Raw genomic sequence first — 144,179 nt, forward strand, 5'->3', positions numbered from 1 at the left:
GAGGAGGCTATTCCAGACCTAGGTATGCAGGGATGAAATAAGTAGGCACATGGAAGAAGATGTAAATATTCAGTAGTACTGGAGTAGGAAATAAGAGGAGCCATGGATGAGTCTAGATCAAAGGGAAGCCAGAGCTTAGAGAAGGTTATTGGCAGGTTGCTATAAACAATAGTGAGTCTCCAATGGGTGTCAGATGAAGGAAGGGCATGAACTGACTGGAAATGCAGACAGGTGTGATAGACAGACATGTTGTAGACATATTGAAAGATGCAGACACCTACCCTGGGGAAAGAAGACCATTCCAGATACTCAGGAAAGCAAAATAGGGTGCAAATTTAAGTTCTGCTGTGGAAAGTGGGAGAAGATCAATGCTGGGCAAAAATATTAATGAGATATATTTGAAAGACTTGCTGACTAATTTGATGTGGAAAGTGAAGAAACATGGCCATAAATTTCAGGTGTTCATTTGGGAAGATTTAATGTTTGGTGCTGCCAAATAGAAGTCCATTGGATTAGACAAAGAGGAATAAAGGAAGGAAAGAAGACTAGAAATAATCACCAAAAATAAGGACATCTGTATGAGAAGCAAGTTTTTGAGGAATGATGAATAAAGAGAGAAAGAGTAGTGTATGAAAAAGAGAATGAAGAAGTAGAGAAGTAGGAAAATGAACAGAAAAAAAGAATGTTGTAGAAACTTAGGGTTGGAGGATTTCAAACTATAGACAAATATCAAAAATAAGAAATTCTATGGACTAGATCAGAATTGTAAGGAGTGGAAAATATAAAAAATACATTCAATGTAGTATGCTGATTTTAAGTCCTTTGGGTATATACTAAGGAGTGGGATAACTGGTTCAAATGGTGGTTCCATTCCAAATTTTCTGAGGAATCTTCATACTGCTTTCTAGAAAAATCAACATATTACTGTGATGCGGCCTCATCAATGTTTACAGCAGCTGGATTCTCAATAGGTAAGCTGTAGAATCAACCTAAGTGCTCTTCAACAGATGACTGACTGTATAAAGAAATTGTGGAATATATACACAATGGAATATTATTCATAAAAAAGAATGATGTTATGACTTTTGCTAGCAAATGGATGCATCTGGAGACTATCATGCCAAGTGAAAAAAGCCAATCCCTAAAAAACAAGGGTCAAATGTTCTCTTTGATAAGTTGATGTTAATATACAGCAAGGGGTAGTGGGTCTGGGGAGAATAGAAGTCCATTGGATTAGACAAAGAGGAATAAAGGAAAGAAAGAAGACTAGAAATAAGAAGGACAGTAGAATGAATCTGACATAACTTTGGTATGTTCACATATGAATAAACCACCAGTGAAATGACACATCATGTACAACACAAAAAAGGGATCCTAATTAGAGTGAGTTGTAACCCACGTATATAATATGTCAAAATACACTCTACTGTTGTGTATTATAAAAAACAAATAAAGAGATGGAAAAAATACATTTATAGAGAAAACTGAATTCATATAGAGAAAACTGAATTTAATGATTCTTTTGGCAATTCATGGAAAAATGTGTAAAAGTTTACTCAGTTTTATATTTATCCCACATAGATTAGAGTTAGTTCTTCCAAGTTCCATGTTCCATTTTAGGAACTGTGAATACTCACATGAATAGGGACAATCTCTGACTCAAGGACTCCCAGTTCAGAAGGGTAAATCAGATATAAATCCAGGTGAACATTTTATTGATTGACCCCACCATGTTGAGTATAAATGTAAAGCTTTCAAATTTTTCTTTATTGCCTTTAACCATATTACATTCACCGTCTCTTCTGCATCCTTTAGCAGAATCTGGGTAGACATTATAACTCCCTGAAGGTTCTCAGTCATTAATGTTTCAACAGCATAATCAATTCAAAACTTCCTCATCCTTCATACCAGGTTAATTTACTTAGCTGTGATTCCATCAACTGTGGGTAGCTTTCTGTGATGTGTGGCTCTCTGTGTAGGGTTTGTCAGCAGTGTCAGACTTTCTCCTCATCTCTTATTCCTTATGGGAAAGTGGTGTCATCCTTACCAGGGGTTTACACCTTCTAGAGCTCTTCTCCCTAAGCAGACTCTCTGGGGAACCCTACAGCTCTATCCTGCAACTTCTGCCCTCCTTCCCTGGAGGAACATCAGGTACTGGAGACTTATTTCAGATGCTCCAGTGCTGCAGAAAATTATAAGGGAGTATTGATCATGTAAGTCCCATCAGGCACACAACATCACAGTCCATACAAAGCTTTCAATAATATGTTCATCCACCCCCAGAAATATGGAGCAAGAACTGGAGCAAGAACCAGTCTCAGTGTCTATGTTTGTATCCTTCTTCCAATTCTAGAGGATCCATGTCAAAACTTCATTTAGTTGACGAGACCAGACAGGCCTTCAGATTTTGCAACTCACTGACCATCCTAACAGGGAAAATAATTGCAATCTTTTCTTTACACCCTAACTCTAGGTGATTTTCTTGAAGCAAGCACCAATTTAGTTATTACTATGTGGGATTTAAGGACTTAGGGTTTAGTGTAAAAGAAGTGGGTATGTCTTTAAATAAAATCTGAGGTAAAGTATATAGTGCTAATTATTGGTGGATCTCCTTATAATGTAAATATTTTCATCCTTTCTTCCTCAGTTTTGGGTCTTTGAAAAAAATTTAGGAATTAGGGAGCATCAGAATAAATGATGTATAATGAAAAAAAATATTATGCTATACATAATGTTTGGAAAAAAACCTCCCTGTCTAAACGGTTAATTTCAGTGGGACTGGGATTTATCTGAATTATCTTGCTAACTAGAATTAGCCATTATTGCACTGAGGGTTTAAAAAAAATTATGAGGTGTAGTGACTCCCACAGTCCTTGATATAAAATTCTAACTGCTGTAGTTGGTGATAATATTGAATTTCATCAGTACTAACAGTTTAACTGTTATAAATTTTTGTCTATATTTCATGAAGTTTAAACATACTTTAAGCTATTAAATATTGTGTACATGCTTTTAAGGTTGGTTGATAAACTGGTAGAGACAGTTCTAATCCTAAAAGGACAATATACTAGAAGGTCAAGCTTCAGTTGGATAGGAGCTTGGAGAAGAAAATGGAGGTGGGGGAAGTGATACTTCTTGACTCTGCTTGTGTGATGTCATTCCCATGAAGGTCTAGAGCTTGGAAAAAAAGAGGATTCTGGAAGTTTTACAAGATACTACTCTGGAGGAAACATCCTACTTCAATTACATGGAGTGAAAGACTAAAGATTCTATGCTTACTGAGAAGTTTGCTGGAAATGGCCCTTTGTCAGTTTATTACCTAAAGTCTAGCTTCAAACCTAGCATTTTAAATGTGATGCTGTTACTGCTAGCTCCTCTGAATTTAGCATAGTCCCTGGATAGAAACATTCTGGCACTTTGTCCTGTGGGAAATCCTCATATTTCAAGTAAACACTGTGTTAATGCATATTAACTCTGCTGTGGCCATTTTGAGATTTTTTAATATCTTACTAATTTTGAAAGTTAAATCAAGTGAAAAACACTGCAACATTTAAAAATTTTAAATCACAAACTTTATGAACCTATTTCCAGATTTTAAAATTCAGTGCATTTTCAGTAAATAATAAAGAACTCTTTTTAAAACAAAAAAGTACAACAAACGTGTGACATAGATGAAGCCTTTAAACAATGGTTCTATTAAATTTCTAAAATGAGTTTAAAGAAATATGATATCATATTACATGTTAATATGCATGACTGTGTCTGAAAATAATATGAATTAAAACTTTTCTCAACAAATTAATAGGAAGCAAAATGTTTGTTCAAACACAAATGAGAATTTAATTGGTATTTTTAATTAAAACCATAACTCACATTATATGTCAATTAAAAGAATAGGAGTGTTTTGATATTTGCCACTTAGAAATTAATATAGGTGATGAAAATTATACTATTGTTATGAATTTATGTTGACAAAGAGTTGGCCATAAATATATATGCATGAATATGTACATGAACATACATATAATAAATGCTATATGCTACATGAATTTAAAAGTTAACTGTCCATTAATTCTTTCATAGTTTTTCAATGAAAATATTTTGGAAATGAATGAAGAAGAGAAGGCTGAAGGGGGAGAAAGAGCTGGAAAAAGTAGAGGAAGCAGATGAAAAAGACATCTGAGATAAAGTGTGATAAATTGGTGCATTCTGAGAACAAAATACAAGGTAATGGAAAACAAGTTCATATTTCCAACTAGAAAGTTGACTTGTTCTTTCATGCTGTGACCATGTTGAGCACCAACTAGGCTAAGAATGCAATAATGAAGGAAAAAAACACAGGCATTGGAAGCTGGAGAACTGGGTTCAGATCTTGAACTTGTACTTAAAGCTCTCTGAGAGGTCAGTTTTCTTATGTTTCAAGTAAAAGGGACGAAGCAATGCGTTATTCTTACCTCAAATGTGAATAGGGAGTTAAATGCTATCTGAAGCAGGAGCCTACAGACTGTTTCAAGGTAATGATCAAAAAATGTATCCCTTTTCCTTTTTCATAAGAAATTATGATTTATTAACCTTAGTACATTTCTTGTTTGTTCTAGGGGAAAAGCAAACACTATCTCGAGTTATCTTAATTAATGATTTGCTGAAAAGATGTTTTAATTAAATTACCCATGTCCATTGAATTTTCTATGCATGATAATGTATTTGTTGCAGATTTTGGTGCAGCAGTGACAAAATAAAATTCTATGTATCTGCAATTTAATAAGAGTTGTCCCACTAGAATTCCAAACCATTTGCAGTTATTGTTCAGAGCCTCCTAGTTCAAATTTTAAAATCAGTTATTGAGGTAGATACTAAAGTTTCTATTTCTGGATTTATTTTCAAGAACTACAAAAATAACATTGAAAGCATATACTAGAAATGTTGTTGCACATTTTATTAGTTGATATGTTTGCTATTTATTATTTAAGCATAAAATAAGCTAATAATCTAAAAGTTTTCTTTCTTTAATTTGTTTTTATTTATCTAGATAAACTTTCTATGAACTATTGTATAATTTTACCTTCACTAATTCAGAATTCTTTATCTATATTTTATCCTAATCACTAATGATATCAGTAAAGTCTTGGGAAAACAGGAGCCATAGTAGAAATATGGGTATTGGTTCAGTTGTCTTAAAGTACTGCAAAGGAGGGACTGGGATTGTCACTCAGTAGCAGAGCGCTTGCCCAGCATGTGTGAGACACTGAGTTTGATTCTCAGGACTGCATATAAATAAATGAATAAAATAAAGGTATATCAACAACTAATTTTTTTTTAAATACTGCAAACGAACACAATGGGGTAACAGAAATATTAGTGGGTGTAAGAAGCATGATTTTCCTATAATATTGGGGCCACAAAGGTCAAAATTTGGGGACAAGCACCAAAAAACTTAAAGCAAGAATCCCGTGAAGGTGGCACTTCTGTTTCTAAGAACAGGTTACCAAAAAGCCTGTGCCACCACATCAAGAGTCCCAAGGAGATGCCTTGAAGAATGGCAGCCAGACTCCAGGAGGGAGGGCACTGCCTGGACAGTTGGTACCTGGATGGCTGACAACTCAAAATCCTAAGAAAAGAGTCCCACATTCTTGGGCTTAGACATTAGAGGAGGGGGTGCTACTTTTCAGGTCCTGGAATCCCTGAGAAAAGAAATCACTGTTTCTGGAATACAGAAAGAAATTAGAGACTAGAACTAGTTGCTGCTATAAGAATGGAGGACGATGGCTTGAGAGGGGTGGCAGTGGTAATAGCAGCCATCAAGCAAGAACCCTAGAATCCTTTTCTCCTTGCTGTGCATTATTCATCTCAGTAAGATCCTTTATTGGCAGACTCATAGAAGTTTGGCTAGGGAAGAAACATATTTTGTAGATCCTCACTCTAGTACTAGAAAGAAAGGAAAGGAAGAATAGCCTTGGACAGTAGCTTTGTAACTGGTACCGTGACACTTTCATAGGTTTACAAAAATCTTTCTCGTCATCAACTTTGTTCTGCAAATCAACTTATTCAGACATTCATATGAGTTGGTTTTGTGATAATCCATCAAGAAAGAATAGAGTGCCCAGTGTTTTTGGAAAGCTAATTAATATCTTAGTATAATTTTTAATTCAATATTCAATATTTTTATTTGAGCCCAATTAGGAAATTTTTTGAAATATCATACTCTTTTCAATTGATTACCTGGCTATAATGATCTGATTGTAAAACTGTCATTAATTTTGATAAATTATTACTTCTTATCAAGAATATAAGTATTAATAAGATATATCTTCTGGTTTTGGACTTTATGAAAACGAAGTCCAAAATGATGTTTTACTATCATTGTCACCCACTGCACAAATGCGTGGCTGTGGTATTCATTGAAATAACAATGTCCTTTATACAGAATCAGTCCAATATTAGTCAATCTGCTCTATGTTTGTGTCAAGTGGTGAAAGATATGAAAGGGATTTGATTAAGTACATAAATTTGTTTAGTATTTATAGGAGAATAGCCCTTTATGTTGCCAAATATCTTCCTGGTTCAGGTAGACATCTTTATTCTTGATGTTTTTCCAGCATCCATAAAGCTGCATTTATTTTCAAGTTCCACTTGCATCACACTTTGTCACTGAGCAAATACAGCTGGACACAGAGTGTACTCTACAACAGTTGGAGGGTCAGAAAATTTGAAGAATGTACTATAAAACTAATGTAGTAGGCAGGGTAGACCAGTTTTCCCAAAAGGTCCATGAATGTACAACCGATTGAATTGCTGTTCTCAAGTTTTCATTTTCTTTGCAGAGTTTCCAATAGTTCTGTCATTGAAAAGTGTTTCTGCCAGGATCAATAGCTTCAAGATTGAATCTGAGAAATAAAGTGTCCAACATCCAGGTAAAAAGAATGTGTAAAGAAGAGTGAATGTGTTAAAGCTGCCCTTTCTTATTCTGATACCATTCTGTTGTCTGGATGAATTTCATTCATTAAAGGAATAATAACACTAACAACATTAGTAAAGGTGGAATCTGTGGGTAAGAAAAGGGGAAGAGTAAAATTGCCTGAATTGATCTCATTCTCATGAAAATATCAAATAGTGAGCTAGAATGATGTAATCTCATTTAATTAATGGTAGATTTTATATATTTTTATGAATATATAAATATAAAACATTTATATTTTATAAATTTATATATTATAAATATTTTGTGTGTATTTAAAATATATATATTATAAATTTATATTTTATATATGTTATAAATATATAAATATTTTAAATATTTACATTTTATCATTATGTTTATACAATTATAAAATAGATATTATAAATATAAATAGGTTATGTATAGTTTACATATATACATATACATATTGTATATACATATACATATACAAATCTGCATTTAGGAAGACTCTGGAGCAAGTTACCACGTTCCAAAAAATGAAAATGATTCCCAGGGCAAAAGACTTCACTAGTTCCTTGGGTAAATAGGTAGTTCCCTATGATAAGAAACAATGGAAAAAGAAGAGGACAAGTTCTGTGAATTCAAGATCAGTGGGTGAACAATCATTTGGGAACCTCCTGATTGCTTGCTCTAGCCCAATGCCAGGTACTGGAGATGTAAAAAATGTGTGACCATTGCTCAGTTGTTCAATAAATAACACTGATATGAAATGAATAATTTGATAACACTTCACAATCAAAATTTCAAAGCCCAGAAAAATATATTTAAAACATCAATCCCTTGGAATATAGGAAGATTCTCTACAAGGCTATCTTCCTTTTTGGAGTTAATGTGCATGTTTTATACTGAATTGTCGAGGTTTTCAGAACGGGAAATCTTGCAGGGTAGGAAGCTCAAGAGTATGTTAGTCAACTCTATCTGAGAAAATCTATTTAGAGGAGGAACGATTTATTATGGCTTATGGTTTCAGAGATCTCAGTCCGTCGTCACTTGGCTTCAGTGATTCTGGGCCGGAGGTGAAGCAGGACATCATGGCTGGGAGAGTGTGACAGAGCAAAGCTGCCTACTTTATGGTGGTCAGGAAGTAGAAAGAAAAAGGGCCTGGAGATAACATATAGCCTTCCAGGGAATGCCTCCCATTAGCCAACTCCTATGACTAGGCCCCACCTCCTACTCAATAATGATATTAAATTACAGATCTTCCAATGGATTAAACCACTGATAAGAACAGAGCCTTCATGATCCAATCACCTTCCTGAAGGCCCTATCTCTGAACACTCTGCATTGAGGGCCAACCCTTCAGTACATGAGATTTTGGGAAATGTACCAGATCCAAATTTTAACAAAAAAATTAAAGGATGTTTTTGTTCCTCCACTTGGTTCTAGAAAGAGTGATAAAATCAGACAATACACATTAAATAATCTAATTAAAATTTAGTTTCTTACTTTCTCAGGCTTAAACTTTGCCTGCTATATGGATGATTTTTGAGGATAGCACACCTATTTAACAAGAGACAGCTGAAATAATATCAGTCATAAGATACTGATGGTTTTAGAGTCTCCAATTCAAGCTTCAGAACATTATTTTTAGTTGTGCATATTTATTTTAAAGTATTCATAGTGCCAGCTTATGTACTCTACCCCCAGATTTTGTTCTCTACCTTCTAAAGCCTGCAGAGCACAAAACAAGCATTTTAAAAGGGAATGATTGGGTGGTGCTAATTCTATGCATTCTATTCCCTGGCATATTAGAATATGAGAGAGTGGACAAAGGTATTAATAGATTTGATTTTACAAAGTGGCCTCTGCATCATCTGTTATAGTTAAAGCTTTGTCCCAGAGTTTCATAAACTGACTTCCAGACCACTCATGTATAATCGAATCAAGCCTTTATTGAAGCACACCAGTGGCGGCTGACCAGAACATAAAGCTGTTCCCCTGATCAGCCCCGAACAATTGCAAGGGCACTCCTTATAAGCCTGAAAACCGCAAAAGGGATGTTTGGGGGGGTCTAGCCAATGCAAGCAAGCCAGGTTACAAAAGCAGGACAGTGCAGTCAAGCGGAGGGAAGCCTAACCAATCACAGTTAGCCCAGTCACCCCAGTTACAGAAACAGAGCCCCGTTACCCTAGTTACAGAAACAATACCCCATTAGGTAGTTCCGTGTTCTTAAAGGTTTCTATAGCAAAAGGAAAAGAACATCTTGCTCCAGTCATGACTCTTCTACTTGGCATGGTTGTTTTACAGGATGAAGTCATAAAACAAAATGGAGTCACATTTGCTCCTACTATCACAATATACTGGTATGATACCTATTGGGCTGGGCATGTAGCTTCTCAAAGGTTTAGGTTCCCTGGAGAAAGCAATGTGTAATGATTATCATGTAGCAACAGTTTTACTTTGTAAATATAAATACTACCTTGACATATTTGTTTGCCAGGACTCTCACAACAAAGGACCACAGACCGTGTGGCTTAAACAAGAGAAATGAAATTCTCTTACAATTCTAGAGGCATTGTACCTTTATATAGATACGTTTTACCAGGGTTGATTCATTCTAAGACCTGTTTTCTTGGCTTGTAGATGTCAGGTTTATTCTAGTGTCCTTATGTTGCATTTTCTCTGTATGTTTCCAATGTGCTCTATTCTCCCTATGAACATACCAGTCATGTTGAATTAGTACCCATCCTAATGACATCATTTAAGCATAATTTACCCTTTGAAGATCCCCATGTCTAAATACAGTCATTTCCTGAGGTACTGAGTGTTATGATTTCAAGGTGTAATTTGCAGGGATGAAATTATCCCATAACATTTGGGATGTGAGCACCATCATATAGCAGTGCCTCAGTGAATAAATGCAAAGACCAGCATTTTAGAAGAGAATATTTTATTGTTTTTTCCCCATGGAATATAAGAAAGTTCAACATGAAAACATGAAAGGAAAAGACAGAAAGAGACAAAGGATAATGTGGAAAAATAGAGGAAGAAAAAAAGTGAGATGTTATATCTATTTTATTCTGGCTAAATGAGAGCTTTTGTGTTAATGCAGAAATGTTCTGAGATAGAGTGATGGGATTGAGAAAGCAGTAACTAATCAATCCATCCTGTCTTAAATAGGCTGACAGGGTGTTAACTGTGGGCAGGTGGGGTATGACTGGAGGAGGTGGGTCAGGGGGTGTTATTTTTCCCAGTATTCCCCTATATCCTGCTTTTGGGCTGCCATGAATTTAACAGCACTCTTCCACCATGCCCTTCTGTCATGATATTCTGCTTCATATCGAACCCAAAGTAAAAGAGTCAGCCCACCATGAACTGAATCTTTGATACTGATCAGATTGTATCATCAGTACATCCAGGAGTCCTGGGCATTGTCAATTGAAATAACTAAAGAAATTTCCATTTTTTCCATATAATCAAACTTCAGTTAATAATCTTATGCATTTATGTAATTAAGACAGTTGATTAGCAAGAATGTATGTAAATTAAACTGGCTCTCTTCAGAGAATTGAGATTTGTGACAGAATATTACAACTGGTCAAGTTCTATCTTTCTCATTTTTTTTCCTCTTAAGTTGTTCTTGGGTGTTTTAGTCAGTGATGAAAGTATGACTAATACAACCTGTTAATTATGTGAAGATTCTAAATTCCATCCCCTGTATATTGAGCAGGATTTCTATATTACTTTTTACCTTCATTAAAGGTCTTGAAATAATGTCAATCAGAATATGCAATTTATATGTTGACAACTTCCTCATAATACCTTCTCTAAATTCATAGAAAAAAGTAAATTTGATTAATCTTCACATGCTCCCCCTCCTTATATCAGAGAAAACATTCGGCATTTGTTTTTTTGGGATTGGCTAACATTTAACATTATATTCTCCAATTCCATCCATTTACAAACTCTAGAGAGAGCAAAGGAGAGGGAGGAGGAGGCGGGGCAAGGGATAAAAAAAAAAAAAGATGGTGGAATGAGATGGGCATCACAACCTTAAGTACATCTATGAAGAAGACACGAGTGGTGTGAATACACTTTGTATACAAGCAGAGATATGAAAAATTGTGCTCCACATATGTAATATGAATTATAATGCATTCTGCTGTCATATTTAACAAATTAGAATAAAAAAAAGAAAAAAAGAAATTTGAATATTTTTCAAAGGCTCAAAAGCTCAACACCATTCCAACACTGACAGAATAAATTGAAAGGATTTTAGATGAGACTTGTTATATTATTACTGGCTCCAATTAGCACTCCAAAAAATATAGCATTCTTTCTATGCAATTAAGCTATATTCTAAAAGATGTTATGTTAGTTGTTTTTTTCCTTTGAGAAAAGAAAGATGTAGAGGAAATCTTGAGTAATAGAAATATTGTGATCATGAGGCTGTGGATCAGGAATGCCAAATAGCCCCCTGTTATTAGAAAAATAACATGTAAAAATTATATTATGTAGCTGGGCGTGGTGGTACATGCTTGTAATTCCAGCGGCTCCGGAGGCTAAGGCAGGAGGACTGATGATTCAAAGACAGCCTCAGCAAAAGCGAGGTACAAAGGAACTCAGTGAGACCCTGTCTCTAAGTAAAACTACAAAAATAGTGCTGGGGACGTGGCTCAAAGGTTGAGTGCCCCCAAGTTCAAGTTCCCTTGTAATACCCCCATCTCAAATAATAATTTAATGAACGGTGCTGGCTATTTATTATATCAGGAATCATGTACTCTGAAATATTATTTTGTTCAGGTAGGAATTAAAGAACATGATTCCTTCTCTGAAAACAAGTGACCCCTTCTACCCTCTATTCTTTGGAGATAAGTTTCTGAGATGCTGACCCTTCCACAATGGAAGGGACATGTGTCCTGTTTCATTATTGCTCTTATCTGCCATTTTGCTATGCTGTTGTTAGCCCTGATAATAAAAGATACCCATGAGCTTCTATGAGCTCCCACCTGTCTTTAAATATGTCTCTCTGTTACTATTACTGATACATGTAATAGTAACCGTATAATAAAGACAGAACTTACATTCTGCAACCGTATAATAAAGACAGAACTTGACCACTTGCAATATTCTGTTACAAATCTCAATTTCCTGAAGAAAACCAGTTTAATTTACATACACTCATGCTAACAAACTATCTCAATTACATAAATGCACAAGATTATTAACTAAAGGTTGATTATATGAAAAAAATGGAAATTTCTTTAATTATCACAATTGATAATGCCCAGTGCTCCTGGCTGTAATGATACAATCTGATGAATTTTTATTTGAAGCTTTTTTTAATAGCTCTACTTTTGTTAATGATAGAAAAGGGAAGAGAATTGTTTTAAACAGAAGAACTTTCGATGTTTTCAAATATTTTCATGTCTGTCTTAAATTTTACTCTTCTAGTTTGCTTCAACTTTTAATATTAGTTTGGATTTATAATTTAAAAGACAGTGTTACATACTATATGCTAAAAGTGGTTGAACACAATTTCATTCTGCTTTATAAATTGATGCCAATCACTTCTTAAGGAATTATAATTTTGTAGACAATAAAATTGGATTATTTTAAACAAATTACTTGAATAATTATAATGAGTACAAAGCAGACATGGGACAATTCTAATTTTCTTGTAAGTCAAATTTTTCGAAGGATCAATTTGTCTTGTTTTTCTACCTAACTGGGAGAGTTTTATAATCCTACTTTATTCTCATCTAATCAGTAGCTCTTCTGTATTCAAAACTAAGTCTAGCCTTAAATTACACAAGCATTATTTTGGCACATGCATTTGCTCAGCTAAGAAAAGAGCAGCATGATGATTATTCTTGGCTCTTTTTTTTTCCCTCTACAATATGCTTTATAAGTTAACTGGGGTCAGAGCCTTCACATACCATCATAGTAATTGTTTACATGTACTAGCTCAATCCATTTTCACAAACATATGAGGTATATATAGTTAATCATTATCTCTTAAAGAACAGAGAACAAGTGAAGAAAATGGTGAACTGCAAGAATTGAAGTTGTACTGTCAGCTGCTTAAGAAGAATATGGATCCTGCATGCTTCCTCACATATTAGTGACATGACATAAAGAGGAAGTGGCCTTGGACAACCACTTAAGCAGAAATGTCATTGGACAATTGTATTAGAAAAAACTTTTTATTGAAAATGCCAACAAGAAATACATTTCTTTGATATATGATGTTATGTTCTTAGGATACATTTCAAGAAATACAATTGCTAAGTCAAAATGTATATTGGATGATTTTAATATATATATTTTAAATGATCTTTTAGAGATGGTAATTTTTCAATAATAAAGGCAAAGGATTATCTCTTTGTTGCTGGGCATATTAATATCATATGTTGCTTTCTTTTCTTATCGACATTTACTTACTTTTCTTTAATTAATTTACTTTAATTATTTTTAACAACAAAAAATAAAGAAGCGTTATATTAATAGAGTGTCATGTCAGTTTGTCCTGCCATAGAAATTTACTTTGTCTTTTAATCTACGCTGAAATTGTTATTTCAACTATTTAAATGCTTCCCGCAGATAAGATCATAATCCAGAATGACTAAAGAGATGGAATGCTCATTTAATTGATTATTACTACACACATTCCCACAGAGATAACCAAATCAATTAAATGCAATCTCTTTTACATTTTAAAAAACTTGCCAAATTATATCACTACTATCCTTTCTTTTAGTGTACATCACATTAGCATCATAGATATGTATGTGCATGTGTTTGTATTCTGTTCTTTTGTCTCTATCTGGGAGGTACATGCTACTTCTATGTTACCTTTTTATTGCTTGACCAAAATAACTCACAAGAACAACTTACAGGAGACAAGACTTATTTTGATTCTCCATTTCAGAGGATTTAGTTCATGGTCAGTTAGCTCCATTGCTCTGAGCCTGAAGTGAAGCAGAACATGATGCCATTGTGGGAGAAAATTTCTTAGCTCATTGCATCTGGGGAGTGGGGAGAGAATAGAGACAGATAGAGAAAGGAGCCAGAGAGAAGATAAACCTTCCTAGGCCATGCCCCCAGTGACCTACTTCCTCCAACTAGGTTCTACCTCTCAGTAGCCCAGTCAGCCATTAATGTCTTCATTCACTGAAGAAGTTAGAACCCTCAAGCTCTAATTACTTCTGCAAAGCCCCACCTCTGAGCATATGAGACCTTGGAGGACACTCCATATCCAAGCTGCAACATTCCTCCCCTAGCCTCCACATGTTCACCGCCACCTCAAAATGCAATATGTATTCAGTCCATCTCCAGGAGTCTCCAGAGTCTTAACAGTTCCAGTATTGCTCAAAAGTACAAGTCCAAAGTCTCATCTGAACTCAAGGTAAATTCTTGGCTATGAACCTTGTGAAGATCAAAAGCAAGTTACATAGATCCAATTTACAATGGCATAGAAAAAATCATTGCCATTTTAAAAGACAGGAATGGGAGCCCAGAAAGGAGGGATAGGACCAAAGCAAGACAGAAATCCAGGTGGGCAAACAGGATTTGCAGCTCCATATCCAGCATCCATGGCACATGGTGGTGAGTTGTGGACCCCAAAGGGCTGGGGCAACCCTGTCCCTTTGGCCTTGCTGGTTGCAGCCCACATGGCCTCTCTCTTGGGCTCTGTTTTGGTCTCTGCCAATAGCTTTATTCAGTAGATGTTTCATGTTCCTGGCATCCCCAAATTCCTGGGGTCTCCATTGCAGCTTTGGCTTCAACTCTTACAACTTCACAGTCACTCTCTTAAGAACAGGTTACAGGATTCAGACCCTGCTGCATACTACCTGATCTCACAGGCAGTCCTTTGACTTCATGACCCTGTAACTCCCACTTTTTTGAATCCCTGCGAAACCAGCACCACATAAATGATTCCAAGGTCTGCTGCCAGCAGGAGCACTAACTAGGTCCACTTGGAGAATGGCTATAATTGCCTCTGAGTGACTCTGCAGCTGAGCATGGTGAAAGGAATACTGGGAAAGAGCTTCCTAGGAGGCCCTATGGAAATCGGGTGCCCTGGCTTCCTTTCAAAGTTTTCAATTTTAAACCTTTAAGTCTTCAATGGGAGGGACCTTGCTAATTCCTGTGATACCCTCCAGTCATCTTTCTTATTGGCTCTGAAAACTTCTTGGTATCCCACAATCTCTTTAATGTCCCCTAAAGTCTTCACTAACCTTATTTGACCTCAATTTTACATGCACTTATGTAGTCAAACTGAAAGTTTTAAAAATCTTTCTACTGTTTTCTTCAATTGTCATAGTAAACTTGGCTAAAAGCCAACAATACCCGTGCTGCTGCCTGGATGCTGTTCTGCCTTAGAATTTTCTCTAACAGATTAATTAATCTGTCACCATTAGCATCAGCCTCAGACAAAGTCTCAGGACCTGAACAAAATGTAGACAAGTTCTTTGCCAGAATGTACCACATGTGGACTCTATCGAAATACCAACAGAGTTCTCATTCCCACAGGAAACCTTGTGAACAAGATCTTTACTTTCTGTATCCCTATGCACATTCTGGTCTCCCAAGATCACACCAGAATCATTTCATTAAGCTCTTCTTGCAACATTCTAAGGCTTAGTTAGCATGCCTGTCCAAACCTTTCCAAACTCCTCTGCAAACCAGTTCCAAAGGCTCTGAACCATGTGGTTAGGTATAATCAGAACAGCATACCCAATTCTCGATACCAATTTCTGTTTAGTAAGCTTGTCCTATTGTGCAAAATATCTGATGAGAACAACTTAGAGGAGGAAAGATTTATTTTAGCTCTTTTGTTCATACAATTCAGTTCATAGTCAGGCGATTCTCATCTTTGTGAGATGAGGCAAAACATCATGATGAAGTTCCTGGCAGAGGACTCAGCTAACAGCAGAAGAGATAGATATATCTGAGTGAGAGAAAAGGGCCAGAGAAAAGACAAACCTCTTACAGGCCATATGCCCAAAGAACTACTTCCTCCAATTAATTATCACTTCCAAGTACTTCCTTTAGCTGTCAATAGATTAATTTAGTGAAGAAGCCAGAAACCTTATGATTTAATGGCTTCCCAAAAGTCCCAAGTCCAAGCACCTGAGCCTTTGGGAGACATTCCAGATCGAAACAGAAATAACTTCATTAACTGAAAATGAGCTACACCACATTTGAGTAAATCAGTGATTTTTTATGAATCAGTGATATTTATTATCAATGAAAGTAAAATCATTGATAAAAAATGTGATGATGTTTATATATAATTTTTTGTTATACATATATTTAAAAATATATCTATGAAACATCTAGCTAGACTTCTGGTAGGCATTAAAATGTGTATGTATGCATATTAATTTGTGTAGTCTAAATTTTAATAAGTAAAATAAAAATTCAGAAATTTATTCTTATAATTTTTCTTAGGTGCTTAGTATGCACTATAATGAAAAAAATTTTCTTGGCAGTTATTAGTCTGATTACTTGAAATTTCTTTTTATTCTTAGCTAAATGCACACACACCACAAACAACTAGCATTTTCATGAGGAAAGCTAAAAACAATTTGTATAGAAATGGTCTCAAAAGAAAAAACTTAGAAAAGGATCATAGAGAGTTTGCTTAATAGAGTTGACTTGACAGAAAATTATTAATAATATTCAATTATATGAAGAATCAGAATGATTAAATTAGATATTTAGCTATTCTTGTGAAAACAAAAGAAATTTAATTCAACTGATGTATATGGAATATGAAGGTAAAAATAGATGATTGATTAAATGCATGATATGATAATACAATAATATATTTTCTAATGAAAGCAACATAAAAAATCTGCATTTGTTGACACAGATGTTTTGAAACTAAAGTATTTAGCATATAGTCACTAAGAAACAAATTTTCCTAATTTCCTTTTTTAAATGTCATCAATAACATAAATTTCAAGTTTTATGTGGAATAATAAGCTCAAAACATTATTGAAGTATTTTTCCATAGTGCTGAGAAAAATTTTTTAAATGTCACTTTATACTCTCAAGTACTTTACACAGAAAAAAAGATTACATGTATAGATATGTTTGATATTATAAGAGACATGTTCATTTATTAATTTGCTATGATTTGTCTTTTTACAGTGGCCTTATGGCTTCAGCTCAAAACAATACACAAAACATTATATAAATTCTTCTGAGCATTTTTTCATCTATTGCTTTCTGCCTTTCTGAACACAAATACTGTTGAAAAGTAGCTGTGTCCTATCAATCTGCCCATTCTTCACTCTCCTGGGATACTAGAGTTTGAGTTTTTCTCTGAATTGGATATTCTTGTGAAATCTTTCATAGTCACAGGCATGAAGAGTCTGGCAAATTTGGAACAGAATTGTTGCCTCATTCCATTTTTCTCCCTTAACAAATCAACATTATACAGAACTTTGCTACTACTCCTTTAAGAAGTCAAATTTGAGGATGTAAAAGGTCAGTAAAGATGGGGAATATTCATTCTGTCACTGTTACTATAGTTCTTCAGGCTACTGATGCAAACTGCTACAAATTGTGCTATTTTAACCCACACTTGAGAGAAACAAAAAACAATATTTGGCAGATGTTTAATTAATTATCCCTGACATTGTTCCTTGATGTCTCTTATTCCCTCTTTCTACAAATTTCCATCCCTGGTTGGAAATATTTTACTCACCATAGCAAAACAAAGTTATTGATGAAAATACCAGATAACTCAGATGTGTGGCTGATGAGCTGAGATCATGGAAGGCAGGATATAAGGTGGAAAATGACTCCACTGAGAAAAAGTTCTTCCCATGGAACCCCAAAATATGGGGGTGAGGCGAAAAAATGGCTACCCGTATTGGAGAGATTCCACTATGTCTGGCTCCCTGCTAAGAAACATACCATTTATTCCTTAAAACAATTGCACAACTAAGTTATTACCATTACATGGAAGAAAAAGTAGAGATTAGGGAGGTGAGACACTTGCTCTGAGTCATCTTAATAAGTAGCAGAGCTCTAGTATCATTTGAGTTGTACTTGTACTTCCACTTGCAGAAGCCTGTCATTCTCATCAGAGCTAAATGCATTTCTTTCGCTTATCAATGCTTTTTCCTTGTAATTTTAAAGTCATTTGAAAATTCAGATTCTAAAATATTTAAATATCCTTTCTGTCCTTTAAAGTCTTTTTAAAAATTTTTTAAGTTGTCAATGGACCTTTATTTTATTTATTTATAGGAGGTGCTGAGTATTGAACCCAGTGTTTCACACATGTTAGGCAAGGGCTCTGTCACTTAGCCACAACCCCAGACCCATCTTTTAAAGTCTTAATCTTGCATGTCTTTATGTTTTAAGATCACATGAACTATAGGAATATCTAAAATTATCCCAGTTGAATATCACACAGTTCACATGTATTTTCCTATAGTCAGAATTTATTATCACTCTTCATTATTGTTCATTATTTTTGCTGCCTATGGTTTTCATAGAATCAATATGAAGCAGCCCATGGGGTCAGATAAGATAAACTTTGGACACTACACTCCCTATTCGTCATACTTTATTCTTATTTGGAGTAATGCTGTTCTCTCTCTTAAGTGCACCCATTTCCCAAAACCATACACAATGCCATCCCAAAACTCTGCAATATTTTTTCTCTCCTGCATCATCCAAAACAGGAGATTACAAGAGAAGCCTATTGGAGCTCTAGCTCATGTCTCTCATACAACTTCAGAAGATGAGGGGAAGGTGCAAACAGAGAATATAAGAAGCAGATAGTCCAAGGTTTAACACTACCTTGGTTCTGTGTTCACAACAAATATGGAATATTACCCAAATATAAAGATTACTTTTTCCTCATTTAAACACACAAAATCAATTCTTTCCTCTTGTTAATCATGTTATCCTAAAAATTCAGTCTTCTTATGGGGACAATAAAGGAAGTTTTAATTAAGGATGCATTTCATAGAATGTTAATGTTTTAGTTTAGATCTAAAGATATTCCTTCAAAATCTTGTGTTTTGAAAGCACCATCTCCAATGAAGCAATGCAGTTCAGAGGTGGAGTTTTTAGGCAATTATAAGACCTATATAACCTCATGGGTGGATTAATCAATTTGATAGATCAATAATTTGAATGGACTACAGGGTGATCAATGTATGTAGAATGGATGTGACTAGAGTAAGAAGGTCACTGGGGCATGACTTTGGGGATTATATCTTGTTCCTGGCTCTGCTCTCTCTCCACTTCTCTGCTGCCAAGATCTGAGCTTTCCTCCACCAGGCCCTTCTGCCCTGATGCTCTGCTCCACTTCAGGCCAATGCAATGGTCTTGGTCCACCACTAACCGAGACTTCGGAAACCATGAACCCAAATAAGTTTTTCTTCTTTGAAAATTTTCTTGTCATGTATTTTGGTTACAGAGATAAAAAGCTGAGCGTTAATCCATAGCTAAATTACTTAACCCAGATAAAACAATCCTATAAATGAAAGGTGAAGTATTTAGATTCCATTTACAAAAGAGAAAAACCAACATGAATGTGGTAGTTAATGCTCCCACGAGGTTATTATTCCATGTTTCTTATGAGGTACAGGTGCTTTAATTGCTCTAAGTTTTAATGTTATATTCAGAGAGGCTAAAGATTTACACAAGGCCATGATGAAAAGAGAAAGAGAAAACTGTATTAACTTCCAGTTGCCTTCTTTGTCTTTGAGTAGCTCTGCCTCTTATCTCTGTGTTCTGACTTTAGGTAGAACATAAATAACACCCTGTTGATATTATCTATAATTAAAAATTTAGTGAACACTTACTACATTCAAAGTGCTTTGAGGAATGAAAAGAACTATAATTAATTCAAAATAACAAAATTTATTTAATTTTTTTTCTTTTGTGTGGGTAGTGAGAAATCATGTTTCCTCACTGAGGAATATTAATAGAGACAAGCCTAATTTTCAAGTATGAATGTACTGTATTGTAGTAACATAAATTCTTGATTTCCATTGTCACAGTCAAGTTTAAAGGCAAGTCTAACCACAGCTGGATCTCCCCTTGTTCCTACCACCCTATGCCACACCCAGTCTGTGGGCTTCAGAGAGAGATTATCTCAACTCTGCCTCATTTTTTTTTTCCTTCAGTATTGGGGGCTGAACCCAGGAGGGTTCTACAGCTAGGCTATATCCATGGTCCTTTTATTTTTTATTTTTATTAAAAAAAAACAGAAATTGAACTCAGGGGCTCTTAACCAGTGAGCTATAGCCCAAGCCTTTTTTATTTTATATTTTAAGACAGGATCTGCTAAATTGCTCAGGGCCTCCCTACATTGCTGATGTGATCCTCTTATCTCAACCTCCTGAGCTGCATAGGACTACAGGCAAGCACCACTGTGCCCAGCTATTTTTAATTTTGAGACAGAGTCTCACTAAGTTATTCAGTTTGGCCACAAACTTGTCATCCTCCTTCTCAACTTCCTGCTGGGATTATAGGGTATGCCATTGTGCTCTGCTTCAGCTGCTTCTTAAGAGTGAACTCAGAGTTTCAGATCATCTATCTACAAAATTTACATAAAATTTAACTTACCCACTTGTTATTATTAAATGACATGTTAGTTCTTAACCAACCATAAAATGTCATACAAGGGTGTGAAATTTTGCTGTTATAAGAAGCACGAATGACCCCAAATAATTTGTTCTTTGGTCTGCTAATGGGACCTAAAATATTTTTTACCTCTTTAATTTAATGCACTGGGTCTTGAGGAGGTTCCTGTTGAAGTATGAAATGTCATATTAAACAATACATTGAATAATTGACATCATAATCTATCAAGGTACCTGGATGTGATGTGTCATAGTGGAAAGCATATGTTATTGTCAATAATAAAATGAAACAATAAAAAGCAATAAAAAAGACAGTAGAATGAATCAGACATAACTTTGCTATGTTCTTATATGAATACATCACCTGTGATACTCCATATCATGTACTACCAAAAGAATGGGATTCTAATTAGAACAAGTTATACTCCATGTATGTATAATATGTCAAAATACACTCTACTATCAGGTACATCTAAAAAGAACAAATTTTAGAAAAAGACAAAGCTACTGATGCATGCAAAATCATAAATGAATTTAACCAATATGCGGAATGAAAAAAACATCCAAGAGGTACAAAACAAAGGTCATAGTATGAGATTTTGTTTTTATGGTATATGTACAACTAGAAGAGGCATAACTTGGAAGGGTACAAAGCAACTTTCTGGGCTAATAAAAATGTTCTATGTCTCCAAAGTGAGATGTTACACTAACTCATGGATTTTTCAAAACTGATATAAATGCACTTAAAAATGAACCCGTTTCACTATATAAGTTGTATTTTCATTTAAAATATCATCTAATGTTTTTGTTATTTTAAATTGTTGCATTTTATTAACGTAGGCTGAATTATTCACAGTTGAAAATATATACGTAGTTTAGAATTTGCTAAAAAGAAGAGGGGTTGATAGTGATAAAGTGGATAGACATATAGATGGGATAAGATCAACCATGTACTGAAAAATTTCGCAGTTGAGTCATATTCATATGGGAGTCCTTTATTCTCTCTACCTTAGTATGGATTTGAATATTTTCCGTAGTAAAAAGTTGGAAAGAGAGGAATTATCTAAGTTCATGTCTTCATTTACAAAAGGGGAAACTGGAGATAGGAAAGCATAATTTCTCAAAGCCAGGCAGTCAATCAGTTTCCAAGTCCAGCCTTCTTTCTCTGATCCCAAGGAAGCAAAATATAAACTATTGCATTACAAAGGCTACTTTTTTAAAAAAGGTATACTAAGAGTGAAGGAGTTCAAGCAATAAATCTCTTTCTTTTACAAACATATATGTATGTGTGTGTATGTACTTTTCTATATGTTTAATACATAATTATTTAATTCTTTTCCCTCCTGGTTTCAAAAGGTTGTATTTGGTCTAAGGATATCTAAAATGTCTTTACTTTACTTAAATTTTAAATAAAACTTAAACTTCATTTTACACAACATTTAGAACCTAAATGAGTATGAGAGTCAGAGAAAACATTTTTTCCTATAAAAATAAAAACAAAACAAAATTTTAAAATGCAGCAAAAACTTGTTTTTCCTCCTAGTACTGTTCAGAATCCAGGCAAAGAAAGCAAAGGCTTTCTGCTGGAGGGAGGAGCTTGGTTCTCCATTCCGGTGGGATCCGGGAACAGCTGTTCTCTACTCAGCTCTGAAAGAGGTGAAAATGTATTAACCTATGCAAAGATCGTCTTGAAGCTCGCGCTTGTATGTCTTTTTGTCTGAGTGTGTACGTGTGTGTGCTGGGGACTGGAGAGGTCAGCTCCGACTGCAACCAGAACCAGAAGTCAGAAAGGTGAGTGGTGTGCAGAATCTGCCTTTCAAAAATTGGATATGATGCTCCCGGAGGGTAAAACCACACCGGATTTATCTCCTAGACCATGTACTTGGGTCTAGAAATAATGTCCCATTTCGAAGAGAGAATGTCTTATGATCGCTTGTTTTCGACGGCTGGGGAATATTTATTTCTTGCTCTACAGATGGAAAAAAAAAAAAAAATCAGCGTCTGGCATCCGCTGATTGGTGGAAAAGAAAATGGTGATAGTGGGGTGGGAAGAGGATTTGCCCAGCCTCCTGGACCTGTAACTCTTCCGTAGTCGTCTTCTTTCCACCGCTGGACCCTTTAGGGCTCTTGCCAGATTAAGAGCAAATGAAAATCTTGGGGATGTTTGAACAAAAGCGACCCTTAAAATTGTGTCTTAGACCATATCGATCTCAATGATGCCAGGAACGTGCTCCTGATGGACTGGTTGTGAGCACCCTTGCCAAAGCCGCCTGACTCCCTCAGCTTCTTCCCAAGAGCTAGGCACTGTTTTTGGTGGTGACTCTGATGCGAGGGTCCCCAAGAGGAACCAAAGGAAAGCCCAAGACAGGGAAGCAGGTGGTGGGGAAGCGGGGGAGACTGGAGTTCAAGCGTAATTGTACCCGATAACCCCTAGAGCCCCCGTGACCCTGAACTCGAGGTGAAGCGCGGAACAGTCCACCTATGCGCCGCCCGGACCTTAAGGGGGGGCTGCAGTTGGAGGTGCAACCTGCTCCCCACCCCCATCCCCATCTCCATCCAAGAAAAGGAGCGAAGCGCACGCGGCAGCGAAAGCAGCGAGCGCGGGGAGAGGGGCGGGGAGAGGCGCTGACAAATCAGCTGTGGAGGCGGTGAGCCGCGGGGAAGGAGGAGGAAGAGGACTGGGGGAGGTAGACCGAGACCACGAGAAGGGGGCCGAAGAGAGTGGGCTAGCGACCCAGCGCGGCGACGTGGAGTGAGGTGCGTGCTGGCTTTAGAGAGCCCTCGGGGACCCAGCCCCGCCTTTTCCATCCTCTGCTCTCTCGGCCGCCTTCCCTTTCGACCCTCTGTATCTTTTTCTCTGATCCTCCTGTGTGGGGGGACGGGGAGTGGCAATTCGACGACAGGTTCGCGGGTTTGCCTCCCACGCCCCCACTCTCTAGTCCCTGTGTTGTGCTGACAGCAGCCTCCACTGAAGACCATCCTCTCTCCTGGTGCCGCCTCCGCCCTTCCTACGGGCTCCTTTTCCTCCCTCTACCTATTTAAATAACATTTGGAAATTGTTTCGATTTAAAAAGAAAAAAAATTAAAAAAAAAGAGGAGGAGGAATTGGAGTTCTGGAGACGCAGAGGGACACAGGTGAGTACCTGTAGATATAACCCCCCAGCTTTGGAAATCCTGGGGCGGCGGGGGGCGGGGGGACTGGTAGTAGGGGAGTCACCGTGGACTCCTGGGAGGTGGTTTGGTGCAGCGTTGGCGACCAGCTGCTTCGGGTCTTTGGGTACTTGTGGGTTAGTGAGCTTAAGGAAAGTAAATTGACCCGGGTTTCCTCCTGCTTCCTACACTCCCAGCTTCTCCTTCCCAGAGGTTGAGGGGTCAGGTTGCACCTCCGGAATATGCTTTTGCTTGCGGAAACGCTAGAATGATGGATGCGTGAACATTCAACTTTTATTTCTCTTATCACATCCCGCTCCCCCTCCCGCAGCCCGCTTACTCAGTTTTCTCTGGAAAGTGAGGAAGCTGCGTTTGGTAAATAATTAAATGGAAGTGCAGCGAAGACAAGTCAACAGGTGGTGAGGGGTTAACAAGTGCGAGGCTCAAGGTCAGATACCACGTTCTAGCTGAGAAGATGCTCTCTGGGTTGGCTGGCACTAGACTGGAGTCTGCCCTTAGGATGGAGAGGACCTGTTCTGAGTAGATAGCCCAGGGCGGATGGTCTGCAGGATTAAAACCAGCGCTTTTGGGTTAGCTGTTAACATAAGGTTCAGCCACATCTGGAGTGGGTAGTTAGTTCTCTTCCCTCCCTCTCCTGGATCAACCTATAAGCCCTTGCTTGGATTCATTTTAAGGATTCCCCTGACCCCAAGCCTCCAGCTCCCTTTCTTCTAAGCATGTTTCTAACTTTACTATTACCTTTTGGACCCTGGGAAGTTGAAAGAGAGGGTCTATCTTTTCAAGCAACTCCACTTCTGAAATGCAGGAAGAACAACTCAGATAATTCATCCTAATCTATGTTTAGGTGACTAGACTTTTACTAGCCAATGTGGATGGGAGATGATAATTTTTTAATACAAAAGCTAAAAAGACTGGTCTGTCCCATGGGTGAAATGGGGGTACTTTAAAGTCTCTCAGTCTTGAGGATTTCTACTGTTGTTCTTTAGTGTTTTTTTGTTTGTTTGTTTGTTTGTTTTAATCTTGGATGTTTTACTCTTGGTTGTTTTTGTCCAGATGTTCTCATTGGAAGTGTATTTTGTGTTCTCCAGGGTAGTGTGAAGGAAATCTTTAGCCATGGATGTATTCATGAAAGGACTTTCAAAGGCCAAGGAGGGAGTTGTGGCAGCTGCTGAAAAAACCAAACAGGGTGTGGCAGAAGCAGCAGGAAAGACAAAAGAGGGTGTTCTCTATGTAGGTATGTAAACCCCAAATGTCATTTCATCTCTATTCATGACTGAAGGCTCAGAATGATTGATACTCTTAATGCTGGTGCTTCTTGCTTGATTCATTTTCGCGTGATCACTTCTCAAAAGGATGGTATGAGTCATAGCTGTCCATAGGTAGGTGAATGCAAATGTGTGTGTTTTAGCAAATCGTAAAAGATAAGGCTAATGTTTTGTATTTCCAGAATCATTTTTCTAGAAAACTAGGATTTTTATTTCTTCCTAAATGAAGATGAGCAATTAAGGTAGAGGATGAGCATATGGGGTGGTATAGAAGGCATGGATGCTACTTCTAGGTTTATGGAATTAAAGAAAGCATGGTGTCAATCCACGGTAAGGGAGCAAACATTTATAGCCTGAAACCATTTTATGAATGCTTCTCATCAAAGTTTATAGCAGATCACTTTTACTTATTCTTCAAAGACTCTTTTTTTAATTGACTGAAACTCTCCACAAATTTTTTCTTAAAATATACTTTCTTTACCTTAAGATATTTTCAGAAAATCTTAAAATGAGTGTGAACAAGAGGGAAAAGATTGATAAGTTAATTTCAGCTTATTTTTTGTGAAGTGTGATTATGTATTTTAAATGAAATTTGAAGTACAGAATTAGTGACATCCAGGTAATTGCTATCTTTCTCTCTATCCTCAGTTTTTAGATGTTTTGCAATTTCAGGCTTGCAACTATTCTTTAATATCAATTACTCAGTAACTTTGTTCTCTAATGTTATTTTTTTAGAATGCTAAGACTTACTCCCTTAGTTTGTAATAAACACAGAAACTATTGCATATTGATGTAATGTATTGCTCTTTTTCAGATAATGAATAGATCTTGTCATTTAGAACACTTATGTGTTTTCATTATTAACTATGAGTTCGGGAAAATAAAATGTTTTTATTTTTCAGAGATTAATTCTCTTATTTGCTGTTAAGTGATTGTATAATATTGTAATATGTTAATGTGTCAAATATTCTACTAATGTTCAATGCTATTGTAATATCTAACACATAGTATATCTTACAAATTATTTATTGGTTATGTTCTGAAATCCAATTAAAAGTTGAACATGTATATAGGACTTAGGATGAAAAATGACCAACTGAAGACATGAGAACATGGTCCAGGTTTTGGTGAATATTTCTGGTAAAAGATCATATAGTAATTATTTTGGCCTTAAGATCCCAGTCTCAACTACTCAACTTTGCTATTGAAGTGAAAGCAACCATAGATGATAATTAAGTATGTCTGTGTTTCAAAAAAAAACTTTACCTAAGAGGATAGTAGACTGAAATTGACCATAGGCCCATAGTTGGACTACTCATAAAGTGGAGAGAACACAGACTTGATGTTATCTGTGTAAGTTTTATATCACTTCTTACCTTTAGTGTCTTAGTGAAGGTACTTAATTTTTCTGAGTATTACTTCCCTCATTTGTAAAAATATGATCTAGAAAAACACAACTACCTTGTGGAATCTTTGTGAGAATGGCATAATAAAACAGAACATATGAGTAATTGAGCACATTCTCAGTTATAAGAACTATGGTTATTACAATCAGATCAATTCTCCAAGAGAGCAATTACTTTGCCAATATGATTTATTCTTATCTTTTCATCCTTTGTTACAAAAACCATTGCTAATAACAAGTTTGAAAGACTAGAAGTGATCAAAGAAAAATGTATAATTTCACTTTTGTCTGAAGAAGTTTGGAAGAAGCCTCAATAGTAATCTCATTCCTTTTTTAAAATACATATTTGAAAACTACCTTTTACATGATTGAAGAACTATCATAACAATCAGTGTTATTTTTATGTATTTTTTCCTCCATTGGTGAAATCTGTGTACAGAAATTTTCAATCAGCCTACTTCAGTTTAGTAGATACAAATCTCCTCAATCACACGACTCACAAATTGTAAACTGGGATTCAAAAATCAAAAGCAGAAAACTTTAATTATCTTTATATAATATAAAGGATTGTAAAAATAAATGCAAGAAAATGATGATCTTCACAATTCTTCTAGCTTCCTGCTCAACCAGCAATGTAGTCACCAGTGTGACTGATCTCAAATGCTCAAGTCACAGTATGCTTTCACCTCACAGGTTGAGAAAGTCAACACAGCATGTGCAAAAAATGTACAGTGGAGCTCTTGCAAATCCCAGGTGTTACTTGTGATCTTGTCTACCCTGCACCCCTGTGAGGTGGTAAGAGAGGTGAGATAGGGAAGGAGTGGGCTACCTTAGCTCAAAGAGGTCATCAGGTCTGCTAGCCCTTCAGCTTTGATATCTTGCTTCACATAGCCCCTTGGTACTTATTTTGTAGTATGTTTTATCAGTTAGAGATTGGTCATGAGTTAAGGGTTAATAATCAATGAAATTAAATTACCAATGAACAATTATGACAGCAAAGAACAGGTCATTGGCTTGGTGTGTGTGTGTGTGTGTGTGTGTGTGTGTGTGTGTGTATAAACTTCATAGGGATTCTTGTCTTTGATTCTAGGTGCATTCCACAATTTAACCAAGGGTCAAATTCTCAGGTACTGCCGAGGCAGAGAGGGAAAACCAGATCAGCCATTAAACTTTTCCACAAGTATTTATTTACTTTTTAAAATGTGGAGTGCAGGGTGTGAGGGTGAGGGATAGAGATGAGAGACATTCTTTTAAATACGAGGTGTTCTTATTGTGCATTGCCCAGTATACACAGATTACAGTTAACACAAAGTCACACCTGTCCCCTAACAGCGCAATTTAAATTTCTGTTATCACAGTGCATAAATTGAGAGTAACTGCACAAGGCATAAACTTTACTGCTAGCTCTTCAGTCCCCATATCATTACATAAATAACAGAATTGCATTATACTCAACAACTAAACTACATCACCTTTAAAGTTTGTCAGTGATTTGTCACTTTGCATTTGTCATGCTGTTCATGCAGAAACAACACCTGTAGTTGTATAGCCTCCTTGTCTTCTAGTGATCAATCCATGTGATATTTCACAGAAGTGCACAATAGGCACAGCAAAGAGGCCCACAAAGATGAAACAAATATGTGAAGTAGAAAATGCTGGAAGTAAAATTTGAATCAAACACATGTTGATTTATTGAAGAAATAGCTGATCACAGGAATATGGTTACTAGTATAGTTCAGAGACTCTAGGTATGCTGTCAAGAAGACTCTGTGAAAGTAAAGTATATCAACATTAGGGAGGAGAGGCTGGATTGGTTGGAGTGTTATCAGAGAAAGTAATGTCACAAAACACTTTAACTTTAAGAAACTATCAGGGAGATATTATCATATCAAAAGTGCAAAGGATAAGATTGTGGAAATTGATCTAAACGTAGAAAGACTATGATGGTTCTTTAAAACATAAAAAGATGGGGCTGGGGATGTGGCTCAAGAGGTAGCGCACTCACCTGGCATGCATGCGGCCCAGGTGTGGCCCAGGTGCGGCCCAGGTTCGATCCTCAGCACCTCATACAAACAAAGATGTTGTATCTGCCGAAAACTAAAAAATAAATATTAAAAAATTCTCTCTCTCTCTCTCTCTTTAAAAAAAAAAACATAAAAAGGTGCCCAAATAGAAAGTTATGCAATGATAAAGCAAACACTGTTTTAAACTTATTTTTTAAAAAAACTGGGGATTGAACCTGGGGGTATTTTATCACTGAATTACATCTCTGGCCTTTTTTATTTTTTATTTATGAGACAGGGTCTTGCTAAGTTATTTAAGGCCTCACTAAATTGCTGAGGCTGGTCTCAAACTTGTGATCCTTCTGCCCCAGCCTCTGTAGTTGCTGGGATTATAGGAATGTGCCAACATGCCCAACTTAAACTACTTTTGATAAAATTTTTATGAAGCAATAAAACACTTTCATTGTTAATATTTTGAATTATAGTATACTAAATAAATAGCATTTTAAGAGTAAGTTAAATTGATTTTAACATTTTCATTTCTTTATGTATTTATAAATAAGATTGAATTATCTTATTTCAACAATAAAGGTCATAAGACAATCAGGTTTTTCTACTGACTACTTGTAATTTTCCACTCATTAATTATTAAGATAACTTACACAGCTTTGGCTCAGTGCATCTCACAATGTCACAATACCATTTAAAAATGAACCTTGTCTGGAATGTTGTATTATATATAATGCTATAATATATACTTTGACATATTTAACAACCATACATCTTCATTTTTATGACATTTACAAGTTGGTGCTTTGTCCTCTGCTTTAAACTGCAAATCCCTTTGCAAACATTATTTATGAAGAATAATAGTTATCACTTACTAAGTATTTGCTATATACTAAACATGCCTTAAGAACTTCATATGAATTATTTCCTTTTATCATCATGTAGACCAGTAATGTGTATTTGCCTATTTTGAGGTGATATGAATATTCAAACCCAGACATTCTGAATCCAAAGACTACATGCTTAACTATAAAGCTTTAGTTTATGTTTTATTTGTGTTGGAGAGGGGTCTTTACATTGATATTGAAAATTCTTATGTATACTTATTTTATTAAATCTGGAAAGTTCCATTGGCTATTTTTATAAAATAGCCAAGGTTCAATAGGTTCAGATATGATGCATGCACAGTTCACTTAATGCCATTTTTATATGTTCAAACATATTCAATAAATATTTTCAGTATGATCTTATGTATTTATTTAGATCATCTTATCAATCATTATTAGATCATGAAAATCTTCTAAATTTTAAATAAATTTGGATCTAGAAACAACCTCAGATAAACATTTTTCAAAGTTTGATTCATGAATTATGAGCAAGAGATAATGATGATTATTAAAAATTTAAATATCTGTACAATGTATTTTCTTACCATTTGGACTCTGACTTGATGGTTAGCATTTTAAAACCAGCACAACCACTAAGTAATCATATTCTGTCCCCATGGTTTTAAAAACCTTTTTATTTTGAGAGTAGTTGATTAATTTATTTATTAAATTTGCTGAAAAGGAAACTGAGGCTCCCTTACAATTTTCTGGTTTGTTTTAAAAAGCATTGCTAGTTATTTCTTGTATGCTCAGGAAGGGTTTTACAAAATTTAGTGCATTTTTTAAATGAAGCTTAATAATTATCTTAATGTTCACATATGAGTTTAAATCCTTTTCAGCTTCTATGTCCTCATTTCCTTATTTTCTAGGTCTTGATAGAGTGACATTATTTGAGGTTTAGAATAGCTTTTAAATAAATCTCAATCTATTTGCTATTTTCTTTTAGTCCCCCCCCCAAAAAAAACCTTTTAGTCCAAAAAAAATGGTGTCAACTATACTGAAAATTCAACCTCAGAGAGGTTATGAATGAAATAATTAAGAAACATAGTTTGAATAATGCATGTAATAACTATTTGTTTGTAAATTTAGTAATGGTCAAGGTTTGAAGGAAATTCTTATCTAACATAGGAACAAAGGTTGAATGTGCTTGTAGCCTGTTAGTACGTAACACTGGGCAAAGCACTGTGGTTTTTTAATTTCCTCAGGTATGAAATGGGCAAAATACACTTCTATTACATGAATATCATAAAGATTAAATGAGATTTAATAAGCCTTTTACATAATAGCTGCTAGACAAATGTTACCACCTTCTTTTGCCTTCCATCTGTGTTTCTGGGATATCTCATCTATTGGGCTGTGCTTTTGTGGCTTCAACAGTTCTGAATCTAAAATCTTTTTCTCACTAACTCCAGTGTTATCTCACTTTTTGTCTTTCTGTATGTGGAACTGTGAAGTGGGAAGCAAGGGAATAAAAGGTCATTTCATGCCCAAGTCTTTTCTTTCATTTTTAAAATTAAGTGTATTTTATTAACTGATACAGAAAAACACAAAATTGTTTATATTAATAGAATACCATGTGATGTTTATATATATATATATATATATATATATATATATATATAATCAACTTAAATATATCCATCTCAAACATTTATTATTTCTTTATGGTGAAAACGTCCAAAAATCTCTTCCTCTGGCTTTTTGAGATATATAGCATATATAGCGCACAGTTGCTCTCTGTAATCATTGTGGAGGATGACCCCAGAACTTCCTACTGCTGTATAACTGCAACTTAGGGTCCACTGATCAACCTCTCCGTACCTCACCTCCCTCCTGTTAGCTTTGTTTTCTTCTATCTGTGGTAGTGATTACTCAATTTCCTCCAGTTTCCTTTTGTTTTTATTTTTGGTATCCTCAAAAATATCTTGACACATGGACTTCTGAAGATTGAGATTTTTAAATTTGGTTGTAATTAAAATTGGCTAACTAGTCATCTAAAGATGGTTTGAGACTTATGTTTTGAATTCATTTGTTTTATAGGTTCCAAAACCAAGGAGGGAGTGGTTCATGGTGTGACAACAGGTAAGCTCTCAGAGGCTTATATCCAGGGATAACATTCAAAATATTGGGTAACCAATAGGGCATTAGCATTGATTATTTAGAATGTAATTGTAAACAACTGCTGTGCCTATAGAGGAGCATTCTAAGGGAGTATTAGCCTAATTTAAACTTACTTATTTATGAATGTTTTAATTATATATATTCATGAAAAACAAGAAAGACATATATTTAATTGCCAAGAATTGCTAAGACTTTGCATTGACCTGCTCTGTTTAATATCTAGTCATTGGGCATTCAGGTATTCCAACCAAAAATCAGCAAACTGCTAGCATTAACAAAATGTGAAGGTTATTATTTGTCAAAATATTAACATAAAATTTTAAGTCCAATAAAATATTCTGGCCATAAATTATGCTGATTATAGTATTTCTTTTATGATTCAGAATACATTATAGAAAATGCCCTTGAGGTGATTATAAATTGTTTACTATATTTATCTCTACTTGACCCAATTGTGTCAATAATTTGAATAAGTCTATAAGAAGATTTATAATTAAAAAGTGAAAAAGAATAGTGAAAATGATGGTCATGATGAGCATCAGGAGGATGACGGTAATAATGATAGCAATAGAAAAATCAAAGGTGAATAAAAATTTAACAAATTATCCTATAGACTCACTGCCATTGTTCCATGTTGTGATGACTCCCTTTCCTGACAGGTGTGCTGAGATGAGATACCATCAGAAACATGAATCATATCACCAGAAAGCCTTAAATATAATAGTGCCTCACCAAAATAACATGTTTTGTGTCACTAAATTATAAAATGGAGATGGGGAAAATGAAACAGGAATCTTAAATCAGATGTTGGTTATGACTTCAAACACTAGAGTCAATCTCTTGGGTTCAAATTTCGGCTTATACACACCAGCTGTGTGATGTTCTGCATGATTCTTAACCTCTGTGTGATTTAATTTACTCATCCGTAAAAGAATTAAGTGAATCGATATACACAAAACATTAGAAAACTGAAAGCAAATAGTATGTACTATACAGGTATCATTTCTTTCTAGTAGACCTTTCTTAAGCAACAATTTTATAGCATGTGAATAAAAGCATCTCATATGTCTTTTTTTGGAGGGGGTGATGGGCTACTGGGGATTGAACCAAGAGGAACTTTACCACTGAGCTACAACTCCAGCCCTTTTTATTTTTTATTTTGAGACAGGATCTCAGTAAGTTGCTTAGGGTTTTTCTAAGTTGCTAAGGTTGGCCTCTAAATTTCGATCCTCCTGTTCAGCCTCTCCAGCCACTGGGATTACAGGCGTGGGCCACCACCCCCAGCTCATATGCCTTTTGAATTTATATTTTTTATAAAACTGAAACTACAAAATAAAACAGAACTCTTTATGACAACTGATTCTATTAAAAGCTAATTATGCATCTTTTGTTTACTCTGTTGTAATTCAATATATAATGCAGAAAACTAGGCAACTAAAGGCACTGCATTGATTACCTTCCTGGGGCCTTCTGTAAATATTATTAATCTTGATTTTTGTAACAACTGGATAGCAGGCAGGAGGAGGCTATACTATCTGAAGGCAGCCAACCTAGATTAATGGTGTTCCATTATGACAGTTGAGGGTGAATCATGTGGTTTAGAAAGAAGACAGCAAGTCCCAATATTTCCATCTGCTGAAAATCTCAGAAGCCTACTAATACTTACTGATTTCTAAAGGAAACTATGAAGATGAGCTACAAGGATTAACTGTTGACAAGTTTGGAAAGTTTTAGTCTTTTCCAGAATGTAATTATGAGTGAGTGTGTGTGTGTGTGTGTGTGTGTGTGTGTGTGTGTGCGAGAGAGAGAGAGAGAGAGAGAGAGAGAGAGAGAGAGAGAGAGAGAGGGAGAGAGGGAGAGAGGGAGAGAGGGAGAGACAGAGGGAGAGAGGCGCTCAACATTTTACAAAATATTCTCTGAAGTAAAATAGCCCATGAGCTTATGTTTCTATGGTTTTATAATGTTGTAAATTGTGTAATGTAATCCTTCCTTTACCATGTTAAAGAACAGGAAATGTTCTTTGGTAAAATAAATTTTCATAACATAGTTTAACCCAGGGTTTTTCAACCTTATTTGACTCTTGAAATTTTCTTTCAATAGTTATAGAGTCAAGAGAAACTAGTGTTTCACAGAAAACTATGGGAAAGGCCCTTAGGTAGCAAGGATATGGTGATTTAGGCTTGGACAATAGTATAGTCACCATACCAGTTAATGACCCTGGAAGTAGCAGAATATAAAAAATGATGTCATAATTACTCTGACTCTGAGAAGACGTTTCAAGTAAAAGTAGCTGCAATAAGTGCCACTCCTCTTCCACATCAGATAAACACACTAATTAATTTGTTATATTTACTATAAAACCCAAATTCCAGTTATGAGGATAAGTAAGTTTGTGATAATCACTTCAATGTATAAGGAGAGAACTGATTGCTTATTATACTTGGTCTAAAATGTTTATATAGGTACATCATAACTGTTAAATAAATGTTGTTCATTATTGTCTTTATTGAGGAAAGCAAGAAAATATTTTATAGTACATACATTATCCAATACTGTTAGAAGAACACTTTCCCCAAGATTTAGCTCGTGAGTTGCTTGTGCAGAAATATAGATTTCAGTCAACTTATGCCAGGGGTTTTCTATCAATAAAATCTAAAGGAAGTAAATTCTCCAAGTATATAATTTCAAGGTTAAAAAAAAAGAAAGCTTCACCTTAAATCCTGGCATTTGGGCCTCAGAAAATTATATTTAAGTTGTCAACCAAAGCATAATGTTAAAGGAATATATGAGAATGTCTTAAATTGGACTAACTGAAACACATGTCTTTTATTTAATAGTTGTAGTTGGACACAATACCTTTATTTTATTTACTTATATGTGGTGTTGAGGATCGAACCCAGGGTCTCATATGTGCTAGGCAAGCGCTCTACTGCTGAGCCACAGCCACAGCCCATGAAACACATGTCTTTGGAGAGATGCTTTAAAAATAAATTAGGATAGGCCAGGTGCAGTGCCTGTAATCCCAGTGACTTGGGAGGCTGAGACAAGAGTATCGCAAGCTTGAGTCCAGCCAGTCTCAACAGTTTAGGGAGGCCCTAATCGACTGTCTCATAATGAAAAACATAAAGAGCTAGAATGTAACTCAATGGTAAAACACTCATAGGTTCAATCCCTAGCACCGAGAAACAAAAAACACAAAAAAACCCAGAAACACACACACCTCACATATATGTAGATTTTTTTTCATGTAAGTATGGTATAAAGAAATGTTGAACACTAGATATTTTCTGAAGGTTTTGATTCTTAGCAACAGAAATTTATTACATCATAATAAAACATACCAAAACTCATTTTCAACATGATTTAATAATATTTCTCAGTAAATTGTTTTAAATTTTTTTCCCCAAATCTAGAATTTGTATGCCAATTCAAACTAGAACTTCTTATTTTATAGTTTTGTTTAATGTCAAAGATTAGATTTACCTTATTCTAAAACTTGTTTCTGTATTTCCATTTTGGAATTTTAACTTAGCTAAACAAAATGTAAATTTAATGATTGAAATTAATGTAAACATTTAATATAGACACAATATTCCTTTTAGTGCATTCCAAATTATGTGTTGACTGTCTATGAAGGGATAATATAGCAAAAATAAAGCAGGATCCTTTAATTTGAAATATCTCACAATAGGGCAGGTGAAGGGGAGCTGACTAGTGGTTAATGGATAATTATAGTGCAAGGCAGAAGGAAGTTCAGTAGCAGAGTATGTCTAAAACTTTATGAGGTCATGTGTTGAGGAAAAAAGGTACTTTTTGGGAAAAGTTTTTTTTTTTTTTTTTTTTTTTTTTTTTAAATGGAATATGACATTTGAGCTAAGTTTCAGCAAAAGCAATTGAGTCTGCTTAGTGAACAGGAATGGGATAAAGGATTCAAACTAGACGGAGCTGTATGGACAAAAAAGGGAAAGACTGGCACATTGGGAAGGAGATAAATGAATTAAAAATATTATAGTATCTATTGGATGGGAGGAAAGTAATCCTTTGTGGTCCCAATTAGAAGTTCTTTTCTTTTATCTTAAAATTAAATACCATTCATTAAATCCAAGTCTACTGATTTGCATTTCTCTGGGTTCCTTTTGTTTTGGCATCTCAGTGAGTGGAGAAACAGTCTAAAAGACTCAGGGGAAATACTAAGGTCAAGGTCAGGAGAGATCCTCTTGGAATATTCAGTCCTAGAAAAATCTATTCAGTTGTGTCTGTTATTGATATCTGAACATTCTGCCATTTGTAATGGAATTAATTTATTTGCTGTTAAAATAATAAAGCCTAGTGAAATTATAGTAACATACAAGGTTCATTTTACTGTGAAGTTTATATGTGTTAAAACAATATATTAAAGTTTATACATACGTAAAGGATTATCTACATACTGTAAAATTCATGGCTGGCAGAAAAACCGTGAGTCTGTAAAAAAAATCAAAACCTATTTTTGTCTTGCTTTAAGATTTTATGACAAGAAAATGTTCGTCTTGAGCAAAACTTTCTATTCGTGTTCTTGGAAAAGAAAAGCAGTGACAATTTAAACCATACAATTCACTATTTTTAAAGGATCAACATTCCAGGAATGTTAAAGACATGAAATTTCCAGGACAGTCTTTCACTGGCATTTGAATAGAATTTGGATTGTGGTTAGCAATGACTCTTCAAGAGGTATCAGCCATGACCTAGAAGGGAAGACAGTAGGTAATCTACAAAGTTCTAGCCTAAAAGGCAGATAGACACAGAGCAACATCAGCTGTGGACTCTTTTTGGCTTTAAGCTTTGTGATCCATGTCAGGCTTCCCCACACTGCTTGGACTAAAGAGTCCTTACAAACCACGTTGGCTTCTATGACCTCAGTAGTCCATTTCAAAACAAATTGCATTGTCCATCTTGCTTAACTATTGGCCTCTCCAGCTAATGATGTCAGCTCTGCATAGTATAATAATCGTGTGAATAACACTTAAGAGCTGATATAGTGTAATTCTTTGGGGTCACCATACTGAGGCTTATCTGGAGAAGTATAAAGCATGAAAAAATGGTCTTTTTATTTGTTTAGGAGAGTGCCTGAGGAAGAGTATCCCTCAAAAGCAAAGATTTCTTAAGTTTGGAGGGAAAACAAAGGATAAGTTTGTGAGACAAAATGAAAGACAAACATGACATACATGTAGATGAGATGCAAGACCTAAGGCTTCGACGGAGGTTTGGATGAAGAGGAGCTGTTTCATTTTTCTACTGACCTTGGAAATATTAAAAAAGCAGAATCTCTTTCTTTGGTTAGTTTTGTTTTTTTTTTTCAAAGAACCCTTTAGTTAATTGAAAAAAAAACCCCTTTTTTAAATTGGAGCTTTCTTTGTGCAATCTTATGGAAATAATATGGAAATACCATTCAGTACTTAGATATAATTCTTGAATATCTTGGAGATTTTTTGATATGAAGTTAAAATCTCTACTTACAAATCCAATCTACACTATTAACACTGCCTTTTCTTAAGTTCTTATTTTATTTTATTTTACTAAGATAAACTGAGTGACAAATAAATCTGTTATCACACTCAAAGTCTAGCTCCTAAGTTCCCATTGAACTTATGGAAAATCAATTTTATTACTAAGAACCCTTCTGTTTTCTAAAAGGATAGAAGTTGCCTTCTATTGTTGTTTATTTCTAGCATGTGTAGGTAACATGTATACTATCTTACCTGAAAGGCTTAGGACCAGTAATGTTTCAAATTTCAATTTTTCCTTTTTTGGTTCTGGAATATTTACATATAAATAAGGAGATACCTTAAGAAAGGGACTGATGGGACCCAAGTGTAAACACAATTTCTTTGTTTCATATACCTTTTATATGAATCTTGGAAATAATTTTATATGACATTTTAAATAATATTGTGTGGTTCTATGTTGGTGCCCAAAAGTTTTGAATTTTAGGAGCATTTCCAATTTTGGATCATTGGATTAGTAATGCTTCACCTGTAAGCAGTAAGTGTTATATTACTTTGGAGGTGTGGTGAAAATGAATTTGGTGTGTGAGATCAAAGAATTGGTACTGAAAATGAAATAAAGAAATACATTTCACGCTGAGACTGATTCAACTGTAACTAATCCTGTAGTATGGCTTTAGGAACACTTTCCTCAATATAAATCCAACCCAAACTGCTAATGAGTGTACTTTCATGATAATTAAATTTGAAGCACCTTTTAGCATTGTGCACAATTACAAGAAAATGCTTCAGCAAAGATTCAAAGATTGAATCTTGGTAGATTTTGTTTCTTCTGATTCCTTCATCACATCATCTAGGGCTTAGGTCAATACAGATATGTAGAAGTTCACAGTAGAAAGTATTTAAAGTCACTGTCATCCCACCATGCATTAATCTATTGTTGCTTTTGATTTGTTCAAGTGGCTGAGAAGACCAAAGAGCAAGTGACAAATGTTGGAGGGGCAGTGGTGACCGGTGTGACAGCAGTAGCCCAGAAGACGGTGGAGGGCGCAGGGAACATTGCAGCTGCCACTGGCTTTGTCAAAAAGGACCAGCTGGGCAAGGTATGGTTGCCCACATTTTATGCTATATTTATAAGGTCCTGAAATCATGGTTCATTTTCCTTAATAAGATGCTTCCTGTGAGGGATGGCTCCCTGACCCTCCCTTCATTAAAAAAAAAAAAATTACTATCTTTATATGGTTTTTGTTCTTTGCAGTAATAACCCAGAGAAATGCCTTATAAATTGTACAGTAATCACCATTGTTTCAATTTCTGGAAGAAAGTTAATGAAAAGAACAATGTAGTAAATGCCAAAAGGATCAGTGACATTTCATAAAGAACGGGTGCTTTCATGTTAACTATGAATCTTAGAATTTCTCTTTGTTGGAATAACAAATCTCTTTGTGCCTGAGCTCTCAGTTTCTAAAATGAAGATCTTTTAGTTGATTACTGTACAATGACATCATCTCCTATTAAATACCATATTTGCATATCAAATAACAGCTTTTTACAAATATATGTTGGTCTGAACAGAGAAATTTAAAATGCATACCAAACAGATCATGGTTCTGGAGTGATTCATAAATTTTCAGAAGAATTTTAACTTTGCAACCTTGATAAATTCAGGACTCCAGTAAGATTATAAAATAGGTCTTATGTCTTTCTTCTTAAATACAGAAATAATAGAGTATGAAATGTGAACCAAAGATGAAATTTTACGTATTTCATGATCACAACATCAGGATGATTTTTGCTTTTCCCCTGGTATAGTGGCTTCCTTGCTATTCCTTGAACAAATAAAGCATATCCTGGCTCTGTTTCCTTCTCTGCCTAGAAAGCTCTTCCCCAAGATTGCATACTTGGCTCACTCCCTTATCTCCTCAGGACTTTTTGAAATGACACCTTCTTGGTGAAGCCTTCGTTGACCTATTTAAAATTGGAAACCTCTCCTGTGATATTCTCCATCTTTCTACTCCGTCTCATCACCCCCCTTTTTTTGCCCAAGTGTTTATTGTCTTTTAAAATAATAATTTACTTATTTTTACATATGTTGTTTATTTCATTTCTCCTCTTGCACAAAGTAAGGATTATGAGAGTGGAATGTGTTTATTTTGTTCACTGATATTTGACAGGGGTCCAGGAGAATTTCCAGCCATGTGAGATAATTAATGAATTTTATTAAATTAAGGATAGATGAAAGGAAGAAAATATGTGAATAAGCAGAGTGACTTTCTGAATCTTTTGTAATCGTGCATTCTATAAGAACATCAGTTATTCAGCCATCCATTCAAAGGTTATAATCAAAGTGGTTTGGGGATGGATGTTTTGATAACTGTGAGAAAGAAGCTTTGTGTGGATAGACTGTTTTTTTTTTTGTGTGTGTGTGTGTGTGCGAGTATATAACTGATCCTCGTATAATCCTAAGTAGCAGGACTACCTTGGTGGCCCATTAAAATATTGATAATAAAGAGGATGGACTAGAAATTGATGATATATTTAGATTTTCCATATGTAGTTACATTGTCTGGGCAATTAATGGTAATCATGGAAAATCTGGACTGGGCTTCTAGAGAATTCCTTCAGCTAACATTTAAATGTATGCTTCACCATAGCCATGCACCTGTGTACAGAATTTTTTTTTTCCAATAATCTTATTCGTGCTAATAGTTATACTGATTCCTATTTCCCATTTGAAATTATGTTCATAGCTTTATTATATTCAGAAGTTACGAGGGACTTCAGATACTGATACAGAAGCAATTAACTTGCTTTTTGATCCAGTTTCTTTTGACAATCTAATAAAAGCTATAGAACCTCTTCTCAGAAAAATGCATGCTCACATATAAACACAGGAGGGCCTAAGGAGACATCCATTGACAGACATGATTTAGCACAATCTCCTGATTGTACAGATGAGAAAACTGAAATTCACAGAGGAGACTTAAGTATTCAAGGTCGTACAACCAGGCGGGGTGGACTGAGCGCCCAGAATGTTGATCCATCTACTTTAACACTCCCCCCACAAATCCCTCAATAGTGAACCTCCTCTGTGCCTTTATAAACTGAAATGTGGACAACCAGATTTAACTGGAGAATTTCATTGCTTCCGAATATGAAGAAATCAGGCAAACATACACCCTCTACTTTTTGACTTTATTTAAAATATATAATGCAAATTACAAATGAGGTGTGAAAGTGCTTTATCATTTTTAAAATTGCTTTTTTTCACCTTTTAAAAACACTGCTACTTATTTTAATAGTTTAAAGCAGAAATCTAAATGATATAAGAAAACCATTTGGAGATATTTGTCTAATGGGTACTACAGGTTCTAACAAGTTTCTAAAATGAAACGAAATCATAAGACCTAGAAATTGTAGCATGGCTATGGGAAAAAATACATCGGACTGGGAACTAAAATGGCTGATCTTTGTGTCCTGCTTGGTCATTAATTGACTGGATGACCTTTTGCAGATCCCTTAAAACCCTTTCTCATTTACTAGCGAATTCTACTAGAAAATTGTTAAAGCCAAATTTAGCAATAATATGCTGAGTTTCTATAATAATTCAAGGAATATTCTAATAAACACCCATAATTGTGCCAAAAATTCTAAAGAGTATAAATGAAATTATTGAGCTATTCAATAAGAAATTTGAAATAACTTAATTTTATATTTTACACTCTAATTAGAGTGATCCATGTGAATAGAAATAACTCTCTTTTTCTCACTTCCTTTTTTTCTTTTCTCCTCTCCTCTCCTCATCTCCTTGCCTTTTCTCCATCTTTCCGTTGTGGTTTGGGTATGAGGGGTCCCCCAAAGGCTCCTGGGTTAAATCAGGGATGTTCACAGGTGAAAGGATCAGATTATGACAGCTATAACCTTATCAGTCCTTCCTGAGGTGAATGGACCAACTGGGTGGTAATTATAGGCAGGTAGGGTGTGGCTATAGGAAGTAGGTCACTAGGATAATTCCTTTGGGGTTTATGTTTGTCCCTGGCACCTTGATCTCTCTCCCTCTGCTTTCTGGCTCCCATGAGCTAAATATCTTTTCTCTACCATGCCCTTCTGCATCACCTTGGGCTCAGAGTGATGGAGTTGGCCAACTCTGAAATGAACCTCTGACAGTGTGAGCTTTTCCTATTCTAAATCATTCTGGTGTGGTATTTTGGTCAGAGAAATGAAAAGCTTACAACCTCTCTTCCTCCCTCCCTCCTTTCCTTTCTTCTTTTCTTTTTTTTCATCTTCAAATACTTGTTATTTTAGAAATAATGATGGTTTGCTATATGCTAGAAATTTGAAGAAATATGAATGTGACAATGAGGACTATTAGATATCTGGATTGCAGGAGGAGATGAATGGCTGTGCCATTCTCTTGGCTATTGGTATTTCTCTCTAGGGTCAGGAATGCTGCAAAGTAGGTGATGGCATTGGTTTCCCCCTTTATGCTCTTGAAGGGTATCTGGCTTATAACTGGATGTTCGGTAAGCAAACTGTCTCCCTCTCTCCCTCCTTCCCTTTTTTTCTGTTTTATTTGAAACTAAGATGGTTAGTAGCTCATTTTTATTTTCCTCTTTTTATTTGGTGCATTTATTTCTTTGAGAAATGCTTGCTTTGATGTATTCTACCTACTTTTGATGTTAACAGAAAGATATAACCACAGCTACTTAAAGTGGTTTCTCTCCAGCTTTATTAAGGTATGATTGGTAAATAAAAATTATATGTTTACAGAATATAATATGATAGGTATTTTTTTGCTCCTTTTGTTCTGTTTTTGTTTGTGGAATTGGGGATTAAACCTAGGGTTCTTCCACTGAGCTGCATTCTGACTCCTGAGTTTGATGTATGTGTACATCCTGAATGATTCCAGGGTCAACATTATTAACATATACATTATCTCACACAACTATCATTTTCTTTTTTGTGGTGACATTTAAAACCTACCGACTTAGTACATTTCAAGTACATAATATAGTAGTATTAAATACAGTACCTCCTGCTATACATTAGATCTCAGAACTTATTTTTATTCTATTTATTTATTTTTGCTTCATTCTATCTAATTGAAATTGTATACCTTTGACCCCATTCTTTTCCATCCACCAGTCCCTGGCAACCACTGTTCTATTCTGTTTCTTTGGGTTTGACTTTTTTTAGCTTTCACATAGAAGAGAGATCATGCATCATTGGTCATTCTGTGCCTAGCTTAGTTTACTTTGCATAAAGTCCTCAAATTTATCCACATTGTGGCAAATGGAATCGTTTCTTTTTTTTTTTTTTTTTTGAACACTGAATCTGTACACACTACAGTTTCTTTATCCATTCATCTGTGGATTGACCCTTGGGTTTGTTGTATACCTTGACTATAGAAAATAATACCACAGTTCATGTGGGAGTGCAGATAGATTTTCAAGATCTATGTACCTAGAACTATGATTACTGCATGATGTGATAGTTCTGTTTTTAATTTTCTTAGGATCTTCCATACTCTTTTCCATAATGGCTGTACCTTTCTACATTTTCAACAACAGTTTAAAAGTGTTTCCTTTTCTCCACATTCTTGCCATCCTTTTGTCTGTTTTATAAAAGTATTCTAAAAGGTATGAGGTGATAAATCATTTGAATTGCATTTCCCACATGATTAGTGATGTTAAGCATATTTTCATATGCCTACCGGCCATCTTTATTTCTTCTTTTGAGAAATGTCTATTCAGATTATTTGCTCATTTTATAAATCAGGTTATTTATTTTCTTGCTACTGAGTTGCTTGAGTTCCTTCTATATTTTGATTTCCTTCTGTATTAATCCTATCTGATATATGGTTTACAAACATTTTCTCCTATTGCGTGGGTTGTGTCTTCATTCTGGTGATCATTTTCTTTGCTGTGCAGAAGCTTTTATGATTGATACTATTCTATTTACTTAGTTTTGCTTTGTTGTCTGTGTTTTGGGGGTCATAACTCCCCAAATTATTGCTCAAATCAATCTTGGAAAATTCTGCTTTATTTTCTTCTAGTTAGTTTTATAGTTTGTTGTATCGTGTTTATGTAAGTTTTTAATCCATTTGAATTGATATTTGTTTATGGTATGCAATAAGAGTACATTTTTAAAAGAAATTTTCATGTGGATATCCAGGTTTCTCAATACCATATACTGAAGAGACTCCCTCTTTACCATTGCATGTTCTTGGCATCTTTGTTGAAAATCAATAGATTGCAAATGTGTGGACTTATTTATGGGTTCTCTTTTCATTTCCATTGCTGTTTATGCTGTTTTTTGATAGTGCACTGATATTTTGACTACTATAGCTTTATATTATTTTTTAAAATCAGCTACAAAGATATCATATGCCTGTGCCATTACTTGTGGCTCAAGATTGGCTTGGCTATTTGGAATATTTTGCTTTGACTCTTTGGGTTCCGTATGAATTTTAAGATTTCTTTTTCTATTTGAAAAAATACAGTTGGAATTTTGATGGGTACATTGAATTTCTAGATTGTTTGGGGTAGTACAGACATTTTCAGAATATTGATTGTTCTAATCAATGAGTACAGATGATCTTTCCAATTATTCTTATTTTCTTCAATTTCTTTCATTCATGTTTTATAATTTTCAGAATCCTGATAGGTATTTAAAAAATTGGTGAAATTGATTCATAAATGTTTTATTTTTATTGATGTAATTGTAAAAGGTATTATTGATTTCTCTTTCAGATAATTGGTTTTTAGTATATAAAAATGCTATCAATTTTGTAATGTTGATTTTGTATCCTGCAAGTTTACTGAATTTATCAATTATTTCTAGCTTTTTTTTAAAATTGGGCACTTTAGGGTTTTTTTTCTACATAAGATCAAGTTGTCATATGTACATATGTATAATTTCATTTCTTCCTTTCCAATATGGATTGCTAAGAGTTCCAGTATTATGTTGAATAGAAGTGGCAAGAGTTGGCATTCTTCCCTTTTTTTTTCAGGTTTTCACCACTAACTATGGTGTTTGTTGTGGGCTTCTCATATATGGACTTTATTATGTTGATATACATCTTTTCATACTTAATTTTTGAGTTTTTAATAATGAAAGAATGTTGGTTTTTGTCATATACTTTTTCTGCATCTGTTGAGATAACCATATGATGGTAGTAAGAAGTCCTTACCTATTAATAATAACTGTAAGTGTACGTGGGCTAAATTTTTTCAGTCAAAAGCTGTGATATGGCCAAATCAATAAAAAATCAAGGCCCAACTAATGCTACCTATAAGAAATTCACTTTAGCTTATAAGAATACATGTACCATTATTCCAAAATCTGAAAATACTCAAAAGTCTATGTTATTTCTAGTGTCAAGTATTTCTGATAAGGGATACTTAATCTTTAATAATATATAAAGTGTCCAATTGATCAAGAGGATATAAAAATTGTGAATATATATGCAGCTAACATTGGAGCCCCTAAACATATAAAGCAAACGTTATTATAGACCAAGTAGATCTAACAAACACGGATAGAACATTTCAGTAATGAGTACACCTCTTTTCTATTGGACATTGAACAGTCTTCAGGATAGACCATGTTGGGCCACAAAATAAATCATACAAATTTAAGAAGATTGAAATTATATTAAGTATTTTTTCTAAATCAAAATAGTTTAAAACCAGAAATCAATAACAAGAAGAAATAGGAAAATTCACAAGTATATAGGAATTAAACAACACACTCCTAAACAACTAATCAGTCACTCAAGAGGAAATTAAAATTGATACCTGTAGATTTGAGCATATAAATGAAATCACCCTTAGTAATAATTTTTAATCATAAAATACTAGATTAAAAAGATAGATTGTCTTTAAGATTTGTTTTATCAAACATTATTACCTTCTCTAATTAATACATTAGAATAATAAATTTTTAATATATATATTTTACTTGTGTGCATAATAGGTTATAAGTCATATAATTAATTTCCACAACTTGATATTGATTGTCACAGCAGAAACAAGCTGAGAATGCATTTGCAGAAATTTCAAGTCAAACTAACAGAGATGTTATATGGATAAAATTTACCTTTTCTACTTAAATTAAGAAAGATAGATTTACTTGTAGCAAGATTTGCTTTTGCTTGTACAAAAAGTTACTGACATCAGAGTTGTTCTGTAGTGCCACTGTTTATGATATAAAGCTAATCACAGGAACATTTGATCTATCCCAACCCCTCAACAGTATTTTGCATGTGATTGCTGCTAAATGATTGTTAAATAAATGAGCTTCTCTTTAATGCTATCAGAAATGCTCTAGAAGAATTGAACTGTGAGATTTTTTAAATGTTTGCAATTTTCTGAATTTTTAGAGTGTGAAAGTCCCAAGTAATCTGTGAAACCATTGCCTGACAAATAATATACCGCTCAGCCTCATTTTCTTTTCCCATGTAGGCATTGACTTATCTACATGGTGATTAATCATTTTCTGCAAGAAATAATCTTGAAATATCTATAGCCTTAGAACCTTAAAATTTCCAGATTCAATGGAATTACTTGTTTTTTTCAAACCAGAATGAAGTTATTAAGCAATGCTAGTTTTCAAAAGTTAAATCTGTATATAATAAACACTTTTTAAACCTCTTGATTTCAATAGATAAAAACATGTTTACTCTGTAACCCAAACTTAATTCATAAGAGAATCAATATCTAAATGTGTGCTAAAAGAAAATGAAAATGTCAGAATTGACATTATGATTTATCGCATTTATAACATCCTTCTACTTATTCCTTTTGACTTCTCAGGATTGCTATGTTTAGCTTCATGCAAATAAATTTTAAATACTTGAGTGTTATAAACCTTCTGATTAAATAATTAATCAGATGATGTATGCTGCCCAGAGCTTAATCATTTAATACTATTTCACAAAGAAGCCACATGTCAAAGGAAACATTTGCAATTTCTTTGAAAAAGTACACAAATCATTAGGTATAATGTTAATATTGTTAATATGAAGGTAGCACTCAGAGATAGGATTTGCAAAATATTTTAATTTATAGTAAGCTTTCTTCTTAAGTGTTCAATAATGATCAATATGATATATTGTCTCAAGTAAATACAAGTTTGATCCTTGTCTATGTGCTTGACCTCAGAAAATAACCAACATGACTGTTAGGTATATTTAAACCTCAACTAAAATTAGCGTTGTGGCACAGTGACTTGGCTGATTTATATTTGTTATGGGAACACTGTGTACTAACAACATTGTAATCTTAAAAGTATACAGTGATCTAACTGGTTTATTTCAAAAGATACGTAATCATTAACATTTTGCAGTGTGGTAAATAAAAGTCAATATTATATCACTCATGTGAGTTTACTGATGGTACATAAATTGTCCCCATTTAGAAATACATCCATTATTATCTTTCTTTTTACTTGACAAAATTTCACTGGGTTCAATATGGATGAATTGTGAATTTTAGTGACTCTTACTCCAGTAAGGTTTAAATGGGAATATATATTTTATAAATGAAATGGTAAGGAAGATAGGATTATTGTTAAGTTTTGATTACAATTCAATAGAATTTAATCATTTACTGACTATATCTGTTAGACATTCTGGTGGCCCTATCAGGAGTGCAAAAGGGAATCACACTGGGGGTTCCTGCCTTTGGGAAATGTGTAATCCAGGCATGGAGACTAACATGCTTACGCCTAGAAAAAAAGGAGCATCTCTGCTCTCTGAGAACAACATGTCCTTGTTAATAGGCCTCTATCCCAAGAAAGTCAAAGTGAGAAATGAGAGAGAACTAGCCTCTCATTAATATTACACATACTCAATAAATATATTAAATAATGTTATACTTTAAATTGTGTTAAATAAATATTATTCTTTGTCAGTAGACTGAAGTTATCCATATAGATGATACTTTAGCTGTTTACACATAGACATAAAAATACTACCCCGAGTCATGCTAGTCTTGTTTGTTTGTTTGAGAAATGTATTTTAAATTGCTTTGAGGAACACTGGTGAATGGGTTGAAGTCATATTTGTGCAACTGACTTATTTCTTCATAAATTCTTAACATAGATTAAAATTCTGCTGAATGCAACGTGAGAGCAATGACTATACTTTTATAAGCACATTTTATTATGAATGTGCTAACATCTATTGCTAGTGTCCCTTCACCTAAAAAGATGGCATGATATTTTTGATAATATCTCATATCAGGTTACATATAGGATGGTTTCAAACATAGATGATTTTAAAAAATTTATCGTATATATTTAAGGTTTATAACATGTTTTGATATACTTATCTTCACATATGTGTGTATGTGTATATGTGTGTGTGTATGAAAATTAACATACATTACCTCATATAGCAATCATTTTGAGTGTGTATGTGTGAGTACCTAAAATTTATTCTTCTTGGCAAGTTACCAGTATATAATACAATGTTGTTAACTAAAATCCTCATGCTGTACATGAGATTTATAGTCTTGTTCATGCTATGTAACAGGTTGTTTGAGGTTTTATTGCCTCTGTTCCCATATAAGCCCCATTTTCTTTTCGTAATAAAGTGGTAAGCCTGAAGAACATTTATAGGTTTAGGTGAGAGGCATGAAGAAAATAAGATGTGTTAACATATTATGATATAAAATACTGTTATCTCATACTTCAATGGTAATCAGCTTTGTCTCTAAAAAAGTGAGAAATAATTTTTACCTCTTCCATTTTAAGCTTTCAGTTTCTAACCTTAAGGAGGCATTAATGGTAGGGTTTGCAAAAATGATTCAATGATGCTCTAAAATATTCAAAACACACAAAAATCTAGTGCATAATACAATTACTTCATAGTCACAGGAATAGAAATAAGATAAATGAGGTATCCGTTTTGTTTGGCATGTAAATAGACAATTGTGTGTCCTAGAATTGGCTGATAGAATTGGTTCATCAAACTAATTGTTCTTTTACAAAGAGAAAATGAATAGTTTGTCAACTCAAATATGAGGTAATTCTTTTATAAGGAACTTTAATAAAACTTCTACCAGCATTTGAATTTTTAAGTTTCAGTATAGATATCCTTCTTTCCCAAGTGATTCTAAAATCACTAAACAGGTATTTGTGGATATACCAAAAATTGTATTTAATTCTTATTAAGACTATAACGTATATTAATACATAAAAGCACATAGGTATTGAGTAAATAAATAATTTGAAAAGTGAAAAGAAGGTATACACATTTCACCTTTCTGCTTAGAAACGGGAACTGCCTTGTCTTTTGTATTTTTCACATTAACAAAGTATAATAAATCTATTTGGAACTCAATTCATATGAATTAATTCAGTAGCAGCTTTCTGAATTGTGAGTTACCATGTGAACCTTCAACTTAAAAATCAAATATATTTTAACTATCTGTTCTTAAAGGGAAAGGTAAAGTTCTGTTATTGCTTAATAGCAAATCATCTCCAATTTACATGTATACATAGTTTTTTTCTCTTTGATTATTTGTGATCCATGCAAGGATAGGAAAATTCCCTTTTATTATACATTTACCCATTTTATTAAGCATTTTTACTTCTGTCACCAAAGATCTGACAAGAACAACTGGAGAAGGAAAAGTTTATCTGGCTCCTGGGTTAGGTCTCAGTCTATAGATGGTTGACTCCATGCTCTGAGCCCAAAATGAGGCAGAACTTCATGATGGAAAGGTATGGTGGAGGAAAACAGCTCAGGACATGGCAACAAGGAAGCAGAGAAAGCTCTGCCCACCAGGGACAAACTATAAACCCCAAAGGCATGCCCCTGTTGACCTATCTTTTCTAACCACACCCTACCTGCCTTCAGTTACCACCCAGTCAGTCTGACTCAGTGGATGAATGCACTGATTAGATTAAGGCTCTCCTAACCCACTCATTTCGCCTCAAGAATTTTTTGTATTGTCTTACACATGAGCTTTTGGGGGACACCTCATATCTAAACCATAACAATACAATTTCATTTCTTGTATCTGAGGACATAATACAGCTTAGCCTCAAGGCCCCAGTTTTTGCTCAGTGGATTATGTATTTTTTGCTATCTCTAAGGGAAAAGGCATATGCTTTCTACTTAGGTCACTGAGTTTGGGATTAATATAGTTTTCATGCAAAGCATAAAATGATACTAAGAATAGTTCATCTTTAATTTCTAATATTATTATATATATAAAGTAGCCACCTTAAAAAAAGCAATCTTCACTACATTCTAAAAGTGCTTACAGTAGCAATCCTCCCATGGTATTTTTTTCTGAAAAGGGAAACTAATGTGAGTTTGAAACAAAGGCAGTTCACATTTGTTCTGACTATAGCTTCTCTATATGTGTTGTTTGACCCATTGTTAGGGCCAGATTGCCTTGCTCTTCTTATGGAGAATCCGGTCTACCTGCACCATTTGATTTGGTCACACATAGTGAAAGTATGGCTGGGTGTAGATAGAATGGAACAGAGTTTGTCTTATCTCCTTCATTATGCTGGAGGAGGTCATAACATTACTCTGAGCAAGGGTTTTCCCATTTATAAAATAAAAATGTTGAATTAAATGAGTTCAGAATGTTTTGAATCTGTTTAATGGCTTGAAGTTTAGGCCCAATTATTCAATTATGCATTGCCAGACCCCTTGGCAGCTCATTTAACTTTGCAAATACTAAGCTGCTCATCTATAACTGGCCAGCACAGGGTTGGAGTGTGAGTAAAATGAGATTTTTGCAGACAAAAGATAAATGATGAATTTTAACATTTTGCCAAGAAGGGCTTGAATTCCAAACTCTAAGAGGTAAGTAGATGCATGATCATAGATTTATTTTTCCAAATTTGTTTATAGTTTGTAAAATCATGCAGTTCCGTTGAATTTTATGCACATAGTATAATTAGAAAAGGCTCTTGGTTCAAATAATTTGAGAAACAGTGGAATAAACAAAGTTAAAATATTTTTCTTGTAATGTGTGGAAGATTTCAAGAGTCTTGAGGTACTGTTTTCTTTCCTAATGTCTCATTAATACCATACATGGAGAATAGCTCCTAATGTTTAGTGGAACATAGGTTTGAGATGCTGCAGGTTAACTGAATTTTTTTTTTTATCTATTCTCTTCCTCCTTCTCTAATAGTCACTGGGTTTAGATCCCAGATTAAAGATAAATACAGATTCTCATAAAAACTCAGCAGTCTCAACCACAGTCCACTCTTCTGTAGTCATTTCTTTAAAATTCCTTGAGTCAACTCCAAATAAATGACCTGATAAACATCTCTGATGACCTGAATTACGGAAGGTCCAAGTAGATGGCAGCTGTGAAAATAGGCTGGCACATCTTCTTAGATCCTTTTTCTCATATCCCAAGGCAGAAAAGTCATTAAAGGGAAGAGTACCATAGAGTTTCTCCTTATCCTAGTTTCCCAAGGCATAAATTTCTAAATGGGAGCAGTTCCAGTTGAATGTGGGATGGTATATCTCCAGAGGGTGAAGAGAGGAAAGAGAGGAACAGGAATATCCTTGTTCTTGATAGGGTCTGATTTGCATTCACCATGCTTACTGCAAGGCAACTCATGTCTTGGCATGAGTCTTCTATATCATATTTCATATCGTCTAACTATGCCTAGATGGTCCTTCCCTAACCTTAAGAGTCTAGAAACTACACTGATGTTCCTGTCACTTAGTATCCTCCACCCTTTGGTCAGCCAGCCCCTCCCTACACTTCTTTCCCAGACCTGATCTGAGCCCATGGGAAACCTAGGAATTCCTACTATATCAACCTCAACTCTCAGGAACCAAGGTGTGTATGTGAGAGTGCGAGAAGCTGACATTCTACAAATTGGCATGTCAGCACTCGCTGTCTGTATTATTGTTGGCTCGTACTATATTGGCAATGAGAAGGATCCATAGGCCTTGCTCTTAAGGCAGCATCCCAACAGGGAATGAGGTGCAAGACTTCCCTGCTTGAAGACATCACCAACCTTCATTAGTCACCACTTGTCTTCACAGAGGAGGGATTAGAGCAAAAGACAAGTTCCAAAACTTTACTACTACTTTCCATCAAATATCTTTTCCTGACAACCTCTTTTTCTTTCTTTAATTGGAAAAATAAGGAAAGGGTCTGGCATTTGTATTTCAGAATGAGTTACATGGTTTTCAAAGGCAGATTTATCCTACATAATCCTTGCACCTTTCACTTAGATATGGGATGGGAAAGGGACCAGCCTGCTCTCAGGACACAGTGCTCTCAATTGGTGTTTCACATTTTCTGCAACTTTATGTTAGAGACATCCATCAATCACCAACAGTATTGTTGTACAAAGAGTTGGCACAAATCATTCTTGAGGACATGTTGGAAATGTATATTAAAAGTACGAACTTAAGCATACTCTGATTCAACAATGTCATGTGTAAGAATTTTAACTATCATAAATGTAAATAAAAGAACATGTACCATAGTACTGATTATAACAAAACTGAAACAATGAACAATGCTAGAAATTTGACTGTAGGGACTTCATTAAATGCATTATAATAATTCAGAGTATGCTGAATAAATCAAATGTTGGTGTAGAAGAATTAGTGGCATGGTAGTTTTCTCTTGCAGAATTATGTGAAAGAATAGGTTATAAAACGATATGAACAGTTTGTGTAGTGTAACATTTTTATTCTTAAAACTATCCATATGTGGTGTTTTGTATGTCTGTATAAAGACCTGAAGTAAATGCACCAGAAACTCCATTTTTCTAAATGAAACACACTTTGCATTTCAGGCTGGGAAGTTCTTTGCTGTGGGGAACTGTCTCATTCACTGGAAGGTGTTTATGAGCTTGGCACCTTATTCAGTAGTGGCAGTAGTGCTCCCTGGGCATTTGCAGCCACCAAAAAGAGCCCCCCACCATGTTGTCCTTGAGGAAACTGCAACTCAGGGACTGTTTGTGGATCATGGAATACACTCATTTTTTACTTAATAGTTTCTCCAATTTCCTCTAATAAGTATGTGTCAGATTTATAACAAAAGCATGATATGTGGTCTTTGTAGTATTCCACACTATTTACAGTTTATATATCTAAGTGTTCTGTTCCTTTATCCACAGCTAGACATTTAAGGGGCTAATTTTCCTTCTTGGTGCCATAGGTCCCACTTATACTCATGTAGCTGATTCAGAAAAGTCATTTTAGTTTTCATGGGTGCTTAAAGCTTTGGTTAAAGTATGGTCCACTCTGATAATCTCTATCAAAGTTGACTCTTATCTTTGGAATCCATGAAATGGCTTCTAGTGGTATATTCTTTAATATAGTGCGCTGGAAATTTGGAAATTCTAGCAGGTTTAGTTCTTGAAAACTATCCAGTAGCTTTCTACAACTTATAGAATCAAGTCCTAAGGCCTGATCCTTTTGTTCAAGACCCTGATTTATTTGGATTCTCTTTTCAACTGTTCATCTCTCCATTACTCAACAGAACTCTTAACTATAGGTACACAAGTATCTTCAAGATGCCTCCCAAATTCCTAATGGAATAGACAACTTTTAACTGTGTCTTACCCCTGAGAAGGCTTTTATGTCTACTGTCTAAGTATTATTCATGCTGAAAAGTCCAGATCAAACATCCAAAACTCAAAAAAAAAAAAAAGCTTTTTCTGACTACTGAAATGCATAGAAACTTGATCTTTCTCTATTCTCATAGCATTGGCAGATATGCTACACATATCCTTGATTCTTTTCCTTTTACACTCTTCATCCTTAAGCTAAACATTTTACCTGTATTTCAAAACTGGGTCTATAATCTCATCACATCTCATTTTTCCACTGCTACCAACCTAGGCCAGGCCTTCATCACTTCTCACCTGGTCTGTTTCCCTAGCCCTCTGCTGGTCTCTCAACCTTCACTCTACATCCTGGCTAGTCTATTCTTGATCAGACAGACCAATTCTTTAAGAGGGTAAAGCAGATGATGTTTTCCCTGCTCTGAACTAGCCAGTGACCTCTTATAAAACTAAGAATGAAATCCAAAATTTTACTCTGATTTTACTCTGTCTGGCCCTCATCAAGTTCTTAAGTTTCACCCCTTTCTCTCTATGAACCCCAGCTACACTGCCCTTCTCACTGTTCCTCATACCTGGTAACTGTATTTTCAATACTTGCTAAATAGTAGAAAATGAGTTACTAGTAAAGTGTGGACCTTTTCCTTCTAACAGATAAATGACATAATCTTCTACAAAAAAACCTGGCTCAGAATTCTTGATTTTAATTTTAAAAAGATGAATTGCAAGACTATGTAAAAGGGCAAAGATAACATGCTCTACTTTAGATTTCCATGAGGTTTTACTGCATGTTAGTAATTTAGCATTTTATGGAACATGAGCCTGCTCTAATGAACTTAATTGTGCCTGTGTTATATATACTTACCCCTGAGAAGGCTTTTATGTCTACTAAGTATTAAACATTAAAAATATTGGGAAATTCATTGTATGAAACTGCATTTCAGATTTTGCTGGAATTATTCATATTATTTCATACGAAATTATTTCTGCTTTTCCATGCTTTTATAACAACTTTAGTTGTTGTGCATTAATACATAAAGTCAATTTTCTTCTTAAAAACAAAGCAACCATTTCACAGATGAGCCAAACCTTTGGAGATTAAAAAAATGGTTTATAACCATACATTATTCATATCTTATGAAATATTTTCTTTGTAAACACATTATTTAGAATGTCTGTTGGACAGATGGGTAGAACCACATGCATCCAATATCAGGCAGTTGGTGAGTATAAGATGCCAGGAACAAGATTAGGAATACCAAGACAGGGAGAGTCTGATTGCTCTTGAAAATGTTGATCCCGTGATCCTGAATCTCCACTATGTGTTTTACTTTGAAAAGGAAGGTCTTCCAAAACAACTCTCCTTGTCTTATATACAAGTGTACCCACTGTGTTCTCATGGCAGTTGGAATGTAAATAATAAAATGAAATGTTGAGGCAGATGGAAAGAGGACTTTCCCCTCCCTCTGCCTTTCATGCCTGTATGACAGTTATGAAATGTAAATTCCTGTGCAGGGAAGATTAGCCGTGTTCAGTTGCAAGAAGATGAGAGGGCAAGAAAGGTGGCACACTGAGGAATAGTGTGTCATTTGTCACTGTCTGGACTCATCAGCCATGCAGAACTCTGAGATGTAGTGTTTGAAACGCCAGGCTTCTTTATTTCTTCAGAACACTTAAGCAGTGAGGATTTCATTAGCAGCAGAGAAAAATGTTAAATTAGCATTTGTGATATGGAGTTGTCATCTCAGAAAATGATCAAGGTTCCAAAGGAAGGTTCTGTACCTCCCTTTATCTAAAGGCTATACTGATTTATTTAGAAAGGTCTAATTTCAGGAGATAACTTGGTGACAGATCTTCATTATAATAAATAATCTACTCAAAACTATAGATAAATTCTGCCATTGATAATATTTTATTTGGTTTCATTCATTTCATTCAATTTGTCTGCTTTAGGAGAGAGTCAATTGATAACCTTCAGCAGAATCATGAGTAAAGGCCATTGACTTCACTTCGAATGCAAATTTTGTATATATTTACTCTTAAATCCACAACATTTCCATCAGATCTAAATGCCTGTGTGAGTCAGATGGGTTGAGGGCCACAGTCCTTTCTCTTTCGTGTCTGTCTCCTCTTCTGAGTTAATAAAGTTGGAAGAATCCTAAACAGTCCCAAATGGCCCAGCTATTTTTGCCTCATGAAGGTAGAAGTAGGCAACTACACCTTACCTTTTCTTACCAGATAGATTGGGTATTTGCTTGAAATTAATACATGCTACCACATTAAAAATATTGGAAAATTCATTGTATGAAACTGCATTGCAGATTTTGCTGGATTTATTCATATTATTTCATACAAAATTATTTCTGCCCACAATTTTCACTTGTTCTCTACCCAGACACACAAGCATAGCTTTTGCTGCCTCCAGGTAAATTCTTCCTTTAAAGTTGATTTTAAAAATTCAGTAAAATATACTTTTTAGAATTTGTAGTCTTCTGGTTTCTCAGGCATTTTATCCCATTCCTTTTGATTCTATGTCTGTAGTTTTCTTGTACAAATAGACTTTCAGCCTCCTTTTTAGGTGCATTCTCATTAAGTTTTCTCAGCCTGAAATATGCCTTTATTGATTTCTTTTCTCTGTGTTCCCTTTTGGGTTAGTGAAAGGTTTAGTTGTATTTTTAAATAATTTTATTTTTTTTACCATGGGAATATCTTAAAATATTTTAAAGAACATCACCAGTTTTTCCTTTTGGAGCTCATGGATGGCTATTATGCATTTCACTGGGAGAGGAGTTAGCATGATGCTTTTTTAATGATATTAAAAAGCTGATATTAATGGCATGGCTTCTGAGAATGCCATTGTTCAGTTCCATTCAGGAACAGAGCATACTAGCTGATAGAGTCAATATTTGTTTTCAGGATCTATTATTGCGTAGATATTAAAGTTTGTCATTTTTATCTATACATTTGGGATCCCTTATGTGATTTAAACTAGAAATGCATTTGCATTTTTAGTTTTCATTCTTTTTAAAGTTTTTAAATGATAATTAAAGGTGATCCCTACAGAGCAGCCAATAATAATTTCAACAGCAAAACTCTCTAAAAACCATCATAAGGGCAAACACAAAACGCAAGTGAATTCATAAAATTATATTAGGTTCTATTTACATGATTAATTCCTTCCCCAAGGAACATCTGACTAATATTTAATGAATTTCTGTGCAGTGCCAGGCACTGTACTAAGTCCTGGAATACGAGTGTATAAGACATGTTCTTAGATCTTAGTAGAGAAGAGCTTGGGATCTCTGCATGACAGTTATTCTGACTCCTCTTTTGTGCCTCAATCCATATAATCTCAAAAAAACTAAAGGAATGGTTTTCCGAGATCTGTTTTGAACTCTGGATGTTTAGTTCAATGTCTTTTTATGCTCATCAGATTGGAATCATTCCAAGCCTCTTAAATTCTGGGCAACTGTGATAGGATACTAAATCTGTCACCAATTTATCTTGATATTCTATCCAGTCTTACTTGGTATTGAAGGTCAGAAATAGAATAAGGTTGTTGCTGTTGTTGTGTGTGTATGTGTGTGTTTGTGTATGTGTTTTATCAAAAGAAAAAAAAATAAAACAGCACTATGAACACAGAACCAATGTCTAAACCTGATTGTTGAGAAAATAGGAATCTTGTAGGCAGGATCTCTACAGAGATTCCTGTAGAGATTTTAGCACATTTTAGCATCATCAACACTAAGGTTAATGTTTGTAGCATGGCTTGATTTCTAGACATTTGAATTCTAGAAATTACCTTTCCAGTTGAGGATATGTAATATAGCCTTCTCTATTTTTTTTTTAAGAAGGATGGAACTACACTGTCTTCATTAGCTATGCTTCCATGAACAAATTGTTTCATTATTTAGTTACTTCATCTGTATGAAACAAGAATAAAATTAACATCTTGGAGGTGTGATGGAGATTAAATGGTATAAATGTGGTCCCAGAGCTTGGCAAAAAGGAGCTTAATATTTATAGTCCTGTCCTATTATTCTCTTCATTAAATGTGCTATATCTCATCTTCAGCTCTGACCAAATTGAATCAAATTGTACTGTGGTTAATTTCATGCTCTTAAATTCTTTGGAGTAAGGACCATCAATGATATTGTACTTTATTATGTCATTGTACTTTACATATCACTTTATGATTTTCCAATTCTCCATTATTTCAAATACACAGTATAGTTGATAAATGCTGATTAGTATTATCATTGTTGTTTTCAATATTATTACACAAGCTTTCTAGTAAGGGGATATATATATATATATATATATATATATATATATATATATACATACATACATATGTGTGTGTGAGAAAATATATAAATATATATGTATATGTATATATATATCTATATCTATCTATCTATCTATATATATATATCTATATCTATATCTATCTATCTATCTATATATATATATATATATATATATATATACAATTTTCATTTTATAAATGCATTTTCAACGCTTGCAACAGCCAGTTGAACCAAAATCTGGACCTGTGATTCATACAGAAAAAAACCAAACTGAAATCCACTGACTTCAAGCTCAGTGCTTAACTGAATGTATCATAAAGAGTATTGCCCCTTCCAGAAAATTTCTAATGTTGCATTATGTGATTCTCATCTAAATTTTCATACACACCAAAACAGGTATCCTGTTACTTGAAATTGCTAACAATTAACAGATACTGACAGTTATTATTGCCTAAAACTTTACAAATGAGACATTGATACTGATGCAAGAATGGATAGCAGAATAATCATATCCTGTGTATGTCAACTTTAGAATTTTTTTTACATTTACCATACTGGTTTACTGTGCTACCACTTGCTTTCTCATTGCTTCCATAGAAAAATAGAACTTCTGTTTCTTGGCTCTTTCCTTGATCACTTGCCAGTCCAAAACATAGCTATCAAATTGTAAAGCTCACTACACATCTATTAGAATGACTAAAATCCAAAATGCTAATAGTACTAAATTCTGGTAAGGATGTAGAGCAAAAGTAAAAACTCTCCTCCAATGCTGAAGGGAATACAAAATGATATAGTCATTTTGGAAGACAGTTTGGCAGTTTCTTTTAAAGCTAAACCTAGACTTAACATATGATCCAACAATCACAGTCCTTGGTGTTTACCCAAATGAGTTGAACACTTATGTCTACACACAAACCTGCACATGAGTGTTTATAGTAGCTTGATTCATAATTGCACAAACTTGGCAGCAACCAAGATGTTCTACAATAGGTGAATACATAAACAAACTGTGGCACATCCACTCAGTGGAATATTATTCAGTGATAAAAAGAAATGGGCTATGAAATCACAGAAACACATGGAGGAATTTAAATACATATTTCTAAGTGAAAGAAACCAGTCTTAAAAGGCTACACATTATATTATTCCAACTATGTGACATTCTGGAAATGACAAAACTATTGAGACAGTAAAGAGATCAGTGGTTTCCAAAGGCTCTGGGAAAGGGTGGAAGGATGAGTAAGTGAAATGCAGAACAGCAGGGCGCCTGTTATTTAAAGAGGGAATCATAAATGCAAACTATGGACTTCAGTTATAGTAATATATCAATTTTATTTAGTCAATTTTAATAATGTGATATACTAACACAAGATAATAATTATGATATATTATTATGAGAATTTAAGAAGGAGAGGAATAGAATATATGGGAACACTCTGTACTTTTTGTGTAATTATTCTACAAACCTAGAATTCCTTTGAAAATAAAGTCTTAAGAAGGATATAAAGCCCAGATTAGATATAATACCAGAATAGTGGGGAGTTTGTTTCAGATTCTTTCACCTTTTTGATCTTTTAAAATTGGATTTCACTTTACTAAGGCTTAGTATACAAATATCTGGATTAAGATTTCTGGGGAAATTATTTTTATTTTAAAATAATCTGTAATTAATGTAGTCCTAAAGTAAGCATGAATAGATCATTTAATCACAAAATATTGATGTACACAAGATATGATTGAAATGCAATTAGGAACTGGAAAAAATATATCATACCTTTTAGTACTGTGATGCATTCTGTGTGTTTTTGGCCTCCTTCCTTGAAATTTTGTACATTCAACATTTTATTGTGGGCCTATCGTGTGGTCTCTCCACAGGTACTGGGGAGATCTTTTTGTGATATTGATGATTTAACATTCAAAATTCACTCCACCTACAGTCTTATTTGTTTGTCCATGCCTTGGAAGATTGCAAATTCTTCCTTAGATTGGACCACATTTTACTCATCTTTTACTTCCACAGCATCTGGCACAATCAAGGTCTTCAAAATCAACAGGCCCCAAGAATTTATTGACTCAATGAACACGTGGCTAAATGAATTAACAATCACCTATTTCTACTTCCCTGCTTATTTATGAGATGTGACAATCAAATATTGAGATAGATACACATTATCTATGGTCACAGTCTCATTTTATTACCATCTCAATGCTTCTTTCTTTGGATATAGTGCTATGAACAATTTCAGTGACTGGCCACTTGTTAGTATAAATTCACATCCCCATTTCACCTAATAGTAAAAAGAATAAGTAGTGTTTTTAACTGGTCTTGTTATTCATATTTAGCCTTCATTAAGCTAATTAAGGTATATGGAGTAATATAGATATCAATCAGTGGTTATTACCGTGCTGTGTGCACAAAACGTTCCAATGATTGGGGTCTATAAAGAGGAAGCATCTCAATGACTATATGCCATTTTGCTTCTGTAAATATTTTGATGTGCACTTACTCTGTATCAATTGTAATTCCTGCAGGAAACAGATCATGCACACAAATGAGGTAATTTTAGAAGACTATATAAAGGACCATTTATGAAGGTTTGGACAAAGTTAGAAAAAATAGAAGGACTAGTGCAGCCCCTCAGGGTGGTAGCAATGGACAACATTACAACATTAGGCTAAAACAGGCTAAGTGAATAGGGAAGGTTACCATATACTAGGTGAAAGAGGAGAGAAATGAGCAAGCACATTCTGTGTGAACATGGCTTCCTGACCAGAGCTGTTATCTTTAGAGTAACACTGCCTACCAGAAGTGATCTGACAAGGAGTGAATAGTGAATACCTGGGAAAAAAATCACCTGACCTTACTTTCTTCCTGCCCTGTGCCCTCTCTTGGGTGTTCCCATTGGCGAAACTCAACGTGGCAGCAAAAAGGCAAAGGAGTACTTTGAGGTCTCAGTAGTTCTCAACCTGGGCAGTTTTGTTCTCTGAGATGGTTTAGGTGGTCATGACTCTAGGGAAAGAGGGGAGGAGAGTGCCACTAGCATTCCATGGGGTATCCTAGGCATTCTTCTAGGCGTCCCGTAGAGCAGAGGACATCTTCCCATGATAAAGTAACCCATTCAAATTGTCAGTAGTGCCAAGATTGAACGACCCTAATACTGTCAATATGGCTCATTTTTCCTGGGGCAGAGCAAGAATAGGATAGTTTCTGAAGGGGCTAAAGGAAGAAACCAGCATATCCATAAAAGAAACTAATGAAAGTAGACCTGGGAAAAGATAGTACTGGAAATGCAGACATTTCAAAACACAGGTAGTAATGTTTTATGAGATTTATTAAAATTCAACCTGGAGTGCATAATATTTAGCAAGCCAAGTTTGTCTTTAGAGAAATCCTTGTGGGATTTATACAAGGATTTATTAATAAAGGGCACACACAATTCTCATATTACAGTAAGTCACATTATGTAAAACATGGACAAGAATGTAATAGAACACTGTGATGTGTGTACAGAGGATTTCATGACTACATGGGCAATCCTCTATCACTTTCACTTGTGTGCTGTTTAAGGTTGTGGTTTGCATAATGATACAGCCAGTATGATAGTAAACTTGACATTTTGCAGCTATATATGTATATATACACCAAGATGCATGGCCTCTACTTAGTTGATATTTATTTCTTTTATTCATCTTCGGTTTATTTCTAAGAGCATTATCCACAAATACCATTTTCCACATTCTCTCAAGGTAAACCTTTAATCCACTGTATAGACTCCTGATTCATCCTCTAACCTTTTCTTCTTTTTCCTCAGCAGAGCCATGTCTTCAAGACTATTTATCTCCTTCTTTACAATCCCCCCTTCCTCTCTGGGGGAAAGATTAAGTTGAACTTTCAGACCTGTTGAAATTTAGGTGATGATGTAGTATCTATGTAAAAACGTGCAGTTAACAAAGAGAAATATGAAAGAGTAGGTCAGGCAGGAGCCAGAAATACAGGTGGAGGTGATGAAGCCTTTGATATTTGGCAAAGGAAGAGAAAATAGACTTTGTCCTAAGTTAACAGACTTTAAAAATACTAAATGAAAGGGATAATAATAACATGCATTTTGAAGGAGTTATGGTATTTACCTATTATAAAGTATTGCATATAAAGAGTTATTATAAGTAAAAAATATATACAAAGTAGAGCTCTACAGAGGATGGAAATATCCTTAAGGATGGTTTATCCTCCCTTACTCTCCCAAGTACCAGCACTACTTATTGTTATAGTGTTCACATGAATCTTCTAATTCCACCATCACAATGTCAATTCTGATCTTCATGATAGCTCATCTGGACTATAGTAATAACTTTCTATCTTCTTTCATTATAATGTATTCCTGCTATATCACCCTACCAGATTGCAATAGTCACACACCATAACCTCTGGAAAGAGCCTGCCCTGAGGCTCTTAACCTGAGGCTTGTGAGCAATAGGCAGATCTCTGGGTTATCTGCAGTTGCTTAGTGGCATGTGGGCATGATGTGTGTGTGAAGTAGCACTTTGTGAGCATGAAGGGACTGCAGTATCGGGAGAACTGTTCCTGGCTTTCACCATGTTCTTACAGGATTAAATAACATACTAAAGGTTAAGAACTGCAGGGAGAATTCAAAGCTTCTCCCATTCCCACTATCAACACCACTACCACACTGTCTCATCTGATTTCTTACACTGAATCCTCATGAACACATGACAGAACCATTATAAGAGTGGGCACAGTAGCATAATAGGTGGTAGAATGAAAGACCCCTGAGGTTCTTTTGCTATATACACCTAACATTCATTCAACACGTTTCTTCATTTTCTATTTTGTATCCGGCACTGTTCTAGATATTGGAGAAGCAGAAGCAAAGCATGCAAGATTCTCCTTTCATGGAATAATTTAAAAATTAGTAAATAAATAAACAAGGTAATTTGGATGGCTATAGTTGCTCTAAAGAAAATAATCATAATTCTATTTTAATAAATAATAATAATACAATTAGTTTATCCCTTGTGCTAGACACTATGCTACCAGGTACTTACAAACATAACCTCAATTAATCCTTAAAATAGCATTTGGATATTCATATTCCCAGTTTACATATGAGATTTAAAATGTCTTCACATTTTTTGCCAGGTAACAGTTACTGAGCGATAGAACCAAAATTTTGGCTCACTAATTCATTAACCCATGTTGAATGAGAGTCTGTTGTATGTCAGGTATCATTCTAAGATTCTAAGATATAGTTCTAAACAAAACAAATACAAATCAGCATGGGAATTAGCATCTTCCCAGAGGTTAGGCAAGCAAAAAAGCAGAAAATGAGCATGAGATATAGCATACCAAAGAAGAGTGATCATATCCTCAGGAGCTAGAAAAGGCAAGGAAACCCCCTCTCCTGAAGCTTCCAGAAGGAATGCAGTCCTTCCAGAATCTTGAGGTCAACCCAGTGAGATTACTATTGGATTTTTAACCTGGAATTCTTTAATAAATTTGTGTCATTTGAAGCTGCTAAATTTGTAGTAATTCACAACATCAGCAACAGAAAGCTGATACTATATAAAAATAATTTGTATCATAGAACAATGAAATGTACATGTGACAAATAGTAGCTACAAAACTTTTTAAGTACTAAAGAAGATTATGTAATCAAAGCACTTGCAGTAATCCATGCTTAATGTCATCATCATTATTATCATGACAATTTAGAGGCTCAAACAAATGATGTACATGTAAGGAGATCTGAGACAATTTTCTTCCTAAAGTGAAATTTATAATAGACTATGTACCAGTAGAAACAGCAATCAAACAAGGAAAAACCAGTATTTTTATTAATTTTAATTTAAAAACCAAGTATGCATGAGGAAAATGTGAGCCAAAAGATAGTTTAGATGCTGACTGCTGTGTGTTTACTAATAAAGGATGATGGAAACATTAAGAGAGAACACTGACACTCTTTATATACTAGTGACAAAGTCATGACCAGGGAATTAGCTATGAGAAATGAATTACACCAGAAGTAATCCAAGGATACTGAAAATTTGGGAGTGTGTTCACAGAATTTTTCTCAGTCCAGACATCAGGGTCTTGTGATGGAATTTTCTAGGTATTGTATCAATAGGCTTATATCAGGGAGAAAGTAAACTGGATGGCCCATTCTGTTCTTCTACTAGCTAATGGATTAGGAAAGTCACTTAGACTAGCATACCCTGTACCATTTGTAAATATGAGGATGTGTGTTGCGAGATCTCTAAATGGGTCTCTGCAGCTCTGACATTGTTTAACTCTTCATTGTTTTCACAGTGGAAATTTGCTATTTGTTGTAAATATTCTAAATGCATGGGATATCAGAAATACTCATTTAAAAAGCAAAATACAAAAAGTAAACATTGACGCATTCTAGAAATAAATGCAGATAATATTTAGAGTCTACATATCTTTGTTTCTTTTCAGAAGTGTTCACAATACAGGCAATCCAGAGGTGAGAAAATTGTCTGAGGTTGTTAATACAAGTTAGAAAGATTTGCTTTTCTGAAGTCCTTTTTGTTTTTTTCCAATAAAAACAATTTAGAGGGGGTTATTATTCATGTTTGAAGGCAACTGGGTCATCATTATCTGTTTGCAGATTTTATCTGTAGAAACCATTGCTATTGTACAGCATAGAAGCAAGAAATTTTTTGGTAGGTATATTTATGAAAAACTAGAAAGTTGCACTGAATATGATTTTGAGACAGCAGTGTATCCTCACCATAGGGGCTGAGAACATTTCACCTGGCCAAGTGGTGGTGATGGGGGAGGGAGACAAGGGGAGGGGATTCATATTGTGTTTGCCTTGCAGACAGAGAAACACTTTCTTCATTTCTGTCACATACTAAATCACAGCTATGCAGAATTTATTAATCTTTTCTTTGTGAGACAAGAATAAAGCCACCAAAGGAAATTAGCAACTTGCTTTCTTCACACCCAGAGAACAGTGTGAGAGACCTATCCATCAGTGACTTTAGTTTTTACCTGAGAAATATTCTCAAGCAAAACAAATTAATTCAATGACCATCCTACTTAATCTTTGACTTTTGTTTTATGAGTTCTTTTATACTCCATGCTAAGCTGTTTGAATAATGTCAGCTTTTTCTCTTGAGATAGAAGAGAACTCACAAAGGTTATACAGCACAGAAATCTTTAACAGTAACTACATACCAAAACATTAGTTAAGTATGCACAGTGCAATTAGTCCCCACTAATGTCAGAGAACATTCTATAAAATACTGAATCTGGGCAGTTAAAGATATTGAATAACAACTATTAGTTTGCCCTAGCTTGCAATGTTCCAGACAATATAGTAAATTGATACTTGACAAGTATTTCCTGAAACCAGGATTTTGTTACTCAGGAAGGCTGCTGCTGAAATGATCTCATGGACTTTGATATTTCTGGGTTAGAGATACAGTATTAATAATGTGTTATATTTTTTGACACAATAAATAAGACTGCTTTGGACTTGCCTTGGGAACCAAAACATATACTTAATGCAGTTTTGATGGTACAAAGTTCTTTGTGTAGGCAAAAGACTTAAAAATTATATGCCAGGACCAAGTGTGCTGGTGTATGCCTGTAGTCCCAGCAATTTGGGAGGCTGGGGCACAAAGATTTCAAGTTCAAGGCCAGCCTCAACAACTTAGTGAAACCCTGTCTGAAAATCAAAAGGGACGGGGATGTAGCTCAGTGGTAAAGCACTCCTGAGTTAAATTCCCAGTACCTGTGTCCCCAAAAAAGTACATGTTGTGACAGACATTCATGGTTTAGGTGACAGTGCGTGCCCTGGTAATAATATTCTCTTGCTATTTTTTTAAGTCATTTGTTTTCTTATATATTCTTATTCATATTGGTTCATTTTAGGCCAATTTAATAGAATTATTATAGATATTAAAGAAAGTCTTTACTTTTTGTTAATTTATCAATCTTGATAAAATTTTATACATAGTACATTAATCATGGGATTTTTACAGGATTATTAGAATCAATAGACGTTTAAATTGTCTAAAATCAAAATTATTATTGTATTAAATAAGATACTGATAAACAGTCCTGTCTTTATTCTTTTGTGAGAATATTTGGCAAGGATTTGTGAATATTCAATAATGAAAATGTATTTTTAGCAGGAATCTTATGCCTCCTACATAGGAACCAAGTATTTACTGAAACATCTATGAGACAAAATGTTTTTGAATGTGTGTTGCACATGGTTTTCATAAAACTCTTCTATAAGTATATTTCAGGGGAAAAAAACCTTTTCTTTGGCAAAAGAATCATGTTGACTTACACATGTGTTTTATAAGTTAGCAGTATTTGGTATGTGGTGAAAGATACAAAAACATAAAAAATATTAATACCCCATGAAGAAGAACTTGTTGGTGATTTGAATTATGCTACTGGACAGATGAAAGGAATGTTCACTGTTCTCTGGTGGCCTTTAGACTGTCTCTAGTCTAGGAAGATATTTTACAACAAAGAGAACAAGAAAGATTTATATTTTAATCTGAGTGAAAACTTCAGCTTGGTATGCCCGATTTGGCTAATTTGGAATATAGCAAAAAGATGGTCAGCAAAGAGAATTGTAATTTTGGCAGCCAGCTCTGATTTTTGTGCCCCGTCCTCTATTTTTAAGAAATTCAGACAGAACTTGGGGTGAAATGTAGATGTCCACGTTAGGTAGCCTCTGAGGACATTTTTATAACTGAGGACATTTTTATCACTTGCTGGCATTTTCTTTCATGTAGTTTTATGTTGAAAATGAATTTGTTCATCCATTTTCCCTTATCCTCTCTCCTTTCTCTTCCTTTTGCCATTTCCCTCCTCATTTGGTATGGAGACATGCAGACCTAGTGCCTGGTGTCTGAGCAGACATGGTGATGAGGGAAGGGGTGCCGATCATAGGCCAAGGGCAGTGTATCTGGCAGCAAGAGGAGTGGGAGGGAAGTGGAGGGATGCAGAGATGTTGGATGGAAGAGGAAGTCTAGATGGTTTTGAGATTTGTCTGTCACACCAATACATAATTGAACAAACATAGACTAGAACATTTCACCATCTTTTGGCTTGGAGGATAGCGTTATTTCTGTGCCAGCTTCCTGGTTTGGGCAGTGTTTTGTCTGTATAGAGTTCTCCTTATTTTGAGGAAGTGCATGCTAAAATACCTGGGGTTAGTTTACTATCTTTTCTTTGGCTGAAACTGAGCAAGGTGGTTAGCATGTAGAAATGTTGTAAGAACACATACCTGGAGTTAATTTACCATCTTGCTAGAAAAAGGCACATGTGTGCATGCTTGAGTGCACACACACACACACATTGGGCAGGGAAACAATTGAAGTAAAATACTAACAATTGGGGATTCTGAGTGAAATGGACACAGGGACCCCTTGTCACTATTATTGAAACTTTTTTTGTGATTTTTGAATGTATTTTGAATTTTGAAATAAACTACGAAAAAGTGTTTATTTGGTGAATATCTGTTGAACTCTCTGCTAAATATCATAAAATGAACATCTATAAAATACTCAAACATAATAAAATTCCCATTTCTTATTCTTATAAGTCCCAGGTATGTTTTTATGGCAGGTGGGTGAGTTTCCTCCTTCCACTTGCAGTCCACCATCTTATAGAGGGATGCATCCACCATGGTATGATGTAGCATATATTTATTTTCTTTCTCATTCAGTTGGTACTGGCCATAATTAATGCAAAGTGTAGTATAGAGCCACATGCCATTGCAAATATTGGTGGACCACTAGAAAACTCCAGTGCTACCTGTTAAGCACTCTGTGTGGAGAGATGCTCAGTACAAAGAGATTCTCTTCCCTTTAGCATGCTCATACTGAATACCTTCCCGTTGGTTGAAACTGAGCGAGGTGATCAGCATATAGAAATGCTATAAGAACACATAGTCGGTTGGTTCTGTAAATGAACCCACAAAGGATGAACATATGCTAAATCATCATATCTACCTAGGAATTTTGCCACTTAAGCAAAATGAAATATTTACTAGTAGAATTATCTATAAATTTCTGTGGGATGATTAAAAGTCATCCTTGAATGTCATTGTGTCAGGGAGAGGGAGATGATGTTTTGGTTGGAGGGTTTGTAATTATAGTTGAAAATAATTAACTTTTTCAGTTTTTCTTTTCTATGTTTAAACCTATCTATACTTGCTAACATTCAGAGGGTAAAGACTATTGAGTTTATAACTTTGATTAGAATAGAACATGTCAGCAAGGCAATTGCTACATTTTTCACAACCAACTAATCATATTGATGGCTTTGTACAAAATTGATCATACAGATTGATCTTATCCAAGGGTTCAGTCAGAGCCAAAATATGGAGAAGCCCATCCGTGTTGCAGATTTCCTTGCTTATTCTTGTACAAATACTCCATAGGATTTTTTTGTTTATTAGTGGATATATTTTGGAGATCAGACAGCCTCTTGGCTAGATCATCACCTCTGTAACAAATCTATATGCTATTCTCATCAAAATATATTTAGACTTTGCCCTACTGGGAATTTTTTCAAATAATTAATGTACAGCTTGTGTATCAGCTTGAACTTGGCTTCTTGGGTATAATTAACTCCTAACAGTATCTAATGCCAAAAGATCATTTGAAACCTCTGTGATGCTAACTTAGAACTTTCCTTTAAATATTATACATTAGTTATCTTTTCTCATCTGTTCTTCTTTGGCTTCCCAAAAATGAACCCCAAATGTTATTTGAGAAAGTAAAAGAAAAATCAGTTGAAGTATAGACTTAGATTTATCCCTAAATTTTAATAAACTGAATTTTAAGCTCTGTTAAACTCAGTCCTTAGTTGTCATATGAATGAGACATTCTGCAGTTACAGTTTTTAGTTTGACAAGATCATTCAACATTGTGGCTTTTGAAGGAGATAAAGACCTTGGACATATATTTAAAAATGAAGTGTGTTTCATAACATTTGGTACATGTGGCAGTATGGCAATCTATACTGTTTACTTTTGCCACAATCTATTCACTTATAGATTCTTCTTTCTTTTAATAAAAATAATGACTTTAATCACAGTTATACACAAACATAAACCCATAAGCACAGTTAGGCACAGTATCATTCCTGCAGTTAACTGATGGTATAAAAAGTTCCTGGTAGGGAAAGTTCTATATCTAGAGGTCGCTAACATAGATTTGAGTCCTGCTCCTGACTACTGCTGTGCCTATGATCAATCATGTGGCCTTTCTGAGCTCTGTTTATTGATGAATAAAATGTTATCCACCTGTTTTTGAACATTGAATTTTTCTGTAATTTTTGCATATTAAAAATAAGGTTCTGATGAACATCTTTACATTTAAATAATTATATCTTCATCAGTTTCTTATGAAAAGGTTAAAATAAGTCTGAGAAGCATATTTGCCATTAACATTATTAAGAACTCCTGATGTATAATGAATACATTATGCAAGATAAAAATTTCTCATTTTTAAATGTATTCACCTTCCTCATTTTGCCATAGTTTCTGGACAAATGCATATAAGGCCACTAAAAAGTTAACAGAATTTTACAAAATCATGTACCTATGTGTAATATTTTAATATCAATGGAGCTAGCTGTTCTGATAGAAAAATATTAGAATTATAATTAACTGCACATAATTTAAGACACCCTCTGACCTTATTTGTGATATTTACTCTCTCTGAATCTTATTTATAACAAAAGGGGTTTTATATGTGATATGTATATATACATGTTTATGTCTCATAGCAGGGTTATTATGAGAATCAAAAGGAAACTTGTAAAAGTACTCCTTTATGTAAGACAGTATATATATTTTATTACTGTTAATTTTTTGGTACAGTGGTCAACTTCATTAAGGTACTTAGTTTTAATTTCTCTTTATATTGAATTTCCTCTAATATTTCTTAAGAATATTGAAAAAGGTACTTTTTTCCTAATAAATATATCAACTATTATCTTTCAGTTGAATGCATGAGATAGTAATATGATGTAGTAATATGAGACATAATGAAATTGTGAAGCTCTTTACAGAGTACAGATTTATGAGCCAGACTAAATATAATAAAATGTACAAATGAGCTTTTATGAAACATTTCCCAAAGCATCTCATCCCTAAGAGAGGTTAATTTTAAAAAAAAACTGACTTGTTTTTCATGGACATTTCAAAATAAATATAGCTCATATGGTACAGTTTTAAAGATGGGGGTGGGGGAACCCATCTGAAGATCTTTGAAACCCTGCCAAAAGTATCATTTGGCATTTTTTCCACCTTCTGGATGCAGTTGATTGACAACAGTGATATGATGCCAGGGCCATAGTGGAACTAGAAGGAGAAAACCAGAGAATTCACTGTTCTTGCTCTTGTAAAAGAGCTTTTTTCTTTACAAACAGTAAGATTTTACCACCTCATCCCCCAAATGTATATGATTTGTGGGATAAGTCCCTTTTGTTGTGCTAGATTTTAACATTATTTTCCCCACACTGTCTTAAAAGGATAAACATTTCTCAAAAAATACTGGTTGACAGTCCCATTCCATACTTTAAAACAGAATTACTTGAAGATTGAATTTATGCATATTATAGATTAAAGTGACTAAGTAAATATTCATATAAATATATTTTATAAAGGAAAATGCTTAAAGTCTTAAGTTTTATAATCAAGTAGAATGGTATCAGTTTTAAATGAATTTCTAAGATTTATTCAGCTTCCACTATCTTTGGAAGCAACAACCTAAGATGAATTTTGATAAAGACACCTCTTTACATGCATGATATGTATTATGCTTAGGAATTACTACCATAGTTTTGTTGTTGTTATTGTTGATTTTGTTTTTAATAAGTGGATGTTGAATTCTTAGTGGCATTCAAAAATGCCACTGAGTTTCGGATGGAATTATGTTTGCAGAACCACTGGTCTTGGTGTTGGAAAAGAGCATCATAGTCCTTCATGTTCAGATTCATCTTCACACTCAGAGTAATTGGCTGACGTTGAGTCACAAAGCTACAACATGACAGGATGGGCTTTAGAATAAGTACCACTTTCTCTAATGCTGCAGTTGTTTGTTATGAAGCCCTGTATCTTCTAAAAGCATTTAGATCTCCCTTTCTCTGATCTGTTTAGTATTTTTTCAGCAGTATAGATACAACCTCCTCACCTCCTATCCCCATCCCATAGTAAAAGAAACATTTCTTTCTTTTTTTTTTTTTAAGACAGTGGTCATCCTCTCTTCTTTACCTGCAAGAGGCTTGATAGTGATGGCATACCATGTACGTTTTTCCATTCCCATTAAAGCAAGGTTTTTCTATTCATTAGTAAAAATATTACATCAAGAGTTGAAAAGTGTTTATTTAATGGGGAACTTTCATTCCTTTCTTTCCCTTATAAAATAATTCTGAGCTTTGTGAACCCATGTTTTTCTGGTATGTGTATTTAAGTCTTTTTATTCACAGGTGAAGGAGGCATGTCACATGATCCTTTCTGAGAGGCCAGCACTACTTATACATGATAACAAAAGGGTCCCCTGGTGCAAGTATACATCATCCATTCATTCATCCTCATATTCAACCATTGCTTCAGCTTAATAAATACTGCTATTAATTTTCCCTCAGGTTTAGTTTCTGTCACTCCACAAAGAAGGAACATAGAAAGAAACCACAAAATACTCTTTGCTTCTCTTTCTATCCTTTTTAAGTATATTTACTTCTGTAAATATATCTAATTTGGACCATAGTCTCTTTGTTGTACTTCAGGTTTCTTACTTTTTTTAATTGGTATAAGGCATTTTATTTATTTTTTCCATAGCTTTATTGAGGTAAAATTGAAGTACAATAAAATGCATATATTTGAAGTATGCAATTTGATCAGTTTTGACATGTATATAAGCAATACAATCGCTATAAAAATAATTTCTATTATTTTTTAAAAATTTGAAATCATACTATTTATTACATTAGAAATCACCCTAAAGTTATTTATGCAGCATAGAGATTCTCTCATTCACTTAAAATGCTTTTGAACATATAAAACTAAGAAAAATGATCCAAAATTATTATGGCACATTACAGTCATTAAGCAAAAATGCTGTCTATTTTGTTATTATATGATATTCTTTTATTTATACATGGTTTAGAATGTTTCAAATAAGGTGTTTAAAGAGGATATAGGTTCCATATAAATAGTATAAATAGGTTTTATTACTCCCCTTTCATTCTCTAAGCCAATATTTAAAAAAAAATGTTTCTTAAGAATCTAATCTGGAAAAAGGCCTATCATTATGATTAGGTTTCTCTATATAGTTAATAAACTCAGAGTTAAAAATGTGGTTTCCTATGTGTCCAGTTAGCTGTTGGACTCTTAATATTTAATGGCAAATATTGTGTTTTCCTTTTTAAAAGTAAAAATTTAAAAATTTTGTACAAGCATTTATTAAAGCTAGAGATAATGAGGTGCCTAAATTCAGTTTTTCCTATCATGTTGAATGAAAAATGATGAAAATATTTTCCCATAATGTAGCCTCAGCTATAATTAAATTTGGAGTCAAGAAAATAGAAGGTATCTTTTTTGCCAGTCAAAAGTCATGTCTATAGATTAATGGTAAAATAGAGTATGAAAATAAAATTTATTTGGCTTGATTAGCAAGGGCCCATCCACTTGACCTGACAAACAATAATTGGTAATGAAAAGAAATTGCTTAGCTCAAGTAAGAATATATGATCCATTAAAATGCAAATGGAAGAATTAAGAAGAAATATCTATTTCCTCATGTCACCACTGTAAAAGAAGTTAAATAGGAAGATACAAGTTCAATCCCCAAATATATTGCAGATCCAATCTATTTCTTTCCTATTGCCTGGTGGAATATATCAAATCCTTAAAGATCTTTCTTAACACTTAGTTGATAACTGAAACAAGCATAACTCCTTGTTTGACCTGACTCTTCTAAGCTCAAACATCAGAATGACAGGATACTCAAAATAGCCTTTGGTTAGAAGATAAATAATTTACGGATGGAAGTTAGTATGAGAATTAGGCTCAGAATTCTAAGTAATAGAATAATTCTGTAACAATTTGTATTGAACTGGGTGTGGTGGCGCACACCTATTATCCCAGGGGCTCAGGAGGCTGAGGCAGGAGAATCTCAAGTCCAAAGCCAGCCTCAGCAAAAATGAGGCACTAAGCAACTCAGTGAGACCCTGTTTCTAAATAAAAAATATAAAATAGGACTGGGGATGGGCTCAGTGTTTGAATGCCCCTGCATTCAATCCCTGGTACTGAAAAAACAAAAACACAAAAAGAAGGAAAATTTTATATTGAAGGCATGCCAAATGACAAAATATATTTGCCTCTGTATGCAGAAGTAACTATATTCATATGAATATGAGTATATGAATGCTTATAATCACAAGGAAGTGACCACCCAGGATTCCACCGTACCAATAGTATTTTTCCAAAAGCATAAATAAATTTAAAATAAAAAAAAAATGCTTGTATTGGTTAGTTCTCTTAAAGAAGGGCATTTTCAATTGGCAATGCATTTTAAAAGTAGAAACAATTTCAGCATGTTGGTCATTCATCTCAAACATCTTCTTCGCTGTCACAGTAATTAACCATCTGTTCTTAAATCTGAAGAATGTTTCTTTGCTGGATCACACTCATTCTTACATCAATGAAATGAGCTTAACATAAAGATGAGCGGGTTAAGGACATGGCCCAATGGTAGAGCTCTTTTCTACCATGACTGATGCTCTGGGTTCAGTCCCCAGAACTGCAAAAATAAATTTACAAATAAATGAAAAATAAATACAGGAAAACTGTATAATTAACATCTTTCATTATTGTTTTCAGTGAATCCCCAAGCACATATCTGTCTGTCTCCTGAGACCGTGAAAAGAACCAAACAACATTTATACTACTTTAATACCAGTTCTAAGTGGTTTCTGGTTATGTTTGTAAAATATGTATGTGTATGTGTATGTGTATATATAAATGACAAAAGCCAAGTATTTTTCTTTATCTACTTTGAGAACTGTATTTATAAAATAAATATTAAGAAGTGTTTTCCTTTTATGTCCTTGTTTAGAAACACGATAGAAAGGATTTAAAAGATATATAAGACCATTATATATAGTCCTAAAGTGAGATACCACTGCTATTAGATAGAATACTGCATTATTTCATAACAGAACATAAAATCTTCTTCTCCATTGGGAGGAGCCTAACAAAATATAAAAATAGGGAGTCTTGTTGAAGATTAAATGTGAGCTGCAATCAGGATTGTGCACTCAGACACATAATTTTTCTTTTCCATGAATTTTGTCGAAGGATATTGAGAACCCCCCTGTGGCCACAGCTTATTGCAATGCAGCTAGTCAGGCTTAGGGATCCTCTTCTTGAGTGTGAAAGACTGATGTCCCTGGGTGAAACATGGGTCTGTAAAGGTTTTGACTTTCCAACTAGGAAACCACAAGACTTAAGTTGCATTTTTATAGATAAGTGAAACATTTATTATACTTTCTCAGCAAGGTATTATTTACTCAAATTTTGCAAAGTGCAGCTAGTTGATTAATCAAATAACTTATTTCTACTTGATTCTTGTACTTTATGTGAGGGAATATATGAGGCCTTATATATGAGACTGTCTACATAAAAAAGTATAATTCGATTCAGCAATCACTTATTAGTTCTCTACTCAATTGACCTTAAGCTTTTAAAATCTAATTGATAAGGCATATCAATTAATCCACTAATTTAAAGAATAGGCCACTTAATATTATAATTAATGCTTTAATTACTACTTGGTCAAATAATATAATAAAATTGTAGTCAAATAATAAGATACAAATAATTGGGCTGGGGTTGTGGCTCAGTGATAGAGTTCTTGCCTAGCACAGCCGAGGCACTGGGTTTGATCCCCAGCACCACATTAAAAGCTAAAAAAAACAAAAGTATTGTGTCCATCAGCAACTAAAAATATTTTTAAAGTTATAAATAATTAGTACATTTATTAGAGCAAATACTAATGAATATTATTATTAATAATTTTAATCAAATTCTTGAAAACTTAAAGAAAAATAACATGATAAAATTGAATCTTTTATACAGTTAATATGATGACAATGTGAAAAATGCTTTTAAGAGAGAAGAAGTCAGAGGTAGGAATGATAATTGGAAAGTCACAATAGATTTATCTCAAGATTTTGGAGTGATTTTTACATATTTCAACTGCTAGTCAAATATTTAACAGGTAGTTTCTCAAAGATAAAATACTCTGTTAACATAGCACATGTATAATAATTAAAATTAATGTATTTTCTATATTTTGCCATGGATTTAGAAAAACTTTTGAAAAATAATTTTCTTGTTACTAATTCATGGACTTCTATAAGCTGGTATAGTGTTTCTTAAGATCCTCATTATAAATAACTTGGGGAGTGTTTGTCCTTCCTTCTGAGGTACTAAACACAAACAATTCAGACTTGTAGATGTATTCTGAGAACTCTTTAAAATATTTGTCATCTTTTTGTTTGTGTTTGGCATAGGGATGTATATCTCATAACAAAAGAGAAAAAAGAACTAATATCTAAGATGCACAGCAGAAATCAGGAAAATCAATAGTACCAGAGGTTTTCACTGAGGGTTTACCAACAGGTGGCAGAGCACATGAATGGAGTTCCATGGATGGTCTCCCTCAGGAGTCAAATACAAGCTACACACACACAAACACACACACACACACACACACACACACACACACACACACACACCAGTAGAGACATCTGTGAGGGAGGGAGGGCGGGCCATGATAGTATGATAAGCATCCTACATGGCCATCAGAGTGAGTTACAATTTCCACACAAACAGTCCATAAACACAACTTCAATACATACAGGTATTTGGCATTGAAAAGAAGGATTAAAAAGCAGGGTCCCAGGTCTACAAATTGAGATATATAGGGTATAAATTGAGGCATAGTTTCCCTAGACTATATCTCTGGAAGATAGCCTTAAAAACACTCTTTAGGAACAGAGCCTTGTGTTCATGCAGGGAGATATATATATATATATTGTGGGACACTAATGGCTAGGAGATGATTCCAGGAGCCAGGCATTGCCACTGTCCTCTAAAATACTTGGGTCTAAAGGCAGGCAATCAATTCTCAGGTACTTATGTATTTATGAAATGTAACTTGGTGTCTAATGTGCACCAGGTTCGACCAAAGAGACGTTAAGGATCTGTCATGGACAGAAACAAGGCCAGAGACCCGCTGCAGTGCTGTTTTAGATAAGCATTTGAACCTGCTTCAGTACCTAGAACCCTAAGTCAGGTGGGTTCTGGAATGTGAAGAGGGGATAAGCTGCATGGGAAATCAGTGGGTCCTACAGTTATAGCAATTTCAGAGAAATGCTATGGGGTAGTTTGTTGTCGTTTACTGTGTAACTGATCTCACAATAGTTTGGGACTCCAAATATTAAATTGTTGGAAATATGGGGTTTTTAATTTTAGTCTTTATTTCTCTAATTTTAAAAGAGTTTATAATATTCAACATGGTTCACAAGGAGAATTCATGAGCATGTGCTTCTTAACAGTTGGAATTTTTTTTTTGTCTCTCAGTTTCTCTATGATTCCACAATAGAAAGTCATGGAATTTGACCACCCAATCTTCTCTAACCCAGACATTCACAGAATGTTTGTGTGGGTCGCACTATGGACATTTTCTAGGGGTGAGAGATACAAAGATGAATAAAGGCTAGGACATCTCAAGGATAATGGAATTAGGTTTAAGGTGATTCAAGACAAGAGGGAATCAAGAAATAAACCCTGAAGGAGAAGGTTGCAGAAAGTGTCACAAACTGCCATTTGAACTTCAGTGAAACCAAATGCTTCTACTCAGTCTTTCCTTAACTTGATGCCCTGTGTCACTCTTTTTTATTTTTATTTTTAAATTTGTTCTAATTACAGTAGAAGGCATTTTGACACATTATACAGAAACGGAGCACAACTTCTTATTCCTCTGTCTGCACATGGTACAGAGTAACACTAGTAGTGTAATCATGCCTATATATAGGGTAATAATGTCTATCTCTTTCTACTGTCCTTCCCAATCTCACTGCCCCACCTTAGCACTCACTACCCTCTGCACAATACAAAGTTTTCTCATTTTTTTCTACCTCCAACTCCCAGACTAAACATTCAGCCTTTGGTTTTTACGGATTGGCTTATTTCACAAGCATGATATTCTCTAGTTCCATCCATTTACCTGAAAATGCCATAAATTCACTCTTCTTTAAGGCTGACTAATATTCCATGGTGTGTTTGTACCCATGTAGCTCTTTTTGCCATTAACCTGCTGCTTTTAGCCAATTCTTGCATATACTTCAAGACTTCCTAGTAGGCATGGCATCCAGTAAATTCTTCCTTCTTCCCATTGTGGCTTCTTATTTATTCTTTCTCTTTGCTCCCGTGGCACCTGTGCACATTTCTGTCGTTACATTAGCTGAGCTATTGTATAGATCTGCTTGTCCTTCTCCTCAGACTATGAGCTCATGGGGAGTCATGGCCATCCCATTCACCATTGCATCCTTAACACCATTCTGAGAGCAAGAGGAATCCCCAGATTTGAGCTGGAAAGTTGGTTATGTCACTTGAGGAATGACTCTTAAGTGTTCTGCGTGTCTGAACGCTGTAGCCATTGAGCACTATGGACACCCTGGCAGCTTTGCAACAGGGGATCAGTGAAATAGCTTATGGGTTTTAGAAAGGAAACTCTAATGACATGCACAGAGTTAAGAGATTAAAAGGGAGGAATTCCGGCCAAGAAATTTAAGCACACGTGTAAGGGAGAAATCACTGAAGGTCTGAAACAGATTGTTAATGTGAGATTTGAGAAAATAGTTAATAACTTCTGTGAGAGGAGTGAGGGAGTGAGGTGTGAAGAATGATTAAGTGTGGATCTGTTTTTAAGGAGTGAATGAAAATTTGAGTATTTGGGCTAATCAGTCATAATATTTACTTTTGAAAAGCAAGATGCTTGTGATTTATCACTTCACCCATGGACCTATAAATTGAAAAAAAAAAAAAAGAAAGTTCTCACTTTACAAATTCTTTCATATGTCTGACTTGACAAAGAAGTCTATTCCCATTGCCACCAAATTCTATTGCAATCCTACACCAGCAGAAGTGAGTGAATGTTACTGAACTCAAAAACACTATTTCAAAAGCCTATTGCCTTTATTCTAATCTTATGTTTGGGAACTTTTTGGAAGAAATAGATCTTAAGTGAATACAAAATTTTACATACTTACAGGAAGCATGTGATATTTTGATACATATACAATATGTGTAATGATCAAATCAGTGTAACTAAAAATTCCCATCTTTTCAAACATTCATCATTTCTTTGGGTTAGGAAACATCCAGTGTTACTCTTCTAGTTATTTATAAAATATATAATAAATTATTGTAAACTCTAGTTACTCTACTTTTCTATAGCGAACACTGGAATTTAATCCTCTTACCTAGCTGCATTTTGGTGCCTGGTATCTGAATGCCCTCTGCCTCCTGTCTTCTACCTTAACTAGCCTCCAGTGACCACTATCCTCTTGTCTATGAAATTAAAAATTTGTCTCTTCATTTTAATAAATTTTGGGTATAAACATTTACCTTCATAGCTTCTTCAAGTAAACAATTTTTTTCCCTAATCTGAAAATTTTACAACTGGGAAAAGTGTTATTCAGATAAAAACATAAAAATGTTAAAATAAATACATTTAAAATTAAGCAATTACCTTTTTTAAAAAAAAACCTATTGGTCAAAAATATCTCATAAAGAGTGATATGGTTACAAAATACTTGAACTTTGGTATTTCTCATGATGCTGTTTTTATATATAATGTCATATTTATATGGTAGTCTTTTCTTGAAACCTTATAAAGCACACTTCATTGCATGCTAAACCACCAGTAGTATCTGTAGATATGCCATGAGGTAGAAAGATACACCATTCCTTTTAAATTATACTAATTATCCATCAAAGGAAAATGCTTCATTTTATTTTAATTTGGAAACCAAGGAAAGAAAAAAAGTAGAATTTTTACATAGTATTAAATAATTGAATATTGGTATTAAGTTTAAGAAAACATGCACCTTTTACTCATAACCTACACCTTTTTAGAAATCATACAACTCTTTCTTATTTTTTTCCAAATAATAATAGGCTTAACCTAAGGAAAATTTAAAATTTTGAATTTTTAAGTGATCCACTATTCTAGCAGTTTAATACTTTACCTAAAATGTTTATGCTTTAGTTTTTACAAATTCTAGCTTAAAAAACCAAAACAAAACAAGTAATAACAACAACAAAAAACTTCAGCAATTTGGATTCGAGGTAGAAGAAACCAATTAAGTGGTTTGGAAACATGACACATTCTTCTTTGGTTTTTAATTTTTAATTCAGAAACAAAAATTGTAGAATTTAGCTTAAGTTTTGATTATCTCACAAGTGTCAATGTTTCATACTCGTCCATGTGATTACAGCAACTGAACTAGTATTTTAGTAGCACAACAAAATTGAGCTCAGAAATTTGATTAGAAATTATTTGGCTGATGGCCAGTATCTGAGAAAAAAGTAACAATCCTGACCATATTTTTAAGCCAAATGCCAAAGTATTTGTGCTTAACATCACAGTATTAGGTTATCCTTCAAAATGGTTCCAGACCAAATGCTAGGCATGTTCTGCTTCTGGCTACAGAATTCTGTTCAGAAGTGAGAAGAAGCAAGAGCTTGCATCACAATTATATATGACTCTTGTTGTCCTCAGAATAAAGATCTTTACTTTCTTAGTTAATGGCTAGAAAATGACCTGGTTTTTATTACACGCCCCAATAAGATGATTCCTCAGTGAGAAGTGCTCTCAATATGTGCATGTGTGCATATGTATTTTTTTAAACACTGGAAAGCTTCTGAAAGTAGTACAAACCTTGTAATGTTTAATAGATGTGATGAAAAAGGAACTTAAAATATTCTTTCCTTATCCTGTCCTACTTTGGCATCTGCATTTTAAAAATGTTCTGTTGTAAACACTTTTTTTTTTGGTGACAGTAGCTGTTACCAAGGCAACCCTGTAACTCCACCCAAACAAAAATGAATCCTGAGGATGAATTTCTGTGCCTTTGAGCAGATGTTACATATATGAAGAGCAGAAGATTACAGAGGGTCAAAGATATCTAAACTTTTGATATTTTCCAGTTTTGCACATATATATTTAAAGTTTTACACATATATATTTAAAGCTATATATTTTTTTAATTTAGATAAATAACAATATAAAGCAACTGCTTCTCCATGAAATATCAAGTACATTCTCAACAGAATATTTTTAAATGTTCCTTCTGCAGCTAGCCATTTGTCTATCTCATTTCTTTCTTAATCTCACTACTCAGATTTTTTTGTTGTTAAAAATCAATCAGCAAACATTTTAAAATGCTTGCGACATCAGTCTCATCCTGTGAAAATTTTAGTAATGATAAAAACATATTTCAACTAACATAAAATAGACTAGTTGTTCAGGGAGGCAAAAACATCTACTTTGTATTTAGAATAACTAATTTTGTTCTGTATTTTCAAATTGTTCTTTCCTAACTGTAGGCATCTTGAATATAATTTATGCACCTAAGGATAAATAACAGAGTAGCAATGAAAACTGAAACAGAATATTTTCAGTGAATTAAATGAATTACAATAAATTCTTTTCCCTTTAAAAAATAATTTCACACTGATTTTTCTTTCTCTCAGATTTTTAACGGAATATCCAGCAAGAATTTAGTTCAGTGAACACTTCTAATGTCAATCTTCTTACCCACAAAGAGCACAGTAATCCAAGTAAAGATTTGGCACCTTGGCACTCTGCTCATCAGCAGAAGTGGCAGCATGGCTGTCAGGATAACCACTACTGAGCCATCTACCTCCCTGAAACTGATGTTCTTAGATCCTGGAGTTGTTCTCTCCACATTCCCATCTGTGACTCATAGAGATTCCAGGAGGCAGGGGATTTGTGACTGGAGCAATGCCTTGTTCAGATAAGAAATGTACAATGTCACCAATTTTAGTCAAGAAACATCCTCAATATCTTTACGACCAAAAGAATCCTACAATTTGCAAATTATAAAATCCTCATCTACCACTGGCTAGTCATGTTAATTACACTTATGTTTGAAACAAGCGAATTCTTAAAATGAGTCCCTTTGTCCTTTCTCTAATTCTCATCCCTTCAATCCCCACCTATTTCTACAGATAGCACTGTTCTGCAAGAAAGTTTGTTTGTCACCCCTGCAGGTGAGGGATAGCTTCTTACTCTTGCCTGAATTTCTGACACCTCTTACTGTGTTGGTCATATAGGAGATGTTTGCTGCAGAGTTGAATAAGATGAAGTACCCAGGACAGAATTATCCTTGTTGAGGGAGATGTAACAAGACAGGGTAAAGAAAAGCTATGGAGAGTAAATCTTCAGTCAATCAATAATGTCTCCTCCTCTGTGGGTCAGTTGCCCTTAGATTTCAGCCATTGAGTCAAGCATGTGATATGATACTATTCCCTTATGTTCTTGACTCTGATATCTAATAATGAGATATGAAATTAATTTAGTAATATTTTGGAAGGGACTAGGGGACAGGAGGTGAGGGGAATATCTACACCAATTTAAAATATGTATCACACTATCTCACCTGTGTCCTGCGCAGGTGATGGAAATGGGGTCCCCCTCAGTGGAATGGGCTGGCTGAGTAATAAAAGCTAAGAAAAATCAACCACACACACACAAAAAAAAAACACACAGGACACGGAAAATAGTTTTCAAAGTAAGGGCAGGACAGGCAAGCTGATCAGACAGATGAAGCTTCTATACTCTGGCCAAACAGAGCCTGAACTTGATTTATTTATATGGAGGAAGGACATCAAAGGCAGGGATAAGGATTCAGGGTGGAGTCTTGTTTGTGGTGTATTACAATCAGTCAGATGATTGACATCTTGGCAGGTCATACCCATCTCAGGTGCTGTGTGGGATCGCTGGTAGAACTTGAAGGGGAAGTTCACCTACATCAGGAGGTCAATCCCTATGGGGGTGCCACAGGATGTTCCCAGTGCCAGACTTATCCCCTCATTAGGCTACTGTGCATAACATAGTCCACACACAACCCACGGACAGCTTGTGACAGCAATATCATAAATAAAAATATGAAAAATATATATCATTTAGTCAAAAAATACAACGCAGGTTACCATGTTGACTCTGACCCAATAGCAGCACATCACCATTATTTCTCACATATACTGAGCATTTTCTATGTGACAGGTATTGGATTTTGGCTTTTATATGCATTATCTCATGTCATTTTCATAATATCTTGTGATGTAAGGAATTTGATACATTAAATAACTGAGTACTGAGTATTCACAGATGTTTCCAGCTCCAAAGTCCATGTTTTTTGCTATTGTTGTACTCTCAACATTAGCCCCCAAGTTAGTCTGCAGTCCAAATATTAAAATCAAGTCATTAACTTAGTATCTGCTTACTGAGCTTTTCTTTCAAATGGTGGTTTTGTCTCATTGTAATGACCTTGGCATATTTCCACATTATATTATGTATGGTTTAAATATGAGGTGTTCCCCCACAAGTTCATATGTGAAATGATGCAAGAAAATTTAGAGGTGCAGTGATTGGGTTATGAGAGCCTTAATCATTGTATTACTCAATTGATAGTATTAACTGGGTAGTAACCATAGGCAGGTAGGTTATGACTGGGGGAGGAGGGTCATCGGGGGTATGCCTTTAGGGTTTATATTTTGTCTCTGGTGAATGAGCTCTCTTTGTTTCTTGATGACCATGTTCTTTTCCTCCACCACATCTGCCATGATGTTCTGCCTCATGTAGGACACAGAGCAATGGAGTTTACCATCTATGGACTGAGACATCTGAAACTGTGAGCCAAAGAAACTTTTCCTCCTCTAGCATTGTTGTTGTCCGGTATTTTGGTCACAGTGGTGAAAAAACTGACTAAAACATACAGTAAGACCCCTTTCGTAAATATGCAAGAAATTGGTTAGAGACATAACTGTTTCCTGGGCGACCTCGCAGTGGTGGAGTATAACAACCAACAAAACTGTTAATTTTCAGATACTCACAGGCCTGTGATTTCTGAATAGGAAAAAAAAAAACCACTTACAACAGAGAAAGCATGTGAAATATTCCAGTGAACAGAGGTCCTTATTCAGCTACAAACTCAAGAGAAAAACAAAAACAACAAAAAAAGAGAGGGCAACATTTTTCATGCAAAGTTCATAGAGAGTTTACTTGTGCAAGCAATCCAAGTTCTACAGCTACTAAAGATCCTTGCCAAATATTGGAATTATTATTTTCTTAGATATCCTCCATCTGTGCTAAGTTGATAAGGCCCGGTATATTTTCAATTTCCTCTGATTTAATGAGACGTATAATAAACATGCTAAAACAGTAGTCTCTGGTTTCTGTTGTGGGTGTCAGAGTTCTGCTTTTCCACTTACAACTGTGCTATCTCAGGAGATTCAATTTCCTTTCTCTCAAATATCCAAAATGGAGGACAGTAATTGCCTCAAGCCAGCAATAATATGTCAGTGTTGGGAAAAGTGCATGGCACATACTGAGCATTGAATAAGTATTGGATGTTATCACCTCTTTGGAAATGGAGAGTGGAATTATGTATGTCCCTAAAATCCTTCTACGTGACACACATGGGGATACTACCAGCGTATTTAAGAGAGCTTTGCTGGACTGTCAAGTGTATTAGGACCAGACAGATCAACTTCAGCTTTCAGTGAGTGTATATCTAAGTGCTCACCCCTGAGAGCCAGACCTCTCACATCATCATGTAAAGAAGTTTTTATGGAGGCAGACAGTGAATTTGACCTGGCTCCATGAGTTATTTTCCATTGCTATAACCAAAATACCCAATAAGAACAGCTTAGAGGAGGAAAAATTTATTTTGGGATCATGGTTTCAGAGGTTCAGTCCATGATGGCCTACTCCATAATTTTGGGCCCAGGATGAGGCAGAACATGGTGAAAGGTCAGTGGGGGAGGAGTAATACTCTGCTCATGGTATCAGGAAAGCAGGGGAGGGAAGGGGGTCTCAAGGAAAAAGAAATCTTCCAGAGACCCATCTCCTCCAGCCATACCCCACCTGCCTAGAGTTATAACCCAGTTAGTCTGTTTAAACTAGGATGTATTGACTAGGTTGCAGCTCTCATAGTCTAATTGCTTTCCCTTCGAACATTCCACCATTAGCACAGAAGCTTTGGGAGAACCCTTACATCCAACCCATAACACTCCAGAAGCTTTCCTTACAGAGGTAGATATCCTCTACTCCCAGCTGAGAGTCAACCAGGACAGCTGGGGTTATCTGGCTAAGTAGAAGAAATTGTCACTCTATGAAGTCTGAATTCTTACAACTTGTAGAAGTAGTTTTCAGCCCAAGAAGTTCTGTGAAGGGTGGATTTTTATTCCATAGGCCTGTACGTACTTTATGGAAGTATAATACTTCAAATTTGGAAAGCAAAGTCAAAACTACAACCTGAGTGAAGAACTTTCAGAAATTGATAGAAATAGAAAATCTCTTTGCTGCTACCTGATCTTCATTCACTCTTCACTAGACTCCCACAAAGCATGCACTCACTGTGTGCCTGGTCTCTGTTGAAGTCCCGGACCCCATCTGCCTTTTCTTATGCTGATTTCTGTTCCTCTTACTCTTCAAATCACAATCATATGAGGAAAAACAAGCAAAAATCTTTTTGATGTCTTCTTTTCATCATCATTTTTTAAAAAACAAAATTCATATTCCATCCTAATAGAAAACATTGTTAAAAGTTTTGATTAGACCTTTCCAGAAATTCTTCTGTGTGCTTATATAGACTCATATGCTAACATGCACATGTTTTTGTTTTTCTTATACTAAACATAATGGTTTTCATTTGTATTATTTTGCCCATATTTATTTCATCATGATTCTCACCTGAGTTCTCGCTGTTTCTTTCTAGTAGGCTTATGGGACTCCAGAGTCCTACTAGGCTAAACTTTTATGTTATGAAGAATGGCTTGCCATGGGATTTAATAAGTAGCTCTAAGAAAGGTGCATTTTAAAATTAGCATTCCTGCTGGAATGGTGGAGGTGAAGAGTTATGACACCTATTTTATTTTTGCAATCTGAGAACTATCTTGAAAGCTGCATGATTGTAATTCTATAGATTTATATATGTGTTTGTGTAAGTTATAGATCTCTGTAAGTGATTCTAATAATTATTCATTTGAATTTGGTGAGCACCCATAGTATGTTAAAACGCTGCTCAGTTGGAAGTAGGATTTTTATTTGGAAATATTAAAACCCCAATTAAATCTATTTTTGATCAGATTTTTTTTTATAAATAACACTGTCAGTGTTGTAAATAACATCTGTCAATGACTGATGATACACAGATGCACAGGCAAACACACAGCCTACCTGTGCAGTCATAGCCTGGGAACCTCAGGTCTCATCATCATTTTCTCCCTCTTCCTGTGATCCATTTATGTTGGATCACTAGGAAATGTGAGTTTTAATCTTGGGGAAGCAGCCACTGGGAGGGCTCAGTCCAGGGTAAGGGTGGGACTAACAGCAGGAACAGAAGCAAACATTGTCCTAGCTCACCTACAGTAATAGTCATAAAGTGGAGGTTTGTCAGACAGTGGCTCCCTCAATCCCATCAGTCACAAGGGTTCCCTATTCCACTTCCAAATAGTTTTTGATTCTGTCTCTCCTTTCAAGCTTGCCAACAGTAAAATAGCTCAGAGTTTCCTCATCTTTCCTCTGGTCTCCAGTTAGGTGTCTCCACAATGCAATCCTGCAAATCCCCTGCTACTACCCTTTAATAATATCCTATCCCATGCAAAATGAAGTCTGAACCTCTTAACACATTCAGGTTCTCTATTATACTGCAGACTATTTTTCTAGCAATTGACTTCCAATGCAAGTTAAAACTTTGTGCTATGACTTCAGGATAGATGAAAGTGAAGCTGAAGACCACACCATGAACTGTCTATGGTAATAACACAAGGGCCCATATAGTATGTGGTTGAGAGTTTGGTCTTTGCTGTCAGAAAGATCATTTCCTAGCTGTGAGACCTTTGGCATGATGCCTTAATTTTTTATGGGTCTCAATTTCTTCACATGGGAGATGAGAATAAAAATTACCCCTACTTTATAGAATTTAAATAAAGTAGTCAGGCCTAGTACTTACCCTTTAACAGTTGCAATTCAGTGGTGATTATTATTATGAAAGCAAGATGATTGACTTTATTGCCATGTTTGACATATTCTGATAGCTTTAAAATAGAGGTTAGGAAATGACCTAGAAAGAATCAACCACAGGATGACTCAAAATAGTGATAGAATAAAAAATGACTGTCAAAGGTAAACCTGCAGTAGCAGGAAGAATGAAGACACTGGTCCTGTGGAAACAGATACAGGGAAAAGACACTTCAAAAAGGCTTTTCATGTTCCTGGCCTCTTTTGCCAAACAAGAAGTGAGAAAATTGGGATTAAAAATTAGAACACTCGTATTTGGTTTCCACATAATTCTGACCCCTAAAAAAGAATCTCTAAGTAACCACCACCACTCCCCAAAGAGGTAGCCATGGGTAGCGTCTCATTTTAAATCATCTTTAAGGCTATTCAAGTTGTAGTTTAAGTTTCCAATATTAACATAAAGTTTATAACTTAAAGCAATGTCCCAAATTTTTGATCAATAACATAGGATAAAATCTACTAAGGATGAAATCCATCTCTTCAGAGATCAAGTATATGGATTATGAATGTTCAGTCAAGCCTTAGGTAGTACTCTTTCATCATAATTTCAACATGTTTTTTAATGAAGCCAGAGAGCTGCACACTCTCTTGATACCACTAGGCATAAAATGATTTATGCAATAGAATTGTCAGTAAAGCTAAGCTACACAGAATGTTCAAATTGTATATGAATTTATGCAGAAAATGGAATATCAGTGAAGTAATTCTATTGGGATTAGAAAGAGGCAAAAACTGTCATATCTTTTGATTTACTTTTTTTCTTAAATGGAATATCCCTGTTAAAGATAGCTCTATATGGTAGGGTTTGCATAAATATTCTGTAGCTAAAGTTCAAAGAGGTAACATATGGTTCCAGTAAAGCTATTAAAGTAAATTAGTTTGTAGTTAGGCAGCAATTATGTTACTAACCAGAGCTTTGGTCCTCTATCATTTTCCATTTGATTTTGCACAGTGGGATTTTAAAAGTTCAATATCTTTGGTATCTATAAATTTATTGAAAGATGTGTTCATGTATTTAGGTCTGCTGATTTTTATAAGCATAATTGCATTCGTAGATTTCTTATAAGAGCAATTCACATGATTTGGATTGTAATAAATTTGTTTATTGTATGTATAAGAGGCTTTTATTTAGGGGACTCCAGTTTTGCTCTGCAATTCCTTAAAAGAAGAATGAAAATTGTTATAACTTCATGTTGTAGAATTTATAAATTAAAAGTTACATGTTAGGAAAACCCACACTGTATGAATGTATTAGAAGTTATAGATAATTAATCTGTCAACTATATCTTTCCAAAAACTCCCTTTCCTTGACAAACAAAAGGAAATTTAGCAGTGAAAACATATCACTAAATAACTCAACTAACATAGATTATCTCTAAACCCATTGTAAATTCAACAATATAATTTCCCATTCAACCATCACTTACTTCTTCATTCAATAAATATTTTTGAGTGCTTATAATGTGTGACACATTGTACTCAGCCTAGGCAAGGTATTATGTATTACCTTTTATGTACTTTTGAGTCTACTAAGAAAAAATGTTCTGAGGAAAGACAAAGGGTTAATTCATTTAAAAAGTAACATTTTTGAGCACTATTTTTTTTTTTGCAAGGCATAAAGTTACCACCTCTTCTAAGAATAGATATTTCAGACTTAGGATGTGAGACTCCAGTTCCAGTGAACTCACAGAACAGCTGCTCCCTGATTAAACTGCTACATGAACTCTGAGCATCGCTACACAGTAGCTTCATGCTTCAGCTTTCACAGTGGTTAATTCCTTCCATTCTCATTAGTGGTGTTCTGAGCTTTGGGATTTCCTGTAGTATCTCGGGTCTAAAGCATATTTACCCTGAAAAACAAAGAATTAGATGAAGCAAATGCACGCAAAATATGAATGCCTTTCTCACTTTATTGTAGCAGAAAATGGCTGTGGGAAAAATTAAAACTGATGCTAGAACATGTAATTGCTTTTTAGCTGGAAAATATTTCAAGTTTTGTATACTTTGGGGTTGAGAAAAAATTGGAACTGAAATTTTGTTCACTGTCATGCCATTTATTTGGATGAGTTTTTAGGAATAAGTGCTATGTAAATTTAGTAGAACTATTATTTATAGGTTTTTCTGACCCAGTTCCTAAATAATAAGTGTCATTTCAGGAGTGCCCTTAATACTTGACCTTTTGCTGCAAGCCCTACCTAGACACATATCCAGCCTATTTTCACTCTCATTCATAGACACCTTGACAGTATTCTTCAGATAAAACATCTACTCCCCCATTCACATGACTCATACATAACAACTGGCCCTTAGCATAATGACTGGCCATGCCTATTTAGGTCCATGCTGTTGGTCCATTATTGCAGCTCTGTGAGGAGAAACAAAACTTCTAGGTAAAGTACCTCAAACAAGAATGACCCATTAGGTACCCAGTTGACCCATTCATTCTCCATCTCTTCACTTAAAACAGCACCTGAACCTGTAGCCACACAGCTCACAATCAAGTTTGAAACGTTGTGCTTCTTGGCAAACCACAGTCTTCCCTGGCCTAAAAGAGTTTGACATCTTTTAATTCTTTCCTGTCTAATGATTGCAGATGGTATTTCATATTTTGTTAATGATTATTAAAACAATTGTATCAAAGCATTAACAAAGAATTACAATAAGGTTGAAACAGTAAATTAAAATGGAAATGTATAGAACAGTAAATGATGTAAGTGATTAGATTGCTTCTTCTATATGGATATAAACTTTGTCTTTTTCTCTTGTAAAAAGACAAAGTAAATAACGTATCTTTTTTCTAACATATCTTTTTTTTTCCTATGGATATAAGAAGTCTACAAAAATGCTTATTGATTAGATTTTCTGATATCATGGGAATGTTCAGAGTATCCTGTTAAATAAGCATTATTTCTATACAGTGGCCATTCCTAATGTAATTTACTGAAATTCACAGAAGCAAAGTGGGATGTGGAAGACTATGCAGGGATGCTGATGTACCAGTGAGGCATTTCCCTACTTGTTTGTGATTACACAAGCATACTTCAAGAAATGTATGATACAGGCTCAAAATGTCTGTCCTGTAAAAAGGGCCATTTTTCATATGCTGCCTTATAAAAAGACTAGATTAGATGATGGAAACAAATTGGGTCAGAACTTTATATATTACACACTTGAGAATCACTTGCTTTTCACCACAAATATGCTTCATGTGTTGCAGATTCCATTTTAGATTCTGCTTCTAGCTAGTAGTCTTCACACTACATACATACTCTCTCCTATGATGTGAGTGGTGGTGCACAGAAAGCATTGAACAGAGGTGGTTTTCTGTGGCTTCACAAACATGTCGTTCATAATCATCTTTGAATATCTTAAGGCTCATTTTAAGGTATAGTCAAAGATCATCCACGGGGGTGCTCAAGTATACAAAATAGGTCATTTTAATTGTCAGATATTGTTGATCAGATTGAAAACAAACCCATCAACTGAGCAGAACTCAAAATGCCAGAACCATTTGCAAAATGTGATCTTTTAAAATAGGAGTGCTGGCAGTTGAGATGAGTGTTCTGTCACACTTGAGAGAATCCAAGTCCCTGAAGATTTATACAAATGCTTAGCAATTATCAAACCATCTCCTTGTAGATGACTTAGTAAATGTCTGTTTTTGCATCTGATAATGGCTTACAAGTTAATCTCCTCTTTCTCCCCATTACACACACATATACCTTCTTCCCCAACAGCTTATATGAAAAAAAAAAAAAAAAAAGACGATGACTTTGATTTCTGGCTGATACTATCACACAGACTGCCTGCCCATCATCTGCTCATCACATTGGAAGATCTTACAATTTTAAACACATTAAAAGCAATGCATGTTAGGAAATTAGGAGTTTTTTGAAATATGGTTTATTATTTTTATAAATTGTCTATTACCTCATATTTCGAAAGTTTGATAATAGAAATGACATACTGATTTTGAACTCCTTGTTTAGAATAGCTTATGAGAGCAATATCTGGAGCCTAAATTTTAAATTTTTCATTCCTCCCAAAAGCATTTTGACTGTATTGGTATTAGGGGCAACTCTTACAGACTCTATTGGGATCATTGCATTAATACATATAAATTCTTTTAAAGGTTATTTCAAGCCAAAGCTGCCTATTGTAAGTCAAGCACACCCAAAAGTGACACAGAACAGTGACCTCCAGTCTCTCAAAACACAAATGTTATTTTTATTTTAAAAATGACATTGTTCTTTCCCAATATATTGTATTCTAGATGTATTCCTCATAGTCATAAATATTTCGTTAACTGTTTTGGCATCTCTGAAATAAGCATGTATATTTTCAACTCTGTCATTCCATCAGAAATATCTTATGGAGAGATGTTACTATGAGTTGTGCATATGTATGCTTAAAAGACTAGAGTAAACAGAAGTAATAAACCAAACCAACAGTGTAAATGTGTGTGATGTTTTCCAGGACTACAGATTGAAATCGTTCCATGAAAGAAATTTATTTGTTCAGTTCAGATCGCCTTAGCCTAAAATAAAAATCTTTTTCTGGTATTATACAGCTTATTTTAGTGAATGATTAGTTTTCTCTATTGTACTACACAGATTTTATATTTTGGTTGTCTTTTAGACGTTGCCTAAAAGGTATTTGAAGAATAAATGACTAGCAATAAGAACAAGTGTCTATACAAATACCCTTTATTTTGGTACAGTTCACTACTTTGAGTTGTTAATAGCCATAATGCATGACAGGAACAATTAGTTGAATAAACCACTTGATCGATTATTACAATATAATCTAAATATGCATAAAATCTGTACTTCACATTACTATTAATTAGGTTATCAGATCCTGATTCATTTAACTTTTATTTCCAATAATTCCACTTAATATTTTGCTTGCCTATTAGCTGAATGTCAAGGTAAATTAAGCCTAAAGGGGAAGGTTATTAAAAATACCAGAACACTTAAAGCAAAAATAAATGTATCACATATAGATATACTTATATCATTTTTTTATTTTTATTTTTTGGCAATCTAGATGTACTTTATTTTTTTATTAGTTTTTATTTTCCAATGTTTACATTTTTAATTGTTAGCATGATTTTCTGCTTTCCCTTTTTTTTTCTTACATACATGACAATAGTGGAGTGCATTACATTCATAATTTTTTTTGCATTACAATTTTTAATACACCTTTATACCACAATTTATCATATCTCTGTTTGTATATAAGGTATGTTGACACCAAATTCACATCTTCATACATGTATTTTGTATAATGATGACTGTCTCCTTCCACTATTCTTGCTATTCCCCTTCTCCTTCTTTCCCCTCCCACCCCTATTCCCTATCTAGAGGTAATTTTCACCCATGCTCTCCTTCCCTACCCCACTTTGAGTCACCCCCACTTATATGAGAGAAAACATTCGGCATTTGGTTTTTGGGGATTGGCTGACTTCACTTAGCATAATCTTCTCTAATGCCATCCATTTCCCTGCAAATGCCATGATCTTATTCTTTTTTAGTTCAGAGTAATATTCCATTAGGGATATACTTATTTTATATTTTATGTCATCTATGGCTTTTTAAGTGAATCATATTTACGAATTTAGATTTCTAATATTAAGTTATCAGTAACTTAAAAATATATTGTTATTTTTAATTTTTCTTTGCAATATTAAATTAAAAAAGGATAACTACCTCTTAATCACACATTTATATACAAACATTCAATTTTGGCAGTTTTGCAGGCTCCCAAGAAAGCTCTCTATTACTTATGCCTTAGAAATTAGAAATCTAAGGAATGTATTAAAAAAGCCATCTTTCAACTTTCCCCGAACTTGATAAAAATCTTTGCTTCTTTACTACTTCCCTTCATCAGGAATCTTCATGAGCTGTATTTCATCTTAAGTCTCATGAAATATTCAGGGGAATATTTTTGAAACTGCAAGTACTGGAAAAATGAAATTTCAATTTCAACTTAATACATTTAGTAGTTTTAAATTAAATTAATCAATTAATTTAATAATTAATTAATTAGTAGCAAATACATTTAATATATCCAAATTTTCTTGCTTTTCCCATGCTAATAGTAAAAAATCTTACCTAGTGGTCATATTAAGTATCCTTTTTGAAGTCTCTTTCTCTCTCCCTCTTTCCCTTTTGTATATATAAAAAAATCATATATGGCATCCCTCTATCTCTGGGAAGGATTGGTTCTAGAACCATCTAAAGATACCAAACTCTACAAAAGTGCTGATGCTTAAGTTCTTTATATAAATTAGTGTAATATTGGCATAAAACCCACATCTTCTTGTATACTTTAAGTCATCTCTAGATTACTTATAATTACCAAATGCAAGGTGAATGCTATGTAAACAGTTATTAATGCTGCAAAATTTATGGAATAATCACAAGAAAAAGTAGTCTCTGCATGTATAGTTGCAAATTTTTTTTCAGATATTTTTGAAACTCGTGGCTATGAAATCCAGACATGGAAGGTCAGTTCTACTTGCCTTAGTATACAATGGATGCATCAAAAGAATAATATTAACAAATACATTCTATCACATTATATTTGTACTTTATGATAATTATATTTGAAAATAGCATTCAAAATCATCCAATTAATTTGTTTTTCATTTGTGTTTTTGTGCTTTTTATTTTCAAAATAGGTGGCTTTTCAATTTCACTGCTTAATTTTTAACATAGGCCTACAAATAATACATCTGTTTTAAAATGTATTATAACCACAAATTGAAGCTATCTGAGCTCCAAATGGTGCCTAAATGGATGGCTGAACCTTATTATTCTGAATCCCCCACTGCTACACAATATGGTCACATAGAGTACACAAAAGCCATCTGACTCAGTCTCCGTGCCATAAATAGTTTAATAGTGTTGTTGGAATCTGGAAGTGGAGATGTCCACAGATGATGCCTCTTCCTTTGAATCTCATTATTATCTCCTTTACAAGTTAATTAATAAAGAATAGATGTTGAATTAGCACTTGATGAAATCTTAAAAGCCTTGCTATTATGATTCTGAGTGAAATTCTTGAAAAAATGAAAAGCTTGATCATATGCAAGAATACCCATAGGTATCAAACATATTTTTAATGCTTAAAAAGGTTTACTATTCATTATAAAATGTTAAATATGATTTTAAAATACATTATCAATGGCTCAAACTTGTTTCCAGATTAAAAAGTAAATCTTCAAATGATATTCCTTTTGAATAAAAGAGCAATTTATTGTAGCTCAGTTAAAAATACCCTTATTATCAGTTATAGAGCATGTACAGTTTCTTCATGGATTGAGATGATATTTCAAGTAGGCAAATTCAGTTTAAAACAAAATATGTCCATGATCTGTTCAGTTCCTATGCAAGCTAATTTGTTTGATATTTAGAGGAAATATAGCCACTGACTAGAAACTCTGCCATATCCACCTACCTCTCAAATGCATCCTATTGGACCCATTGGAGACTAGGAGAGATATGATTCATGAAAGTCCATAAGCGTCACAAGAAAAAAAACAGTCACTGAAAGCATATATTATACCAATAGCATCATATGATAACTTGTATGCAAGCAAGAGCATATTAATACTGTCCTATTAGTTGTAATTCTTCACATTTGAGAATCATATGAAATGCTTAAATGTATTGAGTCACTGGAGTTAAATACAATTACAGTGAGATTTATGGCTGTGCTAAAATAAAGCCAGTTAGAAAACAGACTAAATTCCCTGACAAAACCAAGTCTGACTAATGATTCACCTTAAACTGGGGAGCACCACTTATCTTCACTTCTTTGTTTCTCTATTTGACAGCTTGCCCATATCCATTAAGTAGAAAGGAGGAGAGGGAAGAGCACTATGTGGGTGTGTGACAAGACTCTGAGATTGATTTGTAGTTTTTGATAATTCCTAGATACTGGTATCTGTTTTGGTGCAGAGACAGATCTCTAACTGCTAATAACTGCTGACTGTTACCATCCCAGGGGTCATTTACTTTACCCAAGCATCTTCAGACCTGACAGCCTGAGGATAAACATGATTTCCTTCCATTGCAAATTCCATCTGCTAGGTCAGAGCCTCCCCTCACATTCTCCCAAGTGATTTATTGGACTCTCCAAGGGTATCTCACATGTGCTCAAGAACAAATGTGCTCTCTTTTCTCTGCTTAGTTTTCCTTTTTGAAATTTGTTGCCTTCGCATTGCTAAGGTAGAGCTCACACCGTTGCCACCCTTGCTAGTGACCTTGCTTCTTGTGTCTGGAATATTCCACTTGCCTCTAGCAGATCAGCACTGTCTGCAGATGACACATTGCTCCCTCTCTGTGGATGTCAGACCCTAGAGCCAGATTGGGGAACAGGTTCTATTTCCCCTTTCACTATACTGTACTTACATTATTCACAAACACCTTCACCTTGCTTTTTTCCAAACAAACCATCATAAAATAAAAAGTAAAACCAATTACCCATTTGGTTTTATTCAGACAGCACAGCTTATATAAATTTTATAAAGTCATCCTTAAATTAAGTCCAGAAGGGTGAGAAGGGTCCGTTCATGTGATGAGAGAGAGAGTTCAGGGGGTGAGTTATTAGAATGGGAAGTAGGAGTATCCAAGGCAGAACAATCATACGTAAGGAGGCTTTGAAAATCTGAGACTCAGGTGTTTTTAGTGTCATGTCATAAAAGAGGGCAAGACTTACTAGAATATAGTGAGAGAAGATGAGGACTGTAGATAGGACTTATAAGGTAAGTCTCATAAGCTATAATAAGAAGTCTGTATTTTTTGTATAGACTTATGAGTATTTTGAGGAGATTAATATTGTCCTACTAAGTCACATGTAATTTAAAACCAAAAATGTGCCAAAAACCAGCCAAAAAAATAAACAAGTAAATAAATAATAAAAGATAGCAACAACTGTAATGGGAGTACGGTGATGATTTTGGTTAAAAGATGCACATCAGTCTACATCATGCTTTGTTGCTCAGGCACTCAGAGGGCACTGTAGCCAAGGTCCAAGGGGACCCAGTGACCAGACAAGCTGTGCCAGGTCTTGGTTTTGCCCATGTGGTGGTGGCTCCGTAGGATGTGAGAGTTAAGGTGTCATGGAAATTTCCACCAAGATTTCAAAGAAAGGTTTAGGAGGGCCTGCAAAGTATAGCAGGGTTGAAAAGCCCCTGAGAGGGAGATGCATATGACTGTAAGATGGAGGCCAAACCAGGAAGGGAGACCCAAGAGATTAAGAGATGCCAGTAACATGAAATGTCTGCTGAGGAAAGCTTCAGACTGTGGGTAGAGCCAGCCTGAGAGACATGTGGGTAGAGCCAGCCTGAGAGACATGTGGGTAGAGCCAGCCTGAGAGACATGTGGGCTGCAACCAGCAAGGCCACAGGAGTGGTGCTGCACAAGCCATTTGAAGATCACATCTTGCCGCCATGTGCCCCAGATGTTGAACATGGAGCTACAGTACCTAATGTGTGCCCAGCAGGGTTTTGGTCTAATTTTCATCTCATCCCTTCTTTCGATGCCCCATTTCTCCCTTTTAGAATGGAAATGTTTATTCTTTGCCATTGTATATTGGATATGTGTAGCTTGCTTGGTATCTTATTTTGTCTCTGGCTTCCCTCTCCCTCTCTTTCTCCCTCACCCTCTCCTTCACCCTTCCCTCTCCCACCCCTTCTCCCTCCAACTCCCCCCTGCTTTTGTGACTGCCATGGGGCTGTCACATACTATGATGTTCTGCTTCATCTTAGTCCCAGAGCCCAGAGCAAATGGAGTCAGCTGACCATGGACTGAACCTGTGAAACCAGGATCCCCAAATAATTTTTTTCCTCTTTCAAGTTGTTCTCTGTTCTTGTCAGGTGTTTTGGTCACACTGATGGAAAGCTGACTCACGCGCTGCTGCATGTAGCATACTTACGTTTTTGTTGAAGGTCCTTCAGTCCATAGAGCATTCTGTAATGGTAGGTGCTTAAAACACAATGATTCATTGTATGAAGCATCTTAAGATTACAGACCATCACCACAAATTCAGCAGACTTGCAGGTACAAAATTTCATTGCCTTACTTTTGCCACAAATAACTATTTCTTTTGGCTTTAAGCAATAAAGTCCAATGCTTTTTTTCTCTCTCAAAATAACTTCTTTCCTCCCCATAAGTATTAACTTATTCACAAAGGAATATTCCAATATCGGATGCTATTGTCTGTGTTTCTTCCTGGAACCAGTGTTAATTAATCTCTTTGGGTTTGTATGTAGAGAGGAGTAGGGATTGAGCATAGGTGAGTAATTACCTAGAGAGTTAACTTCATCCCTGTAGGAAAGCAGACATGATGTATGTGAAAGGCTTTTAAAAAGAAATGGAGTATCCACTTCCCCAGGGCTTCTCCAATGGTCAGACTCCCACCATTGTTTAAGATTCTTTGGCTTTTTTTTTTTTTTTTCCACCCAGAGGCTACTTGATTGAATGGGGAGTCATTATTCTTACTCTTCTTTTGGCTTACTTACCTGTGCTCTTCAGAAGAGATTCCTAGAATAAATTGCATGCTTTCTCTGAAATAACCAGGCTATGTTATGTGTTGCAAGTAAAAAGAGAAATAAAGAGACAATATGATTTATAAAAATTACTTACAACAACATGCCAGAGGATATGTATTTTTTTTTAAAAAATCCACCTACTTCTCTGAACTCCTATTAAAGAATCATTATATTGAGACAGATTGGAGATCTGGGAAATAACTTCAACATTTTTTATGTATTTACCATTTTTATAAAACCTTTCAAAAAAAAAGCTTAGTTAACTAATTTGGTAGCAGACTGTAATACTTAGAACATCTATAAATATGACCTTAAAACATTTTCTGTGTTTTTAAATAATTTAAAATCATAGAGAATGTTAAAACTAAAAGAGGAAATCTGTTTCAACAATGCCTCGGTTAATTCTAGCCACTGATCTCTCTCTCTTCAGTGTGCTGAAGCATAGTTTTCAAAAATAAAGAACATAACTTCTATACAAAAATAAAATGAACACATATAAAATATCTCCCCCAACTAATTAATTCATGTTAGAACCTGTAAACTAGTAAGACTGATTTATTCTGGAATATACAAAGATTAAATATTTATAGAAATAATGAGTCAAAGGAATTCTGAAATGATTTTACTAATGGCTACAAAGCTAGTTAACATTTCACCTGGCAAAGAGCTGGGATTATGTTTTCTTCTGTACAGAAATCTATAAATTAACTTATAACTCTAAGATGTTGGAGTTCTAATTAAGTAGTTAACAACAAAGTCAAACTCAGATTTTTTTTAGATATTTTAATAAACATTGACTGAATCCATTTTAAAAAAATAACATTTAAAGGACAAGTCTTCATTCTCTTTATTTCCAAGCTTTCAGTTTTTCTCATAATGACAAATGCTAAGAGATTTTGGTAACTATAAAGACATCACATAGGCCCCAAGAACTATCTTCAAGAAAGTGTGTACAATTATATGTTGTTTGTATGTTATATATCTATGTATGTACATATACATGTTATATATGCTACATACAAACTTAGATATATGAACATTTGAACATTTGTAAATAAATATATATTTACATTTATATTTCTGCATATGTATATTTTTATCTAAATACACATTTATTTGGACCTGTACTGTTAATTTACTGATTATAGAAGAGGTGGAATGCTATAGAGAGAGAATTGGAAAATGACAGTATTATAATAATTTCTCACAATTGTATTCAATCTTTTCTCTTTTACCTAAATCTTTAATAGAATTAGGCTAGAAAATATTACTTTCTTGGAAATGTAGCAAGATCTAAAGTCAAATCCAGAGGGAACTTGAGTCGTTTGAGTAGATGTCAAAGTTCTGTTTCTTCCTATGCAAACTTCAGTTTTGTTTTGTTTTGTTTTATTTTTGTACTTGTGTTCAAATCATGCAGTTATAAAGTTCTCACCTAGTTGTTAGATTTTAAATGTACTGCTGAAATACAAAGTAATAAAGATGGTTAATGAATTTCACTGAACTCTTGATGGTTTAGGAGTTACAAATATGTTCTTGTTTTTCTAGAATTCCGGCCTTTAAGGTAAACATTCCTAGAGAGTTTCAGCAAAACACAGTAACATGCTGGTATCTGGATGGCTGAGCATATTTACCCTTGCCACACACACAGACATGTACGGTTTGAGAGGCAGGGTGGCTGATATTTCACAGGGTTACTTGTGGAGCCAAACCTCCCTGATTTCATTTCCCATAAACAGAAAGGGTTGGGGTAAATTACTTATATCTATAGAGTGGGCCTTACCCTAGTATGTTTCTCCTAAGGTTATAGTAAAGCTCCTAATGAGTATCAAACAAAAATATACAAACTACTATCATCTGTCCTACAATTTCACTATATAGTCAAGACACTTCACATGTAAACATTGTTTATAATTACTATTTTTTTTTATATTTCTGAAATACCATTGTTTTTGCTTTGTTAAATTAGGTAGTCTATTTTGTGCAGTCCTTTCTTTATCCAGATACTTAAGCTGCTGTGAGACACCAGGAGTGGAAACTGGGCATCTGTGATGGGATTTCATAGCCCTATTTGCAAGGGAGTAAGGGCTAGGAGATGGAGGTCACTCACTCTCTTGATTGGTAGTCACATGGACTGGGGCTTTGCTGGAAGATATGCTTTTGGAGAAAGCTGATGATCTTTTAATTTTCTCCATAGAAAGCAGTCTTTGTCAGAAAAAGGAGGCTTACCTTCCAGTACATATGTAAAAAATATAAATAAAGTCCCTATTCACCTCTACAAAGAGATAGCTTAAAATAAACTTCAAATATCTCTCTTTAGTTTTCTTTGTTATGTGTTAAAGTGTGTTAAGGAAGTTCTCCCATGATGCATAAGAAACATTCTAAGACTTAATTTTTAAGATTCAGGTTCTTGTTAGCTTACTCCCCAAGATTCTGATTTAGTAGTTATAGGTTAAAACCTAGGAATTTGTATTTCCTGTGTACTAAATACTTCTGATAATACTCATACATGTTCTTAATGCTCTATGATTATCTGTAGGTAAAAAGTTGGTAATTTTTTTTGAAAATTGAAGTGTAATATAAATATATACATTTTTGCCTATAATACAACACATTATGATATATTCTCAGAGCAATAGTCTCTTATTTGAATCCGAATCCTAATATCAGCTGTTAATTAAAGTAGGGATTCCTACTTTAGAAAATAAATTGAAAAAAAAATTAAATTGAGTTAGATTTCTTAGTGACTCTTGATTTTCTATTTTGCCCACTGATGTTTTACATACATGCATTACTTTTTTTATTTTGTTATTCTCCCCTCCCCCATCTCTTTCACTTGGCATTCTTTGCCAGGCACTGGACAAAGAACTGTAGGAGGTACAGGTGAATGTGTCATTGCCCTTGGAATCTCACCACCCAGTTGAAGACATTCACCTACACCAGGAGTCTCCAACCATGGCACTTCATAATGAGCTAGGTCTGTGGGAGAGCACTTATGGAAGCTCATAGGAGAGATAGATTAGTTCTCTTGGAAGATAATCAAGGGAGAATTCATAGAAAAGGTGCATTCATTCACTAGATACTGCTTGGCACTTACTAGGTACATACTTGTTCTAGGATCTCAGTGACAATGAACTCTTAGGTTATTCTTCTCAGATACCTCCTTCTCTAGTGGCATGTAAGCTGGCCTCAGGAAAAGGTATTAGGGAAATTTGGGAGGACAAAAGAAATTCATACTACTAACTTTACTTGCTTTTGCTTATATTGTTATTGTAGTGTGGTGCAATGTAGTATGGCATCTTGCAAAATTCTGCGGGTGGCTATGCTTTAGTTGGCATTTCTGTGGCTATGAGCCAGGTTTCCCTATCACTGCATTAACCCGGGAAGGCTCCCCTTAATGTAGATTATACCAGTCTCCAGCTGATCAATTATCAGTTTACTTCTTGTCTCACTAAAGCTTTCACACCTTACAGTGGTGATGTAGCGCAAATATAACTTTAGCATCTTGATCACAGCAAGCACCTGATTCGCATGTCTTTACCAGTTCAAATGAAGTCAGATCAGAGAAGTACATTGCAGGTCATAAACAATGTGCAAATTTCTTAATAACCTTCTTTAAGAATGTGAAGAAATAAGATTGTGAAGGCACACTCTGAAAAAATCCTTTCTTATTTTTTCTTAAAGAATATCTGTGAATCAGGACTGGGGTTGTGGCTCATTGGCAGAGCGCTTGCCTTGCACATGTGAGGCACTGGGTTCGAACTTCAGTACCACATAAAAATAAATAAGATAAAATAAAGATAATGTATCCATTCATAACTAAGAAATATTTTTAAAAAGACTATCTGTGAATCAGAAAATTTGAAGCAATCTTTTTTCTTAATGCTTTTTTTCCCTTTTGAAAATAAAGGACTGAAAATACTTACAAATGCAGAACAGCAACCTATCCCCAGTGAGGCTTTCTTAATTATGAAGTGATCTATGTGGAGAAAAAGGACAATTGCAGAGTCCCTCAATAATTATCTAACCAAGGGTTTTAGATAATTACAGCAGAAAGATTTTCAAGACACAAAATATTCTGAAAAACTTGACCTTTCTTGTTTGATTCAAGTTTTTATTGTTAAAATCTCCTTTCTTGTTGGTGTTTATGCTTGACAAAGCCTAATATCAGATGAATCCCTGAAACTCAAAACATCACCAAATTCTCAGATGAGGGATTTCAATATTAAATAAACCAGCTTTTAAAATAGTGAGAATAAGAGGACTGAATGAACAGAAAATGAATAGAGAAATGTTGAATAGTAAAATATGTTCAAAATAAGAAGTTATTTAACTATTGGCAAAAGTGTCAGCAATATATTCCCTTATTATAGATGACTATTAATTTGAAGTCTTGTGACATAATGTATTGGTGAAAACTTGCTGAGCTATCACATTCATGAAAACCACTCATTAACAAAATTTCCTTTGGACTCAGCTTCACAAATGAGAGAATAAGATTCATCTTTCCCCTGTTGTAAAAAAGACCTTAGCCTTCAGGTGAATCTTGGGACATTATGTTAAGTCAGTTAGAAATTGCATGAAAATATTTTGGTTTTGATAAGAACCACCTTGCTTCATGATTTTTTAAAAATATTTTTAATGATCTGCCTTCAGTCCTCTGACTTGAATTATGGCAGTGCTTTCTAGAAATGGTAGACTTTATCTCCTTGATTGCCTCAAGATGGTGTGTAAAAACCGTTCTTGGAGATTGAGCTCTCAGTTCTAAATTCTCCTTCTTGAAAGCAGCAGGAACATTGCTTTGTATTATGTGGTCACAGCATTAAGCAGAGTCATAGGCAACGCTGTTGTCAAAACACCTTATGTTCTTTTTATGACTGATGGACATCATATTATAAGTAAACAGATGGATAGCTGTTATATTTTCGGCACCATATCTCTTTCCCCTGGAGTTACTTCTCTGTTTGGGGGCAATCTTTTCTCTCCTGTGCCTTGTGCTCTAGAAGGGCATGTGTTCACACTAACCAAGGTAGTCATCTTACCTGCCAGAAATAGCTGTGAAGCTGAAAGAGAAAGCTAGAGGAAAGAACAGTGCTTCACACCCAGTGCTGAAAAGCTAATTGTGAAAGTGAGGTGTCAGTTACCCAGAGATTAAGGAATAATACTGTGCAGGTTCATCTTTCAATATTTAAGGAAATGACTTTTGTTCTGAATATGATGAAAACTCACCCATGTCAACCCATTTCATCAATTTGTTAACTCATTCAATATGGTTTGTGCTAGGCCACGAAGAAAATAAAATTGAAGATCTCAGCTTTCTCATCTGGTTGCTCACAGAATATTTGTTTTGCAACGTCTGTGTGTAGCTGGTGGGAATATATGCATTAAAAATTCCCATTTTACAGTATGCAGATGACACACAGGAATAGTAAAGACTGTCATAATAATTTATCAATGGTGCTTAGAAATGGCCCCAAGTTTCAAATCAGTGATACTCTATTATATCAGACTGCATTTTCTGATGCAATGTGTTTGTATCTTTCTTTTGATAGAAACATTTATATAGTTCATCACTGTGTTTTTCACACTTGCTCCAATAAACCCCAAGAATTTCTTTGCTGTGTTTGTCTCATGACTAAGGGAAAGAGAATGATGAGCAGGAACCACTTTTATATATTAACACAGAGATTTTATTTTAAATTTCTTCTGAAGAAATACTTTTCTGTACTTAATAATCATGCTGATAATGCCGATGGTGATAACAATGATGATGCCAAGGTTTAAAATTACTAGATTATCAATCTGGAAAGGAACTGTTCTACTCCAATGACATTTAATGATACAGAAGCTCTGCCCTGCCTATTTTCCAGGCATAAGCACACAGAACACCAACATAGTTCTACAACCTGGCTTTTACTTGGTTTGGGTTGCAATATTTGGTGGTTTTCAAGCATTTCATTTGCCTAGAAAAATTGCAGCAGAGGCAGACATCCTGTCCCCTGTTAAATTTGCTGAGTCTGGTGGGAAAGTAAATGGTGTGCGCTGGCTCTTCCGCTCTAGTGGACTTTCTAATAAAATTATCTTTGCATTGCCTACATCTTGGTTTCCATAGAGATGCGATGCATGGGTACTCCACAATAAATTATGGTTTGAGGTGTGAAAAATGGGATAGTAAAACCCCAGCTCCAGAAAAAACTAATATCAGCACTGGAAAAAATGTAGGGTTAGTGAAGGTTGAATAGTCTGTTTAAAATTCAAAGATATTAAAATTAAAAGTATTAAACAGGTTAACAGAATGATAAGAAAGTGATATTTGCTATAAAGAGTGTCAAAACACAAAATATTTATTCAAAAAATAAGTTAATATCCTCATATTCAATTGTTTTTAAAATCATATCACATTTTTTATCACAATTTAATATACATTTTATGTAATCTATATTTGTTAGATTGATGCCAAAGTGACAGTTCTTGTGTTTGTGTATATGTATGTGTATAGTGTATATTTACATATTGTTGTTGTTGTTAGTACTGGGAAATGAACCCAGGAGTGTTCCACCACTGAGCTACATCCCTAGTCTTTTTATTTTCTGGATCTCACTAATTTGCTGAGGGTCTTGCTAAGTTGCCCTAGCTAACCTTGAACTTTTAGTCCTGCTGTCTCAGTCTCCCAAGTTGCTGGGATTACAGGTGTAACCTGACTGTCTGTAAACATTTATAGTTATTTTTAAAATCTAGTTATATGATTTAGGTATTTAACTTACAAATTTAATAGATGATTTCTTTGCATATAAATATGCTATTATATGTGTGCTTTCCTCTTGGCTTTTAGTAAATGTAACATAGCAGGACCACGTGAATTATTTGTTTACAAATTAGCTGGAAACTTGCCCTAGAGGAGAAACCCTGGCAACAGAGCTACCTGCAGCAGGAGGGTTTTGGCATGGTTGTCTGTTGGATTTGACACTGTTACATTATTGCTGTAAAACAACAGTTCACAATGAATTCAGTCCATGTGACAGTTCAAAACTTACATTTAACCCTTTGCCTGTTAAATAAAAATCAAGGTATAGGCCAATTGGTTTATATAAAAAGTGATAGGAAGATTTGACCTAGCACTTAATTGTGTCTCAGCCATTAATTTTCTTCTAATTTATAGAACTTTTTCACTTAAGATCACAATCCATCATGGCAATTAAAACTGATGCTCTAACGTAATACTTAGATGATTTCAAATGTAACTTTATTATGATCTTTTGTGACTTTAGGCAAAATTGACGCCTTACATTTTATCTTCAACATGCATATCTTATCGTGAGATGGAATAGTAAATGTTTTACAAGATCATTCCATAAATAAATATAAATTCCCTCCCCCCTTTTTTTTTCTCCTTCTCATCTTTATTATCTTATTGCCAATTTTGTCCAGAAAATAGATTGTGTCATGGGCTCCTTTCAGTTCTCTGGGCTGCATCTGGGAACCTAGCTACACAATAACATGCCCTACTTTTCCCAATGTAAACATCTCCTGGTTTTTGACTCCATCTTTTCTCTCTTTTTTGAGATCTTGTTCTGTCAACCAATCACTCTTTGCCTCGTCTCATGAAACCCTACTCCTACCAAATCCTTAACAAGTCTCATAGTTTCTTTAAAAAGGACAACAAAGCAAATAAATAACAAAAACAACTCTGCTCAAATCCCAAATCTTGATTCCCTCAGAATGAACTGTCCCATAGCACATTCTCTATTCACAACTTCTTAAACTAAAAAGTCTTCCTTGTTCCTTGATCTCCTAAAATCTGACCTCTTTCTCCATCTTTTTCTGGAGTATCATACAGACTTAAGGAAACAAACATTTATTAAACATGTATGTATTCCCAGCATGTAAACTACATATTTCCAAGAGTGTACACATGTAGTTCTTTTACTTATTTTCTTTATTCAGTGTTTGACACTGACAAGTAATGTTACAATTCTACATAATAGACTTTTTTTTTTCATTTTGCTTCTAAAACATTGTTGTTTCCTGTTTTTGTTAATCTTCTGTCTGACAGTACCTTCAGTTTTCTGTTTGCTGCTTTGTCTCCTGAGGAAGTTCTTCATGTGATATTGTATTGCTTTTCTTCACTTGCCTTTGTCTCCTTCAATTTTATGAACTCTGACGACCCTATCATAATCTCTGTGAAGGAAATACTCGAAATACATCCATAATTCTGAAATCTCTCAACTCTAATCTTATATATTTACAACCTATTTTCTGAAGGCATCTCAGATACACCATATCCACAAAATTACTTATCTGCCTCTAAAATCTACTCTGTCCCTTTTCCTCTGCTGTTAATAATAATGGTCACATCTTCCTGGTCACTCAATGTCAAAATGCAGCATTTTTATAGCCAGTCCCCATGTCTTCTGCCCACAAATAATGTTGAAGACCATATATTTCACTTTTGCAATTATTTTGTGAGCGAGGCACTTTCTGACTTTTGTTTGGGACTATATTTTCAAGATTTTTGTATTAAAAAAATAACTTTGTGAGATAAAGATGACTTTGCCAGGCATGGTGGCACACGCCTGTAATCTCAGCAGCTCAGGCAGCTGAGGCAGAAGAATAAGAAATTCAGAGCAGCTCAGTGAAACCCTGTCTCTAAATAAAACATTAAAAGGGCTGGGGATGTGGCTTAGTGGGCTCAGAGTACACTTTGTCCCTCTGAAAAAAAAAAAAAAAAAGGCAGGTGTGCATTCAACCTTCATTAGAGATTTTGTCTCTTTCTGGAGCAAAAGGACATTTTCTATTCCATTATAAAGATTCAGATTGCCTAAGCTCTGGGTTGGTCCTGTACTAACACAACACACTAGGCTTGTGGGTTTCACCAGAACTTGCTTGTTGAAATTTGGGCTTGGAAAATCAGTGCAAGAAAATGAACATACTCCAGCAACTGCTAGTATTACTGTGAGTCATAAAGATATTATTTCTGACCTAGGACTATTTTGTCTTTTCCGACATTCATAAAATTATAATTGGTAAACTTTTTAGCTTGCAGGTAAGACAAAAGAGGACTCATCACAGCCCTTAAACAGTTGTTGATAACTTCTATCCATTTAATTTCCACAATATCCCACAAACCAGTCTTTTTTTTTTCCATTTCCACTCCTGATACCCAAGTTACCTACCACCTCTCCTTGGATTATTGCTTTAGTCCTCCTGTAATTCATTATCTCTGATTCCTTTTATTGTCTATTTTGCACTTCATTGCCAAAATATTATTCCTGAAACAAAATTTGGACCACATAATCAACACTTAAAACAAAAAAAAAAATGGTTTTTCAATGCTCAAACTCCATGGGTAAACTTTCAAGGTGCTCATTTATCCCTCTACCTATTCTCCAACCAGACAAAATTAGTTTTTCTGCCATCATGTTTTTGCCCAAGATATGCCCTATAGCTGAAGTTCCCACTGGGACCAGAATATTTAGACCTGATTTTTATGTTGTTTTCAGAAGTATTCTGATCCCATACTGAGCATTTTAATCTTATCTCCCTTATGTATTGTGTCACATGTATGACTTTCTTTTATTAGCCTTAATATATCTCTTAATTAATATTTCTAGACTTGAAGAGATTTGAGGTTAAGGGACTATATCTTGTACATCATTTATCATCATATTATACATATATATTATATATGTATAATATTTGGTTTATATATAAAAAATATACTTGTGTGTATATATATACATGTGTGTATGTGTGTGTGTGTGTGTGTGTGTGTGTGTGTGTGTATATATATATTTGTAAGAGGAAATGAATTTAGGGATATTCAACCACTGAGTCACATCCCCAGCCCTTTTTATTTTTTTATTTTGAGACAGAGTATTGCTAAGTTGCTTATGTCTTCTCTAAATTTATTTTCTTTTCTTATTTTATATTTTTTAGTTGTTGATGGACCTTTATGTTATTTATGTATATGTGGTGCTGAGAATTGAACCCAGTGCCTCACACATGCCAGGCAAATACTCTACTGCGAGCCTCAGCCCGTCTTCGCTAAATTTCTGAGGCTGGCTTTGAACTTGTGATCCTCCTATCCTGAGCCACTGAGATTGCAGGCATGTGCTGCTGCATCCAGCCATTCTTGCCATCATATATTGTGAATAATGAGTATTTTATTGGAACTTATACTGCTAATTTCTCTTTTTTTTGATTCATCAGGTAAGTTGATATTGGCAATAATATTGCATATTTTCTAACAAAATATATACCATTTCTGAATTAGACTGTAGAAAAATAACATTTTCTGTTTTATTGTTTTTATTGTGATTTGGAGGTTTTATTGATTAATAATATTGCAAAAATGCTTATTGTGAAGTCATTTGTTAGTGCAAACCAATTTTGAGTCTACATTTGCATGCTAAGATTTGATAACCCTTTATAAACTAATATGTGGCATTTTTTTTGGAAGCCAGACAACATGCTACTAGTTATTTCCATGTATTGTCATAATTAAAACTATTGTGATGGATATGTGTCATTTTTAAGATCTCCTTTTTCTACATCTTTTTTCATGTGCTGTTTCTTATACAGGGGTTGGAATTGACTAATAAAAGCAGTCTAGAGTTTCACAAGTGTAGAATTGACCCTTCTCTGAGACTGAGCCAAGGGAAATTACAAAGAAAGGGTCAGAGTTTTAAATATAGGTCTCATTTTGTTTCTGTTATGAGAAGCTTGTGATTGAAATGATAAAAGATGTTTTCTTGGGCTGGGGATGTGGCTCAAGCGGTAGTGTGCTCGCTTGGCATGCGTGCGGCCCGGGTTTGATCCTCAGCACCACGTACAAACAAAAAGATGTTGTGTCTACCGAAAACTAAAAAATAAATATTAAAATTCTCTCTCTCTCTCTCTCTCTCTCTCTCTCTATCTATCTATCTATCTCTCTCTATCTCTCTCTCATCTCTCTCTCTCTCTTTAAAAAAAAAAAAAGATGTTTTCTTACCAGCATCACAAAAGTCACTAGAAGCATATTCATCTCAAGGTACCAATCCTGAAAATATTTCTCACTCTCATTATCGTAGAACTACACAGCACTAGCTCACTGTTTCTACTTTTAAGTCTTAAGTTGAGAACAATTTAAACACTATACTTGTAGCATTTACTTCTTTCCTGCCTCAGTAGGATGTAGTGTATCAACTGATACTGAAGTCTTCAACTGTATTCCTCAGCAGGTAAGAGGAAGGAAATAGAATAGGATCCCTGTGCTAGTGTGAGAAAGACAGAACTCTGAGGCCCTTTGGAGATTGGAGATGGGAATGAACTTGATGGAAATGGCAAAAGCAGTAGATTTTGTTTATAACAATCTTTACCAAACAAGTTTTTTAAAAATACAAAATGAGCCATTAGGTGAAAATATAAAACCCAGAGGTAACATTTATTGAGATAACATATGACATACACTTATTGGCATACTTAAAATAACAAAAATAAAATGCTTCAAACACTCTAGCACACAATAGATGCTTAGTAAATATTTGGTGTTGATATATGTATGCACTGGTCATTATAGATTTTATGCATATCATCTCATTTGATATTCACAGTAACACTCTGGAAGAGATCTTCTTATCACCATTTTCCCATGGAGATATTCACATTGCTGAAGATATCATAGGTACCATTTGCTATTATGTCACTCTGCTACCAAATGCCATGCTTTTACAAGCTTATTTCCTCCTGGGCTTCCTAACAACAAATAGTGTATAGAACTGCTGGTGGAAAGACTAAGATTCAAAGTACTTAGATTGTGTAACCACAACTTCAGTTCCTCTGCAGCATGACAGAGTGATAAATCATCCCCCGAAAACATCTTCACAATGCACACATGCACACTTACACAGGAATACATGCACCCATCCACCCACTGCTCATAACCATAGAGACAGTCATAGCATCTTCAATACAGAATATTCTTTATGTTTGTTCTTCCTCCCTCCGATACACAAATCATGAATTCTTATTTAATAAACACCAAAGGAAGTTATATATGAGCCAAAAGTATAGAAAGGAGACAATGTTAAAAAAAAGTAAATATGGTACTGTGTATTGATTTATTGAGAGTATAATAACATAATCCATAAATAATGGTGCTTTAAAAGTAATTAAAATAACACAAACATTTAATTCCTAATTAAAGAAAAAGGCACTATTAAACAAAGAATTTTTATTTATTATAATGAGCAAATCTTTTATTTCTCTTTCAATTCTCTATAGATAAAGGCAGAGTTACAAATAAATAAGCATCATGACTAAGTGTAACATCTGCTTCATGGACTTAATGGATCATTGTGTTTTATTGTGATAATAAAAATGAATGTGATCAGGGGCTTGGGAGGAATTACTATTTCCAGAGTAAATCTAAGAAAGATAAGGTCTGTAACCCAGGTAAGAAAACTTCATTTGTTATCAAAAGGAGTGAAATAAGGAACTCAAATGATAATATTTCAAACCGCTCCAAACAACTGTCGTATTTTTGCTACATATTTAGGGGAAATATGAACATTTTTTTCTGAGAGTTTTGTTTTGTTTTTATTTTGTTAGAACACACTCTAATACAAAGGTTTAAGCCACTTAGAAAATGCTATGCATTAAATTCAGAATAAACTAGTTTTACTTATAACAAAAACGTTGATTCACTAATGTTTCCAGATTTAATTACCATATAGTTAAATATATGTATAAATGTCTGATTTTTGCTCTTTTAAACACACACACACACACACACACACACACGCACACCCCTCCTTAACCTCCTGGAGATTTTGTTTGCTTTTGCCAAAAATAGTGAAAACCTCTAAGTAATAGATATCTCAGATACTTATTCATAAGATATTTACAATGTATTTTGAAAGAATTAATTTCTGAAACTTAATTTTAGCATGTTTAAGCAGCACAACTTGATTTTTTTTTCCAAGAAGTTTGACAAATACTATTACATATAGTCCACAGTATGGCCTATGAAGCCAGACTGTCCATCTCTGTTCTTTGACTGATAAGATACAGGTTATAGCAGTAACTTCCTTATAAGGTTATTTCTTTTCTTTTCTTTTCTTTTTTATTATGTGTTTTAATTAGTTATAAGTGACAGTAGAATACACTTATATACTTTGATGTTTCATACATAGATGGGATATAATTTCTCATTTCCCTGAGTATGCATATTATAGAATCACATTGGTCATACAGTCACATACATACATACAGTAATAATGTATGTTTCATTCTACTATTTTTCTTATCCTCACATCCTCTGCCTTCCCCTCCTTTCACTTCCCTCTACCTAATCTAAGGAAACGTTATTTTTTTTGCATTACAATTCTTAATACACATAAATGCCACACTTCTTGATTTTCTATTATATAAAGTATGTTGATACCCAATTCAAGTCTTCATACATGCACTTTGTAGAATGATGTCCATCACATTCCACCATTCTTGATAATCCCCTGCCCCCTCCCTTTCCCTCCCACCCCTCTTCCCTATCTAGAATTTATCTATTCCTCCCATGCTCTGTCTCCTAATCCCACTATGAGTCAACCTCCCCATATCAGAGAAAACATTTGGCATTTGCTTTCTTGGGGACTGGCTGACTTTGCTTAGCATTATCTTCTCCAATGCCATCCATTTACCTGAAAATGCCATGGTTTTGTTCTTTTTTAATGCTGAGTAAAATTCCATTGTGTATATATGCCAGGTTTCTTTTTATTCATTCATCCATTGAAGGACATCTAGGTTGGCTCCACAGTTTAGCTATTGTGAATTGTGCTGCTTTGAGTATAGTCTGAGGAGAGGAATAGCTGGGTCAAATGGCGGTTCCATACCCAGTTTTCCAAGGAATCTCCATACTGCTCATCATGTGGGATTAGGTTCCAACTTCCTTAATAAGACTCTTATAGTGCAAGAATTAAAACCAAGAATCAATAAATGGGATGGAATCAAACTAAAAAGTTTCTTTTCAGCAAAAGACACAATCTTCGAGGTAAACAGAGAACCTACATCCTGGGAGCAAATTTTTACCCCTCACACATCAGATAGAGCACTAGTCTCTAGTGTATATGAAGATCTCAAAAAGCTAAACACCAAAAAAACAAATAACCCAATCAACAAATGGGCCAAGGACCTGAACAAACACTTCTCAGAAGAGGATATACAATCAATCAATCAATATATGAAAAAAATGCTCATCATCTCTAGCAATCAGAGAAATGCAAACCAAAACCACTCTAAGATATCATCTCACTCAGAATGGCAGCTATTATGCATATAAACAACAATAAGTATTGGCGAGGATGTGGGGGAAAAGGTATACTCATACATTACTGGTGAGACTGCAAATTGGTGCAGCCAATTTGGATAGCAGTATGGAGATAGGGTTATTTTTTAATATCAAATAATGCATGTAAAACTGATAGAATGGTAACAAATACAGAGTAAGTAGCAAATAAATATTAGCTATTGTTATTCCATGTCAGAGAAAGATGAAAAATAAATATTTAAAAGTATTTCATTACAATGACCTTCTAAGGATACCCTTAGCCCATCATCTTTCTTGATAGTGTGGTAATAAGATTCCCTTTTTACCTCCAATCTGTTGAGGTATGGGTAGAGATTTTCAGAGAAAACTTTTTCTGGTTACCAAAACAAAATGGCAATCACACCCATGTGACAAAGCTTTAAAATGACAGCATTTACAGGGCAGAGTAATTGCAACCCTTTTTGAAATTAATTCCTGCAGTTGTGGGGCATTGTTTCCTCAGTACTTCCTGTCTGGGATAGATGCTAAGCAAGATATTCCACCTTGAAGTCTGGAACCCTCTTGACTGAGTTTTCCTTCCAGATCTTTGAGGACATCTTGAACTAACTATGCTTGGTGTTTGTTCTCAGTAGCATGGAGATCCCTATAACCCAAAGATTCAGGCTACTACATACACTTGACTACTATATATTATTCCTGTTCCAGTTTTCTTAACACCTTTTAATCTCTTAAACAAAGAAAACACATTCTTTCCTTGATTTTTAAGATTTTTCTGGATTGCATAGCCACAGGTCTTGAGGGTATTGCCTCATTCTCTTCTGAGTGCCATAAATCCTTTCACACATAAGCTTGTTTTGTCTGAGCATTTTCTCCCAGCCACATATTATAGTACATGTCCCTTTTTAATTTGTATTGTTTTGGGGGTACCAGGGATTGAACTCAAGGGCACTCAACTACTAAGCCATATCCCTAGCCCTATTTTGTATTTTATTTAGAGACAGGGTCTCGCTGAGTTACATAGTGCCTTGCTTTTGCTGAGGCTGGCTTTGTACTCAGGATCCTCCTGCCTCAGCCTCCTGAGCTGCTGGGATTGCAGGCATGAACCATGGCATCTGGCCACTTCCCATTATTTTTTAAAGCAAATACCTGGGCTTTGGCTTGCTTATATTTTGCTCTTTCTTAAGAGTATCTCAGCATTCCCTAGATTACCCTAAAATACAAAAGCTGACTCCCTATCTCATATTTGGCCAAAGCCTATATCTCCTCACAGCTTCATCCCCTAGTGGCTGGTTTAAAGACTTGCTTCCAATTATCAATTCACTTGAAAAAAAAATGAAATCGCTGGCTGATTCTAAGCCCAACACAGAAGCAAACCTTCCTCAGCTTAGCCTGTTTTCACAACCAAGGAATTGATCTTTAGAAATCCAATCCATGCAATAATCAACTTTATTTAAACAAATTCAAGTGTACATTGAAACATACATAATAATGTTTTTATCAATAGAAGATGATCCATCCTTAGACATGAAAAGTAAAAATAGTTTATTCTCAGATTTCCCATTGTGTGTTAGTATTTGCAACCAGGTCTATATGCAAGTAACGGGAAAAAAAGCTGGCAATTGTTGCTGTGCAGTTATGTCTTATTAGGTGAGTCAGCTAATTACATGGCTCTGCCATTAATGTGGCAGCCACTGAGCTGCTTACCAAGGAGAATTAGAATCTAAGATGGAACTACCTCTCTGCTATGTAATGAAAAGTTCTTCTTAAAAATATTAAAAATGATTCTAAAAAATGATTCTAAAAAATGATTCCTAATTTATGTATCAATACTTACAAATAGCTTTCATAAATAACCCTCATATATGTTGAATGCATAGGCTTACTTTCTCCTCATCCCAAACTTAAAAGGAACAAGGTAAGCTAGTTTTCATTTCACTGGTTCGATTTATCTTTCTCTTGCTCTGAGAAGATTACCAATACTAAAGAAATAGCTAGAAGGGCAAAAAGGCAAGAAAATGAGTAATGTGGTAACATTATTCAAAGTATAGCGTTAGTGGCTTCCAAATACATTCTGTTTCTATGTAGGACTAGTTCTTTCAAAGCATCATTTAATTAAAATCTGCATTCTTAATCTGAAAAGGCTCCCTGACAGTGTAAACTGTGGACAATGTGTTTACTATATAACTTACAGTGCTTACCACTTTGACTCTTCCCAAGTGACCCAAATGGTTGATGACATAGTAATGTGTCATTTACTGAGACACAATCTGAATAGGTACATACCATAGCAGAGGTAGGGTAAGTCACTTTGCCTATAAGGTGGTCTCCTAGTTAACTCAGAAGTCACATTTTGACTAAAAGTTATGGCTAGGTATTGCTTGTTGTGGCTTAAGTAATGTCTGATGAATATCATATGCTGTCATTTCACTTTTTAATTAGGAGATTCAATATAGTCTTGGGAGATAGCACCAGAGGTAATCAGTGGCATGCTATAAATTAACATAAATTGCAGTGTAAAAGCAGCGATTCGAAAGGTGCATCTCTTGCTTTGAATGCTTAAAGTGTACATGACAGGTAATTGAAGAAGCCCTACCATTATAAATAAGACCATGTTGTTTCACAGTGTCTTTTGAAAACCCTGACTCTTTGCTAGCTTTTCATAGACTTCAAAATGGAAGACATCTTTTACCTTAATGTAGTCACAATGACAGTACATTGCTGTACTCTTAAACTAAATGACACCGCAGAGTTGACAAATGGTTGCTGATATTGGGCAGTGTTTTCCAAGGAGTGTACTTAACAAGACATTTACAAGACCCTAGAAACTTGTATGTTTAACAAGCACTCCACACTATTCTATGCTTTGCTTGAGACTGTGGTTTGGGGAAGCCATTTTTATTTTCCTTATGTGCCAGACTAAATATGTAATAAAATTAAATTATGTCATGGAATCAAAAATGTTTAAAAACTACAGAAAGTATTAATAGACATATAAATACAATAAAATTTAAAACTTGAAATGAAATATTATCTATTCATAAAGATAAGTATCCTAAACAAAATCTGCTCAATGAGAAATATTTAATGGTAGAAATATAAATTGAGTTAATTAAATTTGGTGTGCCTCTTGAATCATAGTTTGGTCAAGAAAAGAGACTGCACAGTTGATTTTCTCAGATATTTTGGTCACAGAAACAGAAAGTTGATTAACACAGTAAAGTTCTTAAGTTGAAACTTGGTGATGCTCACTTGTGTCTACTTTAATATATAAATTACAAATAAGTTGTTTTCCTTGCAATTTACTTGTTGAAGTAGTTGTGTTACTTGCCGTGTACACTTTTCTACATTCTAAAATTTGCTGATTGCATCCAATGATGTGAATCATTTCTTTAGCCCCTTCTCAGTGATAAATGGTAATCAAATTCAAAATTTTGGCAAGAATACCTTCTAGATGGTCATGTATAATTTCTTCAAGGAACACACAATACATGACTAACTCTCCATGTCATATTAGCACCCATTGGGTGACCTCTACCCAAATCCATTGGGAAAAAGTGATATTCAATTCCTTCACTCCTGCCTTAGCCAAATAGGAAGGGGCTGGGGTACTGATATATCCTTTAAGGGGATGCCCCCAATGTCTTAACTTTCTTCTACAAGGCTCTACTTCTTCAACTCTCCACTCCCTCCCAATTGCATCACAGGCAAGGGACCAAGCTTTAATACAAGTAACTTGGGGGGACATTTCATATCTAACCTATAGCATCTTTATTCCCTAAATGATAGAGTACAGCACTGTTTATATGGTATGCACATTGTATTAGGTATCATAAAGACTTTAGAGATGATTTTAAACACACTAGAGTATTTATATAGGTTGTGTGCAAATACTACTTCATTTTATATAAAGGACTTGATTGAGCAGGTATTGAGGGACAACTGTATTTATTTATTAAGTGGGTTAAGGATTGTAATTGTGAGCTTGATGTTTCTTATCACTTATTTGATCCCTCTTTCATACTCATTTCTTCTATAGTCTCTGAAGCCCTTTCCCCAAATTAGGACAGTTTTATAACTCTTTAAACTTTTAAACTTTTGATTAGGAAAATTTTTCAAGATGTAAAATGCAGTAATTACCTAAATAAAACACACGAGAGTTCAATTTTGATCCCCCATATTTTGTTTTTAAGTTGTTGATGTACCTTTAATTTTACTTACTTATTTACATGTGGTGCTGAGAATTGAACCTGGTGCCTCCCACACGCGAGGCAAGCACTCCTCCGATAAGCTACAATTCCAGTCCCTTATCCTCTGTATTTAGTTCATGATAAGTTAGACATATTTTATTTTATAGCCTCTATAAATAGAGAGTATAAACCAAAATGGATTAGGAAATGTGTGTTAAGATGTACATATTTTGTAATTTTAAAAATAAGCAATCATTCTGTACTTGTAACTTGAGTGAAGCAATATTTTAAATGAACAAGAATGGATTAAAGTTGATCCCAGAACATGATCAATCTAGTCAAAGAATCCACCAAGCAACATCTAGTATCACCTGAGTGTACATTGAAGGTACACAAGACACCCCCAAATACACATGCACACCCAGATCTAGTAACTTTCACCAGCCCTAGTTGAAGGGCAGCAACTCAATTGTAATAATTAGTAATAAGCAGACCAGGTTGACCATATTGACTAGTCCAGTCTGTGTCAAAACTTTCTAATAAATTACATTAGAAAATTAGTTTTCTACTTGTTAGTTTAAAAATACAGGGACTAGGGATGTGGCTTAGTGTCTGCTTGGCGTGTATGAAGCCCTGGGTTTGATCCTTAGCTCTGAAAACAAAAACCCATGAGAACCAAAATTTTGCCTTATTTTTCACCTACCTATCACTAATAGTTATCTATATATCAAAGAAGAGGTTAATGTTGTCACATGCAAAGAAAGTATTGCTGTCCATTTTATTTCTAAATCTAGTTGATGCTTAGAGAAGCATAAAAACACTTGCCCAAATTCACAAAAGATCAGTAATAGAGAGAAGCTAAAAGTCTTGTGATACTACAGTCTTTGTGCCCAACTACCACATAACAGAACTTGTATTCTTGTACCAAGACATGAAACACTATGAAAACAATATCTATTCCATATTTAGAAGTGAGGTAGTTTAGAAACAGTTTTCATTGTATCTAATTTATAAATAACTTGCACTTTTGGGTGTGTAAAAAGGAAGGGAGTCAAGGTAGGATGATATATAAACTTCTCTGCTCACCTACCTGTGATGCTTAGTATAATGTTTTCTTACTGTGAGACACTTCCTTATCCTCCTGCCTACCTGTCAGTTATGTTCATGATAAGGCAGGGGAAGATATTATTTACATCAAACATATTGTTGAAATTAAGCTGAGGGGCCATTGGATCTCTAAGCACATTTATGTCCTCGTTGCCTCTCTGCTCTTTGAATTTTTGATTAATCTTTTCATTTAGAAGCAAAAGGTATTTAATGAAGAATACTAATAAAGCCATGACCATTTCAGGCCAAATTTGATCTAATATTTCTATGAAGAGATAACTTTGAAAATTAATCTAATCGTGCATTTTATTTTCTTCTTTCAAAAATATGTAGTCCAAATCTTCACATTTCAGACAATAATTTGTTTGCCATCCCTTTACAATAAGTTGTAAGACAAGTATGTTATTTGTATGTTTATGTTATAAGTAGTAGTATAAGAAAAATTCAGGAAAAAATAGGATCATACATATCTGTCTAACAGAATACTTGCAATATTTTGTTGTATTTTCTTGCAATCATTTTACTCTTGCATCTGAATTCTACATAGATTTTATCTACAATATATACAATCCTTTATATCCTGCTACAGATTATGCCACACATTCTCCTCTCATGTCATAATACATGTCTTCCTAGTAACTTATTGAGAAGTTGAATGATAATTGTATTGACTCCACATCTCCCAATTATCAGTTAGTTTTTTAATGTTGGCATTTATCTAGTGCTAAAAATCTTTGAACTATAATTTTGGACTTTTGTGAGTTACTTGGGCAAAAACTTTGTGTACTTTTAGGATTTATAACCCATGTTGCCATATTGTTTTCCCAAGAATGTTTTGTAATTAGAAGGCCAGCAATAATGTAAAGGAGTGCCAAAAATTTGTACAGCATCCTTGCCATCATACAAAATATATATAGAGATTTTGAAAAAGTTATTTATATATAATGTAATATATAATAATTTTATATATTTTTGAATTTATATTATATATATTTTGAAAAAATTATTGTATACATTTTATATAAAATATGATTTTTTTCAAAATGTGCTTCACAAATGAAAAATTGTACCTCATAACATTCTGTTTTGTGTTTCTCACTTTAAATATTAGAGTGAAGAAGGATCCCCACAGGAAGGAATTCTGGAAGATATGCCAGTGGAACCTGACAATGAGGCTTATGAAATGCCTTCTGAGGTAAAGAGTTATATGCAAAACACTCCAAAATTAAAGTTTAGAAATTTAAGTTGAGTCTTCCTAATAGGAAGTACCAAAAATCTGTCACTGTCAGATTTCTTTTATGTTAGAATGGGTGTAAGTCCATCAGGAGAAGATTTTTTTTTTTTCTTTTTTGAGGAGGTGAGGTTGATCTGGTGGGAAGGGGTAGGAGATACAATAGGTTAAAATGAGGCAAGAACATTGCAGCACAGGGATATATCAGAAGCAAAGGCATGTAGGTCTGTGCATATGGACAGGTCTGAGGAACAGTAATTGTGATTCAAGTTTAGGAAACAGAGACAATAGCAGCAAATTAAGATTACAGATGTGGATAGCTTGGTGCATGCATGTAATCCTAGCAGCCTGGGAGGTTAAGTCAGGAGGAAAGGCGAGGGGCTGGGGATGTGGCTTAGTAGTTAAGCAACCCTGGGTTCAATACCCAGTGCCAAAAATAAATAAATAAATGAAATATTGCAGAGATGGTTTAAAGACAAATTGTAGAACATCAGGACAACCATGTAGTTTGTTTGTACTTTATTCAGAAAGCAACTGGAGATTTTAAAGATATGTTTATTTTTAAGCAGACGCCTAATCTTATTAGAGTTGGCTTTTAAAAGCACTTATATGAGTCTTTTAGTTAAACACATTAATATTTTTATTGTGGATACTACCTAAATATTTTATTGATGAATTTGGCTTTAGAATAAAAATAATCATTGAAGCCACAGGTGAAGATGAAATTTGCAGTTGAGAGAATGAAAGGAAAGAAAATATATCTATTCTTTAAATATCGTAAACTTCTTTTAAGAATTAGAGAATTTAGTCCTGAATTTAGCCTTTAAGAGGTTTCATAAGCCATTTAATTGGCTTTCAAATTTGTAATTGAGAAAATTGAGAGTTCCACCAATATGTTCTATAGGATTAGGTCACATGGATATTAAATGGCACATCTGGAAATAGAACCAGAGACCTTAATTCCAACAATTACCATAATTGACTTTCATATCTGACAAGTAAGACAAATTATTAAAATTAAGATTATATCTGTTTGTAGTAGTATAATAAGTAGTAGTATAAGTTTGTAGTAGTATAAGTAGTATATTCATAAGTATAAATTTTACTCAAAATGGTGAGCCATGCCCTAATTTGCTCTAAATCCTTGATTACTGATTGCTTGCTGTCTGTTTGATTTTCCTCATTAGGAAGGCTATCAAGACTATGAACCTGAAGCCTAAGAAATATCCTTGTTCCCAGTTTCTTGAGATCTGCTGACAGATATTCCATCCTGTACAAGTGCTCAGTCCCAATGTGCCCAGTCATGACATTTCTCACAGTTTTTACAGTGTGCTTTGAAGTCTTCCATCAGCAGTGATTAAAGTATCTGTACCTGCCCCCAACTAGCATTTCGGTGCTTCCCTCTCACTGAAGTGAGTATATAATAGCAGGGTCCTTGTGTGCTGTGGACATTGTGGCTTCAAATCTAAAATGTTAAAGCAAATTAAAAACACCTAAGTGACTACCACTTATTTCTAAATCTTCACTATTTTTTTGTTGCTGTTGTTGAGAAGTTGTGATTTACTATCATATAAGATTTTTAGGTGTCTTTAATGATTCTGTCCAAGAATAATGATGTATCGTGAAATTTGTTAATATATACAATATATAAAATATGTGAGCATGAAACTATGCACCTATAAATATTAACTATGAAATTTTACTGTTTGTGATGTGTTTTATTAATTTGTGTTTGTATATAAATTGGTGAAAATGAAAATAAAATGTTATCTCATTACAAAAATATTTTATCTTATCCCATCTCACTTTAACAATAAAATCATGCTTATAACCAATATGAAATGAGAGCTGACATAATGAACTTACATTTAAAGTTCTCAACAGCCACTTGAAGAAGGAGGCATTTGAGAAGACTTAGAAGAGATGAAATAGTAAACCCACACTCAGAATTCCCTGAAACAACACTACCTCATGGGTGTTTTGATGTACATTGGTGCCTTAGGTGGCTGTACTGAAAAAGTGGATTTCCCCGGAAAACAATGTGATTACATTTGTTTACATCCCCTATAGATATTCATTAAGATGTTACTGCAAAAGCTCAGAGAACCTGCTTACTTAATCCGTGGTGCATGCATATAATCTTAGCAGCCCAGGAGGCTAAGTCAGGACAACAACCAGTAACAACCACCACCGATAGCTTAAAAAAAAAAATCTAAAATCCCCACTCCCCACCCCAGGAAATGCTTTCAAAATCATCTATAGCCTAGGATGTTGGCACGCGTGAGGCTGTGGGTTCAGTACCCCCAATGAAAATCGAAAATAAAAACCCCTGGATTTTATCTGCTATTAGGAAAAGCCAAGCCCCTAGACTGGTAAAAATCTCATAAATTTCTTTAAATTGGGCTAAATATGTGAATTCTGTGAGATTTCCTAAGGAAAAGTTTTTCTTTTTTTTTTTTTAATTTTTTATTGTTGGTTGTTCAAAACATTACATAGTTCTTGATATATCATATTTCACACGTTGATTCAAGTGGGTTATGAACTCCCATTTTTACCCCGTATACAAATTGCAGAATCACATCAGTTACACATCCATTGATTTACATATTGCCATACTAGTGTCTGTTGTATTCTGCTGCCTTTCCTATCCTCTACTATCCCCCCTCCCCTCCTCTCCCGTCTTCTCTCTCTACCCCCTCTACTGTCATTCATTTCTCCCCCTTGTATTATTTTCCCCTTTCCCCTCACTTCCTCTTGTATGAAATTTTGTATAACCCTGAGGGTCTCGTTCCATTTCCATGCAATTTCCCTTCTCTCTCCCTTTCCCGCCCACCTCTCATCCCAGTTTAATGTTAATCTTGTTCTCATGCTCTTCGTCCCTACTCTGTTCTTAGTTACACTCCTTATATCAAAGAAGACATTTGGCATTTGTCTTTTAGGGATTGGCTGGCTTCACTTAGCATAATCTGCTCTAATGCCATCCATTTCCCTGCAAATTCTATGATTTTGTCATTTTTTAATGCAGAGTAATACTCCATTGTGTATAAATGCCACATTTTTTTTATCCATTCATCTATTGAAGGGCATCTAGGTTGGTTCCACAGTCTTGCTATTGTGAATTGTGCTGCTATGAAGATCGATGTAGCAGTGTCCCTGTAGCATGCTCTTTTTAGGTCTTTAGGGAATAGACCTAGAAGGGGAATAGCTGGGTCAAATGGTGGCTCCATTCCCAGCTTTCCAAGAAATCTCCATACTGCTTTCCAAATTGGCTGCACCAATTTGCAGTCCCACGAGCAATGTACAAGTGTACCCTTTTCCCCACATCCTTGCCAGCACGTGTTGTTTGACTTCATAATGGCTGTCAATCTTACTGGAGTGAGATGGTATCTTAGGGTGGTTTTGATTTGCATTTCTCTGACTGCTAGAGATGGTGAGCATTTTTTCATGTACTTGTTGATTGATTGTATGTCCCCCTCTGAGAAGTGTCTGTTCAGGTCCTTGGCCCATTTGTTGATTGGGTTATTTGTTCTCTTATTGTCTATTTTTCTGAGTTCTTTGTATACTCTAGATATTAGGGCTCTATCTGAAGTGTGAGGAGTAAATATTTGTTCCCAGGATGTAGGCTCCCTATTTACCTCTCTTATTGTTTCTTTTGCTGAGAAAAAACTTTTTAGTTTGAGTAAGTCCCATTTGTTGATTCTAGTTATTAACTTTTGTGCTATGGGTGTCCTATTGAGGAATTTGGAGCCCGACCCCACAGTATGTAGATCATAGCCAACTTTTTCTTCTATCAGACGCTGTGTCTCTGATTTGATATCAAGCTCCTTGATCCATTTTGAATTAACTTTTGTGCATGGCGAGAGAAAGGGATTCAGTTTCATTTTGTTGCATATGGATTTCCAGTTTTCCCAGCACCATTTGTTGAAGATGCTATCCTTCCTCCATTGCATGCTTTTAGCCCCTTTATCAAATATAAGATAGTTGTAGTTTTGTGGATTGGTTTCTGTGTCCTCTATTCTGTACCATTGGTCCACCCGTCTGTTTTGGTACCAGTACCATGCTGTTTTTGTTACTATTGCTCTGTAGTATAGTTTGAAGTCTGGTATCGCTATACCGCCTGATTCACATTTCCTGCTTAGCATTGTTTTTGCTATTCTGGGTCTTTTATTTTTCCATATGAATTTCATGATTGCTTTCTCTATTTCTACAAGAAATGCCATTGGGATTTTGATTGGGATTGCATCAAACCTATAGAGAACTTTTGGTAATATCGCCATTTTGATGATGTTAGTTCTGCCTATCCATGAACAGGGTATATATTTCCATCTTCTAAGATCTTCTTCTATTTCTCTCTTTAAGGTTCTGTAGTTTTCATTGTATAAGCCTTTCACCACTTTTGTTAGGTTGATTCCCAAGTATTTTATTTTTTTTGAGGATATTGTGAATGGAGTGGTTGTCCTCATTTCCATTTCAGAGGATTTGTCGCTGATATACAGGAATGCCTTTGATTTATGCGTGTTGATTTTATATCCTGCCACTTTGCTGAATTCATTTATTAGCTCTAATAGTTTCTTTGTAGACCCTTTTGGGTCTTCTAGGTATAGAATGATGTCTTCTGCAAATAGTGATAATTTAAGTTCTTCTTTTCCTATTTTTATGCCTTTAATTTCTTTCGTCTGTCTAATTGCTCTGGCCAGCGTTTCGAGAACTATGTTGAACAGAAGTGGTGAAAGAGGGCATCCCTGTCTTGTTCCAGATTTTAGAGGGAATGCCTTCAATTTTTCTCCATTCAGAATGATGCTAGCCTGAGGCTTAGCATAGATTGCTTTTACAATATTGAGGTATGTTCCTGTTATCCCTAGTTTTTCTAGAGTTTTGAACATAAAGGGATGCTGTACTTTGTCGAATGCTTTTTCCGCATCTATCGAGATGATCATATGGTTCTTATTTTTAAGTCTATTGATGTGGTGAATAACATTTATTGATTTCCGTATATTGAACCAGCCTTGCATCCCAGGGATGAATCCTACTTGATCATGGTGCACAATTTTTTTGATATGTTTTTGTATCCGATTCGCCAGAATTTTATTGAGGATTTTTGCATCTAGGTTCATTAGAGATATTGGTCTGTAGTTTTCTTTCTTTGAAGTGTCTTTGTCTGGTTTAGGTATCAGGGTGATGTTGGCCTCGTAGAATGAATTTGGAAGTTCCCCCTCTTTTTCTATTTCCCGAAGTAGCTTGAAAAGTATTGGTGTTAGTTCCTCTTTAAAGGTTTTGTAAAACTCTGCTGTATACCCATCCGGTCCTGGGCTTTTCTTAGTTGGTAGTCTTTTGATGGTTTCTTCTATTTCCTCAATTGATATTGGTCTGTTTAGGTTGTCTATATCCTCCTGACTCAATCTGGGCAGATCATATGACTTAAGAAATTTATCTATGCCTTCACTATCTTGTAATTTATTGGAGTATAAGGATTCAAAATAATTTCTAATTATCTTCTGTATTTCTGAAGTGTCTGTTGTGATATTGCCTTTTTCATCCCATATGCTAGTAATTTGAGTTCTCTCTCTTCTTCTCTTCGTTAGCATGGCTAAGGGTCTGTCGATTTTATTTATTTTTTCAAAGAACCAACTTTTAGTTTTGTCAATTTTTTCAATTGTTTCTTTTGTTTCGATTTCATTAATTTCAGCTCTGATTTTAATTATTTCTTGCCTTTTACTTCTTTTGCTGTTGATTTGCTCTTCTTTTTCTAGGATTTTGAGATGAAGTGTGAGATCATTTATTTGTTGGTTTTTTTCTTTTTTTAAGGAATGAACTCCAGGCAATGAATTTTCCTCTTAGAACTGCTTTCATTGTGTCCCATAGATTCCGATATGTTGTGTCTGTGTTTTCATTTATCTCTATGAATTTTTTAATATCCTCTTTGATGTCTTCTATAACCCATTGATCATTCAGTAACCTATTGTTCATTCTCCAAGTGATGCATGATTTTTCCTTCCTTCTTTTATCCTTGATATCCAGTTTCATTCCATTATGATCAGAAAAGATGCATGGTATTATCTCTACTCTTTATAATATCTAAGAGTTGCCCTGTGACATAATATATGATCTATTTTTGAGAAGGATCCATGTGCTGCTGAGAAAAAAGTGTAACTGCTTGATGTTGGGTAGTATATTCTATATATGTCAATTAAGTCTAGGTTATTAATTGTGTTATTGAATTCTATAGTTTCCTTATTCAACCTTTGTTTGGAAGATCTGTCCAGTGGCGAGAGAGGTGTGTTGAAGTCTCCCATGATTATTGTATGGTGGTCTATTAGACTCTTGAACTTGTGAAGAGTTTGTTTGATGAACATAGCTGCACCATTGTTTGGGGCATATATATTTATGATTGTTATGTCTTGTTGGTGTATGGTTCCCTTGAGCAGTATGTAGTGTCCCTCTTTATCCCTTTTGATTAACTTTGGTTTGAAATCTATTTTATTTGATATGAGTATGGACACTCCTGCTTGTTTCCGAAGACCATATGAGTGATATGATTTTTCCCAACCTTTCACCTTCAGCCTATGTATGTCTTTTCCTATCAAATGCGTCTCCTGTAGGCAGCATATTGTTGGGTCTTGTTTTGTGATCCATTCTACTAGCCTGTGTCTCCTAATTGGTGAGTTTAAGCCATTAACATTTAGGGTTATTATTGAGATATGGGTTGTTCTTCCAGCCATATTTGTTTATTCATGTTACTAAACATGGTTTGTTTTCCTCTTTGATTATTTTCCCCCCTTTACTGTCCTACCTCCCACTGTTGGTTTTCATTGTTATTTTCCATTTCCTCTTCCTGTAATGTTTTGCTGAGGATGTTTTGAAGAGATGGTTTTCTAGCTGCAAATTCTTTTAACTTTTGTTTATCGTGGAAGGTTTTAATTTCATCTTCCATCCTGAAGCTTAATTTCGCTGGATACGCAATTCTTGGCTGGAACCCATTTTCTTTCAGTGTTTGAAATATGTTATTCCAGGATCTTCTAGCTTTCAGAGTCTGTGTTGAAAGATCAGCTGTTATCCTGATTGGCTTACCCCTAAATGTAATCTGCTTCCTTTCTCTTGTAGCTTTTAAAATTCTCTCCTTATTCTGTATGTTGGGCATCTTCATTATAATGTGTCTAGGTGTGGATCTCTTATGATTTTGCATATTTGGCCTCCTGTAGGCTTCTAGGATTTGGGATTCTGTCTCATTCTTCAAGTCTGGGAAGTTTTCTCGTATTATTTCATTGAATAGATTGCTCATTCCTTTGGTTTGAAACTCTATCCCTTCCTGTATCCCAATGACTCTTAAATTTGGTCTCTTGATGTTATCCCTTATTTCTTGGATGTTCTGTTCATGGTTTCTTAACAGTCTTGCTGAGCTGTCTATGTTCTTTTCAAGTTGAATTACTTTGTCTTCATTGTCTGATGTTCTATCTTCTAAGTGTTCTACTCTGCTGGTAGTATTCTCAATTGAGTTTTTAAGTTGGTTTATTGCTTCCTGCATTTCTAGGATTTCTGTTTGTTTGTTTTTTATAACCTCTATCTCCCTGTATAGTTGATCTTTTGCTTCTTGGATTTGTTTATGTAATTCATTGTTGAAGTGATCTTTCATTGTCTGATTTTGCTGTCTGATGTCTTCCTTGAGACTCCAGATCATCTGAAGCATGTATATCCTGAATTCTTTATCTGACATTCCATCTGCTGCAGCTATTACCTCTTCTAATGTTGAGTTGACCTGCATTGCTTGTGGTCCTTTCTTTCCTTGTCTCTTCATACTGTTCGTGTTTCTTTCTGCTTGGTGAAACTGTTGTGCTATTGAATTTTCCCTCTATATATTTATATTGCTCTTGTATAGTTGCAAAGTCTCCCTCGCAGGCGCGGGCGGCAGCTCTGCCCCTCCTCCAATTGGGACAATGTGCCTACCACGCCGGCAGGCCGCTGGGGCTGTTCTGCTGGTGGGTCGCAGGCCCACCTACCTTGCAGGCGAGGTTGGCAGCTCCGCCCCTCCGCGGGCCACCAGGAAAAGTTTTTCTCTTTAAGGAAGTTTCACTGGGCTGGGGATGTGGCTCAAGCGGTAGCGCGCTCACCTGGCATGCGTGCGGCTGGGGTTCGATCCTCTGCACCACATACAAACAAAGATGTTATGTCCGCCGAAAACTAAAGAATAAATATTAGAGAGAAAAAAAAGGAAGTTTCACTAACTCCCTCTGAGTGCTGACAATAAACTTAATTGTGAAGAACCCTATAATAAGTTAATTGAAAAAATATTCCATTTATTTTTTTACTTATTCAAGAAAAATGGCATTTTTAAAAGTCACTTATAGAAAGTATGTCTTCAAGAAAGAATATTCTAGATGTGCTAGCAATTCATATGTAATCGTGAGTGATTTGATGTATATTGAGCATTGGCAAGGAAGGAAGAAAGAAAGGAAGGAGGAATGTGAGACATAAAGACAGTCACCATAGAAACTTCCTTGTCTGCCTAATTGGAAAGAGACTACTACAGAGTTCTCAGACACATGTGTCCTCTTCCCCTGGAAAGAAGTGGTAAGTCTCTTGTTTTATTTAAGTTACATTTAAGCACATAAAAATTCATTACTGAGCAGTCTGTGTCAAGGCAGCTTAGAAAATGGTGGTAGATTTTAAATCTACCTAAAACACCGTGTTATAAAAGACAAAAAGAATTGGCATTAAATAATAAAGACAATAGAATTTAATTGACAACATGATTGAGAATAGTTTAAAGTTAGAAAAGGTGTAAATTTGAATTTAAGGCTTTATACTGGTAGAAATTCTACTCTAATGTGCTTAGTCTCTGAACATTTATCTGGCAGTTATTTATAAGCAATGAATTATTTTATCTACCTTAATAATTTATTTTGAACTGAGCACTTACACAAAAAATTATATAAAAGCCATATGAGCCTTTTCAGGATGATTGTTGTGTGTTCACTTCCAAGACCTTAAACTAACAAAGCCTGAGGATTATCCTGGTCCTGGATTTATTTTCTAGATATGCATTTTATCCAACTCTGAACTATTCAGCGTAGTACTATTTCACAAGAGGCTGAGCAAAAAAAAAAACTGCACAAGGTAGACTTTGGCACACTAATAGGCAGCAGAGTAATCTAGTGTGTAGTTTGGCATTGCAAGTTGTATCTTTTTTCAAATTCTTGCCACCAGTGTGAAATGCAAATATGTTTCCTTATCTTCCAGCCATGCAGTATGTAGCTATTTGTAACATAATAAAATATCTATATATGGCTTCTGCTCCCCAGTTTCTGCAGTAGAGTGCCAAACCCTTGTAATGTTTGGAGCCATAAAATTGTTTCATACTTCTTCTGTGGCCAATAGTTGATCTGTAACTCCTGTTCCTGACAGAGTTCCTTGGAACTTCCTTGGGATTCCCTGTGTGTTAGGAGCATCTGTTGTCCTATGAAGTGCCTCCTGGAGTAGGGGAGAGAAAGTGGTAACTTTTCCTCTTCCATCACAAGTATCATGGCTGACATCCTTATAACAAAGACAGGTTAATAAGAGAAAAGCATAGCAAATTTGATGTGATACAGAAGCCTCCAGAAATGAAGACCCAAGGATTCAGAGAAACTGTAATTTGATGATGAGTTTTGATGAAAGATAGACAGCTATGTAGAAAGGGATGACCTCATATTAGTCAGCTATGTTGCTGTGACCAAAATACCTGACAAGAACAATTTAGAGAAAGAAGATTTATTTTGGCTCATGGTTTCAGACTATTCAGTTCATGATCAGCTGACTCCAAGGTGGACACATCATTGTGAAAGGGTACGCCTGAGGAAAGCCACTCAGCTTATGGCAGCCAGAAAATAGAGAGGTGGGAGGCCAGGGGACATTATGAAGGTACCAAAACCAGACATAGTCCCCAAGGGCATACCCCAGGGACCTTCTTCCTCCAGTCATGTCCCACCCACCTATAGTTGCCACCCAGTAGTCTGTTCAAAGTATTAGTCCTTCAAATGGATTAATCCACTGATGATGTTATAAGCCCTCATGATATGATCATTGCCTAAAAGCCCCACCTCTGAACTTTGATGTACTGGGGAATGCTTTCAGTGCATGAGCTTTTGATGAAACAGTCCAGATCCAAAACCTTAAGAGACCTAATAGTAATAAACTAGAGCAGGGTGGGAAGTAGTTAGACCTTTCTGTTCATATTCTTTTTGGCCTGTCTGTTTAATATTCCTTCCTTCTGGGAGTGGGGCAATATACCTGTCCTGTGAGGGTATACATGCAGAAGAAATTCAAAGAGTCTTTTTGTTTCTGCAATGTTATCAGTTTTCTTCAGTTAAAAATATGCATATGACAAAGTGATGTACGTTGGGGTGTTGTGTTGTGAGTCCCAGCATTGGTTGTCAGAAAGACTAAGTCATGGTTACAACTTTGGAACTTTCAGCCACACTGCTGATCATCTGGGAGAAGGAAAAGGAGTTAGAGACTGAGTTAATATTCTAGAAAGCTTTCATGAAGCCTCTATAAAGTCCCTAAAAGATAGGATTCAGAGAGCGTCAGTGTAGGCTAATCTCCAGACATGGCATGAATGCTCCCCACTCCCAATCCTCTATTTGAAAATCCTCTATCTGCAAACTCTTCCATCGCTGTTCCTCCATTGTATCCTTCTATGATAAACTAGTAATCTAGTAAGTGAATTATTTTTCTGAGTTCTTCAAGCCACTCTAGCAAATTACCAAAACTTAGGAGAGAATCCTGGATACCTCCAATTTGTAACCAGGCAAGAAGCTGTGGGTAACCTGAGAACTCACTACTGAGAACCACTGGCTTTTCATGGTAGCTCTGTCCCTGGATTTCAGTCCACTTTGACAAAAAATACATCAAATAAAGATATAAGTGATTTATCAAGCGGCATCTTAAGTGGAGGAGACAGTCTTTGGGGACTGAGTCCTTAACCTGTGTGTCTATGCAAACTCTCAGGAGAGAGAGTCAGTTCTGAACTACAGAACATCAGTTGGTGTCTTTAGAGAACTGGAGAAATCTTCACTGAAAAAAAAAATACACATATCTGGTAAAAGAAGTGAGATGTTCTTTTCAGAAGAAGATCAGACAACATTGAGTGTTGTCAGTGAAACTATAGAAGGAAAAAACAGTTGGGTTTTCTTTTTTACTGTTGCATTAAACACACACACACACACACACACACACACACACACACCTGAAAGACAACCAATAATTCTCAGAGAGAGTGCTGTCCAAATCTATACTGAGAAAGAAAAATATTTTCTTACTGCAAATTTGACAAATTGCCACTGTTTTTGTTTGTTTTTGTTTTTGTTTTTCTGGGATGAGTTCATCTCACTTTGTTCTTTTAGCCTTGAGCAGGGCAAAAGTGCAACAGGACTGGCATTTCATGCTAGCTCTGTCCCGGATCTCAGTCCACTTTGACAGATATTACATCAACTAAAGATATAAGTGATTTATCAATATTAAGTTGTTTAATTCTCAAAACAACTCTAAGAGGTCCCATTATTATTCTCATTTTATACATTTGCAAACTAATGTACCTATAGACTAAGGATCTCAAGGTCACCTAGCTAGTAAGTGGAAGAGATCCTAGTCCTAAGCAATCCAGCACCATGTTGTCCCTCAGAGTAAACACATGGAACTATGTAAGGGAAATTTCCAGAAGTCTACCATGTGGGGTGGTAGACTTGGTTTTCTAGGCATAAAAATTATATTTCTATTTTTCTTTAGGCATCTGTGTTTTAAGCAATACTTATATATGTGGAGATATATTCATAATTCTAGGAGAAATTAGCCAGAACCCAATATATATTTCCTTGTAGTTAAGCTATGCATACCTTAGTGATAGAGCTGTTACTTATTTTCAGTAAAAAAATAAAAATATTAATATAAGGATAACAACAGTTTACATTAAGGCAGGCTTTGTCATTTCCCATATTGAATCATGAGTGCTTGGCTTCTGCCAAATGGCTAAACAAAAATATAAATTAAAGTATAACCAGTATATTCAATTATAATAGTTGGTAATGGAATTACTGAATTTGTAAATGTATTAAATAGTAAAGGGCATGACTTAACCATTTGTATTTGCAAATAAGATTAGCACCTTAATATTTTGTAATATCTTTAATTTTATTCATGTATTTTTTGACCCAATGATGCTATATTTTATTCTTTGAGTAGGTTAGGCTTGAAGAATCCAAAATAATAGAATAGCTGTAACACTAAAATTATCTCTAAATATGACTTTAGTTCCAATATTTTTTGTACAACTGTCTAAGATTTCCTTTAATGTTTCTTTGCTACTACTGAAGAATCTTTAATTATTTTAAATCTTTATTGGAAACAGTTAAACACATTCCTTCAAAAAGCTCTAGTTTGAGTCTCTACTGTTTTGCTAATATAATTTAGTTCTAAAATCAACTAGGACTACATAGTGGATTTCCAAATATCGAGACTACAACTGTAGAGTAATACACTGGGTTGGCTTCTCTTATGAGTCTTATGAAAATGTACCCTCAGATTCCCTCAAAGGTCAGTGACCAGAAAGTCCCCACTGTTTCTATGGCAACACAGCAAGATATGGTGCCTTGGAAATGTGCTGCATTTTAATTAGTTTCCTCTAGGGCTTCCTAACTGCCTTTTATAGGTAAACTAAATACCAGGTTGCTTTATATTTTGCAGTGAGATGAAAGCTAACCCATGTCTGTAAATGTCAAAGCTAAGCTGGGCTCCAGTAAAGTCAAATCTAAACAAATATAGTAGCAAGTCTATGTATTTATCTTTGAAAAATAATACAAAACTCTTTACCTAGAATAATAAACAATGCTTCCTTAATGAGACAGGCAGGGATAGTAGTGAAGTGCCCAGACTCTAAAACTAAACTATGTAGTTATGTCAGTTGCTACCTGTGTTAGTTTGGGCTAGTTACTTAATCTCTGGGCACCTGTTTCCCTATGTGTAACAGTGCAGTTGACAACAATTCCTCCTAGCATCGTTATGTGAAATAAGTGAGTTAATATGCTCAGAATACTTAAGACAATGCCTGGCTGATAGTAAATCATCAATGAGTCCTTCATGTTGATAGTAGTAGTAGTGCTAGTCGTAGTGGAGTATATTGTATTTTTAAAGGTAAATAAGAAATAAAATGATCATGTATATTTATTTATATCATTTATGTCTTCTAATAACATAAAGCAGTAATCAAGATTGGGATCTTAGTAGACTCACTCTGGACACTGGAGGCAGAGGCTCATTACTAATAGTTATGGAAGCATTTTAATAGTTTGACAACCGATGTTGCAATATTTGCAAAACTTGGCAGAATATCACCAAGTACCCACAAAGAAAAACAAAAATGGAGGAAAAAAAGCAGACCTTATGAAGAAGACACTAGGAACCAGACACATAAGTACCATGTGCATGAAACATATGTATCTTTAGACTTAACTATACTTATCAGGTCACATATCTTCTCATCCTCATGAGATAGATGATTAGATAGATAGAAATAATATTCCTATATTCACTGATTATGGTTCAGGTCACTAGGAAAAAATAGTAACTGTATACAAACAAAACTCATTGATCAAAAACTCATAAATCTGTCATCTAAGGGGAAAAACAGGCTTTTGAATGTCCATCAATTTCCTATGTCTACCTCATCTTCCATTATTTTCCCCCATTTCCCTCTCATTTGGTTATATTTCATTCTTGACCCAAAAGGAGGCTTACATGACAACTCTTACATTACTCCAGAAACAACAGAGATATCAGCAATTATTTTTCCTGGGAAAGCATTGTTTTTTCTTTATGCCTTTGGTGAGTTCCCAGGATAAAGACCCACAAGAGGGACATGGTCTACAATGTAGACCATCCTGGGCAGCAGTGTTCAAAGATGATTAGCAAGATAGTGTGGACTTGCCCTTTTACTCTTTGTACACTTTGTCACAGCCTAGGGAACTAAGTTGGAGTAGCAGAAAATTAACTCTTGTAAAATATAACCAAAATCCACAATACAGACAGATGAACATCTAGGACATATTATTTGTTGTATCAAGCCTCTCTCAGATCTCTGTGGAAGAGATCTGTGAAGGCAAGTCTTGAGAGGCTGCCAAATATTTTCAATTCAGCAGCACTGACTCCTGCTGTTGGAGAGGGAGTGCCAGGTTGAATAATGAGAAATTTGGCAAGTCTTTTTGGCAGACTTCCCAGCCAGTCAGTCTCGGGTAACCTGAGTGGCTCATGCTGCACTTTAGCCAGGCCATTGCCTGAGAATGGTAAGCAAATGGGTAATCATTGAGATTTTTAAAATAATCCTACAATTTTTAATATTTCATTTAAACCCAGCAAAGACACATAATCTAAAGCAAGTGTTAATTATATATTATTAATAACTTATTCTGAACTGTAATTATCACAGCAAACTTTGCTGGTAAAGTATTGGTGCCATTTCTATAAAGGAGTCTCTAGCACAACCCAAAGTTACATCTAAGAACAGTTCCATAAATCAATATTATGATGGCTGTTTTGTCATTGCCCATGGTGAGAAAAGACATCCAAATGCTACACTCTGCCAGTTTTTTATAATCAGACCTAGTTCCAAGCCATTAGACATAGCTTTTAGTTATCAATTTCATGCCAGCACTTCCTGGATGTGCTAGAAGCAGTTTGCTCAAAGTAATTCTTTCTGGAATAACAATGATTTCCACATAATAGGCTCTTTTTATAGATGATAACTCCTATTGACAGTTTGTAATTGACTTGAATTCCTTGAGCAGTTTCCTAGCTGACAAACTTCTCCATCCTACTCCCACTCACGCCCATCAGCAGCTTAACACAGACCAATCTGTTACCTTGTGTATTTAATTGTGGAATGTGTTAAAGATGAATATGTTGATATCTAATCCTTAACACTTAATATCTGGGTAATGTTTCTGACTTCTGAATGCATTTTTATATGTATCAAACTTAACTCCAAAATAACAGCCTGATTTAACAGTAAAACACACTAGCAAACCAAAAAAATAAATAAATAAATAAAAAGACACTTGGCCATGAAATAATGCTGAATTTATTTTCAATTGAAAAGTCATAGTAAAGAAGACTATAAAAAATATAATAAATAATAATAATAATAATAAATACTACATTTAAATTTAAGTTTCTTGCAGTCAAATCTATATGAGAGTAACACAAAGATTACATAGTTTTCAGTATCTATAAGCAGAACACATTTTGTTACTGTTGTTGTCTGTGGTCATTATCATTGTTTTTTAGAGGTGCAGAAGAGCCATTTAATTTTTCCTTTTAATATCGAATAGAAACATATTACCAAACATCTCTTAAAACATAGCATCGTCAAATGCCACCTTTCCAAAACAACTACCTCTAGTCACAGACATAATTATAAACAGGATCTTTCCTAAGGAAGGAATATTGAAAATCCTGGGCACTATAATAATGAAGGATCTGAACCAACTACACTGTCTTTCCCTTTAGTAAAGGGAAAACACAGGAATGGATATTTCAATTTGTCAGTTCTTCTACGTTTTCTAAAGCAGTTATCCCAAGTCCCAAGTGCTACCTACACAATGACAGAATTAAAAGCACGATCATACTTTTCCTTAAGAAAAGGACCATTCCAGTGATCTGTAAAAATTTTGAATCTATCACATAATATTCAGGAATAGAAGACTCAGACACTTGTAGTATGAGACATGTTGGGAGGTAAAGCATTGTGGAATTTACTTGTGGTTGAAAATGAAATGCTAGGAAGAAGTCTAGATATAGACAATAGAGAGGAAACCACTCACAAAGGACAGGGCAAGAAGGATCCAACATCAATTGGCCAGAAGTGTGCTGTTGAGCAGAAACATAAATATGGAAACACAGACTATTCAGAGGGAAGGGCCCAGCCTTGGAATTCTGGAGCCTTCAGTGAATTGGCAAGACCCTAGTCAGGCTACAGAATAAAAGATGATGGTTCTTAAGAGATTAAGCAATTAGCTCTCCTTGAAATGTCTTATCACCATATCAGTGAGGGTAGTCAAAAATATCAGCCTTTTCTCACAAACATTTGGCAAAATAATAAGGAAATCTCTTCCTATACTCCTGATACTTTGGAAATTTTTTTTTAAATTAAGAATGATTAATGTAGCCTTTGAGATTTTTGTTCAGAGTGAAAAATTTTCATGCATATCTTCAGCCAAGGTGAAGCAGAAATATAACAAAATGCTATTTTGTCATGTACTTAGGCCTCACATTATTTAAGATAAAATGCACACTTTAATTTACTCTCTGTTTTTGCAGCAAAAATCAAAGTCATCTAACATATACATTACAGGGAGCAAATTGGCGTAGTGCATTCTAAACATCTTCAAAGCACACATTTGAAAATGGTCAGGTTTCTAGATGACATCTTAACTGCCCATGAGCTAGTGTTCCTTGTGGTGGATTTGTTTATCTTGTTAGGTTCAGAAAGGAGCCGTGAAAGGGATTGCTCTACTAACATTCCCTAAATGACAGCAAAATCAGAACAGCTCAAAATAGCCTAGATTGCTAAATGGTAAAAAACAAAATTAGGAGTGAGACCAAGTCAAGATTTAGGATTTAACATAGGTGTTGGGAGAAAAATCAATCTGTGTAGTTCACAACCTCAGGGACCAGTAAACAATAATGCCAACAGCATTCCAGAGGATTGATTCAACCTTTATCCCCCTTTCAGCCCTTCATAGTGATAAGAAGCCCTACCATGGTGTGACCAGAAACTGGATCAGTAGAATCAGAGAATGACCTACCTTTATAAGTATCTTAATGCCTTTGCTTCATAAACAGGCAAACAGCTAACATTGCACATTTTGAACAGAATTAAAACAAACTTTCACCCATTAATGCTTTATTTTTATAAAAACTATTATTGGCAAATTTCATGCTACTTCATGACAATATTCTAGTACATGTCTCCAAGGAATACAATTTTTTGAGTGTCTGTGTGTGTATGTGGTGGCTGGGGATCAAACCCAGGGCCTAATGCATGCAAGGCAAGCACTCTACCAAATGAGCCCAGGAATACAAAATATTAACATGAAAAACTGACATGAATGGGAAGCATGACAGTGCTCCTGAACGTTGGCTATTCTCCTTTTAATGGGTTCAGTATTTACTACTTCATGCCTAAATGTTAAGCACAAAAAATAAAGAAAATATTAAGAACCATCTACATACTGAAATACAAGATCATCAAGTTCCTTAATGAATACATTTTGGGGCCCTCACAGAACACTTCCTGGTAGACTCTTGCTCAGAAGAAACCTCTTAATGAGTAACTCAAGCCATTCGATGTTGCTCTTAAATATAAAATTTCTTGTATAGGATATGTTAATATTGAGGTAGGAAGAAACTCATTTGTACATTCACTAAATAAAAAAGCATTGATAAGAGTTGTCATATTGTTCAAGTATATGAGTAATATATTCTAAAAATAGGATAGATGACCTTTGAAGGGCTTACCATTAAGTACACTGATATTTACTTTCTAATTGCTATCTAATAGTTCTTTAAACCATGACCAAGTTGTCTTGATTCTTTAAATAAAGGTCAATGGGGGAAAAAAAAGAAGTGGGTGTTAATCTTTTAGAAAAGAAAGCTTCAGTCATCTCAGGACACCATCCACTTAAAGAAGACAGCACTTTTTTGGGAATATGTTTGACATTTTCCACATATTTCAAGAAGGTCTTACTGATCTAAAATTGTAGCAGATGGAGAAGCAGCAGGTGTGAATTCAGCAACTATACAAGAAACAAGAATCCAAACTAGGCCAACCACTTAAGGTCTTTCACATTTGAGGTTAGAGAATAGATTTACTTTTAAAAAGATGTGGGTGGGGGGGGCATTAAAAATATGAGGGCATTTTTCTCTATGGAATGCCATGGATGGAAATTCTAGGACAGGGATGATAAGAAAGGGAAAACAGGTAAGGGACAGCAAAGTAAACAGAAGACTAACTCTTCGTACTGTGCAAACTGAAAACAAAAAATGACACTTTGGTCAGCAACAGACCACACATGTAACAGTGGTTCCAGAAGACTGTAATGAAGTGGTGAAGAAGCTCCTTTCTCCTGGACAGTATGGCCCTCACAGCATCATAAGACGCGCCTTTCTCAAATGACTGTGGTCATGCTGATATGAACACACCTACTGCTCTGCCAGTCATGAAAGCCTAGCACCTAAAATTATGCAGAGCATATAATACTGGATCATAAGACCAGAAAACTATGTTTCTGCTTTAGGTGTTTAGTATACCATGCTTTTCCATCATTATTATAAGGTGTACTCCTTTTACTTAGGAAAAAAGTTTACTGTCAAGCAGTATGCCAAGTGTTTATAGTGTGTGTAAAATGTATTTAAAAATTACCAGAGCATCTTGAGACCAGACAAGTGACTGACCTACACTCTCTAGGTACACTTAGGATGTGTGCACAATGATAAAACAGCTTAACAGCACATTCCTCAGCACATACCCCATCTTTAAACCAGGAATGGCTGTAGTTGCTATGACTTCAGTATCAGGAATTTGTTTCTCTAAAAGATTTTTATTCTTATTTATTTTGACAAGCTCACCCAAATACTTGCCATGCTGATGACTTTAAATTATATTATTATTAATAATAATTATTAATATTATTCATTATTATTATATTTGTAGAGATGGGGTATCTTTAAGTTGCCCAGGCTGGCCTCTAACTCCTGAGCTCAAACCAGCCTCCTGCTTCAGCTTCCCAAGTAACTGGGCCTACAGGTATGAGCTACCATGAGCAGTTATTTTTAAATTATTAAAAAATAAAAAATATTGGCTATTTTTAAATAAGAAAACCTGGGTTCAAGGTTTAACCTTATTACCTTTTAGTTATGTGACTCTAGGAAATATTTTGTCCTCTAAAAATTAGATATAAATTGAGAATAATGGCATTTATAGTACTTTGTCAAATATTAATTAAATTACACTTAAAAAAATCAAGAATTTTTTTCCATCTCTAATAACATATGAAAAAATCAAATTTTTAAGGTCAAGATGCAACCAAAGTGATATTAATATTATTTAAATAGATATATCCATTAGATTTATAATGTGCTGATTTCTTATTTTACTATGCTGAGTATTATAAAAAAGGAATGAAATTTAAAAACCACAAAGAACAAAAACCATCAAACAGTAAGAGTTTAGGGGAAAAGAAACCAAAGGAATAAATGTTTGAAACAAAGTTTCAAGCTTTATTACTAATACAGAAACACCCTCCTAATCATTATCTTGAAATTTGATAATTTCCAAAAAGCCTTTTGATTCAGTAAGAACTTCTAGACTTAGATTTAAAGTAGATTGTAAAGCAACATTTATTTATATCCTTACATCATCCTAACTTACATGGAAGAGAAAGGAAAATAATAGAAAAGCTAAAAGTATCACATCCTTAGACATATATTTGAAATAGTCTGCATACTGGCTAAGGACAGTCTGCATTTCTTATTTTTGGCTAAAGTAGAACACTAAGAAATGTTTTAGAGACTGTTAAACCAATTTAGTAGTATGCTTTTGAATATCAGTAATATAACAGAATAAGGAAATTCTAATATATCAACAATTTATTCACAAAATAAATACACCTATAACTTTTATTCTAAAAACTATATTTTAGAATACTTAATGGGGTCAGGGAGGAAGCGACCTTGGTTTCCTGGTTCTTAGTTTTCTGATAATGTCCTTTTCCTATCAGATTACTCAGAGGGGCCCTGAGAAAGGTGAAAGGCTGACATTCATTAAGGAAAGGTGGAGGTAAAATCTGTAAAACTTAAGTTATTACACTGAAATACACCTCATGGCAGAAATGCCAAAAGAAAGCTTAATTTGTAAGTGAATCAAAAGGTTCAGGCTTCCTCAGCATGGTGCCCAATGGTGTATTTTAAGCATAACACTTAAATAATATGCAAATTTTGAATTTTACATAAATTTAATGTCCATATGTCTATGTCATTTTTCTGGCTAGAAATGTTGACCCAGAGGAGATGATGAATCTAAAAAAAAAATATTGTGTTAATTATTAGAGGTATATCAGACTTGCCAACAAAATCTTATTTTTTCAAAATATATTCCATAAAATGTTAGTTCTCAGGGAATTAAATATAAAATAATTTGATGGCTAAATTAAACTTTTTTATTGCACTATTTTTCAGAGCTTTTAATGTTACTGTGAGCATTATTCATCTTCAAGATCGAGATGCAACAGGCAGAGCTTCAAAAGCTCACCCTCATGAGGTACTTCGTGTTCTAGGGAGCATTGACTGGTTTCAATATTCCAAGGAAAACACTTGGAGAAGTGACAGTTTAAGATTGCAATTCGTAATGAACAGTGAGTGACAGACAATTAAATGAAGATTTTATAATTCAAATTTATAATTCAATTCAGATATAGCAATTTCTTTTGGGGGGGATATTTCAGGGATTGAACTCAGGGGCACTCGACCACTGAGCCACATCCCCAGCCCTATTCTGTATTTTATTTAGAGACAGGGTCTCATGGAGTTGCTTAGTGCCTCACTTTTGCTGAGGCTGGCTTTGTGATCCTCATGCCTCAACCTCCCCAGCCACTGGGACTGCAGGCGAGCACCATCTTACCCTGCAGATATGGCAATTTTTAGAGTAAAGTGGTGAAGTGCCTTTGGAACTAGGTTGTTTTCAATATGAAATAACCATAGTTTTGCCCAGCTGGGTAACTTGGCCAATAGGTCCCCATTGGATGAGTGTTTCCCACATATTCTTTAATCATCAGGCTACATTACCTTTTAAAATACGTGATGCCTGGCTTTTCTTGTCCCAAGCGTCCTCATTATTTTCTCCCTAGCTAATTAGCTGATATATAGGAAGGAAAAATGTTAAGAAGAATAATAGAAACAGAAGAGAAAAAAAGAAAATGTTTCTATCTGAAAGCTCCAGGAATTAGAGAGTCATTGGTAAAATTGTGTAAACTGTGATAAGTATAGACATGAGCTGTGTTTTAGTTTCAGAATTGCTAGGATTTTAATCTAGTGTGAGCCTATGCCAAATAGAACAAATAAAATTAAAGACAGAGATTATTAGCAGACAAACACTCTGCTTATACTTCAACTTGAAAAATAGTGGATTTCCATTACAATACTTCCTCAGACTTAAAAACCTATGTAATTGCCTCTAATGTTATAAAAACCTGTAAGATTGATGTTCTTTATCAATGAAAGGGAGACATATTTTATTTCTACTAAAATGACAGTTGTAAACTCAAGTAAGAAATAAGCTTGTAGGTCACCCTTTTTCTTCTCATCTATTTTATCAGAAGCTCAATTATATCCACTCTGTCCATTCAAACTGACAACTGATATTTTTCTTTTATTCCCTCTGCTCCAACTAATGATTTTTTACCTTCTCTGTTCTTCCCCGTGCTGCCATCTTGCTTTTACCTGCATCTGTTCATCATTAGCCTCTCAGGGAGGTGAATTTTCATTCAACAAATATTTATGAAGAACTTATCATGACCATAAGACTGAATATATGTGTTTGGGAGACTTGTGCCATGACCCAGGGAAGCTGGTAATATTGCAAGGGAGCAAAGGACAAAAATAACTGCTATTTTATTCAAGAGTAAAATGAATTTTTCAATAAGTGTCTTTTTTTTGTGATAGTAGTAAATGAGATGTGGCATCACTAACTTGATTTGTCATCTGTAAGAAGCTATTTTGACATTACATAAGGGTTGCTATGGAAGCTGTTATTATTCTTCATTTGTACAGTGGCAAGAGGTTGAACATTTAAAAAAGAATGATGAATTATCAACATTTTAAGGAAATCTATTATTAAAAGCCCTAAGTTGGACAAGTAACAATATTTAAAATGTTGAGCTGATCTTTATTATACTATGACCTTTAACAACTGTCCTTTACAATATTTTCCTTAGTTAGAACACTGATTTATCAAAAATTAATGGAGTATACTGAGCAGCAGAAATGAACTTTCTAAGAATAAATCGACTTAAAATATAATAACCGAATTTTAAAAAATATATTAGATTTTGACAGAATACCTTTTATATTTAGATTAAGGGCATATTCTCTCAGCAATTATTTTTTTTGTTAAACTATAATACTAAGTATGAAATTTTTAGTTTGGAAAGACTTGAAATTTTGTTTCTTATGATTAGTGCAAACATTTTAATCTGAGTACAAATTTTTAGAGAAAAATACTTTTTCTACCTACTTTAGTAAACAGGAGAAGTGAAAAATAACATTAATGTTTACAATGTGAAAACAAATGTATATGCATGATGAAAATAGAAGTCAGGCATTACTTAAGTATATGGTTGCAAGGAATAGACATTAACTGGAGCTAAATTAAACTAATTAACATATGTTTTAGGAATATGCTGGCAAATTTCGCCAAAGTAAAACACCAAGTTGTATTTGCTTATAAAAATAAAATTGAATGCATTTTGTACTGTCTCTCTGTCTGTACTACCGGCAAAACATGTATCAGAGCAGGTTCTCCTGAGAGAATTCACAGATCTTGGGTACACTACCATAGTGAAACTGAGCTACCAGAAATTCCCAACCTCTGTTTTTATCAGTTCAGCTTGTTAAATTCCAGGGATTATCTGATTGCCACTGCTTAAATGAAGTGTCCCCAACAGACCCAATCAACTGGAGCAGAGAAAACAGGTTGGACATTAATGGTGGAGCCCCATCCCTAGGTATCAGAGTTAGTTCCCAGACAGGCACAACTGTTGACCGACACTAACGCAAAAGCTATTGCCACAGCCTAAAAGAATAGCATGTGATAGTTAACCAAATTAAATTTTAATTTTGATTATCAATCTTGATGTTATGTTGTGATGTTATGTTTAAGACCCAACATTCATTCACTAATAATAGGCAGATTATCTCTCATTCAACAATACAACTAAGAAACATGCTCAGCCTTCCCTCATAATTCACAGAGAGAAACATTGCAAATTGCATTCAATTTTATTTTTATAAATAAACACTTAGATTTAAAAAAAAACTCAGCCCAATCAGCTTTATTATTTTTTCTTTACGCTTTTTCAATTCTTGGATGTGAAATGTAATCATTCAACTCTGTTGAATTTGTTTTTAAAAGTTTAAAATTGAAATGCAATTTTATAAAAGAATAAAGTAACTTTTCTATATACCAATCCATTTGTCAAAAATGGATGCATTTGAGGCCTTTTTAGAAATAAGCTAGGTTTCTTTCTTTGCCTTACAAGCTATTAGAACTTTTGACTACTCTTAGATTAAAGGATTTTACTCTGTTACTGACTGCACTTGATAAAGGTAGTAGAAGAAGTTTCTTTAATTTGATCTCCAGGAAATTTGATCATCATATGTCAATCATATTTGCTTTAACATTCAGGACTTACCAAAAAATTCAGTAACTTCACATGTGGCACACAAATGAGCAAAGAACAAAGAAAATGCTGAGTTCTTCATATACTTACATATCTGTCCTTGATATGTGTGTGTGTGTGCGCGCACACACTTTGAAATGTTTTATTGTGAAAATGTTTGCCATTGGATAGTTAATCTTTCCATGTTTTTTAAATAGCAACAAAACCCACAGTTACCATTCCTATAGTGGCATCTGAGGTGACCAATAGAAATTGTATGTGATTCTTTAGGATTGCAGTTAACAAGGAAAAAGGTCACTTTAATGGCTGTTGTGAAAGATCACTGTGGTTAAAAATAGCTACATTTGTTCCCCCCCCCCTTTGATAATAACCAAACACTTAACTCCTTTAATGAATTCCTTTTGTTGGATCTTGGGAGTGGAGAATGGAGAGTAGGAAATTGCATGATGAAGAGACAGGCTCTCATTGAGCAGCTGACTGCTGAGCTGGAGTAACATCAGGGGAGCTCAAGCAAGAACAGAAATGGAAACAAAACAAAACAGAATTCTTTGTGCACTCAGCAGTGCTCTTAGATTCAGGGCTAGAAACCAGTGGTGGAGGAATGACAGGAAGCAAGCCTGGATATCCTTTAGGCTATTGAAAGCCTTGCTGTTTTGCATGCTGGCAAATGGCATATGTGGAAACTTCAGAGTTTTTTCACAAGGCTCCAATCTTTCTTGTTCCTTCTTTCTCTGGAAGAAGGAAACATACTTGGAGTCCTTGACATTTACCCCAAGCATGCAAACAAGCTACAAAGGCATTCCCTCTGTTAGCCTGTAAAACAAGCTTGAAAGAAATTGCACTGGGAATGAAAGGCAGAGATTTGGGTGAGGGGATAAGGGTGGCTGTGAAACTGATCCCATTATGTTCCACTAGTTAAGGCAGTACTCCTGGAATTTTACAGGTATCTACTCTAAGTCATAATGGACTCCATTTTAATAAAAAATATACGTGTGTGTTTGTGAGGGTATGTAAAGAGGATAACTTTTCACTGAAATTAAGAGCATTGCTACAACTATTTACACAGTTGATTTTAAAATTAACCTGGAACAACAACTGGGGTTGCTTTCATTACATGTAGAGAGATCTCTGTCAAGAATCCTGGTGTCTATTTCCAAAAAGCGTCAAAACAGGAGGTACTGTCTGGAGCCACTTAGACTAGACCCCAACACATCAGACTGAGCTGACAAGCCAATTTTAGATAAATGATAACAATTAGCTTAGCTGCAATCTATTTCTTATTGTGAATCTGATTCGTTCCAGCAGATAGAATCCAGTTTTAGTATATTAGAATTAGCTTCATTCTGTTTGCATTATTTTAACAAGCAACCAATTATTGGACTTAGTGAAAAATCATCACACAGAGCATAAGATAAATCTAATATTTACATATTCAATAAATAGAGTAACTACATTGTGTCAAGCACTGAACTAAGGACTTGCAACTCATTTTGAATATTGTCTAGTGAAGAAGAAAGGTATAAAACAAGAAGATATGATGAAATTTGATGATTTGATGTGAGCAACAGTTACTAAACTTGCCCACTTGGAATGAAACACCAGAAAATGAAACTGCACAGACAGCTACAATTTATCAGGCTTTGGAGAGACTGGTGGAAGTACTAATTATAAAGACAATGGAATCAGATGGCTCTTGCTGAGCATAATTGATGCACTGGGGAAAGACACTGAAAGGCTGAGGGTAATTAATCACAGATCAAGAGCAAACTGTGAAAGTCAGAGGTCCTCCTTGACAGCATATTTAAAGTAACTTTTGTCTTTTACAAAGCAGAGGATCAGGGCCACCAGCAGAGCCACTAAGAAAGCCAATGCATCACCTGCATTGTCCAGCTGTGGTTGGAAATGAGGGAGACTCTTAGGTGTGGGATGGTGCCATGGATTAAAAAAGGTCAAAGACCCAGATTTTCTTGAACTCTCTGGGTCTATTTCAAAAAGTCCCATTTCCTGCTACAGATTATCCATTTTCTCTGCCTGAAGATAAGGCAGCAGTCTTTAGAGAGCAGCCCCACCTAAATAACTAGCTCCACCTCACTTCCTTACCACCAGACCAGTAAGTAACATCAAGCCACAACCTTAACTGGCCAGTGAACTGCTGGGACTGGAAGAGAGGAAATGGTCTATGTCCCAACAGAATTCTGTGATCTAGCCCACATATATCAGCAGGAACCAGAAAATCATGTTATGAGACTGGATGAATTCTGTAGATGCTGTATTGGGAGTTTGGAGGACAGGTGGAACAGAAACATAAATAATGAGGAAATCTATTGATATGGTAATATTCTCCTACACAACATGCTCTAATAACCTGGCAAGGACTTGAAGAGGTGGTGCACATAGGCTAGTTGGCTGGTGCTTAGAAGTTTGAGATAAAAATGGCCTATTGTATTGAATAACTACAATGGCAAATAGTGGAGTGCTAGAGTGGATATTGATGTAAGGTTAGAAATTCTACCAACTGACCATATTCTGTGGCTATACGTAGAGGACACTTCTCTTACAGTGATACATTATGTTCTCATGAGAGAGGCACAGTATCATTGAAACAATAAACAGTGATCTTTCCTCTGTACGTGAGTAAAAATAGCAGAATATTGTGTTATAGAACTGGGTTTATTAATACAGTTGAGAATGCCAGAATCCTCAAATTTAAAAATTCCAGGTGGTGTTCCTTCACATAAAAAGAAAGGAGGTGGGCTGGGGTTGTGGCTCAGCGGTAGAGCGCTTGCCTCGAATGTGGGAGACCCTGGGTTCGATCATCAGCACCACATAGTAAATAAGTAAAATAAAGGTGTTGTGTCCAACTACAACTAAAAAATAAATATATATAAAAAGGAAAGTGGTTAAGATTAATACAATTAACAGATTGACAGGGAAAAAAGGGATTCTGAACCACAGGGTTTCATGGAAATGGTTAAGCAAGCATATCTTTCCTAGGAACAAGAGTTACTTAATTCATCTGTGAGTTAGCTTTGGATCAATGACCAGAATACCTGACAAGAACAACTTACAGGAGGAAAAGTTTATTTGGGGTTCATGGTCTCAGAGGTCTTATTCCATGGGCTGTGGACCTGAGGTGAACCAGAATATCATGGCAGAAGTGCATACTGGAGAAAAGTCACTCAGGCTGCCAGAAAGCAGAGAGAGAGAGAGAGAGAGAGAGAGAGAGAGAGAGAGAGAGAGAGAGAGAGAGAGAGAGAGAGAGAGATGAGATAAATACACCCAATGGGAAGCCCCCAGTGATCTGCTTCCTTCAGCCATGCCCTACTTGCTTGTAGTTACCACCCAGTAATCCATTCAAATTATTAATACATGAAATGGATTAAACCACTGCTTGGCTTACAACTCTCATAATCTAATCATTTTACCTCTGAACATTTCTTCATTTCCCATGTTATTTTGGGGGAACATCTCATATTCAAACCATAACACCATATAATCAAAATAAATCAATGAAGGAGGACTGATAACATTTCAGTGCTTGCCAGTTTGTATACCTAAACCAGTTTTCATATTTGAAACATAAGAGCAGAAGGGCAAACTGGGACCTCAGGAGGAAGAAACCAAACCTGACCATGCAAATGGGCAAATATGTAGGAAAATGATCCTCACAATATTTCCTCAGGCAAACCATACACTAGGAAGAGGGGAATACAAAAACATTTTAAGGACTGTTGAACAGTGGGTCTGTGCTGACATTGTGCTCAAGTATGTGGAGCATATAATAAATGCAATATTGTTACAGATTGTCACACAGTAAGTTCACTGGGTCCCCAGAACTACCCAGTGGCCACTTTTCTGGTCCTGACCCTTAATATATAATTGGTATTGATATACAGTGTTATTGTTTTAATTTCCTCATGTGTTTCTGTCCTGATTGGTAGAATATGTTAAAATGAAAAAGGCCACATGGAAGCCTCTGAAACTGTCACCATTCCCTTCCTTACTGGTCAAATTAGTAAATCAAATACAATATTGCATTTTGGAAAAAAATGGCAAAGATCAGTACCATATTTAAAGGCTTAAGAAATACAGGCATGATGGTCCTATTATATCCCAAATTAATTCACTAGTCAACC

The 144,179-nt window shown here is 34.9% G+C and overlaps 1 protein-coding gene across 4 annotated transcripts; it reads left to right on the forward strand.

The window, feature by feature from the left end:
* The first annotated feature begins 22,092 nt into the window (after positions 1 to 22,092).
* Positions 22,093 to 118,268, forward strand: Snca (synuclein alpha). 4 transcript variants are annotated; one of them, XM_058583854.1, is made up of 6 exons: positions 22,093 to 22,194; positions 24,798 to 24,943; positions 31,319 to 31,360; positions 37,843 to 37,985; positions 116,447 to 116,530; positions 117,754 to 118,268. In XM_058583854.1, the coding sequence occupies exons 2-6, from the start codon at positions 24,823 to 24,825 to the stop codon at positions 117,784 to 117,786; spliced, it is 423 nt and encodes a 140-aa protein (XP_058439837.1). In that variant the 5' UTR covers positions 22,093 to 22,194; positions 24,798 to 24,822; the 3' UTR covers positions 117,787 to 118,268. The 4 variants fall into 4 exon arrangements, with proteins under 4 accessions (XP_058439837.1, XP_046314972.1, XP_046314969.1 ...); XM_046459016.2 differs by having other exon boundaries at positions 22,192 to 22,329; XM_046459013.2 differs by lacking the exon at positions 22,093 to 22,194 and adding an exon at positions 23,149 to 23,295.
* The last annotated feature ends 25,911 nt before the right edge of the window (positions 118,269 to 144,179 follow it).

Source organism: Marmota monax, unplaced genomic scaffold, assembly GCF_021218885.2.
Source record: "Marmota monax isolate L192 unplaced genomic scaffold, Marmota_monax_Labrador192_F-V1.1 WCK01_AAM20220418_F8-fsc00002, whole genome shotgun sequence".
NCBI classification, from domain to species: domain Eukaryota; kingdom Metazoa; phylum Chordata; class Mammalia; order Rodentia; family Sciuridae; genus Marmota; species Marmota monax.

What these genes read in the sequence shown, in the direction of transcription:
- Snca (XM_058583854.1), top strand. Translation starts at nt 24,823, where the DNA reads ATGGATGTATTCATGAAAGGACTTTCAAAGGCCAAGGAGGGAGTTGTG. An exon ending in AGAGGGTGTTCTCTATGTAG is followed by an intron (nt 24,944 to 31,318) that starts GTATGTAAACCC and finishes TTTGTTTTATAG; the next exon opens with GTTCCAAAACCAAGGAGGGA. An exon ending in CTTATGAAATGCCTTCTGAG is followed by an intron (nt 116,531 to 117,753) that starts GTAAAGAGTTAT and finishes TTTCCTCATTAG; the next exon opens with GAAGGCTATCAAGACTATGA.